Raw genomic sequence first — 144,179 nt, 5'->3', positions numbered from 1 at the left:
AGTTCTTTCCGACTTTCCTCTTGTGATTGAGTTCTAGTTTCAAAGCATTGTGGTCTGACAATATGCCGGGAATCATCCCAATCTTTTGGTACTGCTTGAGACCTGATTTGTGAGCTAGGATGTGATCAATTCTGGAGAATGTCCCATGGGCACTAGAGAAGAAGGTGTATTCTGTTGCTTTGGGATGGAATGTTCTGAATATGTCTGTAAAGTCCATTTGGTCCAGTGTTTCATTTAAAGTCTTTATTTCCTTGTTGATCTTTTGCTTAGATGATCTGTCCATTTCAGTTAGGGGGGTGTTAAAATCCCCCACTATTATTGTATTGTTGTCAATGTGTTTCTTTGCTTTTTTATTAATTGCCTTATATAATTGGCTGCTCCCTCGTTAGGGGCATAGATATTTACAATTGTTAGATCTTTTTGTTGCGTAGACCCTTTAAGTAGATATAGTGTCCTTCTTCATCTCCTATTACAGCCTTTGTTTTAAAATCTAATTTGTCTGATATAAGGATGGCCACCCCAGCTTTCTTTTCGTGTCCATTAGCATGGTAAATGGTTTTCCACCCCCTCACTTTCAATCTGGGGGTGTCTTTGGGTCTAAAATGAGTCTCTTGCAGACAGCATATTGATGGGTCTTGTTTTTTAATCCAATCTGATAGCCCGTGTCTTTTGATTGGGGCATTGAGCCCATTTACATTCAGGGTAACTATTGAAAGGTATGAATTTAGTGCCATTGTATTGCCTGTAAGGTGACTGTGACGGTATATTGTCTGTGTTGCTTTCTGATCTATGCTGCTTTTAGGCTCTCTTTTTGCTTAGGGGACCTCTTTCAATATTTCTTGTAGGGCTGGTTTTGTGTTTGCAAATTCCTTTAGTTTTTGTTTGTCCTGGAAGCTTTTTACCTCTCCTTCTATTTTCAATGATAACCTAGCTGGATATAGTATTCTTGGCTGCATATTTTTCTCGTTTAGTGCTCTGAAGATATCATGCCAGTCCTTTCTGGCCTGCCAGGTCTCTGTGGATAGGTCTGTTGCCAATCTAATGTTTCTACCATTGTAGGTTACATATCTCTTGTCCCGAGCTGCTTTCAGGATTTTCTCTTTGTCTCTGAGACTCGTAAGTTTTACTATTAGATGTCGGGGTGTTGACCTATTTTTATTGATTTTGTAAGGGGTTTTCTGTGCCTCCTGGATTTTGATGCCTGTTTCGCTCCCCACATTAGGGAAGTTCTCTGCTCTCATTTGCTCCAATATACATTCTGCCCCTCTCTCTCTTTCTTTTTCTTCTGGGATCCCAATTATTCTAATGTTGTTTCGTCTTATTGTATCGCTTATCTCTTGAATTCTGCCCTCGTGATCCTGTAGTTGTTTCTCTCTCTTTTTCTCAGCCTCTTTATTTTCCATCATTTGGTCTTCTATATCGCTGATTCTCTCTTCTGCCTCATTTATCCTACCATTTAGTGCCCCCATTTTTGATTGCACCTCATGAATAACCTTTTTGATTTCGACTTGGTTAGATTTTAGTTCTTTTATTGCTCCAGAAAGGGTTTCTCTAATAACTTCCACACTTTTTTCAAGCCCAGCTAGTATCTTTAAAGTCATGATTCTGATCTCTAGGTCCGACAGCGTACTAATGTCAGTATTGAGTAGGTCCCTGGCAGACGGTACTATCTCTTGTTCTTTTTGCTGAGGTGATTTTTTTCGTCTTGTCATTTTGTCCAGAGGAGAAGAGATGAATGAGAGAACAGAATGCTAACAGGTTAACAACGTCTCCAGCAAATATACTCTATACAAATCAGAAAAGACCTGAAACCAGGGGACAAGAAAGGGAAAGAAAGAAGAGAATAAAAAAAAGGAAAAAGAAAAAGATAAAAACAAACAAAAACAGAACAAAACAAAAAAAACCAGAATATGATCAAATATGATCAGGCTAGTGCATAGATCAGTGCCACTCACTAGTTTTGGGGCATATTTTGGTCTGTTAGAAGAAAGTGCCTGCTAAAATTTTAAAGGAAGAAAGACTTATATACGTACAAAATAAGGTTCGATACAATGAAGGGATGGCAGATGACTGTAAAGAAGAAAATTATAAAAGATTTTATAAAAGGAATTGATAAGAAGTTCTTTTTAAAAAGAAAGAGGAAGTTTTAAAAAGAAAAAGAAAAAGGAAAAAAAAGAAAAAAAAAGGAGAGAATGTGATCAGGCAGGAGAATAGAACAAAGCCATACACTAGTGATTTAGGGTATATTTTTATCTGCTAGAAGAAATTGTATCTCAAAATTTTAAAGAGAGAATAACTTATATATATATGCCAAAAATAAGGGTAACTACTATGAAGGGATAAAAATATGACTCTAAAAATGAAAAATAAAAAAATTTTTCTTAAAAAAGGGATTGATAAGATGTTGTTTGAAAAAGGGAAAAAGAAAAATTCAAAAAAAAATCAGGTAAAAAAATTAACTTTGAAAAACTAATGAATTATGGTAAAAAAGCCATGAATTCTATGTGCAGTATTCCCCTAGCGCTGGAGTTCTCCCATTCTCCTTGATCGGTAAACATGGTCTTGGCTTGCTGGCTGTTTGTGCTGATCTTCTGGGGGAGGGGCCTGTTGCCATGGTTCCCAAACGTCTTTGCCGGAGGCGGAAATGCCCCGCCCTTGTCGGTCTGTGCTAAGCAAACCTGCTCGGGTTTGCTCTCAGGAGCTTTTGTTCCCTGCAAGCTCTCGGTACAGCTTTGGAGGACCAGGGTGAAAATGGTGGCCTCCCAGTCTCCACCCGGAGGATCTGAGAACTCGGGGCCCCACTCCTCAGTGTGACCCCAGAGAAAAACAGTCACTCCCGTCTCCCCGGTCTCCAGCCGCATGTTAGGTCCCTGCTGGAGGAGCAGTGGCCTGACTGGGCCGCGGATCACAGTTTATGGCAACCCCGAGCTGAGAGCCCGCACCTCGGCTCCGTCTCTGCAGCCGGCTTCCCCACTCCGATACCTGGGCGCTCTGCCGCACTCAGGCAACCCCGGTCTTTCTGTGACCCCGAGAGTCCTGAGACCACAGTGTCCGCGTGGGTTCCACCCCCCGCTTAGCCACTGGAGTGACGTCCTTCAACAGAGCCGGCTTCTAAAGGTCTGATTTTGTGCTCCACAGCTCTATCACTTGCCAGAAGCGGCCGACGGAGGCCCCCTCCCCCGTCGTCCACCCTCCCGTATATCACCTCGGATTCACTTCTCCGCACGTCCTACCTTCCAGAAAGTGGTCGCTTTTCTGTTCAGAGTGATGTTACTATTCTTATCTTCGATCTCCTGTTGAGTTCGTAGGTGTTCAGAATGGTTTGATCCCTATTCAGCTGAATTCCTGAGACCAGACGAAATCCAGGTCTCCTACTCCTCCGCCATCTTGCTCCGCCCCCCAAGGAAATAAATTTTCAAGGCAAAGAATTCCTATGGCTCAAGAATTAAGTTATGTCATCTATATTTTAACATTCTTTCCAATAAATGAGAAAATTCGTTCACCATGTTTTCTAAAAGAGAAATACTTTTAAATAATAAATTGTTTAGGGATTTGTTTTCAAAGCTCTATCTACTATCATTAAATAGGAAAATTGCTCTTTCACAGTCATTGTGGAAATTCCAATGCACAGCTTACAAAGTGTTTAATAATTGCATACTGCATTGTCACTGCATTTGTCAAGCAGTCTTACAAAGTTGAATCCATTTAGAATTTAATGCAATTCAAATGGTGTTAGTGTTGTTTTGACTAGTTATAAACAAATCTTCAATCTACTTTTTAAAATGCATTTTTCTTAATGAATAGAAACTTATGCTCACCTAAGAACCACCTTGCATTTCATTTCTTAATATTACAATATCATCACTACTTTTGAGGTTTACTCCCAGATTTCCAGCTTTTGGTTTTCTATTGTGTAGTGAGTTACTTCATTCCAAAGACCTTGTGGCATATTAAATCCATTGCTTTTAACACATTGAGATGCATTTGTTTTTCTTCCCCATATTGCACTCAAGCAAATGCTATTCTGTTGACACTTAATACTTAACATGTCAAAGACCAAATTCATTATTTTCACCCAAGAAATTTCTCATTTCTCAAATACCCCAAAGTTCTCAGTGGTGCTTTTCCCTCTTTCTCCTTCAGATAATTTGTTTGATAATTGTCTTCTCTGAGTATCTTAAAAGTGAGTGAGATTTACATATATATATGTGTGTGTGTGTGTATATATGTGTGTGTGTGTGTATTAGGTATGAGGAAAGACCAACTGTTCTATGTTTTTGTTGCATTAACTAGTTGAAATGTATTAACTAAATGGTTACTAAATGGGCATAGATCCAGGGTCAGTAGAAATCTGGAAACCTAGGATTTCCTACAACTCTACTAAATGGTAACTGGAAGTCAGTACTTTAATCTCTTTGGTCCTCCATCCTCCATTTGTATAATTAGGTTATTGAAGTATCTTTCAGCAGCCCTTTTAACATTGAAACTGGTCATAATTAATTCAATGAGTGATAGAAATTCTGTGAGGTGCCTCCTCATGGCTGAGTAATTGTGGTTAAGCAATATTGGAACTCCCACTAACAATACTGCCCACAAATTTTGGGTTTGTCTCAGATAATCACCTGCCACCTCGCATATAAATTTTGTCTTGCTAAATTAAAAGAATAACAGCTTTTAATCATAGTACTCTGAGGCCTATTTATGACATTTATCATATAAATATGGGTGATTATAATTAGCATTTCTCCTCATGAGCATTAGAATTTACTGAATTCAATCTCCTTTTTACTAGTGTGGAAAGGAGAGATCCATTTCATCCTCTGAAAACGGAATGTGTTTAGAAATGGGGAAAGAAACTCTATTCCTTTGGCAAGATCCCCTGGGCTAAGATGCCACCTTCATTTTCCGTCATTGTTCAGTGTGAATTTGGTTCAGCTCTGTTTGCAGCCAGTGCAGGGACATTTGAAATTCAGGAAACAAGAAAAAAAATGCCATCCTAGTAAGTCAGTATATTTAGCCCTTGAAGAATTCTAGTCTTCTGAAGGTTTATTTATTTCTATTTATTATATATTCCCTGGGAAAAAAGAAAAAATTAGTTAGGGAATATTGAATGTATCTCTATAAAATCTTCCACATGACATTAAATACTATACCTATCAGACTAAGTCAGTTGGCTCAGAAATTCACAGCCATCATGTTTTACCTTCTTATGTAGAATTTTGAAAAATATGGAAAATCTACCAATATGCCTAAACAGAAGAAATGATTCTATTTTTATAATGCTCTATTGAAGTTAAAATTTATGAACACATAATTATTTTAGAATGGATTTTATAATAGATTTTATGGAGTGCATAGAAAAGGAGATACTGTTGGTAAAATTATGTTCTGCACAAAACTGTTTGGTGTATGAAAAGAAAAGTTATTATAGTGGTGTTTCCACTAATGATCTGTTTGGTTTACTGCCATACAAGAAAAAGAGTCTATTCTGGGCTCTTATTTCAGTTGCATTAAATTTCCATCAGAGTTAGATTTGCTTAAAAGAAGTTTCTGGAATAATAAGCCTTTTTGAGAAAACGGTATTATTTAAATACATTTGGAAAGAGGCAAGATCAGGAAAATAGGAAAACATGGCAGCTTGAACACTTTCTGCCTTGCTGTCATTATCCTAATTGCCACCAAACAACTTTCTCTCTCCCATGTACTACATGTTAAACTGAAGCATACAGGCTGATAGCAAGGCCTTAGGCTTAACTGGAATCCTAATGGACAGAGTCAGTACTGTTATTTCTCCCACTAGTCTTGGTATCACTTTGGGTAAGTAGAGGGAAATTTAGGGTTAGGGGGTGTAGATGGAGTCCAGAGAGAATGTGGCCTGAAGGTATCCATGAATCCCATTCCCCACAAGGGGAGAGACTGCGTTTTGCTTCATGGCAGACCAGCTGGTCACTCTGCATTGCAGGAGGTGTGGGATCCTACCCCTGGCACATTGAGTTTTCTGTGCCTGGGGAAAATTAGAGTGGCATGGAGCTGCCAACTTGACTGTTGCCTCTTCTAAGACCAGGTATACAATGTTTTGTTCTTCTCTCCAGATTGCTGCACCCTCACTTCAATATTTGAACTGAGTCTTAATGAGCAAGAGAAAATTGTGTTTTTAAGGGGCCCTGGAAGATAGAAAGAAGAGGGGGAAAAAAGTCAGTTTAATGAATTAACACTGCTCTTAGGAGGAAGGTATTTTAAGCAAAAGCAATGATTTTAATTTGACTTAAACACAATTTTAATTTACACAGGCATTTAAACTTTGCAGCTTGATGATTTTGATCTGATTTGAAAAGTCCATGGTCAATACTTTTTCACTTATTTTTCTGCTCTGTTATTTCTGTCCTCCTCTAATACAAATTCAGTTGCATGAATGATAGACCATTAGCTTTTTTGTTCTTTCTGTATTTTCCGGGATATTTTGTTCTATGTTGTCCTCTACTTCACTGGTCTTCTTTTCTGTTTGCTATTCTGCTTTTAAACTCATTCATTAAATGTTTAATTCCAGTTACTGTATTTAGAATTTTCCAAGAATTTCTATTTTTATAGATCCTATCTCAGTTTTCTGATACAGATTTCTATATCTTCCCCCTCTTCTCTTAAGCATATTAATCACAGTAATTTATTTTTTAAAGATTTTATTTTTAAGTAATTTCTACACCTAATATGGGGTTCAAATTTATAACCCCGAGATCAAGCGTTGCATGGTCTACCGACTGAGCCAGCCAGGCACCCCTTAATCACCATAATTTAAATACACTGCCTGAAACTCTAATATCTTTGTCATTTCTGGCTCCGTTTCTTTTGTCTGACATTTTTTCTCTTGAATTTCTGTTATTTCTATCGAATCTCCTGCCAATCCTGGAAATTATTTATTTAATGTCAGCATTGTATTTGAAAAAAATTATGAGGCTGGACAAGGTAATATCTTCCTCTATAGTCTATTTATTTTAATTCTAGAATGCAGCTAGAAATAGGAGCAAATTGGGGTGGGAGATTTCAGTCTTTATGAAAGTTAATTCTGTCTTGGCCTTTATTTAGGGCAATCCTAGTTTATGCCTCTGTTTTGACCATAAGTATCAAGAAGTTCCCTTTTACAATTAAAAGTGTTTGGATGAGAGCAAAGGTCAGCAAACATTTTCTGTGAGCAGCTAAATAGTAAATATTTCAGGATTATCAGCTCCTGTGGTCTCTGTCCTAACTACTAAGTTTGCCACTGAGACACAAAAGCATCCATACAGAAAACATAATCAAATGAGTATGTCTTTGTTCCAACAAAACATTATTTACAAAACAGATGTTGGGCTGAATAACTTGTGGGTCATAAATTGCCAATATCTAGTTTAGACTATAAATATATATTCCCTCAATTTCTTAGCCTTTGTCCCAGAACTTTAAGAAAAGAATAATACTTCAAGGAGAAAAGTGGTATGGAATGTTAGGCTCATTTTTCTGCAGTTCCCTTTTCTATAGGATCTTTCTCCTCCAGTATCAGATCACTTTATTGACTTGAATTGGAATTATTTGTCCCCCTGGTCCCATGAGACAACCATAAATTGTGATCTTGTTTATACTCATTAGTAAGTTTCCTACTCTTATTAAAATCAGCAAAGACCTGGAAAGAAAAGCAGCAAAAAATATCTGAATCTTGTCAATACTTTTGTCTTCTCTCTGAAAACTTTGCCCTGAAAAATTCCGACTTTTCTAAGTGTACTCTATTAAGCTCTTAAAAGAGCTGTTTTTGGCATTTCTTATAGGTTTTATACTTATTCTTGTAGGGACAAGTTGGTCTAATACAAGCTAGTCTATCATAGTGGGAAGCAGAAGTCTCTAAGGGGAAAATAAAAGAAAGCAATTTGTAGCTTTTGAATAAACCAGCAAAATACAGAAGTGGAAAACCATGATAACAATGAAATGACACAAAAGCAAACATTGAATAAAGAAGTAGAATGAAAGTCAAGCATATCAATTATTACACTATATACAGAAAACTACTCAATCTTACTCAGCAATATAGAGTAAATCTGAATAATCGAATGACATGCCATGCTTTTGATACAAAGATTAATACAATGAAATTATCAATTCTCTCTGAATTATATTACAAATTTAATGTAATTTCCAACTAAATCACAAAAGAGTTATTGTTTTAGTTGAGTAAAATGATCTCAGATTCTTTTTGAAAAATAAATGCCTAAAAGCAGCTAGATAATTATAACAAAGAAGAATCATCAGAACAAAAATGTTATTAGTATAAGAATAGAAAATCAAAGAATGTAACAAAGTGAAAAACAAGTAGATTTCAATGTATACATAATTAAAATTTTATGTTTGACACTGTTTGATACTTATATATAAGTATACATAGAAAAATATAACAAGTTCTGATTTTAAGAAAATCTTTGTAATAGACAAAATACATTTTAGGGGAAACAATAACTGTAAATAAATCCAATAATAACTCTGCCAGATTTTGATGGGGGGCACCATAATTAATTACTGTATAGTCAACGTAGCACTTAGCATTGAAGCTGTTAAGAGTCTCAGTGCTCTCCACTACAAAATGGAATTTTAATAAGTAGAGTCTGTTCCATTGGCCTGTCATCATAACCCAAAAATGTGTGCAAAAATAATTTGAGTATTGAAAAACTTTAAATATATAGGCAGTGACATTTTTTGTTGTTGTTTTATTTGTTTGTTTGTTTTTAAAAGAAAGCAAGCACAAGCAGGAAGAGCAGCCAAGGGAAAGGGAGAAGCAGGCTTCCCGCTGAGTGGAGAGCCCAATGTGGGGCTCGCTCCCAGGATCCTGGGATCATGACCTGAGCCAAAGGCAGACCCCCAACTGACTGAGCCACCCAGGCGCCCCCTAGGCAGTGGTGTTTTCTATATCTTTTACTTTTTTTTTTTAACCTTGGCTGTTTTTCAAAGTGGGATTTTCCAGAGGGTCATGGAGACATTTTAGTCAATCAAGGAGACGAAAGGCATACAATATTACAGACCTATGCATTGGCACATAGTTACAGATTCATAAACTAGGAGACTCTGTCTCCTACATTTTACGACTTATGTTAATGTAATACTGCTTTTTAAAAACATTTGTAATCTTAATTATTTATAAGTGTATGACTGCTAAATAAATTTCATGCTATTATAAGCTGGATTATTTCAACAGAAATAATATATCTGGAAGACAAAGTGACGTAATATGTGATTTTGTATGTGCATCAATAAAAAATAGAACAAATTGCATTTCAAAATGTAAAATCCTTTTAGTAGCAAATGAAACAATTTATAATTTTTAAAACTTAGCCAATAATAATGGTACTCTCATTGTAAAAACTTTTTCTTATATGAAGGTTCTTTTGTTCTTTGTTGTTCCTATATGAGTATTCTCATTTCATTGTAGTTGACACCAAACATTTTACATCTTAGGTGAGGTTTGAGCCAGACACAATTCACAGTAAGATTTGGTAGACAGCCATTAGGAATGTAAGTCTTCTCACTACCCTCTTCAACCACCAGATTCTACCCAGAAATCAAGAGAAATATTTAGGAGGTTGCTGAAGACTCAGGTATTTTATATCGTTAATGAAGACAAAGTTAATTTTGGACTTGAAAAACATATAAGGTCTTATAGGAAGGGTGTAAAATCCTTCAAAAAATGCAATGTATTCTATAAAACAAACAACTTCCAATAAAATACTTAAAAAACGTCTATTCTATTAAATGCAAGCACCATGAAAGCAGGTTTTCTTAGTTTTGTTTACTGCTACAACCTAATCCTGGATCATTGTCCAACACAGAGCAGATACTTGATAATAACTGTAAATGAAGGAATGAATGCTTTATAATCTGTAAATAATAAATTTTTCTTTATAATTTGTTGGGATATTTTTGAAACTTTAACAGGAATTTATGCTACAGCACTTAAATGTTTTTAAAATATTGTATTTTTCAAATATTTTTCAGCATTATAATTTTTCAGTTTATATTTCAGAAAGCACAGATCTACCTCTCCATAAAGTCCTTACTTTTCTTAAGCTGTGCATGATCGAAATCACATTAAAAATGGAGAGAGTTTAGTTTTTACAGAATGTGTACAAACAATTTTTAAGGGAAGAGTATTTTGTGAAGAAAATAATTCAATTTTCTTTCTGTATTTTTGACTAACATTAGATTTTAATATAGCCTTTTAAATGAGCCTTTGCATTTTTCTTTTTCTCTCTGAAGACTTATGTTTCTGCCATAGTTAGCTGGGCAGAAATTTAAGAACTTTATCAGAAAATAACTACAAAAATGAATGCTTTTCAGAGAAACTGGGCTGTGTTTCTTCTTTGGAGCCAAGCCAGGATTTGTTAACACTAAGGAAATGAGACAATATTTCTGTTGTTCACACATAACCACATTTGCCACAAGCAGTAAAGTAAAGCTTCACATTGGCAACAACGGAATTTGGCCTGGCATTTTCAGCCCTGATGCTTTCAGCTGCATGGTACAGCCCCAAAAGAAATGAGCAGCTATTGTTGTCTCTTGCCAAGACCAGAATTTTGAACTGTAACCAGGAAGAGGTATTTTCCCCATTTATATGCACACTGATAATTAGGCTCAAGGAAATGAAGTTCATAGAATGGAAATTGAGATTATGATTTTTAATGTGATTTTGTTTGATACCAGCTTCCACTCTTCTGACAGATGGATTCTTTTTAGCAGATGATTATGCAAACTGTTCGTTTCGTGCCTGTCTACATGAAGTGTATTCTATAAACACATTGAAGCATCGTGTTCCTCAGAGTCCTCAGTGCTTGGGAATGTATTAGCACCATGATGATTTGGATGACAGGACTCAAAAGTGTCTGAGAGTAGAAGCTGGAGGAATACTAGTGTGATTGCTTTGGTTCTATCAAGAGCCCTAGTAGATAATAATGTGGTTCCCTTGAAATTTTACATCAAGGATTTTCATGTCAAAAGAAAAGAAATGAACTCACAGGTCATAGAGGAGAAAGAGGAAAATCCAAACAAGCAAATTGTAAATAGTTTTTAGTAAGTGTTGTAACAGATAGCAGAAAACTAACACTTTGGAAAGCAGTGCTCAGACATATTTAAAATACATATCAAGTACTCATAAGAATTATCCTGCCTATCATGATCTAATTATCAGGGTCATATTTCCTCATGATTTAACAGTTTTGTAATGATTGCTCTAATATTTCAGTAACAAAGAGACCTTCTTCTTTGTATTTTTGCAATCAAGGATGTAAGACCCAAATCAGGAGTATTTTTACAACCCAAATTTTAGTGGGAGTTTTCTACAGTAGCTAACAACAGACAAACACACACACACACACACACACACACACACACATCCATATTTTAGGAGAAAAAAACAGATAGCCAGAAAATCAGTAGATAACATGGGCCGTATAGGGATGCTTTATCATATATTCAGCAGGTCAGTGGGATACTAACTCGAGGTCTGGTCTGCTGCTGTACTTAAAATCCTGAATGTTAGTCTACTTAAGGATATTATAAGAACTTTAATATTTCATTGTTATTAACTGAAGTTTTACTGGGTTTTGTAGAGGACAAAAGGGAAGGGTGTGAAGATGAAAGACTTCCTGATGTCCATTCAGTAAAGGTTTGGTAAAGACACATAGGACACTAAGGGAAAGTAAAGCGAGTAAAGGACTATGTCCTCTGGATTCCACCTGCATGATTTACTGTCTAAAAGTTAGATTTTTTCTTTGAAATAGAATATAACCTTTTATCTTCCACTAATGAAAACCATACATCACAAAAGGAGGACACATGGTTATAGATGTTTCTGAGCGAGTGTGATGGTGACAGCAACAGTGCTTTAAATTATGTGGAAAAGAGTAGAAGAAAGTGTGTGTGTGTGTGTGTAAAACTATTATCTAACTCAAAATGTGTGAGACCAACTTTCATGTAAAGCACACAGAGAGGCAGCCGATCCATGAGAGATGTTCAAAACACAACTGTGGCCACATATTGGACACTTTCTTGTGATTGAATTAGGGATTTTGATGTTTCTAATTAACCACTACATATTTAAGCAGGCCAATTCAAACTGCATTGGTTTCTAATGAGCTAAGCTGACATTACAGCCATCTGGACATTTGAATTTTAAGTAAAAATGTCACTGTGATTGACCATTTATTGAAATCTGATTCAGTTAGAATCTAGTTTCTTAATTTGGTGGCTCAGTATTTGAGAAACAATGAGAATAGCATTTGGGGATGTAGAGCATGCACCTACAAGCTTCTAGTATTCTCTGTCTCCATTACCACATAATCATATCCTCTTAGATAGTGATGAAGCTAGTGGAACAGAATTAATAATTAATTTATTCAAAAAATGTTGAATGTTAAGAACATGTATGTTGAGCTATTGCTTTAGGTAAAAGAGATATAGCAAAGAACAAGGCAAACATTTCCTTATTTTATGTAACTTGTATTCTAATTTAGGATGGAGTGGATATAAACAGATAATAAACACTTAAACAAACAATGAAAGAGCAATGTGTTGGGTTTGAGAGTGTAAAGATAAACTTAAGACTGGGTATGCATTTAAGTGAGTGAGTACTTAATGCTGAACAGAAACTAATCCTGCAAAGATTTGTATGAAGAGGATTCCACGTGGAGAGAACAGAAACATGTTACTGAGAATACTCTGCAGTTCCAGTCGTCTATTCCCATGTAACAAATAATGCCAAAACTTAGTGGCTTGAAATGTGAACTTCATTTTGCTCATGACTTTTTGGATGAAGAATGTACGATGGGTTCTGTAGTGTGTACATCTCTGCTTTATGTATTTTCAGCTATGGTGACTCTATAGGGCTGGGAGATCTACTCACATCTCTGATAAATGTGTGCTGGCTGATAGATAGGAGCTTAACTGGGATTATTGGCTTGGGGCCTCACTCTTCCTCATGTGGATCTCTCCAAGGATTTGCTTCAGCTTCCTTCCAGCATGGTGGCTGTCATCTAAGAGTTAGTGTTCCAAGAGACAGGAAGTGGAAATTTCTAGTCTTTTAATGTGTCTCTTCTGCCATACTTCAAAGTGGTCACAGAAAATCACAGATGCAAGGAAAGTGGGTACAGACTACAAATGTTAATAGGTAGAGTGTAAAGAACTTACGACCATCTTTAACCTGTCAGTTAGCCTTCTGTCCAAAAATTATTTATGTTTCTCCCACATGCAATGTATACTCACCTCCCTCAAACCCAAATTTTCATCCCAGTACAGCATCAGGTTCAAGATCGGGATACAAGATTTCATAATCTAAATCAGGTTTAGGTGTTGAGGAGTCTCCTCACATGGAATAGAAAGTTGGCGCTGTCTGCTTGTTGGGAGCTCAGCCAGGCCAGTCCCCTCCATGAGGCAGCTTTGGCTTTCTCAAAGCATGGTCGCTGACTTCCAAGAGCAAGCATTCCAAGAAAAATGAAGTGGAGGCTGCCAGTCTCTACAGGCCTGGAGCCAGAAACAGGCATAGCAAAACTTCTAGTATATTCTATTAGTCAAAACAGTCACAAAGCCCACCTACTTGATGAAAGGGGCATCAAGGAATTTGTGGCTTTCTTTAATTTGCACATCTGGTGTTTTCAAAGGGCAGAAAGATGATTACTTAGGCAATATCCCATACTGTTTTTTGTGTGCTTCTAATTTAAAATCAAATCCTTTCAAGAACTCAGAAAATATGGATAGTGCTCTAAATGGTATCTTTGAATACATACTAAATAGATACCTCTGGAAGCTATAAAATCACTTTACTACTACGATAAATCCATCTGAGTGTCAGCCAAACTAACGGGCACAGAGGTCTTACTTTTAGAGTAAAAAAAGGAGAGGCAAGTGCATAAACCCCAGTAGTCAGGAGCAGAAGGTGCAGCAGAGCAAACAGGAACTCAGTACTGAACTGAGAGTGAAATCAGAGGGAGTCAGCTTAAAAGTCCATTGGATGGACAGTGAAGAATAGGTCACAAATTGAGCAGGTTAGGTTCAACTGGGACATAACAGAAAGTGAGAACAAGGGGAGGAGAAAAGAGAACTATTATTCATTGTCATAAACAGGTACCAGCTTCCTTATATTGCTGCCTAGTTACACTATGAATGATTAATAAGACCTATTTTAAAATTTTAGTCAGGGCAGAATGAAACAAGGAATGATTTTCTAACTTTGGACATAAAAGTAGATAATTATATATTGCTTACAATAAAACATTCAAATATCACACAGAAAAGGTAGATTACCAAACTCCAGAATATGTACCTGTGCTCTCTGGTATCTAATGGGGACCCGATTTGTTATTTTGGCAGATACTCTAAACTGCTTGTAGGATCTCCTGATAATTGTTTTCTTGTGCACAGGAGTCTAAGGCTGGAAGGAAGAAACACAAACACCAACCACAGCGAATAGAACAATTTAGTTTTGTAAATGGGTGTGGCCACAATCATTATAATTTGTTTCCTTGGCAAGTGCAGGAAAGGATCTACTTGCCTCTAAAGCCTATTCATCCTTCGAGACAACTGCTTTTATCTTTTCTCTTAAAAACTTCCCTTGATGGTTCCCCATTTCTTCTAATATGAGTTTCTGTGTTCTTTAGTCACCCTATGTCTGATATTATACCTTTCATACTATACTTATTATACTTAATTGTTTTCTCCTAACATTGTGAAAATGGGAATACAGTATAACTATTTCTTACTGCCATAGATCTGCTTTGTCCAATATGATAGCCTTAAGACACAAGTGGCTATTACTTAGATTTAAATATAAAGTGTTTAAAAATATATTAAATTAAAATTCGATTACCCAGCCGTACCAGCCAAATCTCTGGTGCACAATGGCCAGGTGTAGCTAGTGGCTACCACATTGGAAGGCATAAAGAAATGCCAATTTTTTCTTAACAATTCTATCGGACAGTGTTGCTCAAAATTTTTAATAATTTTTATGGAACAAAGGAAAAATATCTAGGACTTGACATTATTATAGTCATTTGACTTCATTTAGGAAATTGTGAAAATAAACGTATTATACATCTATATTAAACTTCAGTTTTCTTGGCATGGTGTAGGTAGCTATTCATGAAATATGTATTGAAACTTGGTCATGCCAAATAGAAGCATTTTAATTCACAGAGATAGGTAATGATCAAATATAGCTATAAATTCTACTTATTCTGAAAAATATTTGGACAACCTGGCTTGGTTAGTCACTGAGATAAAATCTTGAACTCTTTAATGGCCCATATTGAGGATCTATACTGAGGACATTGAAGTAAGAAGGTGGATCTGTATAAATCATCATACCAAACCTGAATTTAAGTCACACTGAACGGTGCCTGGCTGTTTATTTAAATCTATTATAACCATTAACTTAAGATATAAAATGCTTTACAGAAAGAGACAGTGATACAATGAAAGCTGTGCTTAGAGTTAGAAAAGTTCTTTTCAGACAGAGAAATCTAAGTCATATTAAACAGATAAAAATCAGTAAGTGAGGTAAGAGAATTTTCTAATGGTCTCATTTTTAACTCTTTGGAAATTACAGAAATGATCTCATAAGTCACTGTTCTCTTCATTGACCCACATAAATAAGATAGTAATGATAAAACAGTTGAAAAAATGTGTTCATTAGTCCTCATTGGGACCTGTGCTCCTGCTTAGTGACTGTCCAGATTTATATATTTTGCTTATTCAACCGGAAAACAACATACCAAAACCTCAATTCTAAATGAAGACTGGAGAGAAAATCCCTATGTTTTGGAAAATATGAGAGAAAGAAAATTAAATATTGACTAAAGAGGAAAATTTCTAATTGAATGGGAAAAGTTAATTCACGTGGAATAAAAAATGAGACCATATCTCAAAACGGCCACAGATACGTGAGCATTTACTAGTTGTATTTTTCCACTGTGGATTTCCACGGATGGCGTGATAAAATTTCATTGCTGTTCCAATGTTGCATGCTTTCTTATCTCCACTATTTTTCTATAAAGAGACTAAAGAGCATATTCCTGGTTAAATACATACAAATTAACTGTCTGTAATTGTAATAATTATGCAAGAGAGTCTATTGCTTTTGCTTTCACTTGACTGAAATTCATATATCCAAATCTTTGTTTTACATTATATATGCTTAATCCTTATTGTCTTTTAATTTCACATTTTATTCCACCTGCTTCCTTACCCAGTTATCTTTCATATATATCACTATGGACTTTAGGCCCTCCCTACTGAGCTAAAGTAGTCTTTAGTCATATTGAAGTTTTTTACTTCTTACTAAACTGATTTTATTTGGGTGCCGGAATAAAAATCTGAAGGACTTCCAGTATATATATAAAATCCCTGCATGTAGCTTATCCTAACATAAAATCCAAGTCCTATCCTTTGGGAAAAACAATATGCAGAATGTGAATAAAGACAGGAGCTTTTTTCTGTTCTTTGTAGCAAGATTATAGTATATTAAAACTTTTTATGTTAAAAATTTTAATCTATCTCAGCTTATTAAGATATTTACTTTGTCATTACTTTTACTCAATTTGCATGATTGCTTGTATAATTTACTCCATTATTAGGTCCAGAATTCTGGAATTCAACCTGATTTGGTTCCTTCCTACTTAGTGCTATAAGCACAATCAGAGTATGCATTCATCCTAGATGTCATAAAAATTTTAATTGGTTTTAGCCACCAAATCTGATTTTGAAAGTAGATGGAATGGCTCTATCATAAACCCTTCTTGGCTATAACAGTAGATTTCCTCTACATGCTGGCCTCATCAAAAATTTTTCAAGGTCATTTTCTATTACAGCAAATTTGGAAGCACAGGTAATTGGACATTTGGATGGTGAACAGTTATTTTCAGAAATGCAGGACAGCTTTTTACTGGAGAAGGATCCTATGAAGTTGTCGACATTGAGGAGAGAAGAGTAGCTGTTTGAATCTGTTTTCAAACTACAGTTTCAGTGATCTTTCTGAAACACAAAACGTGAGCATACTCTAATTAAAAATGTCCTTGGACTCCTAGCATAAGTTTGAATTCTACAACATGGCTTACAAGTTTAAAAGGTGTTCTCAAATTATTTCTCCAGTCGTATCTCACACTATTCCCTGCCTTTCCTATGCAGCTCATTCTATAATATACAGCTGGTAATTCTCCAAGACACCATATTCTTTCATTTTTAGGCCTCTGCATGTGTGCCTTTTCCACTGCCTTAACAACTCACCCACTCACTCACTCTCCCATTGTGAGCTATGTACCTAGCTTTTGATTTTCTGTTTGGATTTTCAAATATCTGCTCAGTCATTTTTCCCCCTCAGTTAGGAACTCTGTGATCACCCTCTCCTATATACACAACTAAATAACTGCAGTGGCCCCATCTTGAACCTGGAATGGGTGGAGAGGGGAGAAAAAGGTAATTTTTCATCAAAATATAGAATAAAATCTATCATTATTGCATCTACATAATCTGTGATTCCTGCCAAATAATTTGATCATGGGAAATCTATGAGGTGTGTTTAAAAATCTCCTCAAATATTTCAGGTTTTCTGCTAGGGAAGCTGCTGTCACATTATATTTGTAGTAGATACAGAGTTGTACTGCCCACATCCTTGAATGAAGAGCTTGTTGTCAGGCCTCAGGGAGTGTGGTCAGCACGTGGCCTCCATTTATGAGCTTCTTCAAGATATGCCTTAGCGCAGAAAGTCATCTTGCCTGAGGTCACACCTTTTCCTGGGGCAGCCTATCTGGTGACTGGCTGAGGTATGCTATAAAGTCCCACCCATTTATTCAGATAACTGCACCAAGGAAAGGAAGATAACCAACTTAGGAGACTGAGGACAAGAAGATATGAAGTAGAGGCATGTGAATGGACCTATGAGAATGGACACAATGTGAGATCTTTGTATTACATGTTCATGACCACCAGGAAGCATCTTCCACAGAAGAGACTCTGAACATTCAAGTGGACAAAATAGACCAGTCAGATGACATCAGTTTGTGTCTATCAGTTGCTCACCCAGCACAATGAACGTGTGAACGATTGCTACAGTGGTGTGAAACAAACTGCACACACTCCATTAAGTTTGGTCTACCAAGTGTCAGCATCAGATACCAATGCTGAGTTCTTGATAGGGACCATTTCCTGAGGAGACAAATGGCATGAGGTGTCAACAACATTGTTCCCCTTACAACCTGGAAGGGCCAGTGGTTCACCAGAAAAAAAGACACATATTCTAAGTACAGGTTTGCCTTTCTTGCCCACAAGATCTCAGGCAGCAGTATTACACAAGAGACTTACAAAGTGTTTTAATGACTGGCACTGGAACCCATATAATGTTATGTCAGATCAGGTAACTCATTATACAAAGGAGAGCAGACACGGGTCTTTCATTTCCACATCACCCAAGCTTCCAGCATGATAGAGTATTAAAAAGATTTACTTAAAACACAGCTGGAGGGGCAGCCCAGGGGCAATGTACTTCAGTGACAAGATTTCATATATCAGGATGCAGTATATGCATTGAATTAAAGAATTTTATCTGGCTCTGCCCTGCAATAGGAAGAATACACAGCCTCAGGAACTGGGGATGAAAATAAGAATGGCCCCTTAACCTTCAAGCCCAGTAATTCACCGAATGGTTTTATGATGGAGTATGGTACATATGGAGATGTGTCGCCCACATCCCCCTTTAATTAAAGACTTGCGGTCCAGATATTGGGAGTACCTTCAGAGACAGTTTCTGTCAGACCCTCAAGGGCTGCCTGGCTACAGAAAGCACCCCCTGTTCAAGGTTATATGCTTTCTTATGCAGCCTGCATCTGGTGACTAACTGATGCTGAGGTACAAAGGCCTGGTTCTATCACTTCTAGGACACTTTGATGTCAATACTTGCTTCGAAGCTCTCTACTGAGTTGACCATGGCTTTGATAGTCCTTATTATATAGTTCAGCTTTCTCCACTGACAATTCTGTTATCCATCCACTCTTCATTTCACATATGTTGATCCCTAATAAACATCTTGCACCCCAAACTCTGTCTTAGCATCTATATCTGGAGAACCCAACTTATGACAATATCATAATAGCTTTTTACCATTTGTAGAAAGGGTACAGTTGTGAAGCAGGAGTTGTGTCTTTACTGTTTTATTTACAGAAACTGTCACATTGTTGGGTACATCACATGTCTAATTACCTGAAAAAATGAAACAAAATAAAATATGCATTGAAGTTAGGAAACATGCATTCTACAGAATAATGCTTAAATTAGAATTCTAAGAAAATTACATCATATTGGTTAAAATAGCAAATAACTTTTAAAATGACAAGATAACATATTACATAATTTATTTTGTATGTAGATGTGGCTTACTCCATAATTTTCTTGAATCCATAATAGAATTGGAAAAACAATAGATCTCTCTAAAATTTCATGATGCTTTAGGGATAACTGCTATTTTCTTTAAGATCATTTATATCTCTAAGTAATTAGGGGAAGGGAATGTTTAACGTGAATCTACAATTGGAAGAGTATATGAGATCATTTTAAGGTTCTGCTTTAAGTTCTTGTTAACTTTCCTTGTTTTGAAAAAATTTAACTTTTGGGTGCATTATATAGCAAAGAAAACAGCATCTTCTGTCACTGTCAACAAACATGAATTTTTGTATTGGATTTGAATTTGTTTTTAATGTGATTCTGGATAATATAGCTTAGTATAGCAAAATCTCTCCATGGTAAAGAGAGGCAGGTACTGTGACACTTTGATAATTTATGATAAATTTCCAGTAAGACTAGGGGTTCATACATATATTTCCCCAACACAATCTGTTGAAAAAAAATTTTTATGAACAGATGCAAGAAATATTCATTATTGAAATATCCTGCTATGTTTAAAAAATAAAAGAGGTGGGATGCCTGGGTGTCTCAGTCAGTTAAGCATCTGACTCTTGGTTTTGGCTCAGGTCATGATCTCAGGGTCCTGAGATCTGGTCCCAAGTCAGGCTCCCTGCTCAGAAGGGAGTCTGCTTCCCTTCTCTCTCTCCCTCTGCCCTTCCCCCCTGGTAGTGCACTCTCTCTCTCTCTCTCTCTAAAATAAAGAAATACATTTTAAAAAAATAGAAGAGGGCCCATTTGATTTCATGAGTGGACAGTTAAATTATTCATATATTATAATTTTGTAATAAAAGTTTTGTTTTGGGCGCCTGGGTGGCTCAGTTGGTTAAGCGACTGCTTTCAGCTCAGGTCATGATCCTGGAGTCTCTGGATCGAGTCCCGCATCAGGCTCCCTGCTCGGCAGGAGTCTATTTCTCCCTCTGACCCTCCCGCCATCTCATGTGCTTTCTCTCTCTTTCATTCTCTCTCTCTCTCAAATAAATAAATAAAATCTTAAAAAAAAGTTTTGTTTTGGAATAAAGAAACTTATTATTAATTAATATGATAAATAATAATACCCCAATGTATTATATAATGTATATATTAGATATACTATATAAATATAATTAGATTTGTATTTGATCACTTAATTAAATTTGCTTGTATAATACATAGATTTTTTTTAAACTATACTATCAATATCAAAATGCTAATATGAAAAAAATTACCAAAAATAGCAACATAACTAACAGATACCTCTGGTTAACATTATAGGAAAGGACAATTATCTTAATTCATTATAGCTTTTATTTAGAATAAAGTGTTTCTTTAAAGCATGTATTATTTGTTCACATTATAGGGATATTTTGGAAGTAGAAGACATTTTTACTATAATAACATTATAGTTTGGCATGGTAATTTCCTAATAGAGTAGAAAGAACACATTTTTGGAGTCAAAAATACTAGAGATCGAATCTTGGCTCAGACAAAACAAGATTTGGGGCAAGTTGCATTTTTCTGAGGCTCAGAGTTTTTACTTGAAAAAAATCAGGATAAAATTACTTTTCAGGATGGTTGCTGTATTTTTTTCTCAGCCTCTTTCATACGTTTTCCTGTGTTGACCTATAATCCAAACAAAAGAGTTTATTCCTTAGATGTCTATTTGTGGTCAGTCTTTTTCTTTATCTTTACATTTGTGCTGGATGATACCATCCACTTGATATTTAACCTGGCCCTTGGACTCTTTGAGTGGTAGAAATTGACAAGAGGCCAAACAGGAGTTTCAGGCAAGGCTTTATTGGGACTTAATACTAGAGCACAAGGGAAGCCTCACAAAGGAAACAATCTCAGGATGACTTCCCAAGGAGAGGTCAGGGAGAGTTTTTTAAAGGAAGTGAGGTGGGAAAAAGGTAGTATCTAAGCATGTAGAAGAGGGGACTTATTACCACCTGCACACTTAAAGGTCATGCTTCTTCATGTGTCACCTAATTAGAATGTTAAATCTACAGACCCGAGCATGCATTTTAGTATTATAATGAGGGCAAAAGTCATGAAAAGTTCAGCACTGAGGTTCACCTTGGTGCAGACTGGTTCAGTCTGGTCTCTGCCAGTGTTTGTAGTAAGCATCCTCTTTTCTGTAAGCATCCTCCTTCCACATTCCTGCAGGATATGCTGCTCAGGAAGCATAGAGTTTTAGTTTTTTTTTTTTTTTTTCTTTATTTTTAGGGAGGCAGCCAAAGAGCTCTGGGTTTTGCAGTCAGGGTAGGGAGGACTTGAATTCAGTCCCTGCTCTCTCTGATACTTACAAAGTGTTTACTTTTCTTCGTATTTACTGATAAATCCCAAGGTTAAGTTATTAGGCTGGAAGTCTCCTCCGAGTTGGAACCTTCTTTCCCACTGGACATGTTCACTTGGTTGATCCCACACCCACCTGACAGTGAATCTGCAGAGTTCAGTTTCTTGTCTCTGCTACAATTCACTTCCCCAATTTTTCTCCATATTATCAACACCTTCATCGTCCCTTTACCAGGAAAATCTCTCCAAATCAAATTTTATCTCTGACAGTTTCAATACCCCAAATTCCTCCTTTACTCTTCTCATCTAGCTTGCTTTCATGAAATGATCAAATACCATCCATCAGTATAGTCACCCGCGTGAGCTAGGACTCAGACCATCACATGCCAGGTGAAGACTTCCACAATGTCTTGCTTCCTGGAATATCCTTATTATCACTTACTTTGGCATGTAAGACCTATGAGCTTGTCCCTACGTATATCAACAGCTCTAGACATTTTTTTTTCCTTTCTCTTCTGTAATCTAGTAACATCAAATTTATAGAATTACTTGGTTTCTTATCACAAGCCGTACTGTTTTGGACTTGTGCCTGTGCTTTTTCTCTTACTTGGGATATCTTCTTGAGGATTCTTTGACTAATCCTTTGGGATTCAATTAAAGCATCCTCTCATTCAGAAGGCTTTCTCCCAATCACCATGTTGAACTTAGCTCTCCTCTTCTTACCACCTATTACATTTTTAATGAAATTATTCACTTACATACCTACTCTCACTAACACCCTCCATACATGGTTATGGTGTTTGAAAATCAATTATCTGTCTCTTTTATTTTATGTTCACTCAGCATCTAGCAAACGGCCCAACGGTAATTGGTAGCACTAGGGTGCTCAGTAATTGGTAGCACGGGGACTCTAGAAATAAGAGAATGAGAAGTGGCTGGGATGTGGGGATTTATTTAACCCTATCTCCATTAATTTCTCTCAGAAGTCACCCCAATGAATATATAAACCAGGTAAAAAACAGTTGTTTAGTATACAGTAATAGATTATAGATAAATGCCTAAGTCTTCAACTTCCAACCAGAATGTTACCCACTCCCTTTGGATATAGGAATTGTGGAGATATCATTGAATATTGATACAGTTAATTAAAATAATGCTTTAGTAACTTTTAAAAAAAAAGTTAGCCACCTTTACTGCAGTTAATATTGTAATGAGATTTACCATTATTTACAATCACAAGATATTTCTAGTCACAAATTTTTGAAGGCAAAGGAACAAACACTATAAAAATTGTAAGAATTTCTCCACTCACAACACTACTGTATTTCAGAACTTATTTCTGAAGATAGTTTCTCTTTGTTATTTAAATAATGCTCCACCACCAACAAAATGCTCTATCATTTATATATAAGTTAATAAGATCAAAATGGAAGAAAAATGAGTTTAACAGCCTTATAACTCTGAACTTATTTTCTGCTAATCTTGCTATTTATTTATTTATATTTTTGTGCAATTAAACTTTATTCTAGAAAAATATTAATAAACATCTGTTGCTATTATTTAAATAAAATGTTTAAATTAATAATGTTTGAATCAAAATCTATTTTCAATATAGTGGGGTATAAATAAGAATAAAAATAGCTTCTAGGTTTTTTTTTTTTTTTTTTTTTGGTTAGTTTTTCATGTCTCATTAAAGAAAACTTTTCAAAGCCTCAGTACTTTAGGGACGCCTGGGTGGCTTAGTCGGTTAAGCGGCTGCCTTGGGCTCAGGTCATGATCCCAGGGTCCTGGGATCGAGCCCCACATCAGGCTCCCTGCTCAGTGGATAGCATGCTTCTTCCTCTCCCTCTCCCTGCTGTTCTGCCTACTTGTGCTCTCTCCCTCTCTGTGAAATAAATAAATAAAATCTTTAAAAAAAAAAAAACCTCAGTATTTCTAATAGGTTATTTACTCTGCTAAGTAAGAGTGTCGTTATGCCTGCTGCAATTTTTAAAATAGCCCAAAATGGACTCACAACTTCCACTGAACCTATCTTCGTTATTGTTAGGGGAGATACCTATTTGCAAAAGGACAGGGCTCAACCAAGGATGTAATTTCATGCATCTCAAGACTCCAATTATAAGATGTCAAATACAATTGCCAAACCAATTACTTAGAAATAAGGAACAGAATAATTTTAACAGCAGGAAAGAACAAAGGGGGCAGTAATTATTATGGTCCTATAGTACTTATCTTGATTGTAAAGAACAATTTGTTAGCTGCTATGAGACAATGTGACTTGTTTATCTCACTCTTAATGGGAACATATTAATATATCTGAATTGTTGCCAAAAAATCCAGTCCTCATAAGGCCATCTATTGACATTAAAGATTCTATTGAAGGTATAATTATTTGATTTCAACAAACAAATCATTAGAGTTGATCAGAAAAATCATAAAGTGCTTACTCATGTAAGTAATTTTGATCATTTCTTATTGAAAATATTAGTTCCTAAAAACTTTTTGACATAACATTCAATAGTTATGCTTTTGAAATGTAGGATTATTCTTTAAGATTTATTTATTTATTTTAGAGAGAGAATGTGTATGATCAGAGGGAGAGGCAGAGGGAGGAAATCTTCAAACAGACTCCCTGCTGAGCATGGAGCCTGATGTGATGCAGTACTGGATTCCAAGACCCATGAGATAATGAGACCCATGAGATTGTGAACTGAGCAGAAACCAGGAGTTGGGTGCTTAACCGACTGAGCCACCCAGGCACTCCAAAAATGTAGGCTTATATTAAAAATGAGGATGAGACCATTTGTTAAAAAAAAAGACTTTATATTATGTATCACAGTAAGATTTCTAACCTTACTTCATTTCTGAAAGATGAAAACGTGTGATTTAACATGTCATTCTTTAGATGTATGAACAAGCTTTCCATAATCCATCCTCCAAAATAAATACATTATTTAGGAACTTTGTAAAGACAGACAAGCTAAAATCATGTTTCATAAATGAAAGGGTTTATACTAAAGTGTTAATCTGTCGTGAACTCAAAATGATTTTTAAAGACGCCTATGTGGGCTGTTGCTTCTTGTTTAGTGCTACCAAAGTGGCTTCATATTTTCCAAATTTCCTCCCAAAGCTTGCTTCGGTTTTAGGTAAAATCACATGGCCAGTTAAATAAATTGATGGGAATCTGTATAAACCATATTGAAGTAGGAGGAAAGTTACTGAGCAGTATATACAGGGTTAGCCTATGTGGAGGGATGTGGTAAACACTATACATACAAAACCTGAATTTAAGGAGACTCTCAGTTTTATGTTACACATGTCCACAGTGTTTGAATTTTTTTTTAGAGAATCAACCTACGTTACTTCTGAAATTAGGAGGAAAACATTTTTTAGAAAAAGAAAGGCTCTATGTAAATCCTAGAATTCACCATTTCTCTGTGAGCTTTTCTTGATACCATTTCTAAAATTCACTTTCTACATATCCCTACTTCCTTACTTCATATTCTTCTCCTTAGCACTGTACACTACCTGAAATGACTTTTTATCCTGTTTGTTTTCTAGCTTCTCATTAAGAATAACTACAGGAGGGGGCGGAGCAAGATGGCGGAGTAGGAGACCTGGATTTCGTCTGGTCTCAGGAATTCAGCTGAATAGGGATCAAACCATTCTGAATACCTACGAACTCAACAGAAGATCGACGATAAGAAGAGTAACACCACTCTGAACAGAAAAGCAACCACTTTCTGGAAGGTAGGACGTGCAGAGAAGTGAATCCGAGGCGATATTCGGGAGGATAGATGGCGGGGGAGGGGCCTCCGTCGGCCGCTTCTGGCAAGTGATAGAGCCGCGGAGCACAAAATCGGAAATTTTAGAAGTCGGCTCCGCTGAGGGACGTCGGTCCAGTGGCTAAGCGGGGGTGGAACCCTCGCGGGACAGTGTGTTCTCAGGACCCTCGGGGTCACAGAAAGACTGGGGGGTGCCTGAGTGCGGCAGAGCTCCCAGGTATCGGAGCGGGGAAGCTGGCTGCAGAGACGGAGCCGAGGCATGGGCTCTCAGCTCAGGGTGGCCATAAACTGTGATCCACGGCCCAGTCGGGCCACTGCTCCTCCAGCAGGGACCTAACATGCGGCAGAGCCGGGGAGACTCCCCTTCTTCCCCCAGGAGGAGCAGCACGGGAGCGCACTGCAGGGATCTGACTCCACACGGGGTCGGGTGGCAGACAAAGAAACGCTCGGTCACAGGCCGGGTGAGCACGGAGTGCGGCCGGAGACCAGGGAGACGGGAGTGACTGCTTTTCTCTGGGGGCGCACTGAGGAGCGGGGCCCCGAGTTCTCAGGTCCTCCGGGTGGAGACTGGGAGGCCACCATTTTCACCCTGGTCCTCCAAAGCTGTACCGAGAGCTTGCAGGGAAAAAAAGCTTCTGAGAGCAAACCGGAGCAGGTTGCTTAGCCCGGACTCACAAGGGCGGGGCAATTCCGCCTCCGGCAAAGACATTTGGGAACCACGGCAACAGGCCCCTCCCCCAGAAGATCAGCACGAACAGCCAGCAAGCCAAGACCAAGTTTACTGATCAAGGAGAACGGGAGAACTCCAGCGCTAGGGGAATACTGCACATAGAATTCATGGCTTTTTTACCATAATTCATTAGTTTTTCAAAGTTAATTTTTTTTAACTGTTTTTTTTTGAATTTTTCTTTTTCCCTTCTTCAAACATCTTATCAATCTCTTTTTTAAAAAAAAAATTTATTTTTCATTTTTAGAGTCATATTTTTATCCCTTCATAGTAGTTACCCTTATTTTTGGCATATATATATAAGTTGTTCTCGCTTTAAAATTTTGAGATACAGTTTCTTCTAACAGATCAAAATATACCCTAAATCACTAGTGTATGGCTTTATTCTATACTCCTGCCTGATCACATTCTCTCCCTTTTTTTTTCTTTTTTTTCTTTTTTCTTTTTCTTTTTAAAAATTCTTCTTTCTTTTTAAAAACAACTTCTTATCAATTCCTTTTATAAAATCTTTTATAATTTTCTGCTTTACAGTCATCTGCCATCCCTTCATTGTATCAAACCTTATTTTGTACGTATATGTCTTTCTTCCTTTAAAATTTTAGCAGGCACTTTCTTCTAACAGACCAAAATATGCCCCAAAACTAGTGAGTGGCACTGATCTATGCACTAGCCTGATCATATTTGATCATATTCTGGTTTTTTTTGTTTTGTTCTGTTTTTGTTTGTTTTTATCTTTTTTTTTTTCCTTTTTTTTATTCTCTTCTTTCTTTCCCTTTCTTGTCCCCTGGTTTCAGGTCTTTTCTGATTTGTATAGAGTATATTTGCTGGAGACGTTGTTAACCTGTTAGCATTCTGTTCTCTCATTCATCTGTTCTCCTCTGGACAAAATGACAAGATGGAAAAAATCACCTCAGCAAAAAGAACAAGAGATAGTACCGTCTGCCAGGGACCTACTCAATACTGACATTAGTACGCTGTCGGACCTAGAGATCAGAATCATGACTATAAAGATACTAGCTGGGCTTGAAAAAAGTGTGGAAGTTATTAAGAAACCCTTTCTGGAGAAATAAAAGAACTAAAATCTAACCAAGTCGAAATCAAAAAGGCTATTCATGAGGTGCAATAAAAAATGGGGGCACTAACTGGTAGGATAAATGAGGCAGAAGAGAGAATCAGCGATATAGAAGACCAAATGATGGAAAATAAAGAGGCTGAGAAAAAGAGAGAGAAACAACTACAGGATCATGAGGGCAGAATACGAGAGGTAAGCGATACAATAAGATGAAACAACATTAGAATACTTGGGATCCCAGAAGAAGAAGAAAGAGAGAGAGGGGCAGAATGTATATTGGAGCAAATAATAGCAGAGAACTTCCCTAATGTGGGGAATGAAACAGGCATCAAAATCCAGGAGGCACAGAGAACCCCTCACAAAATCAATAAAAATAGGTCAACACCCCGACATCTAATAGTAAAACTTATGAGTCTCAGAGACAAAGAGAAAATCTTGAAAGCAGCTCAGGAGAAGAGATATGTAACCTACAATGGTAGAAACATTAGATTGGCAACAGACCTATCCACAGAGACCTGGCAGGCCAGAAAGGACTGGCATGATATCTTCAGAGCAATAAACGGGAAAAATATGCAGCCAAGAATACTATATCCAGTGAGGCTCTCATTGAAAATAGAAGGAGAGATAAAATCTTCCAGGACAAACAAAAACTAAAGGAATTTGCAAACACAAAACCAGCCCTACAAGAAATATTGAAAGAGGTCCTCTAAGCAAAAAGAGAGCCTGAAAGAGGCATAGATCATAAAGGAACACAGACAATATACAGTCAGAGTCACCTTACAGGCAATACAATGGCACTAAATTCATACCTTTCAATAGTTACCCTGAATGTAAATGGGCTCATGCCCCAATCAAAAGACATGGGCTATCAGATTGGATTAAAAAACAAGACCCATCAATATGCTGTCTGCAAGAGACTCATTTTAGACCCAAAGACACCCCCAGATTGAAAGTGAGGGGGTGGAAAACGATTTACTATGCTAATGGATACCAAAAGAAAGCTGGGGTGGCCATCCTTATATCAGACAAATTAGATTTTAAAACAAAGACTTTAATAAGAGATGAAGAAGGACACTATATCCTACTTAAAGGGTCTACCCAACAAGAAGAACTAACAATTTAAATATCTATGCCCCTAACGTGGGAGCAGCCAATTATATAAGGCAATTAATAACAAATTGAAGAAACACATCGACAACAATACAATAATAGTGGGGGACTTTAACACCCCCCTGACTGAAATGGACAGATCATCTAAGGAAAAGACCAACAAGGAAATAAAGACTTTAATGAAACACTGGACCAAATGGACTTTACAGACATATTCAGAACATTCCATCCGAAAGCAACAGAATACACATTCTTCTCTAGTGCCCATGGAACATTCTCCAGAATTGATCACATCCTAGGTCACAAATCAGGTCTCAACCGGTACCAAAAGACTGGGATCATTCCCTGCATATTTTCAGAACACAAGGCTTTGAAACTAGAACTCAATCACAAGAGGAAAGTTGGAAAGAACTCAAATACATGGAGGCTAAAGAGCATCCTACTAAAGAATGAATGGGTCAACCAGGAAATTAAAGAATTAAAAAAATTCATGGAAACCAATGAAAATGAAAACACAACTGTTCAAAATCTTTGGGATACAGCAAAGGCAGTCCTGAGGGGAAAGTATATAGCAATACAAACCTTTCTCATGAAACAAGAAAGGTCTCAAATACACAACCTAACCCTACACCTAAAGGAGCTAGAGAAAGAACAGCAAATAAATAAAGCCTAAACCCAGCAGGAGAAGAGAAATAATAAAGATCAGAGCAGAAATCAATGAAATAGAAACCAAATAACAGTAGAACAGATCAACGAAACTAGGAGCTGGTTCTTTGAAAGAATTAACAAGATTGATAAACCCCTGGCCAGACTTATCAAAAAGAAAAGAGAAATGACCCAAATCAACAAAATCATGAATGAAAGAGGAGAGATCACAACCAACACCAAAGAAATACAAACAATTATAAGAACATATTATGAGCAACTCTATGCCAGCAAATTAGATAACCTGGAAGAAATGGGTGCATTCCTAAAGATGTATCCACTACCAAAATTGAACCAGGAGGAAATAGAAAACCTGAACAGACCTATAACCACTAAGGAAATTGAAGCAGTCATCACAAATCTCCCAACAAACTAAAGCCCAGGGCCAGATGGCTTCCCAGGGGAATTCTATCAGACATTTAAAGAAGAATTAATACCTATTCTCCTGAAACTCTCCCAAAAAAATAGAAAAGGAAGGAAAACTTCCAAACTCCTTTTATGAGGCCACCATTACCTTGATCCCAAAACCAGACAAAGTCCCCATCAAAAGGAGAATTACAGACCAATATTTTTGATGAAGATCGATGCCAAAATTCTCACCAAAATACTAGCCAATAGGATCCAACAGTACATTAAAAGGATTATTCACCATGACCAAGTGGGATTTATCCCTGGGCTGCAAGGCTGGTTCAACATCCGCAAATCAATCAACGTGATACAATACATTAACAAAAGAAAAACAAGAATCATATGATCCTTTCAATAGATGCAGAAAAAGCATTTGACAAACTACAGCATTCTTTCTTGATCAAAACTCTTCAGAGTATAGGGATAGAGGGTACATACCCCAATATCATAAAAGCCATCTATGAAAAACCTACAGCGAATACTATTCTCAGTGGGGAAAAGCTGAGAGCTTTTCCCCTAAGGTCAGGAACACAGCAGGGATGTCCACTCTCACCACTGCTATTCAACATAGTATTAGAAGTCCTAGCCACAGCAATCAGACACCAAAAAGAAATCAAGGCATCCAAATCGGCAAAGAGGAAGTCAAACTCTCACTCTTTGCAGATGATATGCTACTGTATGTGGAAAACCCAAAAGACTCCACCCCAAAACTGCTAGAACTCATACAGGAATTCATTAAAGTAGCAGGATATAAAATCAATGCACAGAAATCAGTGGCATTCCTTTACACCAACAAGACAGAAGAGAGACAAATCAAGGAGTTGATCCCATTTACAATGGCACGCCAAACCATAAGATACCTAGGAATAAATTTAACCAAAGAGGCAAAGGATCTGTACTCAGAAAACTATAAAATACTCATGAAAGAAATTGAGGAAGGCATAAAGAAATGGAAAAACTTTCCATGCTCATGGATTGGAAGAACAAACATTGTGAAGATGTCAGTGCTACCTAGAGCAAACTACACATTCAGTGCAATCCCCATCAAAATACCATCCACCTTTTTCAAAGAAATGGAACAAATAATCCTAAAATTTGTATGGAACCAGAAGAGACCCCGAATAGCCAGAGGAATGTTGATAAAGAAAAGCAAAGCTGGCGGCATCACAATTCTGGACTTCCAGCTCTATTACAAAGCTGTAATCATCAAGACAGTATGGTACTGGCACAAAAACAGACACATAGATCAATGGAACAGAATAGAGAGCCCAGAAATGGACCCTCAACTCTATGGTCAACTCATCTTTGACAAAGCAGGAAAGAATGTCCAATGGAAAAGTGACAGTCTCTTCAACAAATGGTGTTGGGAAAATTGGACAGCCACATGCGGAAGAATGAAACTGGACCATTTCCTTACACCACACACAAAAATAGACTCCAAGTGGTTGAATGACCTAAATGTGAGAAAGGAGTCCATCAAAATCCTAAAGGAGAACACAGGCAGCAACCTCTTCCACCTCAGCCACAGCAACTTCTTCCTAGAAACATCGCCAAAGGCTAGGGAACCCAGGGCAAAAATGAACTATTGGGATTACATCAAGATAAAAAGCTTTTGCACAGCTAAAGAAACAGTCCACAAAACCAAAAGACAACCGACAGAATGGGAGAAAATATTTGCAAATGACATATCAGATAAAGGGCTAGTATCCAAAATCTATAAAGAACTTATCAAACTCAACACTCAAAGAACAAATAATCCAATCAAGAAATGGGCAGAAGACATAAACAGACATTTTTCCAAAGAAGACATCCAAATGGCCAACAGACACATGAAAAAGTGCTCAACATCGCTCGGCATCAGGGAAATCCAAATCAAAACCTCAATGAGACACCACCTCACACCAGTCAGAATTGCTAAAATGAACAAGTCAGGAAACGACAGATGTTGGCGGGGATGTGGAGAAAGGGGAACCCTCCTACACTTTTGGTGGGAATGCAAGCTAGTGCAACCCCTCTGGAAAACAGTATGGAGGTTCCTCAAACAGTTGAAAATAGAGCTACCATACAATCCAGCAATTGCACTACTGGGTATTAACCCCAAAGATACAAATGTAGAGATCCGAAGGGGTACGTGCATCCCAATGTTTATAGCAGCAATGTCCGTAATAGCGAAACTGTGGAAAGAGCCAAGATGTCTATCGACAGATGAATAGATAAAGAAGAAGTGGTATATATACACAATAGAATATTATGCAGCCATCAAAAGGAATGAGATGTTGCCATTTGCAACGACGTGGATGGAACTGGAGGGTGTTATGCTGAGTGAAATAAGTCAATCAGAGAAAGACATGTACCATATGACCTCACTGATATGAGGAATTCTTAATCTCAGGAAACAAACTGAATTTTGCTGGAGTGGTGGGGGGTGAGAGGGATTGGGTGGCTGGCTGATAGACATTGCGGAGGGTATGTGCTATGGTGAGCACTGTGAATTGTACAAGACTGATGAATCATGGATCTGTACTTCTGAAACAAATAATGCAATATATGTTAAGAAAAAAAAAGAAGAAAAAGATAGCATGAGGGGAAGAATGAAGTGGAGTAAGTCGGAGGGGGAGACGAACCATTAGAGACGATGGACTCTGAAAAACAAACTGAGGGTTCTAGAGGGGTGGGGGGGTAGGTTGATGGGTTAGTCTGGTGATGGGTATTAAAGAGGGCACATTCTGCGTGGAGCACTGGGTGTTATGCACAAACAATGAATCATGGAACACTACATCAAAAACTAATGATGTAATGTATGGTGATTAACTTAACAATAAAAATTATTTAAAAAAATAAAATTAAATTAAAAAAAAAGAATAACTCCAGGAATGTAGAGATTTTTACCTACTTGTTTACTACTAAATCTCTATTGCCAAAATACTGACATATAATGGTGGGTGTTAATGAATTAGTACATATAGTTTTATTCATTAATTTATTCAAAATGCGTGTATATGCATATCAGTATATATATTAAATATAATCTCCATATAGTAACATATAACTTTATAGTAATATATAGTTTTATGTATATGTGTGTATATATGTGTATGTATATTACATAGAAAGAGTCATGGTCTCATACTTTTGTCCAAGCCCCTGCCTTTTAAAGAAAGAGAAAAAGATATAGAAAACCCAGAAACTTTCACACCTCATGAAGAATGCTTCTATTTATGTAAATATCTGCTATTTTTAGAACATAAGACAAAGTTGAAAGAATGCTCTATGAGAACATTTGAAAAGTAATCATTGAAACAACACAAGAACAAATGAGGCATTTGATATATTTATGATTGTAGGCATAATTGTTGCTGCCAAGTATGCATATATCTGAGTTTTCAAAATTCATTTTATTTCTATTACAGTCTTTGAAAATAAAGCAATTTTCCATGATGCACTGTTTGCATCCTGCTGAGAATGAGTGTGTATTGAGAATGAAAAATACGCTAAACATCAGGAAAGTTGCCCTTTGTCAGAATCTTGAGCCTTTTGAAATTAAACTATGAAATTAATTGATTTGCAAATACTTCTTATGTGCCAACCGAATTAAAAGGTTGTGATGAATTTCTTGAAGTCAGAATCACATATTGACTTATATATATATATATATATATATATATATATATATATATATGAAGAAGATGCTACCTGCTTATCCTTCTTTTCTAGAGCATATAATTTGAACAGTTTAATGAAAAGTAATTGAGAACCAACCATATACACCCCTGTTTACTGCATATTATTTACAGTAGCCAAGATATAGAAGCAACCTAAGTGTCCATCAGTAGACTAATGGATAAGAAAACTGTAGTGTAAACAAGCACGTACACACACACACACACGAAATTTATACAGCCATAAAAGGGGATGGGATTTTTCCATTTGCTACATTATGGGTGGACCTAAAGGGTATTATGGTAAGTAAAGTAATTAAGACTGAGAAAGACAAGTACCATATGATTTCACTCATATGTGGAATCTAGAAAACAAAACAGGTAAATAAGCAAATGAGCAAAAAGCAGAATCAGACCTATAAATACAGAGAATAAACTGAAAATTGCTGGAGGGGAAGAGGGTGGGGGATGGGCAAAATGGATGAAGTGGAGTGGGAAAGACAAGATTCCAGTAATGGAATAAAGGTCATGGCATAGGGATAAGGCCAATGATACTGTATAGCATTGTATGGTGACAGATGGTAGCTACACTTCTGGTGGTCATAACAAATGTGCATAGAAGTTGAATCATTATGTTGTACACCTGAAGCTAGCTTTTGTCATTAGTTGTATGTCAACTATACTCAAAAAAGTTTTTTTTTTTTAAATACCCCAGTGAAAGGGTCTATTAGGTGATTGTTAAATAATGCCAATTAAACAACTAAATAATACATAGGAGAAAAAAAAGAAGAACCAACTCTACATAGAGATAGCATGGTGAATCCTAGAGAGGAATACACAGATGTGCACCATATGATCTCTTCCCAAAATACCACCACCACTATCCAAACAGCTGCCATTTACTGAGCACCTCGCATATACCAGGCACTATATGAGGAATGTTATTTTTACCTATGATAACTGTTTTTTGAAATACTCTTTTTGAACAGTGTTCTATAATCATCATTTCACAGAAGAAATTGAGATTCAAAGGAGTTAAGTAATTTGTTTTAAAATTACGTGATATTAGTCACCACTAGGATGATGTGCCTATTTTATGAGAACTACGTTATCACCCATAACAGATATGAGTTATGCTTGACAAGTTATAGTCCTTTCTCAGGTACAGTTTGTTAGATCAGGAATCGACACTGGAATCCTTCTAGGCTACTCATACTGTTTTAGGAATTTGAAACTGGGATGGAGAGATTGCAGTTCATTTGCCCAGAATAAATTAAGCTCACCTGAAATAAAGTCGGGATCTGTTGGATGACACTGCATCTGCAAGCAGAAGCAGAAAGAGCTAATCTGTAAGAAGAATGAAGCAAGCATGTAAAACAAAGGAGATGTGCACTTCCTTTTGAGAGTATTTTAATTTCCTTGTTCAGGGTAAGGTACATTTGATTACTTGGTTACTTTCTTGTTTTGAGAACGATACAAGAAAACTATTGTGCAATTCAAAAAACATCTGCAACCATGTGTTGGTAATTTCCTAGAATACAAACCAAGCATCCAGTCTAGTGTGCTAGTGCTTTCATATCTAATTACTGATCATTTTAATAAGGAATTAATTCATTTAGCAGGCTCACTCATTTTTCTCTATGTGGATACATATTCATCATGATTGATAGTTTTTGTTTGTTTTTAAGTAGGCTCCACCCAGTGTGGAGCCCGGTGTGGGGCCTGAAGTCCTGACCCTGAGATCAAGACCTGAGCTGAGATCAAGAGTCAGATGCTCAGCCCCCAGGTGCCTCACTAGTTTTCCTTTTTTTAATTTACCACATAAAGGCATTCATTGGCACTGACCAGATCATTGTATTTCAAATTTGGATCCTTTTTATGGCATATAATTTTAATATTATGTCATCTTTAATTGAACAGTGTCATATGGGTAACTTACCTGTTTTCTTATGAAATAGATATATTTTTTATAATGCTGAACCTAAGCATCTATTAGAAATTAGTGGCTAAAAGATATATTAAGAATGGTAGACTTGGAAAGAAATAAGTAGCCGTGTATTTCTGTTGAATGGAAAATTTAACATGTAACAAAAATGCTTCTAAATTACACTTCTATTGCAGATATATTCTCACAATAGATATGGGGAAAGTGGTACAGTTGAAACACAACCACCAGGACCTAATGTTTACCATTACTATTAATACTACTACTGCTGCTGAAACTATTACCACCACCACCACTACTACTACTATTACTGCCACAACCATTACGACCACTACCAAAAATACTACTACAACTATGGCGAACACTTATTTACCAAAAAAATATTCACCATGTATCAGCACTGTTAAAAAAACTAACACAGAGCTCTGGATGCAAAACCAGATTGTTAGTTCATGTAGCTCATATTTATACCTGGTACTTTATTATCTTTGATTCGGACAAGTCATTGATATTTGAGGGAAATTTCCTTATCAGTATATTTGGAAGTTTTATAACAATAAAATGAAATAAAGCTCATGAAAGTGCTTTCTGATGTATACAACATTATGCACATTTAGTTATTTATACTAAGCTATAAAGAAACGCCTGCCATTGGGATTTTTTTTTTAAGATTTTATTTATTTATTTGACAGAAAAAGAGAGAGACAGCGAGAGAGGGAACACAAGCAGGGGGAGTGGGAGAGGGAGAAGCAGGCTTCCCGCAGAGCAGGGAGCCCGATGCGGGGCTCGATCCCAGGACCCTGGGATCATGACCTGAGCAGAAGGCAGACGCTTAATGACTGAGCCACCCAGGTGCCCTGCCATTGGGATTATTAACTATAATTAATAGTATAGATATTTACACTCATGATAACTATGAAATCAAACCCTAACCATATAAATTACCCTCCAGTAATCAATTATGAATATCTCTACTATTTCTATCTTCTGGTATATTTATTTTCCATTCACAAAAGACATCAGACAATTATGCTGGCCATATTTTGAATAATTATTGTTATTTTAATGTCTATTTTATATGTGTTAGTACATTTGAATCCCTGTCTCTACCAATATACTCAAAGTTGACATTTGGTGTAACAGATCCCCAAGTTTCTTCAATATGTTTCACATCTATCCACATGAATTGAGAAGCTCTGTTCCATAATTAATGATGCAATATACTCTTTTTAAATAAGGATTTTATCAGCCTATATAACTAATGATAGAGTTACCCCAATGACCAGTTGGCATCATTAAATTTACCAACTACTGTGCTATCATCAATTCCAATTAAATCCTAAGTATGTCTCTCACCAACATGTAAACACATTTTCTAATTGGGAAGTACCATCATGAGTAAATTTAATGGTGCCAAGTTGGCCATTTAAGTGATTTAATAGTTTAGTGGGAAATCATTTGGCTTTGAAGGTATTCCTTTTCCTATCCCTCCCATTTATTGCAGTTGGGAATATCCATGTGACAAACATTGCTAGAGAACTGATGCTAGCCTTGTATAAGCAAGTTTATTACAGTTAGCAGTGATCATAGGTATTTTCTGGGAGGGTTTATTAGCCCAGCAGCTGAACTGAAGTTATGAAACCCCAAAGGGAGATACTGGATAGCCAATAGGAGTATGTGGTACAAGTAAAATTATCAAGAGTTTGACTGGCAGCTGATGCTGAAGAAATTATTTTTCCCCATGAAGTATCAAAAAAAGTTTGGGCAGCCATCTGGTTTCTCTTATTTCCTTGTTTATCCTCAGCACTTAGGATACTGTCAAATGCATGAACTGCAGAAATAGCTCAGTGACAGTGTCGTTTTCTGTGTTTGAGCATCTAAAGTAAAGGGCTGTCAATAAAAATAATAGCTTCTAATATTTATTGAGCTAATTACATTCTGAGGACCGGAAGAAGAATGTTCCACACATTCTATACTTCGATGTTCACAAAAACCAAAAACAGAATCAGCCAGGATTTGGGGGCAGAAACCAGAACCATTCTAGATATTTGCAGTAAAAAAGAGGTAAATGTAAGGAAATATGTTTTCAAAACATTGTGGATGTTGAGATGTGGACTCCAGGGTGGCCTCCAGGAATGAGGCCAGGCCCATAGCAGAACAGGGCTACCAAAGCAGTTACTGCTCTGCCGTAGCCGCCTTCAACATCCCCGAAGCTCAGACTTAATGCAGACATCTCCACATCTTTACTTGCCAACAGAAAACAGCCAAAGCTGCTGGATGATAGCCTCTGCTACATTTATGCTTTCCAAAACTCAGAGAAGTGTACTTAATTTACAGTGAGTCATTTTTTTTTCCATTCAGAACTTCAACTGCAAGGAAGAAAAATTGTTTTTAACTTTTTAGCCTTTTCTGTATAGGAAGGAATGAGGGGTAGGTAGAAAAAGATTAATAGTGCCACCAAATACATTTATCACATACTTTCCTATTCTCATATCCAGATATGGAAATTATAAGTCAAGTAGTTTAAGTAACTTGCTCATGATCCCAGAACTAGCTATGCAGTGAAGCAAGGATTCAAATTCAGATGTATTCGTTAGCACGTGCTAAGCTGGAGAAAGAACAACATGAACATTTCACAGGTTCAAAGGCTTATATTAACAGTGTACATTGTCTTCCTTACTCTGGAATGACCACAGCTGTAGTATTTGGGTCATAGGGTCAGAAGAAAAGAAAATGTGATGAACACAATATTGTCTCTTAAGCTTCTGCCCAGAAGTGACACACATTATTTCCTCTTATATTTCATTGACCAAAGCAAATCCCAAGGCCATGTCTCAGTTCACTAGCATAGGGTTAAGGGTATATAACTTTCTGTCAGCGAGGGAAACCAAACATTTGTGAGTAAAATAATCTATCATGGCCGATCTGTTTTACTATAAACTCTATGCTCGTATCTGCTGGAAGTCTTTTCTTATTCCCTAAGACATTATGAAAAAAGATCCAGATAAGTGGAAGTCCTGGCTTCATAGAGGGAGATCCAGGTTGCTATTTGGAACTCCATTCTGGGCTTAAACTCTGCAGTGAGGTGCTGTGAGCAGCTAAATTCCTTCTTCCTGCGGCCAGCTCTTTTTTCATGAGACTCCCTTGGGACAATCAGGGCAAGAGATGTTTTTAGAAAAGACTGTGTTGGGTTCAGAGAAATGAAGGTTCTCATCTTCTGAGGACTTACATATCCTATCCATTTGGACCATTACCTTTGATCACCTGAGGGTTGACTAGCACAGCCATTCTAAAGCTCTTTCACATATTTAATTATCATAATTTATGAGGTAGGTACTACTGTCAATCTCAAGTTTAGAGATAAGAAAACTGAGGCACAGAAAAATTAGGCAACTTGCCTAAAGTCACCCAAAGCAGAGACAGAACTTGTATTTTTTTTTAAAGAATTTGGGTTTTATTTTTATTTTTTTTAAAGATTTTATTTATTTGAGAGAGAGAGAATGAGAGACAGCACAAGAGGGAAGAGGTTCAGAGGGAGAAGCAGACTCCCCACTGAGCAGGGAGTCCAATGCGGGACTCGATCCCTGGACTCCAGGATCATGACCTGAGCCGAAGGCAGTCGCTTAACCAACTGAGCCACCCAGGCACCCAGAGACAGAACTTGTATTTGAACCCTATAGATCTTACTCCTAAACTCACAATCTTAACAACTATGTTATTGCTCCCCCCCCTCTTTTTTTTGCCAGGCCTATTCTAGGTCTAGGTTCTGGGATACAATGATGGTCAAATAAACATAACCTATGCCCTCATAGAACTAGTCTAGAAAGGAAAATGTGTGTGTGTGTGCGTGTGTGCTGTGTATATATGTATGTATGTATGTGTATATGTTGCAGAATCGCAAAATCATATAATTACCAACTTGTGCTTTGAAGGAAAATATAGAGTATCTGAGAATATAAAACAGAATACATAGGACTTAAAACTTTGTGTGAGTCATTGAAGTCTTCTCTATGAAGATAAGTTTGAGCTGAGTGTTAAATGATAAGTTTACTAAGTAAACAATGTCTGGAGAATAATGTTTCACCAGTGGAAACAGCAATTGCAAAGGCTCAGAAACTGGGAAAGATGATAAATTTTAGATAGTGAATAAAGGCCAACATCAATGGGATGGACAGGAGATGAAGCTAGAAATAGGACATGGTTCATATTATCTTGCGGGTGCCTGTAGGGCAAAGCAATGATTTTGGTCTATTTTAGTAGTAACGGAAATCTGCTGAAGGACTTTGAACTGGGAATGTCATCATTTTAGATTGCATTTCAGATTCATTATGATTTTTTAAAATACTGATTTATTTACCTGCCTCGTTTCATGTGTGTCAGAACTGACAAATCATTTTTACCCAGAATATTGAGCTATATAAGTAGAAATCACTGCATGGCTGTGAGTGGTGGGGAAGAGTATGATGTATTCAAAATACAATATCACAACATGGAAGCCTGCTGAAAAATTATGCAGACACTTGCAGATCAAGAAGCAATGAACATGTGTGAGGTCCACCATGTCACAGAGACAATTACCCAGAAGAATTTCACATTAAACCTGGTGTAGCTCTCCTGGAATTGTAAATAGGGCAGCAAGGGAAATAGAAAAGTGAAATTGTGATTAGATTTAACCAATAGGAATTGACCAAAGCAAGCATTAATTTTTCTTGAGTAACACAAATAAGAAAGAAACTATTTGGTGGGGAGGAATCAAAGTCAAAACTTCTTAGCTAAAAATGGAGACGTATGTCTTCTTCACAGAAAGAAGTATTGAGTGATTGTTAGAAGGCCTCAAATGTTAAATTAGGATTAGAGATTACCTTATTTTGATATTTGTGAACCCACCAAGCCCATCTTTGCCTACAGTTCTTGGCAGAAACTCTGAATTTTGGTTGCCAATAAAATAAAATAACTTGTTTTATGTTTTTAGCTGAGGGAAAATGATGAAGTTTTTAGAAAAGAGAATTTAAGGAATAATTATGAAGCTAAGACACAAAAAAGTCATGAAAAGACTTAAGTCTTAGGAACACATGTAAGCTAGGAATCAAACACCACCAGGATTTAGCTGTTTCTTCTTTTTTTTTTTTTAGATTTTATTTATTTATTTGAGAGAGAGAATGAGAGAGAGAGAGCACAAGAGGGAAGAGGGTCAGAGGGAGAGGCAGACTCCCCGCTGAGCAGGGAGCCCGATGCGGGACTTGATCCCCGGACTCCAGGATCATGACCTGAGCCGAAGGCAGTTGCTTAACCAACTGAGCCACACAGGCGCCCATGTTTCTTCTTTTTTTTAACCACCTGTCTCTGTTCTACTGACTGGATTTCTTAACCTGGCAGGAAATATGGCCAACAGTCATGTTATGTTATGTATGTTATATTATATTATATCATATTAATTATATTATACTCTATTATATTTCCATACTGTTCCAACCACTGGAGAGATACTATCTTTCACTGCTTATTGATGGCAAATCTCAAAATTTGGGGGAAAAATTCATAAAAGTTTGGGTCACATGCTACCAAGTGTGACCACAGGATCGCACTCACAGAAATTATGATGTGGGTCATAAATGCCCATGTAAATGATACTTTTGGTGAGGGATACTTCGTTAAAGGACAAGGAGGTGTTCCTGGTCAGAAAAATACATGATTTTCCATTTGACCAAGATGACTATTTTTCATCCTTCATATATTTGCTAAGACATAATTTCTTGACCATCAAGATGAGAATTACACATCTCTTCTATTGTTCCTGTAGTTATCCCCAACATGGTGAACACAAAAATATATTTGATTTGCTTATTTCTTCATCTGTTCCCCCTTCAGAATGATAAGTTCTTCGAGGACAGAGACTTCACTTAGATAATATAATAACACAAAAACTGGCACATAATGTAATGATGATAGAAATTGATCTTTATTCTGACTTGGTACATTTTTGTAGGCCCTGTCCTGATAAATTTTATGTGGATCATCACATTTATTCCTGACAATAACCCTATTAATCAGTTAACATTATTATCTCCATTTTACATAATGGGAATTTAGACTTTGAAAGGGCATGAAGCTCAAGGTCATGACTAAAGTGTGTTAGAGCTGGCATTTAAATCCAAGCAGTATGACATGAGAGTGCTTATTTTTAATCATGAGGCTAAAACTGCATTCTTTCTGCTTTAAGAAACATGAAAATCGTATGACATAAACCAGAATCATTTCATTTTGTTTCATGAAGTTTTAATCATGAAAATTTATTATTTATTTAAAGAAAACTTGGTTAGCTCTAAAAATCGATGGATAATTACATCTGTGTAGACAGAGTGAAGAAAGAAAACGATTGTTTGCATAATATAGGAAAAGAAAACAAAGTAATATTGAAAGCAGTTTTTTTTTCAAAGTTTAACTATGTCAATCACTATGCTAGAAATTTAATCATAGTATTTCCCCTGATCTTTTCAATAAAACTGTTGACCAAATAATTGTTAAATTGATGCTGAGACAGACACTATATAAGTCTGAAAGAACAAAGCTTTTAAAAGATGGCATTGGGATTATATCCACATTTTGCCATATGATGATAATTTATAATTAGTTGAGTATACCATACTAACTATGGAAGTATAAGATACATTTACATGAAGAGCTCAAATGGACAGATAATTTCATTTGGTAACCAGAATGTTACATAACAAATGCATATCATAAGTCTTACTGTGTTTTGGCCAAAAGGTTTTATAGATAATATCTATATTTCCAGGTTCATGTATTTAAAAGCTGTATTAATTACAGAAGTTAGAGTAGATATATTTGCAGCACCAATGATCATTCATCTTAAGGAATAGGCATAGCAAAAGTCTTAACATTTTTAAATGACTTTTTTTTTTTAAGATTTTATTTATTTATTTGACAGAGAGAGACAAAGAAAGCACACAAGCTGGGGGAGAGGCAGAGGGAGAGGGAGAAGCAGGCTCCCTGCTGAGCAGAGAGCCAGATGCAGGGGCTCGATCCCAGGACCCTGGGATCATGACCTGAGCTGACGGCAGATGCTTAACCAACTGAGCCACCCAGGTGTCCCTTTAAATAACCTTAATTGTAAACATATAAGATAGTTATCTTAGTATAGTATTGATACAAGTAACCCTTATGTTATAATAATGCAATCTAAAAGGTATATACATTTTTGAAGCATAAAAGTAGTAAGTTCCCCAAAAGATAATAATCTCTATGGTTGGAGGACAAAATAATTTGGATTAATAACCTGTACATCATGAAATATACCAACACTGTTTGATTCATAAATAAATTTCTCTCTTGAATGTTCCATAGCATTGCCATAAATTTATAACTTCTTCTGAACTCATAGTTTATCAGGTAATTAAATCAAACTAACTGGATCTTTGGGTTATTCTGGTAGCATTTTACCAAAATGATGTCAAACATTTATAGAAGCTTTTTAAATTGAATTAATTGGAGATATTAAAATTAGAATTCTGGTTATGATAAGGTATATATGGAAATAGAAATACAGAAAGATTTGTGGGTTTTTTTTAAGATTTTATTTATTTATTTAATTGACAGAGAGAGACAGCAAGAGAGGGAACACAAGCAGGGGGAGTGGGAGAAGAGAAGCAAGCTTCCCGCTGAGCAGGAAGCCCGATGTGGGGCTTGATTCCAGAACCCTGGGATCATGACCTGAGCTGAAGGCAGTCACTTAACCAACTGAGCCACCCAGGCACCCCAAGATTTGTGTTGTTTTTAAAAAACATACGTCTAGCCCACAATTTTAGAATTAAAAAGGGAGATAAGTCATATTTCTACTAGAAATATTATGAAAAAATATATTGGTCATATTTAGATGCAGGGACATAAATTGATCATTCACATAAAATATGTCTATTCAGATGTTTTGTGGCTCATTTGAAAATTGTACAAGTATTCATTTTCTTAGTCTTTAAAAAAATTCAGAATGTTTTAAAACTATCAGTGGTAGAATCATCAGAAGCTTTCTATAACTTTTGAAAATAAAATGTCATGAATTTTATACTTTTATACATGCCCTATTTACATCTACAAACTGTCTGATTATTGGCATAACACAAAATATATTATTAGCTACTTCTTGGCAAATGCTAAGCCTGAGAAATATTTTTCTACCCATTGTTGATATCACGAGGCCATATACACTCAAAGTTTCATTCAGACCAAATATTGTCACTGTTCTAATTTATAAAAATAAAACATAGTGCCAAGTACTAACAACTATTTTTAGGGTTAAGTCTTTCTCATAACAATATAACACTGTGATGTTTCTTTTTAAAAATGACTGTCATGCAGTATGGTACTGGCACAAAAACAGACACACTGATCAATGGAACAGAATCGAGAGCCCAGAAATGGACCCTCAACTCTATGGTCAACTAATCTTCGACAAAGCAGGAAAGAATGTCCAGTGGAAAAAAGACAGTCTCTTCAACAAATGGTGTTGGGAAAATTGGACAACCACATGCAGAAGAATGAAACTGGACCATTTCCTTGCACCACACACAAAAATAGACTCCAAATGGTTGAAAGACTTAAATGTGAGATAGGAATCCATCAAAATCCTAAAGGAGAACACAGGCAGAAACCTCTTCAACCTCAGCCACAGCAACTTCTTCCTAGAAACATCACCAAAGGCAAGGGAAGTAAGGGCAAAAATGAACTATTGAGACTTCATCAAGATAAAAAGCTTTTGCACAGCAAAGGAAATAGTCAACAAAACCAAAAGACAACCGACAGAATGGGAGAAGATATTTGTAAATGACATATCAGATAAAGGGCTAGTATCCAAAATCTATAAAGAACTTATCAAACTCAACACTCAAAGAACAAATAATCCAATCAAGAAATGGGCAGAAGACATGAACAGACATTTCTGCAAAGAAGACATCCAAATGGCCGACAGACACATGAAAAAGTGCTCAATATCTCCCAGCATCAGGGAAATCCAAATCAAAACCTCAATGAGATACCACCTCATACCAGTCAGAATGGCTAAAATGAACAAGTCAGGAAATGACAGATGTTGGCGGGGATGCGGAGAAAGGGGAACCCTCCTACACTGTTGGTGGGAATGCAAGCTGGTGCAGCCACTCTGGAAAACAGTATGGAGGTTCCTCAAAAAGTTGAAAATAGAGCTACCATATTGGGTATTTATCCCAAAGATACAAATATAGTGATCTGAAGGGGTACTTGCACCCCAAAGTTTATAACAGCAATGTCCACAATAGCCAAACTATGGAAAGAGCCAAGATGCCCATCAACAGATGAATGGATAAAGATGTGGTGTGTGTGGGGGGGAATATTATGCAGCCATCAAAAAAACCCACAAAATCTTGCCATTTGCGATGATGTGGATAGAACTAGAGGGTATTATGCTAAGTGAAATAAGTCAATCAGAGAAAGACAAATATCATATGATCTCACTAATAGGAGGAATTCTTAATCTTAGGAAACAAACTGAGGGTTGTTGGAGTGGGGGTGGGGTGAGAGGGATGGGGTGGCTGGGTGATGGACATTGGGAAGGAAATGTGCTATGGTGAGCGCTGTGAATTGTGTAAGACTGTTGAATCACAGACCTGTGCCTCTGAAACAAATAATACATTATATGTTAAAAAAAAAAGTAGTAGAAAGGGAAAAATGAAGGGGGGGAATCGGAGGGGGAGATAAACCTTGAGAAACTATGGACTCTGAGAAACAAACTGAGGGTTTTAGAGGGGAGGGGGTGGGGGGATGGGTTAGCCCAGTGATGGGTATTAAGGAGGTCACGTATTGATGGAGCACTGGGTGTTATACGCAAACAATGAATCATGGAACATTACATCAAACCTAATGATGTAATATATGGTGACTAACAACATAATAAAATAAAATTAAAAAAAATGGCTGTCATGGATATAGAAAACTCTGTGCCTCCCTTTCTAAACAGACTCTGGGTGATTAATGGGCTAACCTGGTTTATATAGACTTTCACTTTCAAATGCTTCCATAATATTGGCAAGTAATGATAATGCACATATGTGAAATAGCCAGGTGTTAGAGAACCTGGGGAAAGGGAAGTACATGTGGGTGGGTGACCATAGCAATAAAGAGTTAATTGTTTATTGAAAGGAGGGTGCCAACTTATTCCAGTCAGTTTTGTTACTGAGATAATTTGGAAATCCCCATTATATGTGGACTTTTTTGACTTTTCTAATACTGAGTGGAACTCATAAACCTACCTTTGGGCCACTAGTTTGTAAACCTTGGCTTATATGTCATCTGTTATAAAAAGAATAAAAACAGTGAGATGCTCAGAGTTTTCCTCAAATTGAATCCACAGTTTGGAAACTAGGGACAAAGGAGAAGGTGGAAGGGGCAGAAGGAGACAATTTCTTGTTTCACCACCTAGCATTGTGTGGTATTTTATTGAACTCTCTGCAATAAATTAAAATCTCAAAGAATGTGCTTTAAAAAAATAATGTGTGGGCATCTTCCAATGATTAGTCATTTTAATTCTTTCAAAGGGATTTTGGTTCACATCATTGAATTCCATTGTCCATTTCCTCAAGCAGTGAGTCACCAGATTAGGGGCAATTAAGAAAATAGCCTCTGGGAGGACTCCTAACATAGAGTTGGGTTTAGGATGGTCCTTTTATAAATAGAAACCAAATAGAATATAACCTCCCTGCAGACTTTTGTCTAATTAAAATGCAGCCTCAGTTTACCATTTGCAGCCTTAGTGACAAACAAGAGTTATCCAGATATAGGGTGAATATATTTATTTATCCAGTGTGATAAAGGGATGTAACTTCTAGGTTGTATGGTTTCTCTGCACATAAAGTTGATTGTAACACATTTGACCAATTCTGCAAAACCATAAAAAACTATGAAGTATTAAATATCCTCAAATGTACTCATAGCAACATAGACAATAAAAGATTTAAAGTAATGCTCCAGAGACAACCATGCTTCTTCAACCATTTTAATGGCAATTTTCCTAATACTGACACTTAGATTGCAACATTTAGTTAGGCTTTTCAGATTTGCTTTTTCTTAATACATGGTATATTGAGTCAAAAAAACGACAAAAAGAAAGAAAGAGGGAACTAAAGAGAGGGAAAGAAAGAGATAAAGGAAAGAATACAAGAGAAAGAAGGAAAGGATTGGTAGGTAGAAGGAATGCGAACTGAATAATCCATCACATCATTTTATTGAGCTGATATTTATTAACAACCTATTCTTTATAAAGCACTTTGTTAGGCATGATTAAATGTTATCCTGTAGGATTCCCGGTTATGAAATGACTATAGCCTAAGTTACAGGATAAACTTTTAGCGATAATAAATATTTTAATTTGGGTTAAGCTCTTAGATTATGTGGGGACTCCTCTTCTGAAAGTAATGCATATATATGTAGAACCTGTCATAGGTATGTATTTCTATGGAAAAGAAAGCATATATAATCCTGTATTAATAGGGGTGGAAATTTATTATACTGCCACAAAGAAAAACTTACTAGTAGTGAAGACTACTAAATAAAAATATTAGACATAATTCCACGGACCCAAAATATTCTTTCCATAAATGCCTTATCATGGAAATTGATTCTATACTCATTTTTCCAGACCTATAAAAACAAGCACAAAAATCCCTAAAATATATATACACTGAATTTTTTTCTTCACACATTTAGATGTGATAAGTATACATGGTGTCAAAAATAATGTGCAGTATCAATGTTTAATACCAGAGTCTCCTTTGCTGATAATGCATTGAAGATATGTGAATGGTATATACCTTGTGATTGCTATAAGGTAATCTGGTTTTGGCCTAATACTTAGCTGCCATGGTGATGTGTTAAAACAGTTTGGGGATAAAGCAACAAACAGACTTGAAATCTTCAAAACACAGTTGAAATTTTATATTTATGAAAGCTTCATTTTATAAGTTTAGCAGTAATTGCATGCTGTTAGGACTAGAATGTTAATGCAGCATTTATTAGAATTAGATTTGAGTGCATTACCCTTTAATGTTATTAAAAGATGAAACATAATTCAGAAATTGCTGGTCAAATAATAAAATTCCTTTTTTTTTTCAGTTTCTTTCCAAATCTTGACACATGATCAAATGCTTTATGTAGCTATCTGAAAAACAATATAACATTATCAACTTCTAAACACATCTTACCTCTGGGATCATAAAACAAGCACACATACATATTTCAAGGTGCATTGGCTATGAAGTTGTACATATTTTTTTACTACTCCGATATAAACTGATATCAAGCATCCCTGCTAGAGCATATATGTTTATCAGGCTGTATACTGCTGTTTCAAAACATGAGCTATGGAGCTTGGGACAACAATTAGCATGTGTAGAACCTAAAACAGAGTGGTCTGAAAATTTTTTACTTATGTATTACTATTATTAAATTGTTTGAGCACACTCACACACACAAACATGCATATCACTTTCATATACTGACCACTATATCACTATATAAATTACATGTATCCACCACTATATAAAATGGGCATTGTAAACCATATATAAAGTTAGGAATAAAAATTAAGCCAAAAATGAAATAAAATTTTCTTGAATTAATTTAATTATGGTAAAAAAATTATTTCTACATCTGAATTTAGTGGCTGTCATAACTAGTAAGAACACGTCACAAAAATTAAAAATCCAAATGGAAGAAATGTATCCTAAATTGTGCATAATCAAACACAGTACTAATTTTTTAATTTCATACTTCAGTTTTGCAAAATTTTTTGTGAAAATTCAGTTAGTACTTTTTTGAAACTCAATTATAGGCCTTATAATTTAATTTCAAGGTAATGAATTTAACATTTAATAAGTTTAATACTTACCTTCATCCTTTTAAGGCATGAGTAATTTGACATATTTTGTTTCTATTTTTCTGTCTGAAGGTTGTAGAGCTTTTACAATTAATACAAAGTATTTTCAAGAATTAAATGATTGTGTAATGATCAAAATAAGTCCAAATAATTTTTTTTCCTGAAATTTCCCTTATATCTCTTACTAAGTACAATTTAAACCCATGGGCATTACATGTAAAATAAATTTAAGACTTGTTTGGTCTGGCTGGGTACCTCAATACTGAGAAACAAAACAGTAGAGCAGAGGTAGCAATGTAATTAGCAGACAAGAAAATAACGAGAGCCAGAGTGGGACATGATAATGAACCAAGAAGACGTAGCAATCTACATGTGTGAGTTCCAAACAACAGAGATGCAAAATATGTGAAGCAGAAATGATAGAATTGAAAAAAAAATAAACAAATCCACAAGTACAGTTGGAGGCTTCAACACCCCTTTCACAACAAGTCATAGAATAATTAGAAAACTGTCTAGGATATAAAACTCATTAACACCATCAAGCCAATAAGATCTAACGGATGTTTGTAGAACACTCCAACCAACAACACAAGAATAAGTTCTTTACTTTTTTGTTTGTTTCTGGTTTTTATTTAAATTCCAGTTAGCTAGCATATAGTATAATATTAGTTTCAGGAGTAGAATTTAGTGATTCATCACTTACATGTAACACCCAGTGCTCATCACAACAGGTGTCCTCCTTAATACACATCACCTCTTTAACCCATCGCCCCACCCACCTCCCTCCACCAACCCTCAGTTTGTTCTCTGTAGTTCAGATTCTGTTTATTGGTTTGCCTCTCTCTTTTCCCCCATGATCATCTGTTTCATTTCTTAAATTCCACATATGAGTGAAATCATATGGTATTTGTCTTTCTCTGATTTATTTTCACTTAGCATAATACACTCTAGCTCCATCCACATTGTTGCAAATGGCAAGATTTCATTCTTTTGGATGGCTGAGTAATATCCAATTGTATAGATAGATCGATAGATAGATATATATGATTAATTAAATATTATTAAAATAATAATAAAGTAGATATTATATACATATATAATATATACTTATCCATTCATCAGTTGATGAAAATTTAGGCTCTTCCCATAATTTGGCTATTTTTGATAATGCTGCTATAAACATCAGGGTGCATGTGCCCCCCTTCTTCAAAGCTGTATTTTTGTAACCTCTGGGTAACTACCTAGTAGTGCAATTGCTGGATCATAGGGTAGTTCTATTTTTAACTTTTGGAGGAACCTCCATACTGTTTTCCAGAGTAGCTAAACCAGTTTGCAGTCCCACCAACAGTGTAAGAGGGTTCCCTTTTCTCTGCCTCCTTGCCAACATCTGTTGTTTCCTGAGTTGTTAATTTTAGCCATTCTGAGAGGTGTGAGGTGGTATCTCATCGTGGTTTGATTTGTATTTCCCTGATGATGAGTGATGTTGAGCATCTTTTCATGTGTCTGTTGGTCTAGATGTCCTTTTTGGAAAAATGTCTGTTCATGTCTTCTGCCCATATCTTAACTGGATTATTTGATTTTTTGGGTGTTGAGTTTGAGAAGTTCTTTATAGATGTTGGATACTAACCCTTTATCAGGTATGTCATATGCAAATATCTTTCCCATTCCATAGGCTGCCTTTTAGTTTTGTTGATTTTTTCCTTCGCTGTGCAGAAGCTTTTTATCTTGATGAGGTCCCAATAGTTCATTTTTGCTGTTGTTTCCCTTGCCTCCAGTGATGTATCTAATAAGAATTCACTGCAGCCAAGGTCAAAGATGATGCTGCCTGTGGTTTCCTCTAGAATTTTGATATTTTTTCCTTTCTCACATTTAGGTCTTTCATCTATTTTGAGTTTATTTTTGTGTATGGTGTAAGAAAGTGGTCCAGTTTCATTCTTCTGCATGTGGCTGTCCAGTTTTCCCAACACCATTTATTGAAGAGACTTTTTTCCATTGGATATTCATTCCTACTTTATGGAAGATTAGTTGACCTTACAGTCATGAGTCCATTTCTGGGTTTTCTATTCTGTTTCATTGATCTATCTTATTGTTTCCATAAATTTTTATGTAACTAAAGATTATTCTCTTACCATTTTCAATTCATTTCTTTTCTGTCATTTCTCTGTATGTATATTTAAGTGTATTTTTTAAAGCAAAACTGCCTCAGAGGACCAATTATGTATTTTTTAAAGGAGAGCATTTAAAACCATCTTTTTTTTAATTTTTATTATTCGCATATTTATAAGATAATTATATGTTTACCCTGAATTATTTTTATCTTAAATCAAAATATTAAATTAAAGTATCAGTTAAATATTCATGTTGAAGAATTAGGTTGCACACATTATCCTTACTATCATTACAAATCTTTATTAATAAAGCCAATTAAGTTATCGCAATGAAACCCAGATAAAGAGCAATTTATTTTATCTCAGTTATGTAAAGTATTTAATGGTCTGTTTATTATGCTGAGCAATAAGCTAAATCATTTCTGGTATAAAGGAATCATTACAAAAAGTCAGTCATCATCATTTAAGCCAGTGTCTTTCATTTGAGCAAAAATGTTTATACTGTACATAAATTTTATGTTAATATACTCATTTGAGCTAAAGGATAGGTGAATTATGTGATTGTCATATCTATTGATATTGAACACAAAATGAAAGAATGGTGGGCTGGTAGTCCAGAAAGTTCATTTCAACCATGGCCCCAGAAGTAAATCAATGTTTGATTTTGGAAAAGGCTGACTGTTGACTCAGTTTTTTCATATATAAAGTAGGTATCTCCTTTACCTACCTTACAGATTGGTTGTTGTAAAATAACAATGAATAGTTTCAGTCAGGATCCTTGACTGCAACGTGAAATATTTAGTGCTTACAAGATCTTTCTTCAGCATTAGGGGCTAGGCAGTTCTCCTCTGAAACAATATGCACCGGGTTTTCTCAGAACTCGGGTACAAGTATTTACACTTTGCATTAAATACTTTCAGGTTAGATACTTGCTTAGCTTCTACTCTGCCTGCTAGCTCTCACTTAGCTCAAAACTTAACATTAACATAGTGGTAAATCCAATCACATGGGTGACAAAACAACTAATCAATCTAATTGTTGGACTTAACTTTATCCTCATATTTAAACATTAGCGTTCACTTTTTTTTAATCTTACAGAAGTAGGGGAAAATCATTGTAGAATCTAGAATATCTTTACCCACCAGCTCCAGTTTAGATACTAAGAGCATCTCCAAAAACTTAAAATGTAGTAGAATAAGTTATGAAAAATTAGTTTTATTTTACAGTTATGATAATGGCATTGAAAAAGACTTTAATGGTTAAGCAGAGTAATTATTATATAAAAAGTATCTTTTGGGTTTCTTAAATCCTTTCTGAAATATGTGTATTCCTTTTAGAATTATCTTGATATGCTGTTTGTGTATGTTTGGTTATTCTTATTTTGATATTTTATTTGCTTTCTATCATTCCCATTACAATATAAAATATGTAATGGTACACATTTATTCTAACAAATTGTTTTTCATATGATAAAACAAAATAGAATATATTAAGAAGACTTGAGCATTAATTTAAGGAAATCTTTTGATGATCCTGTTTATACTTTTTCATTTAAACTAGCCAATTTTGTGTGAAAATATTTCTACTTAAGAAATTATCTATTCTCAATTATCTATTCCCAACTATTAGAAGAAACCATTAAGATTTATATAATCTTGTAGTTTAGTATGTCATCATTTTGTGAACTACTCTTTATTGATGCTGTTAGATTTAGAATATTATTTTCCTCAACTTTTGTTGACAAGTTTCTTTATCCATTTTAAGCCCCTTTTGTATCAGTAATTTGTAAGTAAAGAGAAACTAGAAAATATCACAATATTTATTATGCTTTTATTCTTATACATATTAGTAGAATACTTAAGATACTTTGTGAGAAACCACCAGGTTTTCTTAAGCTTTTTTTTTTAAGATTTATTTATTTTAGAGAAAGAGAGAGAGAGCACGGTGTGAGAGGCAGGGGCAGAGGGAGAGAGAGTCTCAAGCAGACTCTGTGCTGAGCGCAGAACCCAATGTGGGGCGGGGGTGAAGTGGGGTAGGGGTGCTCAATCCCAGGACCTTGAGATCATGACCTGAGCAGAAACCCAGAGTCCGACTCTTAACTGACTGTGCCACCCAGATGCCCCACTGAAGCTGGTTTTTATGGAAAGAAATGACAGATTACTAAACTTGGATGAGAAAAATATTACAATATTATTTTCCCTAACCTTTAATTGAAATTTAGCATTTCCTTTCATTATAAACATAGACAAAAAACCACGGTAATGCTAGTATATCTGTTTTTCATATCACATATTTGTGACAGATACCTTGAAGTATTATTTATGATCACCATATATTCATTACTGTTTACCTAGTTGCAGTCTTCTACCTTCAGACTCATGAAAGGTCCAGTGCAGCCAGGAAGCTACTGAACAATTCTGCATCAAGATCATCTTCCAGTATTTCAGGTTCTCACATTAAAGATCCAGACATCTTTCCTGTATTCTATATCTTCCTCTATTGATATGTGGAAAGAGGCAGGTCCTTGTCTTTGCATTCAATTTTTTTCAAGCCTGGATAATGAGAATTACTCCTATTGTTTGTAGGAAATTTTGTAACATGGAAAGGTGTGGCTGCTACAAATATAACTTATAGACTGGGAAAATTCAAATATGTCCACCTGTTGAGAAAACTCTTTTTTTATTTTTTATTTTTTTTTCATTTATTTATTTGAGAGAGTGAGAATGAGAGACAGAGAGAAAGCACATGATGGGGGAGGGTCAGAGGGAGAAGCAGACTCCCTGCTGAGCAGGGAGCCCGATGTGGGACTCGATCCCGGGACTCCAGGATCATGACCTGAGCTGAAGGCAGTCGCTTAACCAACTGAGCCACCCAGGCGCCCCGAAAACTCTTTTTTTAAATCAATATTCAATTCATTTGTTTATTTTTGCTGCTTTATTGACACATTATTGACAAATAATCATTGTATTTATGTAAGATGTACAACATGATGTTTTGATATACATATACATTGTGAAGTGGTGCCCCCAATCAAGCTAATTTACCTATCTATCACCACACATATTTACCTTCTGCGTGCGTGTGTATGTGTGTGTGTGTGTCTCTGTTGGGAATTAGAGTTAGCAATGATGTATTGTATCTTGAAATTTTCTAAGAGTATATCTTGAGAAAACTATGAGTTTTATTTAAAGTAACTTTAAAAATTGCTAATACATTGTACCATTATATGAATTATTTGCCATGCTGGAAATTCTAAGGGTTCTTTCTGTTTTTTAGTTCTTGGCTCCCTGTTTTGTTCACCATCTGTGTTATGAAATAAAGGATTTCCTATTCAGCATAATATGCTAATAGTGCGTTTGTATTATAATTTTTTGAAAATATTGCACATTTAAAAATAACTTTGCAAAATAATCTACGAAGGATATCAGATATTAAAATTATTGTTTATAGAAAAGCTCAGACACATGTTTCCCTGCCCAGTCCTTCCATCCCAACAATTTAATTTCATCTATACTGAGCCATATGTGTCCTTTTGTTAGTGTTACATAGTTTTGGAAAGAATAATGTAACTGAATTAAGATTATTTGATCTAAATATCACCTACCTGTATGCTTAACAACTTAAATTTTAAGGAAACAAGAATAATGACAAATGCATTAGAATGATAAAAACTAACTTGATGTATAACATTATTAAAAGATGGATTGATGATTTGAATGAGTTAATCATTTTGAAGTCTTAATGTAATGTGGCTGATACAATAAAAACAAAAGAAAGAACATGATACAGTGAAAAATGATAATATGTTGGGAATTCTAAAAGACACAAGGAAGTAACAAGATTTTTCCAAAGTTTGAATTTTAGCAGTGTATAGGCTTTATTGGGTATGTTTAAAATATATTGAACTATTATTCTGATATAATGGTCTGCTATTTACTTTAAGACAGCTTTTTTTTTTTAAGACAGCTTTTTAAGAGTAAGAAGCATAAGGTTGATATCTAATAACCATTCATCAAATTCTAATGTGACTATCATTAAAACAGACTTACTTTTTGGTATATGTAGGCTAATGATTCAATTAGTTTCAATTACCAAAGCCTGTCAGGCAACTAATCAAACATGTGGAAAGGACAGTTTTATTTTATCCCTAACAATTTTGCCTAGGAGTCAGAGTTGAAAGGAAGATATTTATTTTTTTCAGATCCTAAGTAAACAAAATGCTACAACACATATTTAAATACTAAAGACAGTATAATTTCCTATCATTATTTGGTATATCTGATAATGCCCTAGTAGAGTACTTACCATAATGCAAAATTGATGCTTTCAAAATATTGAAAAGAGATGAAAGACCATTGATTTAATGGAAATGAGAGTTGGACTGGAAAACAGAAGAATGCAGTTTTAGTCCCAGCTCTGTTTAATCATGTAACAAGGACAAGCCCGTTTAGGACAAGTCCACTTACCTCTCTGGACTTTTGTTTAACTCAAAGAGAGAAATAGATTGAAAGAGAGAAAGAAAGAGAGAGAGGGAGGGAGGAAGACAGAGAATATGTGGACGTTATGTAATAAATGTGTTGGGTTTTGTTGTTGTTTGGATCAAGATCTTCTTGAAGGGTCTGATGAAAATCTATAGGCTATCTACCTGGTAAATGCACCTATGTGCATCTTTGCCTAGAATTTTAGTAGTTCAAGGACACCCAGAAGACAACTGTCATGGTTTCCAAATTAAAAAGAAAAAAATCCCTGAACCAATCACTTCCAATTGGAGATTCATAGTTCTTCTTTGTCAAGTTCTAATGAAAATTTATTAATGACAACTCACAGATAATTTCAGTCACATATGTCAGATCCAGGATTGACCTGAGTCTATTCTATATACAGCAGACTTTAATTACTGACTTGATCTATAATTATAATTCCACTACAGAGCTAATAATACTGAGATTCTTCTCTCAGGACCCAAGAATGACATTTGAAAAATTAAGTTATAGAAAGTATGTAGACTGGCTTCCATTAAAAAAAAAATCAACATTTTTAAAAGTACTTGGTGGAATCTATATCTATTGAGAATTACTAAAAGCTCAGTGTATTTCTTCAAGTGTTAGACTTCTTATTTTTTTATTTTTTATTTTTTAAAGATTTTATTTATTTGACAGAGATAGGCACAGCAAGAGAGGGAACACAAGCAGGGGGAGTGGGAGAGGGAGAAGCAGGCTTCCTGCTGAGCAGGGAGCCCGATGTGGGACTCGATCCCAGGACCCTGGGATCATGACCTGAGCCGAAGGCAGATGCTTAACGACTGAGCCACCCAGGCGCCTAAGTGTTAGACTTTTTAAACACATCAATTTATAATTATAATACTCAGTTTACACAAGGTCATCAGTTAGAATCCAATACAATAATCTTTAATCCCTGTGATGTATCAGCTATTTTGAACATGATAGTGATTAAGATGATGTAGAATGTTTCTTGAATTATAATAGTCAACACTTCTATTCCTTATATGTGTCTCTACTTATGTACAAGAAAATCAGCTTTATTTCCCCCATCATATCCCATAAATTATATTAGAATTGAGTGTTGCCATAATTTGTTGAATAATAAATTCCAAAGGAAGGTGTTTTCTTTTTAAGAAAAGGAGAATATGCATGCACAAAATCAAAACCTAACAATATTAGACAGTGATGAATTATTCTTCCACATTGTCTCATCTCTCACTTACAGTCTTAATAACCAACACTTCTCTTACTCATTTCTTTGATGGAGAACATTAATTTTCTGAATCTGATCTGCAGAGTTATAAAACACTTTCAAATCTTTCCTTTACCAGTGATTTGGTCTCTTCTCTAGAATTTCTGTAGCTCTATTTGTAAAATTATTAAAATTTTATCAAAGTTTTCTGCATTCAAATTTTATCAATAGCTTTCAAAATATAAACATTTAAATATACTATTATTCTGAAAATTTTATTGCAGACACGTTGGTGAAATTCTTCAAGTAGCAGCCAAATAGCAAAATGTTGTCTAGAGACAATGTGTCAGTGAATAGTGCTGGAGAAAGTATGCAAAGAACTTATGTTTCCGCATGTAAAAATAGCAGCTGTAGCATTCAAAATCCTCTTTATGCCTCTTACCCAATAATATATCAAGAAGACCAGTTAAGGGTGTTATATACAACTGATGAGTAACTGAACTCTGCATCTGAAACTAATGAGGTACTATATGTTGGCTAATTGAATTTAAATGAAAAAAAGAAATCGTAAACAATCATATAAAAAATAAAAAAGAAGAAAAGAAGACCAGTTAATATATACTTATAGTAATCTAGAAAGTTTCTAAAGGAGGGATTACTAAAGCAGGGAGCAGGTAGAAAAAATAGAAAGAAAATATAATTCAGCAAATCATTAATAATTGCCTTTTTTATATGTGTATACTCCCAAAATAAGTTGGACTAGGATGGAAAGCCCTGCATCATATTAAACACTGTTTTTAGATATACTTTCATCCATTAAACAGGAAAGGAAAAAGAAATGAGCTCCAGGTTAGGGAGTAAAAATTTTCATTAAGCAACCACTATGTTGTTGTTATTTTGTTTTTGTTGTTATTTTTGACAGTCATGAAATTCATGTAGAAAATTCCTCAGTTCATATTCATTTTCAGCACTGGCCCATGCACAATTTTTATTGCTTTATTTTATATCTCTCCTCTTTCTACCACACTCAATTTGATTTTTATATCCCATTCTTCTTGACTCCAAATAAACGATTAATTAGAAACTGATAGTATTATTTTCATGCCTATTTTACATTGATGGTATTGGCTGTAAGTTTCTTTCTTTGTTTTTTGTCCTAAATATGTTTTTGCAAATTATTCATATTGCTCTATGTAGGTAGATTCATTTCTTTTTACCACTGCAGAGTAACCCATCATCGCATATGTCACATTTCAGCTAAGCCTTCTTCTAACAGATACAATAGTTTCTTATCTCAAGCTTCCAAAAAGCAGAATTTGGGATAAAAATTTGTGTGTAAAACATTTCTTGAGGGACTGCTCCAAGGAGAAACTTGCAAGAGAGTGAGGAAAGCAGTAAAGAAGTGGTCTCAGGACTTATCTAGCCTCAGCCTGATCCAAGAGGCTCTTGATTGTGAATTACACTTCAGAGACTGCCCCACCCAGAGGCCAAGAGTCTGGGTGATTTATTTCTACATCAATCAGCCATCTGTAGGCTAATGGATGGCTTTTTTTTTTTTATTATGTTATATTAATCACCATACATTACACCATTAGTTTTTGATGTAGTGTTTCTTGATTCATTGTTTGCGTATAACACCCAGTGCTCCATTCAGTATGTGCCCTCTTTAATACCCATCACCGGGCTAACCCATTCCCCCACCCCCTCCCTTCTAGAACCCTCAGATAGTTTGTTTCTCAGAGTCCATAGTCTCTCATGGTTCATTTCCCCCTCCGATCTCCCCCCCTTCACTGTGAATTGTGTAAGACTGTTGAATCACAGACCTGTACCTCTGAAACAAATAATGCATTATATGTTAAAAAATGAAGAAGAAGAAGAAGATAGCAGGAAGGGGAAAAATGGATGGCTTTGGGACAGAACTAGGTAGAGGAAAATGAGTGGAAAGGTGGGTTTGGAAAAGTTGTGGGCATCTTCTGAGTTGGAAGCTTCTGTCAACCAAGGTTGGTCTCTGGAGAAAGGTGCAGGTGTGAAGATTTTAGTGACCAATACCCATGATAGTTGTGGGACAGGTACACAAAAAGCCTTATAAAGGGGAGATGGTCAGGGCATCAGCATCATCTGCTGCGATTAAGGTTGCTTATAGCTCTTTATTATCAAAACAATAATAGGATGGGTATTCTTGTTCATGTTCCATTTTGCACTGTTGCAAGTGTTCCTGGATCGCAAAACTACAAACTAGAAGTGGAATTGCAACACTCCATTTCACTGAAATCTGCTAAATAACACATTGTTGAATCATTTATACTACATTTTGACCATTTTTTTAATTTTCTTCCTCATTTGTAGGAATTCTTTGCACAAATTTCAGATATTGAAGACAAGATAGGAAGTATCTAATTATTGTGTCTTCACTCAAAGTGTGTCTTCACTCAAATATTCAAATATTTGAATATTTACATAGCCATCAGTCAGCATACAATATTTAAATAACAATATCAGCACCATTGTTGATTTCCTTTAACTTCCTTTTTGTGGTATTTGTATTGCTATTTTTCAAAGGAGAAACTGTATCTTAGTATCCCAAACTGACTGAACTTGGATTGTATCTTTTCATTTCAAAGGACTATATCCATTTTGTTGATAGAAATTTAAAAAAGATTAATGACCTATTTTTCTTTGATGACAACAGCAGCTTGCATTAATATAGAGATCTTCAATCAGTCTAAAAATGACAGTCTTTGGTCAAAAAATATTTGAGATCTCTGTAAGTGTATGGACCAAGCATTTAAAATATATTTGTTGACAATGTAGCAAAATTCAGTTCTTTTAAGAATTACCTGATGGATAACTTTTACATCAACTATTAGGTGGAGACATAGTATTCTTGGATTTTTTAAAAAACATAGCAAAAGTGGGCACCTTGGACTCGGTTGGGTGACTGCCTTCGGCTCAGGTCAGTATCCTGGAGTCCCAGGATTTGGTCCCACATTGGGCTCCTGCTCAGTGGGGAGTCTGCCTCTCCTTCTGACCCTCCTCCTTCTCATACTTTCTCTCTCAAAAAAATAAATAAAATCTTAAAAAAAAATAACAAAAGAGCAAAATGTTTTCTCTCCAAAACTCTCACTCATCTTTGATGTAAGGTACTATTTGAATATAAATTGAATATAAATGTATACTACAAAGTATTTTTATTCTATTTCACATAGAGAGAACTGAGGTTTAGAAAGGTAAAACCAGGTTTTTAAGATCAAACCTGGTATTCAAACCTAAATGTATCTGGTTCCAAAGACGGTCCTTAACCACTATGCTGCCTTGCTGTTCCTTTTCTTTCAGAGAACGGAAATGTGTGGATCTGGCCTGGGTGGAAGCATGGTTGAAGAATGTGATTCAAGGGAAAAAATATCCAGTTCATCACTGTATGCCCTTTGGGTTTCATACTACTGAATCTTTATTGCTTGAGCAAAGATTCTTTGCCCAGAGAACCTAAGAGGTGAGTTTTTATTTTATAACTTTTAAGGCACCACTTTTTCTTGTCATGAATTCTCTGCTAAAACAGAAAAAATATGAACACTTTTAGTTCTTTCCATGATGCTTGCATAACTCTGAACCAAAATCTGAAAAAGAAAACATGGGAAATAAAAATATTGATCTATCTTATTACTTCATATTAAAAAAATAATCACCCCCAATTCACAGAAATTTTGAGTCTAATACACTGTGGTGGAATAGAATGAAAGAATGGGCCAATATAAAGAAATCTGTTATAAATTTCATCTCATCTTTGTAAATGTTTCAAAAACTATTTCCAAAATCTAAAAATATCAGAATAGAAGCTCAACATAAGCTAAAAATAAAAAAAGTTACATGAAAAATAATATGTGTATAGAATAATAATAAAGATATTACTTATTTTTGAAAACTGAAGGCAAAACTAAAGGCATCTCCATTAAACTGCACAAAAAAGAGCCCCTCACTAACAGTATTCTAAATATTCTGAAATTTATAAACAATAAAATATGAGAAGATCTAGAAATACTGACATGAGTTTAACTAAAATATTAATAGTATACAAGATAAATTTCAGTTCATTTCATATTAATAGCCTTTAAAGAAAGGGTACATTGTTCTGTACACGGAGAAGCAGTGATTGTTTTTCCAAAGTGATAAAATTTGCCATTTGCAATGATGTGGATGGTGCTAGAGAGTATTATGCTAAGGGAAATAAGTCAGTCAGAGAAAAACAAATACCATGTGATTTTACTCAAATGTGGAGTATAAGAAACAAAACAAATGAGCAAATGGAAAAAAAGAGAGAGGCAAACCAAGAAACAGGCTCTTAACTGTAGAGAACGAACCGATGGTTATCATCAGGGAGGCGTTGGAGGGATGGGTAAAACAGGCAATGAGGTTTAAGGAGTACACTTGTGATGAGCACCAGGTGTTGTATGGAAGTGTTGAATCACTATATTGTACACCTGGAACTAATATTACACTGTGTGAACTAACTAGGATTTAAATAAAAACTTAAAAAAAAAAAACTCCAAGATCTCATAGCAAAATTTGAAGAATGATAAAATTCTAAATTTATACAAAATATATTTTAGATATATTTAATGTTAAAACAGAAAAGAATAAAATAATTGCAAAACAGTTTAATGATTCTTATCTTTGAATGGAACTATCATCTCTAAGCATAAATATTATAAACAAAATTACAATGCAAGTGATAGCCTTGCCTCTAAGTTACCCAAGAGCTCCCTTTGACTTGAGTACTCTGGCTAGCAAACCAGGCCTGAGAGGCATCCACAAAGCAACACAGGCAAGGTGAAGGGGCCTGATTTATTGTGAGATGATTGCTTTTGACACTGCTAATGCAGTTGCTCTCAAAATTTATGTTTACCATTCCCATAGTGAGTACGTTCCTTCTGTTACCCAACAGCCAAAATTCTTGGAAGGAGAAAAGTCAATGGCCAGATATCTATCCTGCTAATTGGAGAATCAGATCAATTAACAACAGCTACAATTCCCTAATCCAGCTTTCAAATTCCCATCGAAATGGCTGTGCCTAGAAATGCAATGTGGACAGTTAAATTTACTTCTTTACTAGATGTACTGAATTCTACTCTCTAATTTCAATAATAAAAATTGAATCCAAAACATGTTAAAAATTGCCAAATTGTCGAGCCTGAAAAACATCAGAAGGATCTGACTTGGCAGCGGGAACAAATGTTAAATCTCTACAAAGTCAAGTGAAAAACAAAGTGAGACAGACATCCAAAATTATGTAATCAAAATCTTTTTTTTTAAAGATTTTATTTATTTATTTGAAAGAAAGAGAGAGAAAGAGAGAGCACAAGCAGGGTCGGGGCAGAGGGAGAGGAAGAGAGAGAAGACTGACGTGGGGTTCCATCCCAGGACCCTGAGATCGGGACCTGAGTTAAAGGCAGATGCTTAACCAATGAGCCATCCAGGTGTCCCTCTAATCAAAACATTGATACATTAAATGTGGCTTAGGATATATGAAGACCTAAAGCTTTATCTTGGAAATAAAAATTATAAAACTTGTCTTTAGAATTAAAAATGGAAAGGCATATAGAATGAGAATTAAGTTTCCATTTCGGTTCATTAAAATTTAAAAGGTCATAACTGATTAGATGATGTGAAAAATTCTATATTTCTTTGCTATCTATATTTTGAAAGGAAGCTCCAGATTCTAATGTAAGTTTTGTAAGAATTGTTTCAGCATTGCTAATTTAATGCTGATATACTCTAGACAAGTTTTAGTATCTCAAGGGTTCTCTGTTCTTCTGGGACCTGAAATCTAGAGGTTTTGAATTTGACACTTCAGTTGACTTGCTGTATAATAATTGACCTGTGCTAGAACAGTGATTGATTGGAATCTTCTACAGATTCAAGTATGATTAATAAATCTGTCTTAAACACTATAATGTCAAAAGGGAAACAGTTTCCATCTAATGAAAACATGTCAGACTCATTGAGCTACCATGTTTTAATGTAACTCCAAGAATTAATCTAACTCAAATTAACTCCAAATGCTGCTTTTTAAAATTTCAGCATATGTAGCATAATTGTAGCAATTTAAAGATGGTGCATTTGAAAGTATATTTGAGTCTCTTAGAAGGAGACAATATCGGGGGAAGCTAAAATAAGGCAAAACTTTTACTAATTAGAATGTCTGCAATTTGAAGATTTACTCTATTAGTCAATATTTATTGGATATTTGAAACTAAAAATGTAGATTAAAATCAAGTGGATTCTGGAAAGTAAACCTTGCTTATGCTTCTATGCACAGGACACTTAAAAACTACATGCTCCATGAAGACATTGGTTCATGGAGTTTCAAATGGATGTTCACATGTTCCAATGGACAATGTATCCAGACTGATTTTAAATTCCCAAAGAGAGGAAATATTTTCCATCCATAAATCCAGTCCCGAAGTAAGTCAGTCATATGAATTTCAAGTTCTTGTTTATAAGGAACATTCCTTTATGCTTCATAATTTGTGTACTTTGTATGTTGTGGATTATACATTGTATTTGTCTACTGTAAGTATGATTCTTTGAAATTTTCACATTATATAGTTTACTTGCATTAATCACAAAATATTATTTATTTTTATTATGTTGTGTTAATCACCATACATTACATCATTAGTTTTTTTTTTTTGCCAGTTTGAATGCCTTTTATTTCTTTTTTTTAAATTTTATTGTTATGTTAATCACCATATATTACATCATTTGTTTTGGTGTAGTGTTCCATGATTCATTGTTTGTTCATAACACCCAGTGCTCCACGCAGAATGTGCCCTTTTTAATACCCATCACCAGGCTAACCATCCCCCCCCCAGAACCCTCAGTTTGTTTCTGAGTCCATAGGTTCTCATGGTTCGTCTCCCCCACCGATCTCCCCCCCTTCATTTTTCCCTTCCTGCTATCTTCTTCTTCTTCTTTTTTTTACATATAATGTATTATTTGTTTCAGAGGTACAGGTCTGTGATTCAACAGTCTTACACAATTCACAGCGCTCACCATAGCACATACCCTCCCCAGTGTCTATCACCCAGCCACCCCATCCCTCCCACCTCCCACCCACACCAGCAACCCTCAGTTTGTTTCCTGAGATTAAGAATTCCTCATATTAGTGAGGTCATATGATACATGTCTTTCTCTGACTGACTTATTTCACTCAGCATAATGCCCTCCAGTCCCATCCACATCGTTGCAAATGGCAAGATCTCATTCCTTTTGTTGGCTGCATAATATTCCATTGTGTATATATACCACTTCTTCTTTATCCATTCATCTGTCGATGGACATCTTGGCTCTTTCCACAGTTTGGCTATTGTGGACATTGCTGCTATAAACATCGGGGTGCACATACCCCTTCGGACCTCTACATTTGTATCTTTGTGGTAAATACCCAGTAGTACAAATGCTGGGTTGTAGGGTAGCTCTATTTTCAACTTTTTGAGGAAACTCCATACTGTTTTCCAGAATGGCTGCACCAGCTTGCATTCCCACCAACAGTGTAGGAGGGTTCCCCTTTCTCCGCATCCCCACCAACATCTGTCGTTTCCTGACTTGTTAATTTTAGCCATTCTGACTGGTGTGAGGTGGTATCTCATTGAGGTTTTGATTTGGATATCCCTGATGCCAAGCGATGATGAGCACTTTTTCATGTGTCTGTTGGCCATTTGGATGTCTTCTTTGGAAAAATGTCTGTTCACGTCTTCTGCCCATTTCTTGATTGGATCATTTGTACTTTGGGTGTTGAGTTTGATAAGCTCTTTATAGATTTTAGATACTAGCCCTTTATCGATAAGTCATTTGCAAATATTTTCTCCCATTCTGTTGGTTGTCTTTTGGTTTTGTGGACTGTTTCTTTAGCTGTGCAAAAGCTTTTTATCTTGATGAAGTCCCAATAGTTAATTTTTGCCCTTGCTTCCCTTGCCTTTGGCAATGTTTCTAGGATGAAGTTGCTGTGGCTGAGGTTGAAGAGGTTGCTGCCTGTGTTCTCTTTTACGATTTTGGACTCCAGTCTCACATCTAGGTCTTTCAACCATTTTGAGTCTGTTTTTGTGGGTGGTGTAAGGAAATGGTCCAGTTTCATTCTTCTGAATATGGCTGTCCAATTTTCCCAACACCATTTACTGAAGAGACTTTTTTCCATTGAACATTCTTTCCTGCTTTGTTGAAGCTTAGTTGACCATAGAGTTGAGGGTTCATTTCTGGACTCTCGATTCTGTTCCATTGATCTATGTGTCTGTTTTTGTGCCAGTACCGTACTCTCTTGGTGATTACAGCTTTGTAATAGAGCTTGAAGTCCAGAATTGTGATGCCACCAGCTCTGCTTTTCTTTTTCAACATTCCTCTGGCTATTCGGGGTCTCTTCTGGTTCCATACAAATTTTAGGATTATTTGCTCCATTTCTTTGAAAAAAGTGGATGGTATTTTGATAGGGATTGCACTGAATGTGTAGGTTGCTCTAGGTAGCATTGACATCTTCACAATATTTGTTCTTCCAATCCATGAGCATGGAACCTTGTTCCATTTCTTTGTGTCTTTTGCATGTGTCTTTATTTCTTTCATGAGTATTTTATAGTTTTCTGAGTACAGATCCTTTGCCTCTTTGGTTAGATTTATTCCTAGCTATCTTATGGTTTTGGGTGCAATTTGAAATGTGATTGACTCCTTAAATTCTCTGTCTTCTGTCTTGTTATTGCTGTAGAGGAATGCCACTGATTTCTGTGCATTGACTTTATATCCTGCCACTTTACTGAATTCCTGTATGAGTTCTAGCAGTTTTGGGGTAGAATCTTTTGGGTTTTCCACATAATGTATCACATCATCTGCAAACAGTGAGAGTTTGACTTCTTCTTTGCTGATTTGGATGCCTTTGATTTCTTTTTGTTGTCTGATTGCTGTGGTTAGGACTTCTAATACTATGTTGAATAACAGTGGTGATAGTGGACATCCCTGCCATTTCCTGACCTTAGGGTGAAAGCTCTCACTTTTTCCCCATTGAGAATGATATTCACTGTAGGATTTTCATAGATGGCTTTTATGATGTTGAGGTATGTACCCTCTATCCCTATACTCTGAAGAGTTTTGATCAAGAAAGGATGCTGTACTTTATCAAATGCTTTTTCTGCATCTATTGAGAGGATCATATGATTCTTGTTCTTTCTTTTATTAATGTATTGTATCACATTGTTTGATTTGCGTATGTTGAACCAGCCTTGCAGCCCAGGGATAAATCCCACTTGGTCATGGTGAATAATCCTTTTAATGTACTGTTGGATCCTATTGGCTAGTATTTTGGTGAGAATTTTGGCATCCATGTACATCAAGGATATTGGTTTGTAATTCTCCTTTTTGATGGGGTCTTTGTCTGGTTTTGGGATCAAGGTAATGGTGGCCTCATAAAATGAGTTTGGAAGTTTTCCTACCATTTCTATTTCTTGGAACAGTTTCAGGAGAATAGGTATTAATTCTTCTTTAAATGTTTGGTAGAATTCCCCTGGGAAGCCATCTGGCCCTGGGCTTTTGTTTGTTGGGAGATTTTTGATGACTGCTTCAGTTTCCTTAGTGGTTGTAGGTTTGCTCAGGTTTTCTATTTCTTCCTGGTTCAGTTTTGGTAGTTGATATATCTCTAGGAATGCGTCCATTTAATCCAGGTTACCTAATTTGCTGGCATAGAGTTGCTTATAATATGTTCTTATAATTGTTTATATTTCTTTGGTGTTGGTTGTGATCTCTCCTCTTTCATTCATGATTTTATTTATTTGGGTCCTTTCTCTTTTCTTTTTGATAAGTCTGGCCAGGGGTTTATCAATCTTGTTAATTCTTTCAAAGAACCAGCTCCTAGTTTTGTTGATCTGTTCTAGTGTTCCTTTGGTTTCTATTTCATTGATTTCTGTTCTGATCTTTATATTTCTCTTCTCCTGCTGGGTTTAGGCTTTATTTGCTGTTCTTTCTCCAACTCCTTTAGGTGTAGGGTTAGGTTGTGTATTTGAGACCTTTCTTGCTCCTTGGGAAAGGCTTGTATTGCTATATACTTTCCTTTTAGGACTGCCTTTGCTGCATCCCAAAGATTTTGAACAGTTGTGTTTTCATTTTCATTTGTTCCCATGAATTTTTTTAATTCTTCTTTAATTTCCTGGTTGGCCCCTTCATTCTTTAGTAGGATGCTCTTTAGCCTCCATGTAATTGAGTTCTTTCCAACTTTTCTCTTGTGATTGAGTTCTAGTTTCAAAGCACTGTAGTCTGAAAATATGTAGGGAATTATCCCAGTCTTTTGGTACCAGTTGAGACCTGATTTGTGACCTAGGATGTGATCTATTCTGGAGAATGTTCCATGGGCACTAGAGAAGAATATGTATTCTGTTGCTTTGGAATGGAATGTTCTGAATATATCTGTGAAGTCCATTTGGTCCAGTGTGTCATTTAAAGATTTATTTCTTTGTTGATCTTTTGCTTAGATGATCTGTCCATTTCAGTTAGGGGGGTGTTAAAGTCCCCCACTATTATTGTATTGTTTTGATGTGTTTCTTTTCCTTTGTTATTAATTGGCTTATATAATTGGCTGCTCCCATGTTAGGGGCATAGATTTTAATTGTTAGATATTCTTGTTGGATAGACCCTTTAAATATTATATAGTGTCCTTCCTCATCTCTTATTATAGTCTTTGGTTTAAAATCTAATTCATCTGATATAAGGATTGCCACCCCAGCTTTCTTTTTGTGTCCATTAGCATGGTAAATTGTCTTCCACCCTCTCACTTTCAATCTGGGGGTGTCTTGGGGTCCAAAATCAGTCTCTTGCAGACAGCATATCGATAGGGCTTGTTTTTTATCCAATCTGATACTCTGTGTCTTTTGATTGGGGCATTTAGCCCATTCACATTCATGGTAACTATTGAAAGGTATGAATTTAGTGCCATTGTATTGCCTGTAAGGTGACTGTTACTATATATTGTCTCTGTTCCTTTCTGGTCTATGTTAGTTTTAGGCTCTCTCTTTGCTTACTGGACCCCTTTGAATATTTCTTGCAGGGCTGGTTTCGTGTTTGCAAATTCCTTTAGTTTTTGTTTGTCCTGGAAGCTTTTTATCTCTCCTTCTATTTTCAATGACAGCCTAGCTGGGTATAGTATTCTTGGCTGCATATTTTTTTCATTTAATGTTCTGAATATATCATGCCAGTCCTTTCTGGTTGCCAGGTCCTGTGGATAGGTATGTTGCTAATCTAATGTTTCTACCATTGTAGGTTACAGATCTCTTGTCCCGAGCTGCTTTCAGGATTTTCTTTGTCTCTGAGACTTGTAAGTTTTATATTAGATGTTGGGGTGTTGACCTATTTTTATTGATTTTGAGGGGGTTTCTCTGTGCCTCCTGGATTTTGATGCCTGTTTCCTTCCCCACATTAGGGAAGTTCTCTGCTATTTTGCTCCAATATACTTTCTGCCTCTCTCTCTCTTTCTTCTTCTTCTGGGATCTCAATTATTCTAATATTGTTTCATCTTATGGTATCACTTATCTCTTGAATTCTGCCCTTGTGATCCAGTAGTTGTTTATCTCTCTTTTTCTCAGCTTCTTTATTTTCCATCATTTGGTCTTCTATATCACTAATTCTTCTGCCTCATTTATCTTAGCAGTTCGAGCCTCCATTTTAGATTGCACCTCATTAATAGCCTTTTTGATTTCAACTTGGTTAGATTTTAGTTCTTTTATTTCTCCAGAAAGGGTTTTTCTAATAATCCATGTTTTTCTCAAGCCCAGCTAATATCTTTAAAATTTTCATTCTTAACTCTAGTTCTGACATCTTACTAATGTCTGTATTGATTAGGTCCCTGGCAGTCAGTACTGCCTCTTGTTCTTTTTTATGAGGTGATTTTTTCCATCTTGTCATTTTGTCCAGAGAATAGATGAATGAGAGAACAAAACGCTAAAAGGGTAACAACGACCCCAGAAAAATATACATTGAACAAATCAGAAGAGACCTGAAACCAGGGGAAAAGAATGGGAAAGAAAGAAAAAAGAAAATTATAAACAAAAGAAAAAGATTAAAAAAAAAAAACACCTAACAAACAAACAAAAAAACAGAATATGATCAAATATGATCAGGCTGGTGCATAGATCAGTGCCACACACTAGATTGTGGGCGTATTTTGGTCTGTTAGAAGAAAGTGCCTCCCAAAATTTTAAAGAAAGAAAAACTTATATATGTACAAAAATAAGGGTAAATACAATGAAGGGATGGAATATGACTGTAAAGATGAAAATTATAAAAGATTTTATAAAAGGAATTGATAAGAAGTTGGTTTAAAAAAAAGAAGAGGTTTAAAAAAAAAAAAAGGGGAGAGAATGTGATCAGGCAGGAGACTAGAAAAAAGCCATACACTAGAGATTTAGGGTATATTTTAGTATGTTAGAAGAAACTATATCCCAAAATTTTAAAGAGAGAACAACTTATGTATATATATACCAAAAATAAGGTTAACTACTATGAAGGGATAGAATGACTCTAAAAATGACAAATAAAAAAGATTTTTTAGGAAAAGGATTGATAAGATATTTGTTGAGAAGGGAAAAAGAAAAATTCAAAAAAAGAAAAAGAAAATTAAAAAAATTAAAAAAAATTAACTTTGAAAGACTAAAGAATCATGGGAAGAAAGCCATGAATTCTATGTGCAGTATTCCCCTAGCGCTGGAGTTCTCCCTAACTATGACTCATAACTCAGAAGAAATAAAAAAATGATTGGAAGTTAGGTCCAGAGAAATGAAAAAAAAAAAAATAAGAAAAGAAACCTTTGGGTAGGCAAAGCAAATGACAAAATGAGAAAAATATTTGTAACTCTCCTCAGAGACAAAATGTTCCATCAAATAATGCAACATATGTTAAGAAAGAAGAAAGAGAAGAAGATAGCAGGAGGGGAAGAATGAAGGGGAGTAAATCAGAGGGGAGACGAACCATGAGAGAAGATGGACTCTGAAAAACAAACTGAGGTTTCTAGAGGGGAGGAGGGTGGGGGGATGGTTAGCCTGGTGATGGGTATTAAAGAGGGCACATTCTGCATGGAGCACTGGGTGTTATGCACAAACAATGAATCATGGAACACATCAAAAACTAATGATGTAATGTATGATGATTAACATAACAATAAAAAATTATAAAAAAAAAAGAGGCAGTGGGATCGTGTCTGATTTACAGTGAAGAAATGAAAGGCCAGAGGCTGTGTCTAGAGCCACAGGCTCTGATGGCAAAACAAGAGGTAGTTCTGCTTGCACTTAGAATATGTTGGAACACATAGTGAGACCTCAGCAAAAAGAGTCTGGATGGGGTTGTATCAAATGCCCAACAGAGGAGGGAAGAAATATAAATTATTTTCTACTGATGATGATTACCTGGGATCAAAAGAATTTCTGGAATGTTTCCCAGTGTTGAGGGTAAGTGGAGGAGACTTCAAAATTACTATGAAAGCCCAAAACTTGATAGAGCATCAGCTTAAAACTTTAACTCAATGTTAATATATATAATATTTATACATATATATACATATATATATGTATGTATATATAGTCATGTAGCCACCACTATAATTAAGATATGGAAACTTTCCATCTTCCCCAAATTTCCTTCACTTCCGTTTACAATCAATCCTTCCCGCACTCTGGCCTTGATCTGCTAAAGATCTGGCTTCTGTAACCATAGATTGTTTCTGCCTATTCTAAAGTTTCATGTACTAAAAGTCAGCTAGACACTTAGCCAAATAAAATAAAATGTATAGCAAATCATTGTCTCAAAGACTTGAGAGTTATATGGGAAAAACGAAAGAACAAAGATTCTATGAGTCTAGGCTTTGTCAGAGAATGAACTATAAATGTGTGCAAATCCTTTATACATAATAACTTGCCAGGAATATTGAGTCACAACAGCCCTAAATTACTGAGCAGAAGATATGTTTCAACATTGTAGTTAAACACATGTTTGTTGTTGTTGTTGTTGTTGTTGTTTTTACCTACTTGTAAGTCACAGAAGATTAAAAATATCCATTTTCTGGACTTCTTCCTGAAGTTCACCTCCCAGTGCACTCATATAAAAATAGTACTTTTGTATCAATCATGATCTAATTAGCTGATTAAATTCAACAAAGATTATAATACACTATAAAAAGATAAAAATACAAGGGGCTAAATTTATGCATATATTTTGAGATATGAGTCCTTGGTTAGATACAAGGTTCGCAAGTATTTTCACCAAGGCTACTTTACCTTTTCATCTCTTGTTTTTTCTTAAAGAAAAAAAGTTTTTAAGTTTGATGATGTCCAATTATTGATTTTTTTTTCTTTTATGGATCATTTCTTTGGTGTTCTGTTTAGGAACTCTTCATCGAGTACCAGATCCAGGAAATATTCTAGTACTTTTACAGTTCAATGTTACATATTTGAATCTATGATTATTTTGAGGTACATTTATTTATTTTGTCTGTGGTTCTCTCATTGCTCTATCATCATTTGTTGAAAGGACTTATTTTTTCCCATTAAATGGCTTGTGTATCTTTATAAAAAATTAACTGACTATACTTAATGTGGGACTATTTCTAGGTTCTTTATTCTGTTCTACTGATCCATGTGTCTATCCCTTCGCTGTGAGTATAATGGTCTTGATTATTGTGGTTCTATAGTAAGTCTTGAATTCAGGTAGAATTATCTTCCTAATTCATACTTTTTTTTTCAAAATTGTTTTGATATTCTAGTTCCCTTACCTTTCCATATGAATTTTAGAATCATCTTGTCTTTATCTATAAAAGAACTTGATGAAATTTTGAGAATTTCATTAAAATTGTATATAAATTGAGAATTGATTATTTTTACTATGGTGAGTCCTTCAATCCATTTATAGTGTTTCAATTTATTTAGATCTCATTTCATTACTATTTTATAATTTTCAAAATGCAAGTCCTGTGTCCATGTTTTATTGAATTTACACAAAAGTACTCATATTTTTTGTTACTGTACTCTCTTTGTTTCCTGGGGGGGAGCTGTGATATTAGCATGGTCAAGAGTACTCAGCTCCACTTTGGCCCACACAGCTCCTCCATGAAGGGTCTCCACCTGGCTGTCCAGGTGAGGCCTCTTCCAGACACCGGCCGGTGGGGTCTCGCGATCAGGTGCGGGATCTGCTGCTTACATGTGCTGGAAAACCTCATGGTCAGGCGCAGGCGCTTTCAGAGGGTCCACAAGGTGCCGCGATCACGCTTGGGGTGAAGTCTCCGGGAAGCAGCCTTCTGGAACATTTGGTGTGCGGACAATCGACTTTCTATGTTGATGATGCCTCAGTTTGCTCCTTTTCAACTCCCTTGCACTTAGCAACAGTGGTATTTTTTAATTTTAGTTTTCAAGTATTTGTTTCTAAGATATAGAAGTTCAATAGCTTCTTGTATGTTAGTCTTGTATCCTGTGACTTTGCTGAATTTATTTGTTCTGCAAGTTTGTTTAGATTTTATGTGGAATTTTCTACACGGATGATATATGCAAAAAGAGATGTTTATTTCAACTTCTCTAGTTTGTGTGTGTTTGATTTCCTTTTCTTCCCTTATTGTACTGATTAGAACATGAAGAACATCTTGAAGAGCAGTGGGCACCCTTGCCTTGTTCCTGACCTGTGGTGGAAAAATTACTTTCACAAGTAAGTGTGATTATTTGTTTTATGCTTTTTGTAGATGTTCCTTATCAACTCGTGAACCTCTCTCTATATCTCTATTTTTTCAGTGAGTTTTGTTTGTTTTATCATGAGTAGTTGTTGATTTTTTTAAATGTTTTGTCTGCCTCAATTGATATTGTTTTCTTTTTTAGCCTGTTGATATAATGGATTGCATTAATTATCTTTCCATTTTTGAGTTAGCTTTGTATTCCTGGAAATAACACCACTTGATCATAATTCATATTTTTTTATTTATTGCTGAATTATATTTACTAATAATTTAAGATTTTTTACATCCAGAGTCATGAGGGATATGGTCTGTACTTTTCTCTTTATGTATTGTCTCTCTCTGGTTTTGATAAATGATATGGACTTCATAAAATCAGTAGGAAAATGTTCCTTCTAATTTTTGGAAGAGATTGTGCAGAACTGATGTTAATTTTTCTTTAAGTATTTGGTGGAATTTGTGAGTGAAACCATCTGGGCCTGGAGATTGCCTTTTTTTAAATTAAAATTTCAATTTCCTGAATAGTCTTTTCAAATGATCTGTTTCATATTTGGTGCATTGTGGCAGTTTGTCCTTTTCCAGGACTTGGTCCATAACATCTAAGTTGTCAAATGTGAGTAGTTGCTTGTAGTTATTACCTTATCATGCTTTGGTTGTGTTTGTGTAGAGTCTGTAGTGGTATCCTTGGTTTTATTGATTTTTCTTTATTGCCTTTTTCTTTTCAGTTCTATTGCTCTTTGCCCTTATTGTTATTATTTCCTTCCTTCTGATTGCTTTGTATTTTTAATTTGTTATTCTTTTTCTAGTTCATTAAGTGGTTTGAATTTTTTGAGACTTTCCTCTTTTCTACTATAAACATTTAATGCTCTACGTTTCCCTCTGGGATTACTTTAGCTGCCTCCAACAGTTACTGATATGTTTGTTTTCTTTTTTATTAAGTTCAATGTATTTTTGAAAAAAATTCTTTAGACTTCATCTTTGATCCCTGGTTTATTTAGGGGTATGTTGTTTAGTTTCCAAGCAATTGGAGATTTTCCTGTTATCTTTGTGTTATTGATTTCTAGTTCGATTCCATTGTGATCAGAGAACACACTCTATATGATTTTAATTCTTAACATTTGTTGAAGTTTGTTTTCTGGCCCAGCATATCTTGGTATTTGTTTATTGCAAAAAATAGACTGTTCATATGAGTGTTCTATAAATGTGATTAGATCCTGTTTGTAGCTGGTCTTGTTGGTTTATTCTATATCCTTGCTGATTATCTGTCTAAATGTTCTATCAATTGTGGAGATAAAGGTTTTTAAATCTCTAAATATAACTGTGGAATTGTTTATTTCTCCTTTCATTTCTGTCATATTTTGCTTCATATATTTTTCAGTACTGTCACTTGGTGCATACACATTTAGGTTTGCTAGATATGGACTAGTTCTTTTACCTTTATGTAATGTCCCTCTCTGTCCCAGTAAATTTCTGTGTCTGGAAATCTACTTTATTTGATAAAAATATGCTCATTCCTGCTTTATTTGATTAATGTTTTTTTTCTACCCTGTGTTCAGCCAACCCCTATCATTATATCTGAAGAGAACTTCTTGTAGACATCATATTGTCAGATCCTTTTTTAAAAATCAGTGTTGTCATTCTCTTTTACATGGTTTATTTAAATGTCATTTTTGATGGGTTAGGGCTTAAATCTGCCACTTTTTTTCTCTTAGTTCTTTCTCTTTTAGGGTAGGGCATTTTTTTTGTTTGTTTGTTTATATTTTACTACATACATGCTGGTTAGTGGAACATTTGTAAGGATTTCATTTTATTTTTTTCATTTTAATCTATAGGGATTTATGTGTGTCTCTCTCTTCCTTTCTGTACATAAGTTTCCTTCCCCCCACCCCATGTTTCTCTTGGTATTATACTTTATGTTCAAAATATATCACATTTTAATGGAGTCAACATTTTGAATGTTCAGTTAAGTATAGAACCTTACCTTCCTTTTGTCCTTTTGTCTTCCTCCACCTATAATTTAATTGTCTTAAAATTTTCTTTGAAATATATGTTAGAGACCATTGTAATCTTTACAGAAAACTCAAAAGAAAGAGAAATATCTTTTGTATTTTCCCATATTTTGCTCTTTTCCTTATCTTTCTTGTTTTTTTATTGCTCCACACCTCCTATTTTTTTCCTGTCTGTTCACTAAATTTCTTTCAGGCATTCTTTTATTTTTATTTTTTTTTTGAAGATTTTATTTATTTATTTGAGAGAGAGAGAATGAGAGACAGACAGCACAAGAGGGAAGAGGGTCAGAGGGAGAAGCAGACTCCCCGCTGAGCGGGGAGCCCGATGCGGGACTCGATCCTGGGAATCCAGGATCATGACCCGAGCCGAAGGCAGTCGCTCAACCGACTGAGCCACCCAGGCGCCCTCAGGCATTCTTTTAGGATAGATCTACTGGAGGACATTTCTCTTAGGTTTCCTACACCTGAGAATGTTTTAATTTACCCTTTTTTGTTTGTTTGTCTGTGTGAAGCCTTTGACCAACCTCTCCCTATTTCCTCCAGTCCCCAGCCCCTGATAATCACCATTCTAGTCTCTGTTTCCATGAGTTTGGCTTTGTAGATTCCATATATAAATGATATACAGTATTTGTCTTTGTCTGACTTATTTCACTTAATCAGCATAGTGCCCTCAAGGTCCATCCATGTTGTGAATGATAGGATTTCCTCCTTTCTCACGGCTGAATAATGTTCCATTATATATATATATATATGTGTACACACACACACACACACACACCACATACACACACATGCACGCACCACATTTTCTTCATCTGTTGATGGGTTCTTAGGTTGTTTCCATATCTTGGCTATTGTGAATAATGCTGCAATGAACATGGAAGTTCTAGTATCTCTTTCGGATCCTGTTTTCATTTCCTTTGACTGTATACCCAGAGTGGCACTACTGCATCATATCATAGCCCTATTTTTAAATTTTTTGAGAATCCTCCATTCTGTTTCCCCCTTTACTTCTGAAGTATATTTTCACTTGATAGAGAATTCCTGTTTGACAGTTTCTTTTCTCAGCACTTTTTTTTCCCCTCAGCACTTTATTTCTGAAGTATATTGTCACTTGATACAGAATTCTTGTTTGACAGCCTTTTTTTCTTTTCCTTTTTTTTCCTCAGCACTTGAAAAATATGCCACTTCTTTCTGGCTTCAGTGGATTCTCATGAGAAGCCCTCTGTTATTCAAATCCTTTATTCAAATTCTTTTTCCCCTCTAGGTAGTAAGGTGTTTTTTTTTTTTTTTCTTTTTCTTTTCCTCATTTTATTTTTCTGACCACTTTCAAGAATTTTTCCTGATCTTTAGTTTTTAGAAGTATGACTGATATGAAATGGCTTGCATTTATTTTGTATTATCCTGTTCAGGGTTCTTGCAACTGTTGAATCTGAGCTTTATGTCATTTGCCAAATATGGGAAATATTTAGCCATTATTTCTTCAAATGCCTTTTCAGGCCCAGTATCTTTCTTCTACCCTCTGAGACTCTAATAACACAAATGTTAGATCTTTTGTTATATTCCCACATGTTTCAGAGTATCTATTCATCTTTTTTTTTTTTCCTTCAGTCTGGTTTCTCTCTTATTCAGATTGGGTATTTTTTTTTTTTTTGTATCATCTCAAGGTCACTGTTTCTTTTGTCTTCTCCATTCTGCTGCTGAGCCTTATTCCTTGAGTTTTTAAAACTGACATCCAGGGTTGAATAGGGAAGAATGCTCCTCACAGCTGGGCAGGTGGCTGGTAGGCTGCTGAAACAGCTTTACTAGTTCATGCTCCCTACTAGACCTCTGTTGCTAGTGTCCTATGTGAGAGGAGGAAGTCATCATATCACTGCTAGCAGTGGTGGAAATCCTGATTTTCCCGAGGCCTCCTCTGAAACTATCCCTTTGGAGAGAGGAGGGACATATCACTGACACATGGGGAAAAAAGTATAGGCCTCCCATGTGATCTCTACTGACCTCACACTAGGGGCTCACTGGCACTCATTTTGCATGAAAGTCTTAGTTGCATACTCTGACAACACCCTTATGGAAATTTGGTGAGCCATCGCATTCTGATGAATATGGACATCTAGGCTTTGCCCTTGGACTTAGGGAGAGGACTGGTGGTGGAACCCTTTCCCCACCCCTGTTTTTTTCTTTGGCACTTGCCTGAAGAAGAGTGGTAATCATTGAAAGTTTTCTGTCTTGCTAGCCTGCACTTTTACTGGTCATTTTATTAGAGAGAAAAGCTTTTCTTTTCTATTCTTTTCTTTACTTTTCTTTTTTTTTTTTTTGGACCCATTGACATTTCTAGGTGGGTGCCTTCACCAGCACTCATCCATTCAGTCTGATATATATGAGGCCAAAAAACAAGTCTAGAGAAATCACCCCTGTTTGGGTCCTTGGGACCCGATCCATGCTTTTCTCTCTTAAGGACCAAACAAACAAAACACACACACACACACACACAAAAATAAAAAACACCAAAAAACCCAAGTCAATTCAATTAGCTAATGGGCAAAGAACATAAAGAGACATGTTAATGAAGATGATACACAGATGGGAAGTAAGCACATGGAAGGGTGTTCAACCTCACTAGCCATTAGGGAATTGCATCTATTACATCAATAAGATGAAACATACATAAAATGGTATAGTCACTTTGAAAAATAATCTATCAGTTTCTTTTAAAAAATAGGTAAACAGACACTTACTGTATGACCCAACAATCAGACTCCTGGACACTAAACTTTTGAGAAATTAAAGCACATTAAAATCTGTCTATGAATGTTCATAGCAGCTCTATTTATAGTAGCCAAAACCTGGGAGCATTCAAAATGTTCCCGGAGAGAGGAATGATTAAACAGTCTCTGCTACAGCTACCCTGTGGAATACTACTCCGTGATAAAAGGGATGAACTATTGATACATGCCGTAACTTGGGTGGATCTCAAGGATGTTATTCTGAGTGAAGAAGCCATTTCAAAAGGTCACATACTGTTTGATTCCATTTATATAACATTCTCTAAATGATAAAATTATAAAGATGGAGAACATATTATGTGTAGTCAGGATTTAAGAATGGTCTATTTAGTTTCCTAGGACTCCTATAACAAAGTGTAGGTTTCCCAGCTATCCAAAAGTAGAGTGTTCCTATGAAACCTTTCATAAGCCCAAATGGTGGAAAGTGAAGAAACAGTTACCATTAATATACATGGGGAAACTTTTTGAGCATTTCCAGACCCCTCTCCAAAAACCTCTCTTAGGCTTTTCTGATACCTTAGGACACATCTTACTAATTGATGTATAAAATCAATCGAGATAAAGCACAGATGCTCACAGACACAGTTCACAGCTGTGGTAGCTTGATGCTGAGTGTAGTGACAAGGAAGGAGGTTAGTAACACTCTTGCTGCTCAAGGGTGTGCTGCCTCTATAAGGACTCACTCCAAAACAAATGCTGAATACTATTTTCCTTTTTTTTTTTTTTTAAGAGAAAACTCTGGATTTCTTTCAGTTAGCAAAAATAGGTACTAATGTATATCGTTTAGGAAAGTGTAGTGGCGTACAGAGAGGAGGTGGGTGGGTGGATGGGTGAAATGGGTGAAGTGGATTAAGAGTACACTTATCATGATGAGAACAGTATCATATAGAATTGCTGAATCATTATATTGTACACATGAAACTAATGAACACTCTTAGGTTAACTATACTGGAATTGAAAAAAATGAATGAATGAATAAATAAGTAAATAAATAAATAAAATAAAGACAAAGTGGCATAAATTGAACTTTCAGAAAGCAGGGAGGGCGCCTGGGTTGCTCAGTTGGTTAAGCGACTGCCTTCGGCTCAGGTCATGATCCTGGAGTCCCGGGATCGAGTCCCGCATTGGGCTCCCCGCTCAGCAGGGAGTCTGCTTCTCCCTCTGACCTTCCTCCCTCTCATGCTCTCTCTCTACCATTCTTTCTTTCTCTCAATAAATAAATAAAAATCTTAAAAAAAAAAAAAGCAGGGATATCTGTACCACAAACTAGGCAGCTTAAAACAACAGAAATTTATCCACACGGTTCTGGAGGGTAGCAGCCTGAAATCCAGGTGTCATCACCATTCCCTCTGGAGTCACTGAGAAAGAAATTTTTCCATGCCTTTCCTAGCTTCTGGTGGCTGCTGACAATTCTTGGCATTCCTTGGCTTGTTGTATTAACTCCAGTGTCAGTCTGTCTTCGTGTGACTTTTTCCCTGTGTTTTTGTGTATTCTTTTCCTCTTCGCATAAGGGCACAAGTCATTGGACTTAGGTTCCACCCTAAATATAGCATTTTTTCATCTAAAAATCCTTAACTAATTCTTTCTGCAAAAACCTATATCAAATAAGGACACATTCTTTAGGTTCTGGGAGGAAATGAATTTTTGAGGTATGTTAGTCAACCCATTACAGATGGTGAGGGAGGAACAGAGTCAATGAGCTATAAAAGGGTAGAATGTGGAAGATCTTTGTGGTGATAAAGTAGAGCTGTATCTTGATTATATTAAGGGTTACATGAGTCTACACATAAGATAAATGACATAAAACTTTTAAACATTTATTGGACGAATACCAATTTTCTGGTTTTGATATTCTCTTATAATTGTGGAAGACCTAACCTTGGGGAAAAAAAATGGTATAGGATGCATGGGACCTCTATGTATTCTCTTTGTAACTTTTTGTTATTTCAAAAATGAAAGTTACAAAAGAGGGCCTGGTAGTTTTCTTATGGATGACAACTTTTCCCATGATTATATGTAAATATTCATTGCTTTTTTTTCTGTTTAATATAAGAAAGAGATGATCTCTGCCTCTTGAGGTAGGAAAAAAAACACATTAATAATTGCTAAAGTGTATCATGAGTCATATGTTTAATCCTATAATAGATTGCTTATGTTATCATAGAGTTTATACATTTGCTCAGAGTACTTAGGGATGAGATCCAATAATTACCTTACTGGCTGCTCCTGAATTGAATATCAGGTCTAGAGTGTCATTGTCTATATAATGAAGCTAAATTAAAACCCAAATTAACTGTAGAATGTCATAATGCATCTTATGTAGTCAAAACTCTTTTCTACCCTCATACTGATTTATTTAAATTTAATGGGTTTAGTTGAAAAGAGGATGATAGAACAATTACAGAGTTTTAAAAGCACAGAAGCTTCTCCCTAAAGGTAAAAGGGGAACATATGCAATCTCTGTATTTGCATAAGCCTTTTACAAAATAGATGAAATAGAATGTTGTCTAGGGAAAATTATTAGCACTGGAAATTTACAAAAAAAAGAAAGAAAGAAGGAAGGAAAAACCTTTAATGGTAAGTGTGTCATTTAAAGTGATTTAAATGTTATTACTGAAATAATTATTTGAAAGCCATTTTTCTTACTAATTTTTTTTGAATTTCTAAAATACACAGGACTTTCTATGGCTTAAAACCATGTGATAGCTATATTTAGGTAACTGACTGCCAGGTGTCTGTTCTGTTAAAATGAGATTCCTCTTCCTCTGTCCACCTCAGATTTAACACAAAATATGTTACCAAAGGGAATTTAGACCTGATTAAGATTGACACTTCTTTTCACAGAAAACTTCTGTAGGTAGAATCAAAATGTCATATGGGAAATAGAGTTGTAAGAGAACAGAACGGGGGAGGGGAAAAATGAGTCACAACTCAGGTTATGGATCATTTGTGAGAATGATGATGCCATTTTCTAATTAGATTTAACTTTCAAATTTTGTATTGACAGACAGAAATGATCCATGAATTACTATTTTGAACTATCATTCTTTTTCTCAATGATAGCAGGCTTACATTGAATTTTTTAAGTGATACTTTTTCCCACTTAGTATGATAGCATAAATATTAATATCAAGAATAGTATCCTACAGTTATCTCGTGTTCTCAATGTCAAAACATCAAAAGATATTTTACAGATTAACCGCTTTTTAAAAGCAGTTACAGTACATTGCAAACTGAGATGAATTATATATTTTTCAAAATTAAATTGAGTTAAAATGGCCAAGATAAAATAATTAAATAAGGAAAAGTTTTAAATATATCTTATGGATGAATATTGAACCATATATTATAACCATTGCATTAGATAAGCCGTTTCAAATTTTTAGAACGTTATTTAGGATCCAAATGTTTCAGCACCTTTATTATGCCAGTTTATTGACTGTGTTATTCAACTCAGGTTGCTATAACAAAATACCATAGACTGCTCTGTGGCTTAAACAACAGACATTTGTTTCTCACAGTTCTGTAAGAACAAAGTGCTGACAAATTCAGTTCTTGGTAAAGACCCTTTTCCTAGCATGTAGAGAGCTACCTTCTTGCTGTGTGCTCATACAGCCTTTCCTCAGTGTTTGGTTGTGGAGAGAGAAATATCTATGCTTTCCTTTTCTTATATGGGCACTAATCCTTTCATGACGTTCCCATTCTCATGAGCTAATCTAAACCTAATCCCATCTCCAAATACCATCCCATGGGTGTTAGGTCTTCAACATATATATTTAGGAGAGACACAAACATTTAGTCTATAATATTGCTTACTACACAGTACAATGCAGCAACAGTGTTTGGTGGTGAATTAGAAATGAGATCTTGCAGTGTCCAAGATTTTGTATGCAGTGTTTTCCTTTGTGAATTACATTGTGATACAATAAACTAGCAGGGCAAATTCATTTTTTAAAAAAAGTGTTCTTAAAATTCCGGTGCATGTTCACTTAAAATTCAGGCTGCTCTGAGCCCTAGAGCTAATGACCGAATCCAGACTATATTAAAACCAAGTTCTTTGCATTGTGTCATCTTGGTCCCCTTGTTTCTTATTAGTTACTTCTACTTTATTCCTAACCCTCAGCCCAAAGTGTTCCCTGTCTCAAATCTTCTCTGACTTTCCATGTCAAGATAAATCTCTTAATTCATAATACTCTGTTTAACACTTATTTTATAGTAAAATTATTTAGGTATTGGTCTCCATCACTAGTCAGCTCCTTAAAACTAAAGACTGAATTATTCATATCCATTCTCTCAACTGTCTAGCGCAATGTCTGGTACATCTGACAGCCTTTTGTTCCAGACTGCCTCCTCACAGATATTTTTATAGCAAACAACTTTGGAAAATAAAGATTGTGTCTTCTTCCAGAGCAAGGGCATATTTTTTGTACTGTCCAGGCTAATAAAGATAATGTCTGCCTCCCAGGCAAAGGACAGATTTGCTTGCAGTCCACTATAAAAGATTTAACTCCCCTAAATGCAGGGTTCCTCAGCTATGATTCAAACTCATTGCATGCTCGGTGTCTATCTGGACCACTTCATGTCTCCCCATGGGATTTGGGTTGAAATAAGGTATGTAAGTTTGTAATTCATGGATTTCTCTGTGCCCATGTGTAATTAAGATTTTTGGCTCCATCCTCGGAATCCCAAGTCATTCAGCATCCATAAAACTATGGCAGGCTAACTTACCAACATTCAAGTAAAGTAAAATCTTAGACCCTACACATTTATTGATGTTAGTTACTCAACAGATGTATATTAAATGTGTTTTATTGAATTATGGATGGTAAAAAGAAAAATAATAAAAGCCTACTCAATCATGAAGTCCACACTTCCTTTCATACACTTAACACATGAGGAATCTGATGTTCAGAAAAGTTAAGTGACTCATTATCTGAGTGATGACTAAAGCATATTTTTGTGATTACTTAATTCATGGGTAATTCTTAAATTTTGTCATTTTTGTTTTATTCAAAATATTCAATGAATTTTATGATCACATAGAAAATAACTATAAATGCATTTTGACACACGATGTCAGTTCTGATGTTTGTTATTTGCATTTACAATCACACTGGCACCACGATGTGCATCTTTGATTGTTCAGGATAATACAAAATGAAAAAAGAAGATTCAATATACACATAATGAATTCATGGTAAGACAAGACCAAGTTTTTTAGTAGTTTAATGAGAAAAAAAGGTGAAATAATGAATTTTTCAAATGGTCCATGATAGGATAGGATAAGCATATACTTTGGGTGAATCTGTATTAACCAATACACTAATGTTATTGATTTAAATTTTATTGATTTTTAAATTATGACTATATTCAATTGGTAATTTTTTAAAGTTTGTATGAGGTATGGACTTGAGATATCTATACTTATTTTTTTAAATGTAGGTAATATTACATTCTAAGAATCTAAATTAACCGGGAACATTCACAAGAAAATAATTGTCTCAAGAAGTCTCTATATATGTACATTAACTTAAATTTCACAAATTCTGCTCTAAGCCATAAAGCTAAACACATAACAAAGATTTTTTAAATCAAGGTTTTTCCAAGATCTTTCTGTTGTGTCATTTGGATCCTTTTATTGTTTACTATTTCTAGAATAATAGAAAAATAATAGAAGAATGATAGAAAAATATCCTCATTGTCTATTAAATATTGATGTAGTGAAACTTAATTTCAGAATCTAAAGCTATTTTGGTTCTGAAAACTAGTAAATGGTCTGGTAACTGTGATTCACATGTTTAAAGTTCCACTGACAAAAGGATATGGCAATAATATAAGTCACTGCCTTATTATCATTGATTCTACATTGCAGTGTTCTTGAATGCAGATCTGTGAAAATCAACATATAGATACATTTTATACAATCCCTGTATTTTCTCATAAGATCATAAATTAATCACATAATTAATATTCTCCCCTCAAACATTCAAAATATTTAAATTTAAAAGTGGTGGTTTTGGATATAATCCCACCTTTTAGTAAAGTTAGTACATTTTTTCTTTGATTTATTCACTGAAATTATTGTTTATCCATGCGCCTTCTTAGTGTTAAAGTTTTTATCCCCGGACTTCTTCCCACCTATCTCTTTGTGTTCTTCTTACTTTTTGTTGTTACTATAATTATGAAATGGCAAAAGAAATTAAAACATCCTTAGGGCTGAGTGTAAATTTATATAAAAATGGATACAAGTATATTTTCAAGTTCTGGTATTTTAAATTGATTTTACATTTTGAGATTTAATCCACGACTTCAGTTAATATGACTTACCCCACAACAGTGATGACTCTTTCCGGTGGCAGAGCCAGAAAGAATTGATCTTTTTAGGTCAAATGTTAAACTTTAAGATTTATTTTCTTTAAAAAGGACATTTCATCACTAGTAATTGAAATGCTGTTGCCTTTTAAATAGTATACATCTTAACAACAGAACCCTGTCAAGGAAGCCTGCATTGGCTTAAAAATGTGTGGAGAATTTCTAATACTTCTTATATTGGACTAAAGCTTGCTTTTTAAGCCAAATTCTTATGTATTGAAAAGAATCAGAAGTCATTTAAGAGGAAACAAAAACCTAACTACACCTTTGTTTGAACAACAACAACAACAATAATAATAATATAATAAATTAGCAGCAATGGATTCTGATTTTTGGCATTCAGAATCAATTGATTGCTTATTGATTGTAGAAATCCCTGCAACTTAATGTTAACAAAAGTGATGGAAATAATATTTAACTATCCTTAAGTCCTGGAAGGTGGCCGAGGAATGGTCTGAATGGCCTTGGTGCTTCATTTACTTACTCATTTTGAGAGTTTAGAAGAGAACCTGCTTAGCAGATCTGTTTAGTTCAAGAGAATAGGCTGGTGCTAGCAGCTGTGTTCTAGAGGCTGATGCATTCTAAGGTGGCTGACTTCCTTGACAGGAAGACTTCCATTGTCACGATTCACATAGATTTCCTCCTCTGCCTTGTTCCTATAGATATGTAAAGCAGTGTGGAGACAGTATTCTTCTCCATTGGGGCATTGGCCATGATGTAAGTGGATTATTTTTGCTTAGCTTAAGGAGATAATTGGGTTCCCTAAATATATACAATACACTTCTCTACTGTTTATTTTAATCTCATAAAACTCTTTCACACATGTACCATACACACATACTACCACCAACAACAAAAACAATGACAAATGCTAATTGATGTCAGAATAGGAAAAAGCTATAAATGTAATCTTAATACACATGAATAAAATTATGTATCGGTTTTATCTAACTATTTAAGAAAAGCATAGCAATTGATATATAACTCATGATGTTCAGGGAGAAATCATGAGGTTAAATCCTGTAAACATACTAATCAGACCTTCAGATAGTATTAATTAGTGGAAATATTACTTTGTCCTTGGAATTCTTTTTGTGGAGTATGTGTAGGTTGCTCAGGGTAAATAAATTTTGAGTTAATTTATGAAGCGTGGCCTACTGGAAAATGTCAGTGTCTATTCCATAATTTTTTAGGTAAAAAGTATTAATCTTCAATAATTAAAATAGTTCTCTTAGTATAATTGATGCCCTGCTATGCATTACTTAGAGTCCCCAAATATTGTGTCTTGGCCAGAGCTTATCCTTATCCTGCAAGGAAGAATCTGACAGTTCTAGGTTTCTGCATGCTTTTCTGTACCTCATGATATTCTATATTCTTAATTTTAGTCAAGTTTGATACCAGAAAGGATATGATTCTTATGAGTATGGTTTGACAATCAGACCCTTTGCATTATTTTAGTTACATTTTGAAAGAGGCTGTCTCAAAGAAGAATTGTTCTTTGTTCAGAGAAATGATTAATGTTGGTATTCTAGCTACCTATGGCAGCCTAAGGGGAAGACTTCCTAAGGGGAAATGTGTTTAATGTAGAGGGATCACAGTTTCTTACTGGTGTGATCCTAGGTGTCTTAAAAATCTTCCAACTTGCTGAAAGAATGTATGTACAGTTTATTGGATACATGGTATAGGCCACATCTTTTGCAAATGTAATGCCATTCGTTCATAATAACAAACACAAGAGTTTAATATCCCCTTTTGAGATTTAAGAAAACAGATGCTCAGAGAGGCAAACAAAATTTTATTTGGGAATATTGGTTATTGTCAATGAATGGGAGATCCTCCTATTCAGTGTTATTTAATATTATATATGGTGATTTACATAACATAATAAAATAAAAAAATTATGTGTCAACTTGACTGAGTCGTGGTATGCTCAGATATTTGGTTAGATGTTATTTTGGGATGTGTCTATGATGGTGTTTCTGGATGAGAATAGCATTTGAATCAGCAGACTGAGTAGAGCAGGTTGCCCTCCCTAATGTGAGTGGGCATCATCCAATCTATTGAGGGCCTGAATACAACAAAGATGTGGAGGAAGAGAGAATTTGCGTGGTTTAAACCATTTTAGCACTAGCTAAATTACAACACAAGTTAAACTCACAGTCTCACCGTGTGTCTACTGGTAAGGTGACGGCATTGATTAGGAAAGAATGGGACCTGGTAAGCAGTGATAGGGTTGTGTAGGAGGACCTTGATGAAGTTATAGATGTTGAGCCTCTAAATTCTAATGAGTTTTCTTTACCATTGGAAGAGGTCTCCCAATCACCAGTGACACCAGCCTCTTCATGCCTGTCATCTGAGCCTGAGAGAATTAACATTACTTTCTGAGGAAACTATAATGGCCTCCCCTGAGTTGCCAAGCAAGACTCCCACCACCCTTCTTTACTTCTAGACCTATTACTAGACTCAAGTCCTAGCAAGCGCTTAAGTGTGAAGTACAAAGTATGACCCATGAGAAGGTTCATTGCACTCCAAAATAACTACTTGTGTTTTCGAATTTATACAGACAGAAAGTAAGGAAACATGTATGGGAATGGATACTAAAGGTGTGGGATAATGGTAGAAGAATATAAAGTTGAATCAGTCCAAATTTATTGATATGGGCTCAGTAAGCAGTGATTCTGCATTTTATATTGCAACTTGGGGAATTAGGAACGGCTTTGAAGTTTGTTTGGTTAGTTGGCTGAAAGGTGGCCCATGTCAGTAATTGGAAGTATGGGATCTGTTTTTTCGCTTAATGTAAAGGAAAGGATTCAAAAGTTTAGGATTATTGAATATTAGAGTAGATTTGTCATTTAAGACCTGTTCACCCATACTGAATGTCCAGAAGACATAGCTTTTACTAATGCTGGAGAAATAAATTTATGAGGGGATTCCTGGCATCCTTGAATAGCTCTGTGATTGTTTTTCTCTGTATGCCAGACCTCACAGTGAGAACTGTAGTCATGAGTTAGGAAACCTAAATGTAATGGAAATAATTGGATCCCAGGATGGTGGGGGCCAAATGGGGGCACCCAGTTACCCAAGGCAAGGTAAGTGTTGTTACGATAATAGACAGAAGAGTCAAAGCAGCAATCAGCATAGACTGGCTCACGCAGACCTGTTGTGTTGGCTAGTTGATTATGGTGTTCCTAGAAGTGAAATAGAGAGGAGATCTGCTAAATTCTTACTTGATCTTTATAAGCAGAAAAATTCTAGGATAAGTGAACAAAAGTCTAACCTGAACCATAAAGACAGAGAGTCATAGCCCCTTAATCAATTCCCAGACTTGATGCAGGTTGCAGACCCAGAATCCCTTGAATGAAGGGGAGGTTGGGGTCTCCTTGAGGATGGACTTTTGTAAACTACCAAGCACTTATACTGTTAATTTTTCTCCTAGTTCCCTTTGGGGACTACTAGACACTAGCTCTAAACTGACACTAATTCTAGAAGACCTAAAACGTTAACTGTGCCCCATAGTCAGGGTAGGAGCTTATGCAAGTCAAGCAACCAATGGAGTTTTAGCTCACGTTCTTCTCACATTGGCATACTACTCATCTTATAGTTATTTCTCCAGTCCCAGAATGCATAATTGTTAACAGATACATCTCCACAATTGGCTCCCTGATCTGTGCAGCAAAGAACTATTATGGTGGGAGAGGCCAAGAGGAAGCCACTATAAATGCCTCTAATTTGAAAAATAGACAAAAAGCAGTACTCCGTTTGTGGGGGGATTACAGAGATTCGTGGCACTATCAAGTACTTGAAGGATGCATGGGTGGTGATTCCCATCACATCCCATTCAATTCAGCCTGTACAGAAGACAGAGAGATCTTGAAGAATAACAGTAGATTATCATAAGTTTTATCAGGTGGTGATTCCAATTGCAGCTGCTGTACCAAATGTGATTTCATTATTGAAGAAATATGCTCATACCCTGGTACCTGGTATGCAACTATTGATTTTCTCTCCGTCTCCTTTACCTTTACAAAGAGCACTTCATTTCTGACACTCTAGTCACCAAATGCATGGAGATTTTTACCTCACAGAAAGCAATCTCTGTGACACCAGATGGGTGTCGTAGAATTTATCTCCGTTCTGACACTATGTACCTGGAAATAGCATCAGTTCCCCACTTCAGATGCCAGTTGCAACTAGTAGGCTTCCAGGTAACCCATAACTTCTGTCTGATTTGGCTACACATCTGAGGCTTCCAGAAACCCCTCCTCAAGATCAGTTAATTTGCTAGAGCTGCTTATAGAATCAGGGAAACACTTACCTTTCCCAATTTAGTAAAGAATATGATAAAAGATATAGATAAGCTTCCAATGAAGACATACAGTGTAGTGAGGTCTGGGAGGGTCCCAAGCACAGGACCTCTGTCCCCATGGAGTTTGGGTGTGTCACTCTCCTGGTGTGGATGTGTTTATCAACATGGAAGCTCTCCGAACCCAGTACTTTGGGGATTTTATGGAGGCTTCATCATGTAGGCATGATAGATCATTGACTCTATTTCTAGACCTTCCACTTTTGAAGAGAGTGGGAAGCAGGGCTGAAAATTCCAAGCTTCTAATTATGGCTTGGTCTTTCCAGTAACCTACCCTCATCCAGGAGCCATTCAGGAGCCCAATCAGGCTTGCTTTATTAGCACAAAAGACACTCTTGTCACCAGTAAATTGAGGGGTTTCAGGAGCCCTGTCTCAGAACAAGGGTCAAAAACCAAGTATTAGGGGGCGCCTGGGTGGCTCAGTCGTTAAGCGTCTGCCTTCGGCTCAGGTCGTGATCCCAGGGTCCTGGGATCGAGCCCCGCATCGGGCTCCCTGCTCGACGGGAGGCCTGCTTCTCCCTCTCCCACTCCCCCTGCTTGTGTTCCTGCTCTTGCTATCTCTCTCTCTCTGTCAAATAAACAAATAAAATCTTTTAAAAAAAAAAACAAGTATTAGAACAAAAGATCCTGCTACTGCTCTTATCACTTAGGGAATTTCAAGAGTTTTAGGAGCTCTGTGCCTGAATCTGGGGGCAGAGACCTATATATATATTTTTTTCTATTATTTCACACTTCTTGATATATCTACAAGGATAAAACTGGTCCCACTAGCCTTGGAGTATGCCCAATATTTATTCCTACTGACTTGGGGGTCTGCCTTCTTTTCTAGTCATTGAGGCCCCACCCTTGGCAGCTGCTTGGCCAGATCATTGGCACATGAGTTTCTTGGACTTTCAACTCTTTTTTCCTCCCTGAAAAACATTTCCCTTTCATATATCTTCTTTATTTCTTGGGGCAGTATTCCTTGGTCAACTTTAAATAGTGGGGTGGGGGGAGAAAGCAAGTTCATTGATTAAAAGCAAGGCAAACACACACACACATTCACTGGGAGGTATTTAGAAATATTATTACCTTTACATATAAAAGATAGTTTCATAAAATGTGAACTTGATTTATAACATAAATTTAAGCCCAAGAAGTTGTTACTATAATTTCCCATTAGTACCTCTCTTCTCCACAATTATTTCTAGCTTGGATTAAGGTAGCAGCTTATAGTTATTGTTCGTACAATTCCAATCAATACCAAAATCCTACAATGAAAGGGAGAAAACAGTACATTTTTTTTAAAGGATAAGATGCAGTCATGACACTTTTAACATTACTAGGAAACCAATAAAGAATTCCCACCATAAATTATACTGAAACTTTTTATTTATAACTACTACAAGCAGGATGGTCATAAATTTTCACAGAACTAGAAAACTATGAATGATTCGTCTGGGCAAGAAGAATGTCAAATGCTTTAACAATTCTTTCTAAAATTAAAAAAAAAACACAGAGTTTCAAATTGTTTCTTTTTAAGTTCCGCTAAAAATGAAATATTTGCATTTTAGCTATTGTTTTTTCCTTTGTCTAATAAAGAAGTTTAAATTCAGTCATTAATTTCCACCTCTCACTTCTAAGGGTAGAGCAAACACTGTTGAATTAGGGAAGAATTACTAATACTCTGAAGAAACCATGAGAAATACATGTTTTCTTCTCCCTGAAAATGCAAAATCTCAGTAGCTTTTGTAGCTGTTACTTTAAAACAAACTATATGTGTTCAGGGAAAACAGGGAACTGCATTATTAGACATGCATGAATAGTAGTCTGCTTGTTATATTGTATGCAAGGTAAACCTTAAAAACAACTGAAAAAATGGGTGTACCATCAAGCAATACTTATGAAACTCAAACATATTTTGAAATCACCTGAGGGGGGGAAATAAAAGCCCCTGGGAGTTCATTTAATTGGTCTTGGGTGTGATCTAAGCATAGGATATATAAAAGCCTTCCAAGTTATTCTACTTTACATCCAAGGTTATGAGAACGAATGAAGCTATGTGTAATTTTGATGATTTCAATTTCAATTGAAACATTTTAGAGGAAAGATAAGTAGTTATAATTGTAAGTAGAACATATCTCATTTTCACATGTGATTCAGCTTCAACTTGGATCTAAAAAATGATTAAAAATGAAGCCCAAAATGAACATACAGTGGCGTGCCTGTTTAAATAGAATGCATTACGCAAACAATGAATCATGGAACAGTACATCAAAAACTAATGATGTAATGTATGGTGATTAACATAACATAATAAAATAAAAAAAAGAAAGTCAACTGGAATAAATAAATAAACAAATAAATAAAATGCATTTAATATAACTTCACAGATCCTCAAATTTTTCAAATATAAATTTCTACATGAAAATACATATCCTGTTTGAGATTGTTTCCTAAGTATTGAAAAATGAGAGTTATTAATTCATAATTCTTTAGGTTGAAAGATATTTGTGGAGCACAGTAGAAAAAAGAGAATGTAAAACAAAAGAAAAAAATGTTAAATTGGTATTGGTAAGCATGTTCACAGGAGAAATTCTTTGTAGTTTTGTTTAAGCAGTGAAACTTAAACCTTCTGGCAGAGGTTGATAAATTGCAATGCATTTTAATTTTGACTTTATTAAAATAAATTGGTATATTTTCTTATTTTTTTCTCTCTATGCATAGACTATTTTACATGATTTCAATTATACTCCATATACAATTTGCAGCCTGATAAAATAATATATATTATACAGTGCAATTAACAATAATTCTTCAGAGAAATACAGCAACTTTTTGAATTAATTGAAAAGGTTGTATATGTAATCAATTTAGCTATAATTTACTTTTGGTTAGACTTGTAGATAATTTTAAATATAAAATAATTTTAAGGATTTTTTTAAAAGTTCTTTTTCTATTGCTTTTCATGTATTTGCTATTATTTTCTGTATCTTTGGAGCAGAAGTAAGAGGTCAACAGAAAGGAAATAAAGAGAAGTTAAGGAAATAATAAATATATTTAGTCATTAATGATCCATGAGCCATGCCAAGTGACTTGGGTGTCTATATTAGGAATATGTTTTCCATGAAGATTTGCTTTCCACCACCTTTCCTCTGGTAGAAATGCAAAAGATAAATGTGTGAGTAAATGAGTATATATTTTGATTTTTGTATCTTGTCTTAAAAAATATGAGTAACATAATATAGAGATGATACATTGATGGAAGTTACACTTACAATTTTTTAAATAGGGTGTGAAGGAAAAGGAAACTTTATGTACTATTGGTGGGGATGCAAACTGGTACAGCCACTGTGGAAGACAGTATGGAGGTTCCTCAAAAATTTAAAAATAGAACTATTCTACAATCCAGTAATCACACTACTAGGTATTTACCCCAAGAATACAAAAACACCATTTTGAAGGGATACATGCACCCCTGTGTTTATTGCAGCATTATTTACTGTAGACAAACTATGGAAGCAGCCTATGTCCATTGATAGGTGAATGGATAAAGAAAAAGTGCCATACACACACACACACACATATACACACAATGGAATATTATTCAGTTATAAAAAAGAATGGAATCTTGCCATTTGCAACAACATGGATGGAGCTAGAGAGTATATTGCTAAGCAAAATAAGCCAGTCAGAGAGAGACACATACCATATGATTTCACTCATATGTGGAATTTAAGAAACAAAACAAATGAACAAAGGAAAAAAGACAAACCAAAAAACAGACTCAACTATAGAGGGCAAACAGATGGTTACCAGTGGGGAGGTAGGTTGGGGCATGGAAAAAAAATAAATAGGTAACTGGCATTTAAATAAGCATGGTTTATAGGATGTAACAATAAAGTATCTGGTACAATTACTGATCATCCTTTGGAAATATAAAGTGTTGCATTTATTGCAAAACATGATGATTAAGAAATTAAATTATTAACTCTATATAATAAAACTTTAAATATAATTAAAAGATTTGTTACCCTCACCTCCTGCAGTTCAAAGGTGTTTGAATTAAGAAACCTTCATTTGGGAAAGAAATGACATCAGTTTTTTTTATTTCATATTTTTCTTGTCTTGGGGATCCTAGCATTATTTTGCATTTGGCATGTAGAATGTTTTAAAATAAACTTAGTAGACTTCTGTTGTACACAGATAAAGGATACCAACTGAGTCTCAGGTATCCATCTCTCAACCTATCTGTTCATCTATTTGTCATTTTATCTATTTATATGCCTATATGTATTTATGTAATAGAGAGGGAAGGGGGGCACAGAGCGGGGGAGAGAGAGAATCTTAAGCAGGCTCCAACTCCAGTGTGGAGCCCAAGGCTGGGCTCGATTTCATAGTCCCGAGATCCTGACCTGAGCCAAGATCAAGAGTTAGACGCTTAACCAACTAAGCCACCCAGGTGCCCCAAGACTTTGAAATTTTATTTTTAAATGTTTTTTTCCTGCTTAACCTTTTCATTAGTGTTCTATTATTTTTCTTTATTTTGCTATTGCTGATATAGATTTCAGCATAATTCTTCCATTTTCTTGTTATTCTTTGTGTTTCCAGGGGTATCTTCATTCTCCTTTAGTGCTCTTTTGAGCCTTAAAGGTTTATTAAGAAATTACTGGATGTATTTTCAGTGCAATACTGGCCTTGACATTTCTCTCTCTTGGGTTATTTTGCATCTCTTCAGCCTATGACTAACTTGTAGAATTTGTCTGGTAGAGATGCAAATACTTTCTTTCCAGGGGAAGAAGCAACCCTATGATTACACTGTGTGGCCTTGTTGGATATTAACTTGTTTTTTTAATCTAACACAACAATCTTATCCAGCATTACCTATAGATACCTAGCTTTGGAGCTATCATAATATCTTACTGGTTCTTTATTAATAAATTAATGGAATAAAGTATTTGACACTTTATTTATTTATTTATTTTAAAGATTTTATTTGTTTATTTGAGAGAGAGAGAATGAGAGAGAGAGAGCACGAGAGGGAAGAGGGTCAGAGGGAGAAGCAGACTCCCTGCCGAGCAGGGAGCCCGATGCGGGACTCAATCCTGGGACTCCAGGATCATGACCTGAGCTGAAGGCAGTTGCCCAACCAACTGAACCACCCAGGCGCCCAGTATTTGACACTTTAATGTTATGTTTGCATGAGAGTCATGATTTTTCACAATGAATATTGTGTTTTAAAACTGAAAACTTTTTTAAAAAGATTTTATTTATTTATTAGAATGAGAGAGAGAGAGAGAGAGAGAGAGAGAGAGAGAGAGAGCACAAGAGGGGGGAGGGGCTGAGGGAGAAGCAGAGTCCCTGCCAATCAAGGAGCCCGATGTGGGACTCAATCCCGGGACTCCAGGATCATGACCTGAGCCGAAGGCAGTTGCTTAACCAACAGCCATGCAGGCGCCCCAAAACTGAAAACTTTTTTTAAAAATATTAATGTCCATTTATGAGGCCTTAGAGGATAAAATTCTCTCAAGCATTTGTTTGCTTCTCCTAATCAAATAATCTGTTTCCATTTCATGGCCACTGAATTAAATATTCCACTGATATCTCTGCTTTATTAAATCAAAAACCCAGCAAAATATTTAGCAGCTTATCCTTAGACATGTGAAAATTGTTAGTGCATTTACTTAGTGGTACTAAAATTTCTTCTGTATTCATGTATTTATTCATTCATTCATAGTCGGATGATCTCTTTGCTGAACTACTACCTTAATTTTATGTTGCCAATTGGTTATTTATCCTAATTAACAGGAATTCTGGTAGTAGATTTCAGCTCAGGTCATGATCTCAGGGTTGTGAGATCAAGCCCCACATTGGGTTTCATGCTGGATGTGGATCCTGCTTAAGATTCTCTCTCTCCCTCTCCCTTTGCCCCTCCCCTTCCCTCTCTCTCTCTCTCCCTCTCTTCCTCATTCCCTCTTTCTAAAAGAAAAAAAAAATCAAAGTCTCTTTCTGTTAGTTGAAAATTGCTTTATATGTAAACTTCCCTGTATTTATTGTAGTTCACTGAAATAAACTATGCCCGTGAATCTTATAGAGGAATTTATTTAATTATAAGCACTTGAGTGATGCCTGGGGGGCTGAGTCACTAAGTGTCTGCCTTAGGCTCAGGTCATGACCCCAGGGTCCTGGGATAGAGACGCACATCCGGCTCCCTGCTCAGCGGGAAACCTGCTTCTCCCTCTCCCACTCCCCCTGCTTGTGGTCCCTCTCTCACTGTCTCTCTTTCTCTCTCTCTGTCAAATAAATAAATAAATCTTTAAAAAAATTATAAGTACGTGAAATAAAATTTTTCTCATGCATAAAATAATTTTCCTTAAGAAATGAGGAATGCATATTTATTTATTTATTTATTTATTTATAGATTTTATTTATTTATTCATGAGAGACAGAGAGAAGCAGAGCGAGAAGCAGGCTCCCCACCAAGCTGGGAGCCCGATGCGGGACTCGATCCCAGGACCCTGGGATCATGACCTGAGCCGAAGGCAGATGCTTTATCTGAGCCACCCAGGTGCCCAGGAAATGCATATTTAAAAATTCAGTTTTTTTAGTTAACAATTTAAAATACCTAAGTGATTTTGAAAGCTCTAATCCCTAATTATGTTTAGCTTTTTATTCTCAGAATTCTGTATCTGTAGTTGATATTCAGGTAAATGTACTTACATGTGTATCACAGGAAACTAATAAACTCATCAACAATTGTAAATGAAGTTCATAAAGAAAGAGATGAAGTGGGAATTATCAAAATACTATTTGTGTCAAAGCCCAAGATCATGTTTCATGGTGTCAATTATAACATACATGACAAAATTCTAGCATTGGAAAGATCCTTGGAAATTATCTGGTTGGACATTATAAATAGTAGTGAAACATTAGAAAAAGTTACCTTTAAATGTCTTCTTAAATACATCCAGTCTTTGGAACTTTGCTACCATATGAGATATCATTGAAACAATTTTCTCAAATTTAGATGAAATCTTTTATTTCTACCATTTCCATTTACAGGTTTTACTTATTCTCTAAGCCAAAATAAGTAATTTGTCTTCAATATGACAGGCATTCAAATTTTGAGTTTGGTTATCATCAAACTTAATCTTTTGCTTTTTTGCTTTTTGTGCAAAACGCAACATTTTCAATTGTTCTTCACATGAATTAGTTCTCAGTGTATACTCCTGTTTATTTCCCATAGCTTTGGTCTGGGTTACATATATATCTAAAATGTTGGCAAGAGTCTTTCCATTGCTGGTAGAATGGAGTAATTGATTGTAAGTCAACATTTCAACTCAGGAGAACTAGAAAAGCTAGGTGAATTTTTTAAATTGTCAGAAAACCGAGAAGGCAACAGGATTATAGTGACTGAAGTCTGAAACATGAGGTGTTCTTCAGATGCATTTACCCTGGGGGGGGGGGATTGATTAATTCAGGGAATGGACCAATCTCTGAAAATTTGGGCTTCATAAGGAAAAGGACTGGACAAAGAATCCATTTGAATTTTTAAGTGTTGTAAGAGGCTGACATGACAAAATTAGAAACCTGAAAGGCCTTAAATACACAGCCAGTTTCCTCCTTAATGCCTCCAGGTACTAAATGTATGTTACACTTTATGGATACGTATTGGTATTGATTGATTGCTCTATCAATAAGAGGCATATGATTATTTATATACACATTGGTATGTATTTTGTGTAGCTTAGCACCAGGAAAATAGACATAGATGCTGTATTAAGGGACCACAAGGAGGTTTAAAGAAACAAGTCTGGAGAGAACCATGAGAGACGATGGACACTGAGAAACAAACTGAGGGTTCTAGAGGGGAGGGGGTGGGGGGATGGGTTAGCCTGGTGATGGGTATTAAAGAGGGCACATTCTGCGTGGAGCACTGGGTGTTATGCACAAACAAGGAATCATGGAACACTACATCAAAAACAAATGATGTAATGTATGGTGATTAACATAACAATAAAAAAGAAACAAGTCTGGAGAAATAGAATATTTTAAAGAAATAGAGTAGAAGAAAAGAACACATGAAAGAATGACATTGGTTCACTGACAAGCTGCAGGTCATCTGCAGCTGCAAGCCATATCCTATTCTGAGGGATTTGCTTGTGTATAAATAAATCTTTCAGAGGTCATAATATTTTGTCACCAACTTTGGGTCTTAAAACAGCACCAGCCGCTTAGATACCCATGACCAAGATCAGGCACTTCCCAGATCTTTCTGCCATTGTCCAAACATTTATCTTGTCTACAGACACACTATAATATTTGCATAATGCTTGTGAAATATAATTGTTATGGTAAAATATTTCATATCATTTTTCTGGTGTGAAGGATAGTACATAAGAGGGTATGATAAATTTATTAATTTATTTTAAACTTGGCTAAACTACATGTGAAAATGTGAGTTGATGATGATGAAAAAAATAGCAACAGAAAGCACAAAGTATAATCCTGTAAAATATAAGGCAGAACAAGCTTTATCTGTGTTTTGTACAGCTTGTCATTTAATTTTATTCAAATCTTCCAGCTGAATAGTATAACAAAACATTTCCATAATTAGTAGATCCTGTATGCTATTCAAATATATTTAATAATAGGTACAATATGTGCAAAGCAGTTATTCATATTACTCATACTGTTCTCAGACACTAAGGAAGCAAAGGTATAATTTTTTATGGAATAATTTTCATTCTTTTACTTAAGCTTGATTTCTGTCATAATATTCTGTATTTCAGACACATTTTAAATAAAATACATTTATGCACACAAAAGATTCAAACATAATTTAACTACAAAGTATATTTTATGCCTACTATGTGCCAAGCCCTGTGGCCTTTATATGGATTTTTAATTTTCTTTGAAAGAGCATTATAGCAGCTTCCCTTAACATCTATTTAAAAATCACTAAAATATAGGGGCATTAAGTAATTAAAAAAATAATAGAAATCATCTGATGTTTGTTAACTATGAGAAGAAAATGATTGTATATGTGTTTTTATCTGGATATAAATGCTTTTTCCCCTAAGAGTTCATCATTAGTATGAGATGCTGCTTTATCCACATAATAGTGGGAGTCTTTATAAATGCCTCTGTATTTATAAAGATATATTGGATTATACTCCAGAACTCTACATCACAGCCCACACAAAATGTGTGAAAAAGGTTCCATGCTGTTGGAAGGGTATAACTTGAACCTTATAAACATTATGGGAATTAAAAACAAGTAGGAGGCATAATTTTTTTTAATCTTAAAAAAATAGGAAAATGCTTTTGGATTAAATAAAATTCAAGTAAGGAAATCATTAGAGAATTTTCCACTCAGCTTTTATTTTTTTCACTTGTATCTTTTTAAGTAGACACCTTTTTATTTTTATTTATCATTTTGCCAAAATCAAAAAGTGTTAACAAGTATAAAGTGTAACAGGCATTCTTGTGTACTGCTAACGGATATGTGTGTGTGTCCTATACACACACACATGTATATTTATATAGTAAATTTGACATCTTAATTAAAAATAAATATGTACAGATTATTTTATCCAGCAATTTAATCTCTATTTATCCTATAGATGCTGTTGGCCATTACATGTAAGATTTTTTTGAAAGTCCATAAAAGACTAATCAAATTAATTAAGGTACATCCATGCAATTTTTATGCCATTCAAAAGATTGAGTTTTTTGTGTTTTTTTTAAGATTTATTTATCCATTTTAGAGACGGAGAGTGCAAGCAGGGGGAGGGGCTGAGGAAGAGGGAGAGAGAATTCTTCAAGCAGATTTCCTCACAGAGCAGGAAGCCTGACTCAGGGCTTGATCCAAGGACCCTGGGATCATGACCTGAGCTGAAGCTAAGAGCCAGCTGCTCAACCGAGCCACCCAAGGGTCCTGTGATTGTCTCTTTTTATTGAAGTATAGTTGATACACAATATTACATTACTTTCAATGCATAGCATAGTGATTGAAGAAGTCTCATAAGATGTGGATTCTAAACCTGAAATTTCAGCTACTGACCACTAATGGGCATCACTATGAGCAAAGCACTATGAGCAAAATAACTCTTCTAGTTATTTTAGTTATGTTCCAATTATTTCATGTCTGTTACCAATATACTAATCGTTTTTTTTTTTCTTTTAAGATTTTATTTATTTATTTGACAGAGAGAGACAGCGAGAGAGGAAACACAAGCTGGGGGAGTGGGAGAGGGAGAAGCAGGCTTCCAGCAGAGCAAGGAGCCCGATGCGGGGCTCAATCCCAGGACCCTGAGATCATGACTTGAGCCGAAGGCAGACGGTTAATGTCTGAGCCACCCAAGTGCCCCAATATACCAATCATTTAAACTATAATTTTATAGTGAAATATAAGAGTAACTTCCAGTACACTATATATATGTATATATATATTTATGTTCCTTTAATTATTAAAGTACATTTAATTAATAACTGGCAATATTTAAATGTGACAACCTGTAGTTAATGAATATTTTAGAGTTTCACATGTGTGTATTTGTGGTACAAATTCTTTATCCTTTATCATTTGAATAGTCATAATTATCATTTGAATAATCATAACATAAAATTCTCGTGCCCTGATTCATCCTAATTTTTAATAAAACTGCTTTTGAGAGGGGCGTGTGGGTGGCTCAGTCAGTTGGGCGTCTGCCTTCGGCTCGGGTGGTGGTCCCGGGGTCCTGGGATCGAGCCCTGTGTCGGGCTCCCTGCTCGGCGAGGAGCCTGCTTCTCCCTCTCCCACTCCTCCTGCTTGTGTTCCCTCTCTCTCTCTGTCCAATAAATAAATAAATAAAATCTTTAAAAAAACCCCTGCTTTTGAGAGAATTACTTCGTCTTATTTCCACAAATTGGTAAATATATCAAGACTGATGACTTACTTTAGATCTAAACTGGTGACCTTGAGCTAAAAGGTTTAACATCACATTATAAACTACCCTGAGTCCTTTTTCTTCCCATTTGTGTTTTGTTGTTTACCTATTATGTACATGCCTGAGTACTGTTGTTTCAAGATACATTAGTGCTCTTAAGCACATATCACTAAGTAACTCTAGTTGCTTTCTTGTTTTCAGGAGACTGTATATTAAATATTTATGATCATAATAAACAAAAACTACTGATGTTATAATTGTGATTCTTCTAAAATAAATTTTATCATATAAATGTACTAAACCGTTTGTCAGCACTCAGAAGTATGTCTTTATCTCCAGATTAAAAACACAAGTGTTACCATTGCAGCATTATTGAATATTATTTCATTCAGGGAATAAGATTTTGTCATTCTTTAGTAAGCTGGCAAGGAAAATTCTGCATATGTTTGTTTTCCAAGGAGTAAAATCAGTGCATGTAAAATTTTCTTCTTAAAAGATCCATCCATTTGTTTATCCATTATCCACTTTTCCATCATCTGTCCATCTAACCATCTATGCAAGAAGTATTTGCTGAAATCTCCCATGTCCCAGATACAATTCTAGGTGCAGGAATAAAACAAAACCTCTGCTTATGTAAGAACATTACATCCTATAAATTTAATTTTTGTTAGATTAGACAGTATAGGTTTCTAGTCTGTCCAATATATAGAATGCTGTTTGACACACAGGGATATTGGACACCCTAGATTTGACTTATCTTTTTATCTCTGCCTTCTCTCCTTTTCTTCCTAAATAACACCTTTTTTATCTCCTCTTGCTTCTGTTTGTATTATGTAACCTACCTCCTATTACACTAATTTATTTTACTAGTCACATCCTCCACCATTTTTTTTTTACCTTGAGCAATTATGTTTCTCTTGCCAGACAAAATTTTTCTTATCTCAAATATTTTTATTGTAATTTGATTCCATTTTGTTGAAAGTGTAAATACTCTCAGTGAAGTGCATTTATTTTAATACTCATATAAAAGTATAATTAATACTTTTACAAAAACTTTCTTCTTGTATGTTTATTTGTTTTGCCTTCACTGCAGTGCATTTGCTCTATTTCCCTAGGTGTCTGTTTTTCAGTTGCTGATTCTTTTTATTTGTTGATTTTAATTTGTTCAAATTACCTGCTTTTATTTATATGTCATTAAAAAATACTTCCTGGAATTGGTAGCTAATACAGGCTCTCCAGAGCAAATATTTTTTGTCCAAATTTGATTTTCCCTGATAAGTCATGCTCACCCTCATTCCCTAAGCAGAGGCCAGAGGCATATTGTTGGGCATCTTCTTGAAGTCAGTAGAAGTTTGCTCTTCTTATGTGGGTGGAAGAAGAATGGCTTTAAAGAGAGCCTACTCTTCAGCTCAGCTGGAGGCTTCAGGGTTTAATAAGCAGGTAAAACTTTCACTAGTCTTCCTCTAATAACAGGAAGGTAGTTAATAATTTTGACATTTCTGGTGGGTATCGTTCCAAGCACATTAATTGAAGTAAAAGGCAATAAGCCTTCTTAGAATCAGGAAGTGGATACAGAAATTTCAGGCAATAGAGCGTCTTCCTTCATAACTCTCTCATAAGCACCTCTTAAATTTCTAGGTGGGGCTGATATTTCCCTTTTCCATTGGCTACACTTAGGAAAACTGGGGTAAAGAGAAAAAACTACATGCTTAGATCACCTCCTCTATTGTTTCTTACTGTCTTTGCTAATTTTCACAGTTCCTTCACACTTAAAAACAGAAAGCTGCAATGAAAATACTACTATATGTTAGCTAATTGAACTTAAATAAAACTATATTTTTAGTTTCTAAACATAAGGGGACAAAAACAGAGTGGTAAAAAGTGTCTAGAGGAGTACATTTCTTAACAATATTCTATTGCTAAGCATGGAGAGAAATCTTTCTGATTTATGTACTGATGTCAGATAGCTATGTGTTTCAGAACACTGAACTCTTGCATGTTTGCAGTTAGTCTTGAAATCAGGTCTGTTGACATAAAATTCTTTGATTGTTTTCAGTGCTATATTTTCCTGCTAAGAATGTTCCAGCCAGTGATGGCTTGATACCATGTAGTATTTGATTGTTGTGGGAGAGCAAACACAAAGATTTCTCTACTTCTTCAAAGGAAACATTTAAAACAATTTCTTTTGGACCCTCTATGGCCATTAGGTCTATAAGCTTTAATATTCCTCCTAAGTGCATATGCGCATTATTAAAAAAACATTAATAATGATTCCAAAAGTTGAGCACTAGCTATATTCAAGCATAAAGTATGAAGGCCTGATTTAATTTATTATTCAAAAAATACAAGCTATATTTTGCTTTTTGTATGTGTGAAATTTGTGAGAGGAGACCTTAAAGGATAATACTTTGTAAGACTTTATAAATCATATAATTCTAATTTCAAAAAAATAATGCATATTTTTTAACATTATTTTATTCCAATAGAAAACATCAATATTTTTCACTGTCATTCAGCGGTCCTCTGTTGACTATCTTCTTTGGGATGCTTATTTAACCCTCCTTAATTTAGGTGTTTGGAGGTATCAGTAACCTTTAATAATTAGGCTGAAGCACAGTTACTTCCTATTTAAAACCATTAACCAATTATTGTTAGAGGAGATTTTGGTTGTCATTGAGTGTGTGTGTGTGTGTGTGTGTGTGTGTGTGTGTGTGAATGCATTGTCTCACATAACACATTTTACCTATCTTAACACAACATTCTATGATGCTTAATGTCATTTGATAATTTACATTGCAGATATATAGGGTCTCTACTTATATGTGTGTCTATATTTTAGTTTAATATCAGGAAACTAAAGAAGATGTTAGTAAAAGTTTCAAATGACAGGTGGGAGAGAACTACATTCAAAACAACAGATAAAAACACTATTCAAGAGAAAAATAAAAGAGAACAGAATAAATTTGTCCAAACGTTCCCATCTGTATTTATGTGAGATATTTAATATCTTGGCAAAATAGTAATGCTACAATTTGTTCAACCTCAAGCCCTAAGCTTGGTGGTTTAGCCTAGTTTGCATGGATTAGGAAATGATCAACTCTGGATCTGACATCTGTACTAAATTAAGCAGATAAGCATCATAGCAAAATCTGTTTCTACTTCTTTTGGACACACGGCTAGCCAACATTTCTTAACTTTTTTTGTATTTAGGTATGAGAATTTGACTGAATTTTTTGTGAATGCGATGTTAATTCAATTGATTTATCTAAAGTATCAAGTAGGATAGATTATACTATTTAGCAAAAAAAAAAAATCACTTGTATTAAGGTAGGGTTACTGCCATAACAAGTTGAACTCCCAAAACTATTAAAATATAATGTCACTTCAAAATCTCCCATATGAATTTGTTTTCCCTCTTTTCCAACTTGGTGCAGATAGCAGTAAGATCCCAGGAGATGGTGGAGCTCCAGTTGAAAAGAACTTGAGTCTGTAAATTACTGATGGAAAAGAACTATTCACTGTTTATAACACTTCTTTTGGACTCTTATGTAAACAAATGATAATCTTCTATTTTGTTTGAGACATTGTATATTTTTTAGGCATTTTTTATGATAATGAAGCCTACCCAGATGAACACAGCATCTTTTTGCTTGGGAGAGGTCTCTTACAAGTTCAACTTCCTTTTTGTTTTATTCTGTTCCTCTAGTCTTAGTTCTTTACTACCTTCTGGCTTTCTAAAAGGACTTCATCTTGTGAAACATTTCTATTTTCTGATTACTTTCCAGGTTCTTATATAACTGACTTAACTTTATATCTTGCATACTCCTGATTATTTTCTGGTAACCAGTTAATGGTCTTTAATAGCTGTGCACCTCTTGATGATAGCTGTGCATCTTTAGCTAGACTCTTATTCTGAACTCCATTGTCTAGCCAGCTCCTATATCTGTTTTGTATATTTGTGCATCACTTAGCCTCACAGTATGAATTTCCATGTTTCACTTGGATTTAGAGTTAATGTATCATTGTACAAAGTCCTGTTAGAAGACATTGTCAGCAGCTAAGGTGTGCTGAGTATCTATTAGAGTCTATCTATGGCCGTATGAAAATACAAAGAGGTACTCGATATAGCACTCTGCTAAAGAAGGTAAGCTTTCAAGTCAAGTCACATGGATTACATTCTTGGATTCATCATTTGCTAGATATAAATTGTCAAGTGATCCAGGGAAAGCTTCCAGACTTACTACATAATTTTGATAAATATCTGAGTTTTATCATCTATAAAATATTGTATTTTCCATTTTAATGGGATCTCTACCTTATCTTCTATCTAGAAACGTGCCTATTAAGCTGCTTTAGACACTCAAGAAGAATTTGTTGCGAGTTCAATGGGTGTGCAAAATCTCCTCCAGCTCATCTTTCTTAAATATATTTAATTTGAGTCATTCAAAAGATTTTTAATGTTATCTCCCTTCTTAAGAGTAGTGTTTACCAGCTCCTTTAATATCTTAATCATTAAATGTGTGAATAAAATAATAACATAGTAATGAGAAAGTAATACAAGAGGTACTGAAAATGCACATTTCTATTTGTAATTCTGAGAATATTGTTGTGTCTCCTTTGGAGTGTTCTTAAATGTTTAAATGAAGTAGTGCATCTAAAACTCCTTAGGATGTTGATTAGCATGTTATCGGTACCTATTAAAAGCAGGCTAACTTGCAGAGCAAAAAATAAAAATAAAACAAAAGCCAAACAAACACATGAATAAATTATTTGGAAGTAATAGAAATTTATTCCTAATTCATGTAAAAATGCCAGGTAGGTAACAGGTTGGCAGAATGGCCCTCCTTCAGGTAATCATAGGGTTGCCCTCAGACTTATCTCCATTCCAGTTACAGAGAAAGGCAAAAGATCATGGAAGAGCTTCCAAAGGAGGATTTTTATGGCCTGGAACAGGCACAGTTACTTTTGCTCACACTCCACTAGCTAGCAGTCACATGGCCACAAGTAAGTTCAATAGAGCCTTGCAAATAGACTCTAACTTTTTCCGGGAAGAAGAGAAGATCCTAGATTTGGGAGAGTAGCTAATAATTCTTGTCATAAAAATCTTGTCATTTCTAGTTCACTTTTTAGTGATTCCTGCTCCACAGAAAATGTGTCCAATTAATTTGCATGTTACTAACCTTAGATTTGTCACAGAGTTAACAACATGTGAATATAATAATCAAAGGTAGAATTATTCAAACAAATAAATGTGATAAACAATAATGCTCTATATCTCATTAAGAACATACTGACACATAATATTTTAATTATGGTGACCATAAATTATTAATGGGATATTATAAGAAATTCTCCCATATTTATTGTATAACTGTTTTCAATAATTGTCAATAATTTATGATTGTATAACACTTTTAAAAACTGTTTTTAATCTCTTTATAATTTTGATGAGAGATTCTTCTACCTTTTTAGCAGTGTTACTAAAAAAATGCATGTCTATCTGGTATTTAATTTAGTGGAGAAATGAATTTAGTAAAAGTTGCTGGAACAAGTGCTTAGTCTTCTGGCAGAAAATATAGTTTGACCATTAAGTCAGACATATTAAAAAATAGTTTGATGGATTAAAGACTTAAGTTAAAAAACAAAAGAAACTCTTGGAGGGAAGTTTTATCTATGTTAAAAATTTTAAATCTGAATCTATGAAAAATATTTTTATAGAAATTATACTATTAAAGTAAAACATGGGTTCATGGAAAAAATATTGCTACCCTAGGTCACATAAATAGTTTATAATGTATAATCTTTGAAATTAATGAAATAAAAACTCAAAAGATATTTGATGAATTTTGTAGGTATTTTGGGTAGATTGAACTTGTAACCGGCAGAATAAGTAAGCATCAAAGTAAGTAAGAATAAAAAATTAAATTCTTGTCAAAATCTGTTGTATTAACATTTTCTTGCTTCACAACAAATCACTGTGAACTTAATGTCCTAAAATACCACCATTTTATTATCTCACAGATTCTGTGATTCATAGTTTGAGTAAGAGTTAGGTCCTCTGTTGCAATCAAGGTTTTGCTTGCTGCTTTGCTGCCTTCTGGTGCTTGAGGTCCTTTTAGAAGGCTCTGGCATGGTTATTAACAGAATTTGGTTCCTTATGGCTGTAGGACTAAGATCCCTTCCTTTTTCTGGCTGTAAGCTGGGGGCTGTCTCAGGTCCTAGCTGTTGCCCATATTTCCTTGCCACATGTCCTGACAGACAGCTCCTAATATGGTGGCAGTTTGATTTTTCTATGGGGCCGGCAGGATAGTGTTTCTCTGGTGCTTCACTTTCCTTCAGAAAGTTCATTTTATTGGGTTAGCCCCACCCAAATTATCTCTCTTTTGCTTCACCTAAAGTCAGCAGATTTGTATTGTAATCACAGAAGGGATATCCCACCATATTTAATGGTCCTGCTCACACTCAAGGGGAGGAGGGGATTATAGAAGATGTGAATACCAGAGGGCAAGAATCATGAAGGCCATCTTATTCTGCCTACCACAACTGTCCACAAGAAAAAACAAATTTAAATTATACGAACCAACTTTGATAGTAGTGCATTTATATGCATATATAATTAAATTAAAAATACATGAAAGAGTAGGGCCATAAAATGTCATTGATAATGGATGTGAAGCAGTGAGACATTTCTTGTTTTTCACATAATTGTCACATTTTACCCTAAGCTTTTCTATATAATGTAAACTTTATTTTGCTTTATAATGAGCATATATTATTTATATAATCAGAAATAAGGTATTTTTATTTTAAAGATAGACAATCGTCCTATATAGTAAGCTTACATTTAGGTTATAAACAAATGTTTTAGGAAAGTATATAATGAGTATAATTGGGATTATTTTGAGTAACGTCCTTTGGTAAGTTGTATAATCATATAGTTACAAAGCACTTTATAATTAATTCAGAAGAAATTAAAATCTTAAAAAATCAATTCTATTTAATCATAGTGGTTCTCTTCTATGTCTAAATAAAGCATATCAACTTGGAAAGACATGTTTACTTCTGAATTCTAGGGATTGGTTACATTTGTCATACTCTTAAGTGTGCTCCCAGTCCTAAATTAGGTTGTATTTTATTTCCCAAAAGCTGATACGTGTTAATTTTAGTCATTTGTTCTCTTATGATTTAGGGGGATTGCCACGTAATAGTATGCTTCCTCTACACACAAGCACTGCAGGTATAACCATGTGAAGTCTTATTTGATTATATTAGTGTTTGCTTTTGTTTTTGTTTTTTACTTTGTTTCAGGATACTTACCAATCTTCAGCAGCATGGCGATCTTAAAAAAATTTCCTAAGAATGCTTTCAAATAACTTGTGTTGTCTTTTACATCTCATATGATTCCTCAGATGTAGCACTTAGTGAAAATCACGGCACTTCATTTTATTTTAGAATACTGAGAAGAATAAGTGTGGTTTTGGAAAAAAGTTACACTTCAAATCCAAATGAAGGTATTTTCAATTTTCTCAGGCGGCATGTCAGTGGACACAATTATTTCAAGCAATCATTTACACAATTCACTTCAAGTAATTTTACAATCAAGTCACAATGGGACTAATATTATTTAAGAATTAAACCATGAAGACAAGCTCTTTGAAAATTAATTCTTCATTGACACTCTACTAAATCATTATTTTAGCCAAACTCAACTTAGAGAGGAATATGCACATTTCTGCTTATCCTCCAGCAAGATGTATCTACTAACAAGAGGGTGTTAACTTTGTATGTGATAAAATAATATTAGGACAAGAAAGTTCTGTAATACAAATTGCAGAATAATGAAATACTATATCTTTTTCTTTCATTATATGTATAATGTTTATATAGATATTTTATATCTATATAAAAAGGTATATATATATATATATATATGTGTGTATATATATATAAACAACTTCTCAAAAGTCATGCACCAGGCAGTTAAAGAAAGGATTTGAAGTCGAGAATGCTGAGATCCAAACCAAGTTTAGACAGTTATTGATATGCTTAATCTTGATTTAAGGTCCTATTCCAATATGTAGAACATTCCTGAATGCATCATTCTGAGAAAAATCTCTGAAGAATTTGTCAAATATAAACAATAAATAAGAACATTTGGGTGGAGAAAGGAAAATAAATGCATATATCAATGCACTTTAAAAAATATGTTTGATTTGGGAGGCATAATAACGCTTTTTTAAAAATTTTTATTGTTATGTTAATCACCATACATTACATCATTTGTTTTTGATGTAGTGTTCCATGATTCATTGTTTGTGCATAACACCCAGTGCTCCATGCAGAACGTGCCCTCTTTAATACCCATCACCAGGCTAATCCATCCCCCCACCCTCCTCCCCTCTAGAACCCTCAGTTTGTTTTTCAGAGTCCATCTTCTCTCATGGTTCGTCTCCCCTCCAATTTACTCCCCTTCATTCTTCCCCTCCTATCTTCTTCTTTTTCATTTTTCTAAACATATGTTGCATTATTTGATTCAGAAGTACAGATCTGTGATTCAAAAGTCTTGCACAATTCAGGGAGCTCACCATAGCACATACCCTACCCAATGTCTATCACCCAGCCACCCCGTCCCTCCCACCCCCCACCACTCCAGCAACACTCAGTTTGTTTCCTGAGATTAAGAATTCCTCATATCAGTGAGGTCATATGATACATGTCTTTCTCTGATTGACTTATTTCACTCAGCATAACACCCTCCAGTTCCATCCACGTCGTTGCAAATGGCAAGATCTCATTCCTTTTGATGGCTGCATAATATTCCATTGGGTATATATACCACTTCTTCTTTATCCATTCATCTGTCGATGGACATCTTGGCTCTTTCCACAGTTTGGCTATTGTGGACATTGATACTATAAACATTGGGGTGCACATACCCCTTCGGATCTCTACATTTGTATCTTTGGGGTTAATACCCAGTAGTGCAATTGCTGGATCGTATGGTAGCTCTATTTTAAACTGTTTGAGGAACCTCCATAATGTTTTCCAGAGGAGTTGCACCAGCTTGCATTCCCACCAACAGTGTAGGAGGGTTCCCCTTTCTCCACATCCCCGCCAACATCTGTCGTTTCCTGACTTGTTGATTTTAGCCATTCTGACTGGTGTGAGGTGGTATCTCATTGAGGTTTTGATTTGGATTTCCCTGATGCCGAATGATGTTGAGCACTTTTTCATGTGTCTGTTGGCCATTTGCATGTCTTCTTTAGAAAAATGCCTGTTCATGTCTTCTGCCCATTTCTTGATTGGATTATTTGTTCTTTGGGTGTTGAGTTTGATAAGTTCTTTATAGATTTTGGATACTAGCCCTTTATCTGATATGTCATTTGCAAATATTTTCTCCCATTCTGTCAGTTGTCTTTTGATTTTGTGGACTGTTTCTTTTGCTGTGCAAAAGCTTTTTATCTTGATGAAATCCCAATAGTTCATTTTTGCCCTGGCTTCCCTTGCCTTTGGCGATGTTTCTAGGCATAATTTGCTGCAGCTGAGGGTGAAGAGTTTGCTACCTGTGTTCTCCTTTAGGATTTTGATGGACTCCTGTCTCACATTTAGGTCTTTCAACCGTTTGAAGTCTATTTTTGTGTGTGGTGTAAGGAAATGGTCCAGTTTCATTCTTCTGCATGTGACTGTCCAATTTTCCCAACACCATTATTTGAAGAGACTGTCACTTTTCCATTGGACATTCTTTCCTGCTTTGTCAAAGATGAGTTGACCATAGAGTTGAGGGTCCATTTCTGGGCTCTCTATTCTGTTCCATTGATCTATGTGTCTGTTTTTGTGCCAGTACCATACTGTCTTGATGATGACAACTTTGTAATAGAGCGGGAAGTCCGGAATTGTGATGGCGCCAGCTTTGCTTTTCTTTTTCAATATTCCTCTGGCTATTCGGGGTCTCTTCTGGTTCCATACAAATTTTAGGATTATTTGTTCCATTTCTTTGAAAAAAGTGGATGGTATTTTGATGGGGATTGCAGTGAATGTGTAGATTGCTCTAGGTAGCATTGACATCTTCACAATGTTTGTTCTTCCAATCTATGAGCATGGAATGTTTTTCCATTTCTTTGTGTCTTCCTGAATTTCTTTCATGAGTATTTTATAGTTTTCTGAGTACAGATCCTTTGCCTTTTGGTTAGATTTATTCCTAGGTATCTTATGGTTTTGGGTGCAATTGTAAATGGGATCAACTCCTTGATTTGTCTCTCTTCTGTCTTGTTGGTGTATAGGAACGCCACTGATTTCTGTGCATTGATTTTATATCCTGCCACTTGACTGAATTCCTGTATGAGTTCTAGCAGTTTTGGGGTGGAGTCTTTTGGGTTTTCCACATACAGTATTATATCATCTGCAAAGAGTGAGAGTTTGACTTCCTCTTTGCCGATTTGGATGCCTTTGATTTCTTTTTGTTGTCTGATTGCTGTGGCTAGGACTTCTAATACTATGTTGAATAGCAGTGGTGAGAGTGGACATCCCTGCTGCGTTCCTGACCTTAGGGGAAAAGCTCTCAGGTTTTCCAAATGAGAATGATATTCGCTGTAGGTTTTTTGTAGATGGCTTTTATGATATTAAAGTATGTACCATCTATCCCTATACTCTGAAGAGTTTTGATCAAGAAAGGATGCTGTACTTTGTCAAATGCTTTTTCTGCATCTATTGAGAGGATCATATGATTCTTGTTCTTTCTTTTGTTAATGTATTGTATCACGTTGATCGATTTGCGTATGTTGAACAGGCCTTGCAGCCCAGGGATAAATCCCACTTGGTCATGGTGAATAATCCTTTTAATGTACTGTTGGATCCTATTGCCTAGTGTTTTGGTGAAAATTTTTGCATCCATGTTCATCAAGGATATTGGTCTGTAATTCTCCTTTTTGATGGGGTCTTTGTCTGGTTTTGGGATCAAGGTAATGGTGGCCTCATAAAAGGAGTTTGGAAGTTTTCCTTCCTTTTCTATTTTTTGGAACAGTTTCAAGAGAATAGGTATTAATTCTTCTTTAAATGTCTGATAGAATTCCCCTGGGAAGCCACCTGGCCCTGGGCTTTTGTTTGTTGGGAGATTTGTGATGACTGCTTCAATTTCCTTAGTGGTTATAAGTCTATTCAGGTTTCCTATTTCTTCCTGGTTCAATTTTGGTAGTTGATACATCTCTACATCTTAAATGGGTGCATTCAATCCAGGTTATCTAATTTGCTGGCATAGAGTTGCTCATAATATGTTCTTATAATTGTTTGTATTTCTTTGTTGTAGGTTGTGATCTCTCCTCTTTCATTCATGATTTTGTTGATTTGGGTCATTTCTCTTTTCTTTTTGATAAGTCTGGCCAGGGGTTTATCAATCTTGTTAATTCTTTCAAAGAACCAGCTCCTAGTTTCGTTGATCTGTTCTACTGTTCTTTTGGTTTCTATTTCATTGATTTCTGCTCTGATCTTTATTTTTTCTCTTCTCCTGCTGGGTTTAGGCTTTATTTGCTGTTCTTTCTCCAGCTCCTTTGGGTGTAGGGTTAGGTTGTGTATTTGAGACCTTTCTTGTTTCTTGAGAAAGGCTTGAATTGCTATATACTTTCCTCTCAGGCCTGCCTTTGCTGTATCCCAATGATTTTGAACAGTTGTGTTTTCATTTTCATTGGTTTTCTTGAATTTTTTAAATTCTTCTTTAATTTCCTGGTTGACTCCTTCATTCTTATTAGGATGCTCTTTAGCCTCCATGTGTTTGAGTTCTTTCCGACTTTCCTCTGTTTTTTTTTTTAAAGATTTTATTTATTTATTTATGAGAGACAGAGAGCAAGAGAGAGAGAGAGAGGCAGAGGGAGAAGCAGGCTCCCAAGGAGCAGGGAGCCCGATGCGGGACTCGATCCCAGGACCCTGGGATCATGATCTGAGCCGAAGGCAGACGCTTAACCATCTGAGCCACGCAGGCACCCCCAACTTTCCTCTTGTGATTGAGTTCTAGTTTCAAAGCACTGTGGTCTGAAAATATGCCGGGAATGATCCCAACCTTTTGGTACCAATTGAGACCTGATTTGTGACCTAGGATGTGATCAATTCTGGAGAATGTTCCCTGGGGCATAGAGAAGAATGTGTATTCCGTTGCTTTGGGATGGAATGTTCTGAATATGTCTCTGAAGTCCTTTAGGTCCAGTGTGTCATTTAAAGTCTTTATTTCCTTGTTGATCTTTTCTTAGATGATATGTCGATTTCAGTTAGGGGGGTGTTAAAGTCGCCCACGATTATTGTATTGTTTTGATGTGTTTCTTTGCTTTTGTTATTAATAGCCTTATATAATTGGCTGCTCCCATGTTAGGGGCATAGATATTTACAATTGTTAGATCTTCTTGTTGGATAGACCTTTTAAGTAGGATATAGTGTCCTTCTTCATCTCTTATTACAGTCTTTGTTTTAAAATCTAATTTGTCTGATAGAAGGATTGCCACCCAGCTTTCTTTTGGTGTCCATTAGCATGGTAAATGGTTTTCTACCCCCTCACTTTCAATCTGGGGGTTTCTTTGGTCTAAAATGAGTCTCTTGCAGACAGCATATCGATGGGTCTTGTTATTTAATCCAATCTGACAGCCTGTGTCTTTTGATTGGTGCATTTATCCCATTTACATTCAGGGTAACTATTGAAAGATATGAATTTAGTGCCATTGTATTGCCTGTAAGGTGACTGTTACTGTATATTGTTGTGTTCCTTTCTGATCTATGCTGCTTTTAGGCTCTCTCTTTGCTTAGAGGACCCCTTTCAATATTTCTTGTAGGGTTGGTTCGTGTTTGCAGATTCCTTGAATTTTTGTTTGTTTTGGAAGCTTTTTATCTCTCCTTCTATTTTCAATGACAGTCTAGCTGGATATATTATTCTTGGCTGCATATTTTTCCCATTTATTGCTCTGAAGATATCATGCCAGTCCTTTCTGGCCTGCCAGGTCGCTGTGGCTAGGTCTGTTGCCAATCTAATGTTTCTACCATTGTAGGTTACATATCTCTTCTCCTGAGCTGCTTTCAGATTTTCTCTTTGTCTCTGAGACTCGTAAGTTTTACTATTAGATGTCGGGGTGTTGACCTATTTTTATTGATTTTGAGAGGGGTTCTCTGTGCCTCCTGGATTTTGATGCCTGTTTCGTTCCCCACATTAGGGAAGTGCTCTGCTATTATTTGCTCCAATATACCTTCTGCCCCTCTCTTTCTTTCTTCTTCTTCTGCGATCCCAGTTATTCTAATGTTGTTTCATCTTATCGTATTGCTTATCTCTCGAATTCTGCCCTCGTGATCCTGTAGTTGTTTCTCTCTTTTTCTCAGCCTCTTTATTTTCCATCATTTGGTCTTCTATATCGCTGATTCTCTCTTCTGCCTCATTTATCCTAGCAGTTAGTGCCCCAATTTTTGATTGCACCTCATTAATAGCCTTTTTGATTTCGACTTGGTTAAATTTTAGTTATTTTATTTCTCCAGAAACGGTTTCTCTAATAACTTCCATGCTTTTTTCAAACCCACCTAGTATATTTAAAGTCATGTTTCTGGACTCTATGTCCGACATTGTACTAATGTCCTTATTGAGGAAGTCCCTGGCAGACGGTACTACCTCTTGTTCTTTTTGCTGAGGTGATTTTTTTCATGTTGTCATTTTGTCCAGAGGAGAATAAATGATTGAGAGAAGACAATGCTAAAAGGTTACCAACGTCCCCAGCAAATATACTCTATACAAATCAGAAAAGACCTGAAACCTGGGGAAAAGAAAGGGAAAGAAAGAAAAAAGAAAGAGAAAAGGAAAAAAAAGAAAAAGAAAAAGATAAAAACAAAAACAGAACAATACAAAAAAAACAGAATATGATCAGATATGATCAGACTAGTGCATAGATCAGTGCCACACACTAGATTTTGTGTATATTTTCGCCTGTTAGAAAAATGTGCCTCCTAAAATTTTAAAGGAAGAAAGACTTATATATATATATACAAAATAGGGGTTGATACAATGAAGGGATGAAAGATTGGTGTAAAGATAAAAATTATAAAATATATAAGGAATTGATAAGAAGTTGTTTGAAAAAAGAAAGAAGATTTAAAAAAAAAAGGGGAAAGAATGTGATCAGGCAGGAGACTAGAACAAAGCCATACACTAGTGATTTAGGGTATATTTTGATCTGTTAGGAGAAACTGTATCTGAAAATTTTAAAGAGAGAACAACTTAGATATATATGCCAAAAATAAGGGTAACTACTATGAAGAGATAAAATATGACTCTAAAATGAAAAATAAAAATTTTTTTTAAAAAAAGGATTGATAAGATGTTGGTTGAAAAAGGGAAAAAGAAAAATTAAAAAAAAAGTTAAGAAAAAATAACTTTGAAAAACTAATGAATCGTGGTTAAAAAAAAAGCCATGAATTCTATGTGCAATATTCCCCTTGGAGCGCTGGAGTTCTCCTGTTCCCCTTGATCGGTAAACTTGGTCTTGGCTTCCTGGCTGTTCATGCTTATATTCTAGGGGAGGGGCCTGTTGCTGTGGTTCCCAAATGTCTTTGCCGAGGTGGAATTGCCCCACCTTTGTCGGTCTGGGCTAAGAAAGCTGCTCGGGTTTGCTCTCAGGAGCTTTTGTTCCCTGCAAGCTCTGGTACAGCTTTGGAGGACCAGGGTGAAAATGGTGGCCTCCCAATCTCCACCCGGAGCAGCTGAGAACTCGGGGCCCTGCTCCTCAGTGTGCCCCCAGAGAAAAGCAGTCAATCACTCCCGTCTCCCTGGTCCCCGGCCACACTCTGTGCTCACCTGGCCTGTGACCAAGCATTTCTATCTCTGGCACCCGTCCCCGTGTGGAGTCTCCAAACCCAGCAGATCCCTGCGGTGCGCTCCCACGCTGCTCCTCCCCAGGGAGGAAGGGGAGTCTCCCCAGCTCTGCCGCTTCTTGGGTCCCTGCTGGAGGAGCAGTGGCCCAACTGGGCCGTTGATTCCAGTTTATGGGAACCCTGAGCTGAGAGTCCACGCCTCGGCTCCGTCTCTGCAGCCGGCTTCCCCGCTCCGATACCTGGGAGCTCTGCTGCACTCAGGCAACCCCGGTTTTTCTGTGACCCCGAGGGTCCTGAGACCACACTGTCCCACGAGGGTTCCACCCCCTGCTTAGCCACTGGAGTGCCATCCCTCAGCGGATCCGACTTCTAAAAGTTCCGATTTTGTGCTTTTCAGATACTATCCCTTGCCAGAAGCGGCTGACGGAGTCCCCCTCCCATGCCGTCTATCCTCCCGAATATCGCCTTGGATTTACTTCTCCGCACGTCCTACCTTCCAGTAAGTGGTCGCTTCTCTGTTCAGAGAGTTGTTGCTACTCTCTTCTTCCATCTCCTGTTGAGTTCGTAGGTGTTCAGAATGGTTTGATCCCCTATTCAGCTGAATTCCTGAGACCAGATGAAATCCAGGTCTCCTACTCCTCCACCATCTTGCTCTGCCCCCCCATAATAACTCTATCTTATACTCTCCATTTTATCCATCATCTACTTATATCTTACCTCAGAGGATAATTAGGAAGCAAGAATTTAAGGGAAAATCAGAGGAACAATAGCAAAAATAGTTTAATATATTTAAAAAATAAATTTACATCCTTAGTCTTCAGTGTAAAAGGAGAAAGTAGGAATAGCCTGTATACGTAAATCAACAGCTAACATGACCACATTTTTTTAAACAAGAATGTATCATATTAAGAAAAGTTACTCACATAATCATTTTCCATAAACCTCACCTGGAAGCTCCTAGAATGTCAATATTTTTAGAAAACCAGGGCCTAAAACAAGAGATAAAGAATAAATACTAAGTAAACACAGGTGGTAGAAGTGTGCAGACATCGAGGACTCATTGTAATCATGTGTCCTTATACTGAGTAACCAACTATTTTCTTGTGGGCTTAATATTTAGAAATATGTAGTCAATTATATGAAATTCCAAGATAATAAATAGTAACAGTGTGACATATTAACTCTATCTACCTTCTAGTTATTCATAATATGAATAGTCCAGTCTAGTAATTAGTGTGTAAACTCAATATTTATGTCTCATTTAGGGAATACAGCCTTCCATTTTCTATATGCTATTCAGAAATGGGATGAAGTTTCAGGTGTGTTTAAAGCACTTTCGGTGGATAAAGAAGATGTGATACACACACACACACACACACACACACACACACACACACAAGCACAATAAAATACTAGTCAGCCATCAAAAAGAATGAAATCTTGCCCTTTGCAACCACGTGGATGGAGCTGGAGGGTATTATTTTAAGCGAAATAAGTCAGACAAAGACAAATATGAATTCACTCATATTTAAGAAACAACACAGATGAACATAGGGGAAAGGAAGGAAAAATAAGATGAAAACAAAGAAGGAAACAAACCATAAGAGATTTACCTCTAGAAAACAAACTGAGGGTTGCTGGAGGGGAACGTGGTGGGGGGATGTGGTAACTGGATGATGGACATTAAGGAGGGCACTTGAAGGAATGAGCACTGGGTGTTATATACAACTGAAGAATCACTAAATTCTACCTCTATTGAATTTAAATTAAAAATAAAGCACTTTCAAATTCATACTTTACTATTTCTCCATCCAAACTTAAAGCCAAGCCAGAAATATTTAGGTAGATTTTTAAAATTATGAGACTATTGAGCATGAGTTCCAGTTTTCAAGCTATATCTTATTTATGTCAGTAAAAACTTTTAGTGACAAAATTCAGAATGATCTTTTTGAAGGGATGCTGCTCTTAACAAGCCAGAAGTGGCCACTGTTAGAAAGGTGAGAAGATTTTATGTAGCTTCATGGCTCTTTAATGATACAACAGAGGATCATTTTTGCCAACCAGAGCTTGTAGCAGGTGGTGATTAGACCTGCCATCAGAGAAGTCTTTCAGTCCTAAAACTGACATGGACAATTCTCTTTTAATGCCCTGTGATGCTTTCTGAAGAGCACAGGTTATTACACTCAGCATACGTTGGAAGCCACCATTACAAGGTATGTAAATACTGCTTGGAACCAGGAACGAAAAACTAGTTCTCATTATGAGAATAATGATAGAAAACCTGACAAAGGAGTTACTCATACTTCCTGGATCATCTCTCACTGTGGCTGTAAAAGGTCCTTCCTTACAATATTTTAGTCTCCATCACTGTGCAATGTGTTACAAAGAGCTAGGTTGATGAGCTAGATGATTCTCATATTAAGCTGCGAAAATATGTGTTAAAAGTAATTAAAATACACAAAGCTTTGAGAAACCTTTAATCTTTCCTACAATTTAGAGTGAATTCTTGAAAACTTTGGCTGTCTGTCTCCAAGTACTTACATAGTAGTAAGTACAAAGTAGTATGCATTTCTTGTGGCTTCAGGAGCAAGTATCTAGAATAATCTATGCTTGATAATTATTTGTGAATTTGCATTAATTTTCACATAGTTAATACTAAGTGGTAACAAGCTTTTAGCATACTATTATAGTAACACCTGAAATGTGTAATAGCTATTATTTTTATGTAATTTTTGCTCTTAAAGATTAACTGTTCCTTGTAATCCTCATAAAGGTACAGTTAGCAATCTTTAAAGAGTTAGATAGAATGTGGCAGTGATTCACTATTTATATGCCTTTCCAGTAGTTTTTATTTGTGGGTATGTTTCATGGAGAATGCCAGAAAGAGTAATTCTCATTACTATCTTTGTAATTGTGTTTCTAATCTTGCTTCCTGTATCAGAGAGATCTTAGGAAGATTCGGGAAGCAAGATTAAAATGTGATTTATGAAGTTGAAAACAAAAAGAAAAAATAAAAGGAAGTAAGCTGTGATAACCACATTGCTATTTCCCTTTGAGAGGTGGTTTTGGAATCTGTGTCTCTGATAATAGGTTTTAATATTTGTTTGTGATGCTTTGTAATCATTGTAATTGTCAAGAGACAAGAAATGATCTCCAGCAGAGTCTTCTCTTTTTATGAGCACTGCCTCAATGCCAATGACTCTTTCCCCACTTGCTTTATTTTATATTAGTGAAGATTCTCCTGGCTGCTGTCACCATATGAAATGGAAGCAGGATCTGTTCGCTTTGCCACATAAGCCATCCTTGAAATTTGGTCAGAGTTCATTATGCTACTTGTACCTCATTTAGGCTGAGGCGTGGAGGAACATAAAACTAAAAACTTAGCTTGAGGCAGAGATGGAATAGATTTCGGTTTGGTAGGGAACTAGAAATGGCTTTAGGATAGATGGATTTTATAGATAGGAAATAAATGTCCTCAAAGAAAAACTAGCCAATAAAGGGAAGGAGTGTGGAGTACAAGGAGAATGCTCGGACAAGCGACAAGCACACAAGAGAATGAAAATGACTGAAGAGGTGTATATGAAAATCTATTAAGAAGGAATAATCTGGAATAATCTGAAAGTGTGCATACCAAGACAAAAAGCAAAGACAGCTCTAGCTGACTGAAGAAAAATAATGCTCATATATCTGGCCAGAACTGCAGGAAGAGGATAAATTTGAGAAAACAGTGGTAATTGAACATGTACACAAACAATAAAAAGCCATAAAATATATAAGACTTAGAATCACATGTGCTTTGTTACAAGTGTGGAATTGTGACAGTAACAGAAACTTGACAGAAAAATAACTAACTGTAGTATCATCTGTATAACAAAATGTAAGGGGCTTTGAAAATTCTCAGAGGGGTAGTGAGAAAATAGAACTCAAAGAAACATACACTCTTCCTGTAGCTACTCCTTTCATGTATGAAAGTATTTTATACATAAGTTTTATACTCTACCAATTGCCTACTGAATAAAAACTGAAGTTAAATCAGTTGGTATTCTTAGTCAAGTTTAGATGGTAAAAGGAATCAACACCCAAAGCATGCTTTTAATAGTGCCGCATTTTTAGTGCTTCCTAAATGCATACTGTGATTTTTTTTTTCCCTCTGACTTATAGGTCTTTTCCTCCCTCCCTCCTTCCCTCCCTCCGTCCCTCCCTCCTTCCCTCCCTCCCTCCCTCCTTTCTTCCTTCCTTCCTTCTTTCCTTCCTTCCTCCCTCTCTCCCTCCCTTCTCCCTCCCTCCCTTTCTCCCTTCCTTCCTTTCCCATTTTCCTGAGATCGATTTTGCCACACTGTGTGATGTCATAATCACTGCCAATTTTTAGTAGCAATCAGTTATTTTTCTAACTGTCTGCGTATCTGCTTATCAACCTATTGTTTTTCTAGTTCAAATTCTACTCATCATTTTTTCTAATTCTGTACACACACAAAATGTGTATACAGGCATAGATACTTATTTGTTTATTATTTTAAAAGTCTGTTTATTCCAGGGCAAGCGGAGAGGCTTTTAAGCTCTTTCTGTGAGGAGTTTAAGGACACTATTTGGGAAGATTCTGGGTTCCCTGAAGTTAGTTTGTGAACTAGATCTTCCTCTAATTACCACTTTCTTTGTAGTGTTTGTCCAAAAAATGGATAAACTTTTGCTTAAAAGACTGGCAAGTAGGTAGACTGGTATTCTAGTCCTGCTGCACTTTCTAATTTTTGGATAGTGGATCTTTAAAAATCACCCAAAGAAACCTGTATGGAATGTTTTCTTTGAGTAAGAAAGTGAAAAACTATGTATATTTAGTCTCACATAGTAAAATCTTATTTTACAGCTTCTAATTTACCATTTGTAGTATTCCTTTTTAAGGGTTTTTTTTTCTTTCTTCTTTTTCTTTCTTTTTTTTTTTTTTTAGAGAGAGAGACAGAGAGGGAAGGAGGGGTAAAGTGGGAGGGAGAGATAGAAACTTAAGCAGGCTCCACACCCAGCACAGAGCCCAATCTAGGGCTCCATCTCATGACCCTGCGATCATGACCTGAGCCAAAATCAAGAGTTGGATGCTTAAGTGCCAGAGCCACCCAGGTGCCCCACCATTTTTAGTTTGCTGAATGAGGCAAGTAACTATTTATCTGAGCCTCTGGTCTTCTCATATGTAAAATAGAACATATAGTAAAAACTGCCTTGAAGTGTTCTTTTTTTTAAAGATTTTATTTATTCATTTGAGAGAGAGCACGAGGTGGGGGAGAGGCAGAGGGAGAGGAAGAAGCAGATTCCTTGCTTAGCCAGAACCCTGATGTGGTTAGCCAGAACCTGGAGATCATGATGTGAGCCGAACGCAGACACTTAACCATCTGAGCCACCTAGGCGCCCATGAAGGGTTCTTTTTAATAAAATAATAAATGTAAGTGTTTAGCACAGTGCCTGATATTTAAAAAGTACTCAATAAAAGGTAGTTATTATTATTGTTATTATTATAAGCTGATGATATACATATGTATAATTGTATACATGTATAATGTATAAGAGTAATGGTAAATTATAAAGTGGTCATACTAAAATTTCAGAACATGTCATTTAGCACAGGAGTGAGGGAAATATCAAGATGGTTAGCAGACATTGGAGGAAGGCTGGCTAGACAGAAGGGTAGTTGGAGCCAGTATAGTAGGAGCAGAATGAGGAAAGCACTGTTAGCTGAAGTACAAGGTAGGTAGTGCCGCAGAGATTGAATTTAGAATTAGTATTTGGAGTGCTTTGGTTTTGTAGCTTACTTGATTGCTTTAGATAAGTTTTGTATACAGCGATGGAATTTTGACAATCTTGAATTTTTATTTGGGCCCAGTCGGAATGCTTTATAGTATGTTTGGTAATGTGGTTTTCCCTGAAAGACAGATGGAACAATCCTCCGAGTGTTGCTGCAGTAAGATTTTTCCTTTCTTTAATAATTTTCAGTCTGGTGATATCTCCAAAAACCAGATTAATTATCTTTGTGCTATTGCCTGTCTCCAAAATTTTAGAAAAGGTCTCATTTAAGCTTTTTGCTTATCATTACTTTTTCCCCTTTCATTGACATGTCCTGGGGTTTTATTGAAATTCACTATATTGTGAAAGGTGATCTTTGTCAGAAGTGAGAATCAAGACTGTAATGCTGAGTATTGGCAAATACTTGAATATTTATAATCGCATTAGAGATGATGTTGAGGAAAGATGTAAGTAACATTTCTGCAACCGTGGTGGAATTTCCTGCTTCTTTTGTAATCTGAAAAAAAGCTTTTTTGTGTCTTCGGAATGATGTCTATAGCATGTACTCCTTCTCTAAACACTCCAAATTTTAAAATTTCAGAAGTTTGTTTCTTTGTGGTTTGCACTCTTGTGTTGCATTAGTTGCAAAAGCCTTAAAGTTGAAAACAAATTGAGAAATATTGACTCAGCCTAGGTTTAGAGACAGTAGGTTAGAAAAATAAAATCACCTGACTGTATCATACATCTTTGTTATAAAGCAGTAATTACTTTCTTTGAGCCAACGCACTTCTTAAAAACAGGTTTGAAGGTTTACATAGATGTCATAAACTGTTTTTCTCAAAATGTACATAACTGTAATATACTGAATAGATGACTAGTGTTTAAATAGAGTCTTTAAAATATTTGTTAGCCATTTGTATTTTTTTTTTTCTATAAAAGTGCTCTGTAGAATGTGTGGTGATCAGGGGCCACAGTTTGCCTAAAACTGAGAGATTTCCTGGATCAGGCTTTTAGTGCTCAAACCCCAGTCCTCAGACAACCTGGATGATTGGCTACCCTAAAGGTATCACACAGCAAAAGAAGAAGTGTATGCAAAATAGATGAACAACTACTATCCTGCCTGCATCTGCCATATAATTACGTTTTAAATTCAACCAATAGTAATTAGTTCGGGTTCTTAGATAGGATTCAGTATATTCTGTTTTTCTTTGTGAATATATTTCTTTATAGAGCAACTACTTTTGGAGTATCTGTGGTCATTTTCAAATGAAATATGTATGCACCAAGAAAAATCACCATTTAGCATTAATGATAATGTTCATAAAGTTCTTGCTATTTTAATTAAGGTGAGATCATAATTGAATTTTGAGTCAGATTAAAAGGGAAAACAGATAAATGTAATATGAAGCTGAGCAGATGGTGGTCACAGATACTAAAGGAAGAGAGAAGTAATAAGGAAAAACATACAGTTAAAATCTACCTGTTTCTTTTATTTCTAAACTATTTCATTTCCAGAGTCCATTAAAATTTAAGGTAGCAGTTTAGAAAAACCAAGACAATCAGATGCTAATCTAGGATAATTTGTTTCAGCTGGAGTATTGATTGATCCATACAATATTTGTAGTCAAATACTTTTACATTATTTATGAGCATTTGCTAATAAGCATTTTATGCATTGCTTCAACTATATTAACAAAGAAAAACAACACTGACTACAGTAAACAGATGCTTGGGAAATTCTCTGAAAGTCATTTGGGAGACTTTTTTTATATGCAAAAACTTTAAATCTCCCCTTGACAGCAATTAAATATCCAGACATCATTCCATTTCTTTGCTTTCCATAACAGCAAAACTTTGTATATGTATGGTTCATGTTTTCAGACTCTCCCTTCACACATATCATATTCCTATGCATACACTTATTTATATTTCTAACAGAGATTTTTCCAGTGTGCTCAAATACGTAACAAAATGTCCATTAACATCTTAACTTCTTTACTTTGTTGTCAAGTAGGTAACTCAAGCATCATAATAAGGCAATATATAATCTTTGATCTCAATCTGTGCCTTTCTTCCTCATCTCAGTAGCATGAATCATCAACCACCTACCAACTGAACTCAGAATCCAAGGGGTCATAATTGAGCCCTCTTGTCCTCTTCCTAGAATATTATATGGTACTTAGTTTGAGTTCAACAAATATTTGTTAAATCTGTTAATAAATATTTAATTATACTTAGAAAACCATAAAATTGAAGCTGGAAACTAATCTGTATCAAGCACCTTCTCTGGGTAAGAAACTTTATACATTCGACTCACATGTTTCCTTAATGACAAGAAACATTTAATTATCACTTTACAACTTATGGAGCACATTTACAAAATTTATTTGTGCACTTGCTCATAACCATCTCGGGAGGATACTGAAGATTGTAAGCCCCTTGAAAGCAAAAACCATACCGTCTTCATTCCTTTATCCACAGCTTAGGACATAGTAGATTATTTTTTAAAGCTTTTATTTATTTATTTATTTGAGAGAGAGAGAGAGAGAGTGTGTGTGTGTGTGTGTGTGTGTATGTGTGCAATGCAACAATACACTTTCAGAATCTGAGACCAATCATAATGTGGCTTTCAGTTCTGATTATATTCTTATGTCCCATCATTCAACTTTTATTTTTCCAAGTTGAGAATTTTTTTATATCACAGTGGCTTTTGTCTGAAATACTTTATACTCCAAATTATGCAAAGTCCTTAATTGGCCAATCAACATAATGACATTATTTATAATGTACTCCCTCATTAAAGTAATCACATCTGATGGAATCTATCTCAACATAAATAATAAGAAAAATATAAATTATGCCAAGGTTCGAATGTACCCCCGCAAAATTCACATGTTGAAACCTAACCCCCAAGATAGTTGGGCCCTTGGGAGAGGATTAGGTGGCTCTGCCCTTGTGAATGCGATTATTGCCCTTATAAAAGATGCCGAAGAAATCTCCATTTCCCTCTCTACCATTTGAGGACACAAGAAGTGTGAAAACTGAAAGAGGACCCTCACTGGACCATGGTGGTGCTCTGACCTCAAACTTTCAGCCTCCAAAACTTTGAGAAATAAGCCAACACTTACATGGTCAATTAATCTGTGACAAAGGAGGCAAGGAAATACGATGGGGCAAAGACAGTGTCTTCAATAAATAACGGGAAAACTGGACAGCAACATGCAAAAGAATGAAACTGGACCACTTTCTTTCACTGTACACAAAAATAAACTCAAAATGGATTAAGGATCTAAATGTGAGACCTGAAACCATAAAAATCCTAAAAGAGAATACAGGCAGTAATTTCTCTGACATTGGACATAGCAACATTTTTCTAGATCTGTCTCCTAAGGCAAGGGAAACAAAAGCAAAAATACACTATTGGGACTTCATCAAAATAAAAACCTTTTGGAGAGTGAAGAAAACTGTTAACAAAACAAAAAGGCAACCTACTGAATGGGAGAAGTTTGCTAATGATAGATGCATTAAGGGATTAATATCCAAAATGTATAAAATACCCAACTCAACACCAAAAAAAGCAATCAATCCTATATAAAAAATGGGCGGAGAACCTGAATAAACATTTTTCCTAGGAAAACATACAGATTCCCAACAAACGCATGACAAGGGATTATTTTCTAATATCAGGCCATTGCAAGTGTATTTTCAGAATGAATGACTTTTTTTTTTTTTAATGTGAGATAGGAAGGATGCGGAATGGAAGGGATGGAGGGAGAAAGAACAATAAAAAGCATGTACATGACAACCAAAGACTATTCTTGAAAATTTTATGTCCAGTTCTGCAGTATTCTATTGTGGCTCTTTTAAGGTAACATGGCCCTGAGCTGTGCCTCTTTCCCCTTGTGTGTGTGTGTGTGTGTGTGTGTGTGTCCATCTGCTGTCTCTAGCTCTTGTTTCTTTAATCTTCTGTTTTTTCAAGTTAAGTTCTTAAAGATGGAGGAGCAGAATGTGTAAGTAATCACACATTCAAAAGCTTTTGCTTCACATATTTATTTAAATTAAAAATAAACTATTAGGAGTCATTAATTTTGAAAGCATAATCGAAATATTTTGTAACTGAGTACTAATTCATCCTGTCAGTGGTTTGACTAAGTATTAGTCTTACTCCATATTAATCTTATTAAATTTTATTAAAAAATCACAACTGATAGCAATTATTTATTTGCATATTTAAATTATTCCAAAAATGTTATGCTTTTTTCATCTAGTGAAGATTCCATTTTTCTCTTCTTTTGACTACAATGCACTTCCATGTAGAATTTCACTGTAGTAAATTACAAAGGGCATGACAAACACCCTTTTCAATCACCACCAACCAACAGGAAACCTTAAACTTAGATCCTTTTACTCATTTGATTAAATTGTTCAGTTTTCTTTTTTTTTTTAAGATTTTATTTATTTGAGGGAGAGAGAGAGAGCACATGAGAAGGGGAAGGGTCAGAGGGGGAAGCAGACTCCCCGCTGACAGGGAGCCCGATGTGGGACTCAATCCCGGGACTCCAGGATCATGACCTGAGCTGAAGGCAGTCGCTTAACCAACTGAGCCACCCAGGTGCCCCTAAATTGTTCAGTTTTCTTTTAGTTATAAAATATCACTCCTTCCTTAATACTTGAGTCTCTCTGACTACTGCTTTCCCTTCCCACAAATGCTAAGTTTCTTTAAAAGGCAGACAATCAGTGTCTCCACTATCTCACCTTATAATTTCCTCAGTAGTCATCATTCAACTTTTAGATCCCCAGTAGTACAGGTTTTTCACCATTTCAACTTAAATATTTTGTAATATATCATAAAGTCCAGTGGAACTTTTTGTCTTTCATTTGTTCATTATTTCTGACCATTACTGTGGAACTTGTTTGGAAATCATTCTTTCCCTCTATCCGTGTCATTTCCTGGAGCCCTTTACTCCTTAAATCTTAAACATCAGTGTCTGCTTCTCAGACCTCTTTTCTAGGCTTTCTTTTATTTTCTTTTTATTTTATGCCACCTCTTTGAAAAACCATACACAACCTTCTTTTCAACTAAATATTGAACTAATGGACAAAACTAGACTCATTACCATTTACCCCCAGACTAATTAACCTTGTAAGCTACACTGATTGTTCTTAGAGCACCCAGGTTGTTATCCAAGGATTACTTCAGATTTCTTCTCCCACCCAATCTGCAAACAAGGTTTCTTTTATTTTTTTCGTAAGAGCTGCTAGAATATATTACCTACAAATACTCATTCTATTTCACTTGGAAGCTGTAATCTCCTAATTGTTCCCTCTGCCTACAAACTTTAATTCCTCTTTTTAATTCTCTAAAAAGCAATTCTTATTTTACTACCTTTGTTAAAAATCCTATGATGCTTCCTCTAATTTTAAACATAAAAATAATAAATTTCTCAGTATAAGGGAGAGGCATACAATACATTTTACCTCAGCAGCCTCAGAAGGAGCCAACCCTGAAGATACCTTGATCTTGGGCTTCTAGTCCAGAACTCTGAGACAATTATTTTGTTTAAACCATTCAGTTTTTGTTCCTTTTTTTTTAACATTTATTTGAAAAGTGTAGGAAAACATAAAAAAATAAAACGTCTTATAATTCCAATTCTGAGATGGTACCTATGATTACATAAAGTTAGACAGAAGAGTTCTCCTGCCCTTCTCTGGGCCACCCAGTGTGAACACAGCTTGGGCAGGTCCTTCTTGTCTTTCTCCAGGTAATGCAGATGTATCTGTGTCTCTGCCTGTGCAGGCGTGTCTTTACAAGTGGAATCAGTTGGTATGTTTGGTTTGCAACTGTTTTTGTTTTGTTTGTAGTACATATAGGCAAGATCATTGGATATTGATCTTCTTTTTTCTTTTCGTTTATTATGGTCAGTTAGCCAATATATAGTGCATCATTAGTTTTTGATGTGTGTTCAACGATTCATTAGTTGCATATAACACCCAGTGCTCATCACCACACATGCCCTCCTTAATACCCATCACCCAGTTACGCCACCCCCCCCCACCCCCTTCTGCAACCCTCGGTTTGTTTCTTGGAGTCTAGAGTCTCTCATGGTTTGTCTCCCTCTCTGCTTTCTTCCCATTCAGTTTTCCCTCCCTTACTCTGTGGTCCTCTGTGCTATTGCTTATATTCTACATATGACTGAAACCATATGATAATTGTCTTTCTCTGCTTGACTTATTTCACTTAGCATAATCCCCTCCAGTTCCATCCATGTCGATGTAAATGGGGGGTATTCATCCTTTCTGATGGCTGAGTCATATTCTATTGTATATATGGACCACATCTTCTTTATCCATTTATCTGTTGAAGGGCATCTTGGCTCCTTCCACAGTTTGGTTATTGTGGACATTGCTGCTATGAACACTGGGGTGCAGGTGCTTCTTCATTTCACTACATCTGTATCTTTGGGGTAAACACCTAGGAGTGCAATGGCTGGGTCATAGGGTAGCTCTATTTTTAATATCTAGAGGAACCTCCATACTGTTTTCCAGAGTGGCTGTACCAGCTTGCATTCCCACCAACAGTGTAAAAGGGTTCTCCTTTCTCTGCATCCTCACCTACATTTGTTTCCTGTTTTGTTAATTTTTGCCATTCTAACTGGTGTAAAGTGTTATCTCATTTTGGTTTTGATTTGTATTTCCCTGATGGCTAGTGATGTTGAACATTTTTTCATGTGTCTGTTAGCCATTTGTATGTTTTATTTGGAGATGTGTCTGTTCATGTCTTCTGCCCATTTTTGGACTGGGTTATTTGTTTTTTGAGTGTTGAGTTTGAGAAGTTCTTTATAGATCTTGGATATCAGCTCTTTTTCTGTTTGTGTACTACAAAGCAGCTCTAGCAAACTAATGTAATAATCAATAGCTTTCATATACAAAACTAATAAGAAGCTACATTATACGGAAGCGATCTCCATTAACAATAGCAATGAAGATGATTAAACATGTAGGAATAAACTTAAGAGGAAATGTTCAAACATTTATGAAGGAATTTATAAAATACTCCCAAAAGACATAAAAATAGACTGAGAAAATGGAAAGACATTCCTGTTTCATAGGTAGGATAAGTCAACATTGTAAAGGTATCAGTTCTCTCCATATTAACTTATAAATTAAACTTAATCCTCAGAAATATACCTCATTTTTTATGGGGTTGAACAAGTTGACACTAAATTTCATATAAGAAAACAAGCATGAAAGAATAGATAGGAAAGCACTCAGAAAAACTACGTAGAGGAACTAGACCTACGAGATATTAAAACATGCTTACAAAGTCTCTACAATTGAAAATTAAGTAGTGATATAAAGGAAATTTATTAGATTTAAGTAAAAAGCCCAGAAATAGACCAAAATACATGGAGATTTTGGATATCATATAGGTGAAATCTCATATTGTTGGAGCAAAAAATCTATTCTTCAGTGAATTATATGTGATCCATATCTCATACCACACAAAGGAGAAACTGCAAATGGATTAGGGATCTAAGGTAAAAACATTAAATCATGCAGGTACCACTTAGCATGAGTGGTGAGTTTCTCTTTAACATTGGTGTAGGTAAAGGATTTTGAGCTCTTACTCAATATTCAAGGACAATAAAAGATTGATTGATATAATTTACTTCTTTAAGTAAATTGCATTGCAGATAATACCAAAAACAAAATCAAAAGCTGAAAAATGGAAGAAAATAATTAGAATATTAACTGGAAGTCTTCAAACCTCTAATATATAAGAAAATCTTAAAAACTGATAGGCATAGGAACAAAATCCAAAAAAAGGAAAATGGAAAAAAAAAAGACAAGAAACAGGAAATTCACACACACACACAAAAAGATATAGAAATGGTACTTAAAAGGAAAAATCTCAAACTCTCTCACCTATCAGATTGGTAAAAATTTGAAACTGTGGCATTTATGAGGTGGTAAGGAAACAAACAAGCATACTCATACATTTCTGGTAGGAATGCAATTTGATACACCTCTTCTGGAGGGAAATTTGGTAATATTAAACAAACTATGTATACCATTACCTAAAGAATCTATAATGCAACTTACATATATCCCACTTGCATAGCAGTTATTTATTGTTAGAACCATACTCATGTTTTCCATATCCTCCTACCCTACATGTGTAAATAATTAGAACCAAGAAGGATGAGGAAATGGATCTATTCAGGATTGAACACACACAGTAACAAAGGAACTTAATTGTATTATAAGTGAATGACAAAACATAGTGAAGAGGGTTGGGAAGAACTAACCTATATAATTTTGGAAAACAGTCCTTTATATATTTTAAGGTTTAAGATTAAACAAATATACACAGATATTTTACTCTAGTTAATACATTTGTTTCTTATGGGGGGATTTATTTGTGATTCTGAAACACCTTCATGTGTGTACATGTTTGTTTATGTGTATTACTAAAGTAAGTAAATATATTGTGCATAATAATAACCAGGTTTTACAATATCAGAGGAGAATTACAAATAAGGAAAGGAAGAAGGATAAAATGATCACTGGGGTGATTGATAGATTGGAATTAGAGCTATTGGTCTACACACACACACACACACACACACACACACAGAAATGGATAGAAAATACATAGATGTATGTATGTTAGTATACAGGACTTAGTATCTATCGCTAGTGAGCACACATACTGTCTAAACCTTGGTTTCTAAGTATTATTTGCCAGTTAAAAAAATATCAGGGCTCCTTGGAAAAATCTTTCATTTCAGGGTGAGGTTAGGGAAAGTACAAGATGAGCCTAGAACAGCTGATGATGCTAATTAATGAAGTGGTCAAAAATATATAGTTATTGAAAAAAAGAGAGAAGCACCAACATGAAGCAGCGGCCAAACTTGAGACAATGTGAACAAAAAATAAATAACAATGTTAATTTATGGATAGTTTATGATAAATTATGGATATGCAAATTATGAATAAGCTGGGGGCTAATCTAAATATTCACAACCTTTCTTTTAAAAATGAGTAATTAAACATTAAATAAACGGAGGAGGAGTAGCATGTGGTAGGGACAGGAGAAAAAGAAAATTACCATTAGGCAAGCGTCTAAAGAGAAATCAATATTGCAGCCAAGATTTATCAATGATGCTAAAATTAGTGTGTGAAAGAAAGTATGATAAGAAACAGATTTTTAAATCTTATTATTTTCAGGGCATTGAAAAATTTGTTGAGGGAAGAATCAACAAGGCTTACATTTAAGGTGATGTTGTTAACATGATTATGGGGGAAAATTTTTGATCAATGATAAGATACTAGTGTCATTAGGGATGTATATTTGGAATTCTTGAAGTAGAAAAATGGAAACCCTCTGCTAAAAATATTACCTAAAGATATATACCTTTTATGTGCATGGCGCTGGACAAAAAAGATCAGTCACACTCAGATGTCAGAGAGTGAAAAAAAGTATTAACTATTGGATGTCTGACTGTAGGTTTTCTTAAGTTAACATGGTCTTGGTGTATTTGTGAAGTGATAAATATAAGAAAATTGTGAAATCAATTTTTTTAACCTCTGTTTTACTATCCTTTGTTGGACAGTTTTTGGGTATTTGGTTTTAGTTTTCTGTGTAATATATTTTTGTATGACACTAGCTTTCTCTTTAATTTTTTAAACATTTTAATGAAAAAATCAATGCATATAGGCAGCTGTGCTCCCTTCCATCAAAACTATCTGAAAGATAAATGCATTGGAATAAAATTAAGTATATCTGAGAGTTAAAACACATAGTAAACCTTTCTAAAATATAGACAAATAACTTTATATTCAAGAAAGAAAAAAAGTTGAAAATGGAGGTGATATTAATGAATTTATCTCATTATCTCCAGGCAAGTAAAATGAAAATGATTATGGGGAATTTGTTAAAATGGATATGTTTTATTTGTCTTTATAAAAAGATACTAATCAATGAGTTAAGCCCAAAATAAACTCTGTTTTAATCTAGGACTGGTGAAGTATACTGTAAGAGTAGTATGTCAGAAGACTTGAAGGAGTAAGACCCTGGGTATTAAAATATTTAACCCAATTTCCAGAAGGGAAGTCCAATGCCTGGAAATCCTACTGAGTGTATAAAGAGGTAAAAAAACTATTGTGGAATGAAAATAAACTACAAGTCCTACTAGAAGAGAGTAAAAATGAGAAGAAATGTAAACACATAAATATAATGTTAAAAATTTAAGTCTCAAATAGATTTTAGAAAAATAGAAAATAGAAAATAGACTTGGGTATTAAAGAGGGCACATTCTGTGTGGAGCACTGGGTATTACGCACAAACAATGAATCATGGAACACTACCTCAAAAACTGATGATGTAATTTATGGTGATTAACATAACAATAAAAAATTAAAGATAAAAATAATTTAAGTCTAAAATAAAATGCCAAATGGATACATGAATCAAGTTACAAAATAAGGCTGAATACGGCATTTTTCCTTAATATAGAATATTCATATCTCATATGAACTATTACATTCAGTATCTGCATTCAGTATCTTTTGTCAACCTTCTACAATAAAAATACGCGAAACCACAGATTTGATGTTATTACTTCCCTAGTGAGAAATTTGTAAAGCTTCATCTTATCCTGAACAGGCATGGAAAAAAGGTTTCAGTTGTTGGGTTCTATCCATTGTTTGTTTAGAGACCATCCTGGCTCCTTGTGAAAGTATGTTCTGATCAGTGATAAAGTGGTTAAGGCTCTTTGGTTTATTTGAGAAGGTTGTGATAGTATGTGTACAAACGTGTATGCCATCTTATTCTTTCCAGCATGGATTTTAGTGCCTGACCAAGGGACCCATAGCCTATCATGTTTCAGTGTGGTCCTGTGCAGCTTCCCAGCTTCATGTCCAGGAATGCCCTGTTCTGAACGCTCTTAGTTGTAGCACTCCTCGCCAGTCCTGCTTCACACCTTGGCTTGTGATCTGCACTCAGTCTAACATAGCCTCGTCACTAACATCCTACCGTACCCTCTTTCCTTCACTTAAACCTTGCCCTTCCCAGCAAACATTTCTGCTCAGTCTCACTTATCTTTTGATCACAACTTAGAACACATATGATTTGCTATTTATTTAACAGAGTTCCTACTGTGTGCTAAATACTATGCTGGACTTTAGTGGTAAAGCTGTTAAAACAGAGTTTTTTTCTGTCCTCGTGGATCTTCCAATCTAGAAATAGTAAGCTTATATAAGTAATTACATATTTATACTTGAGATAGGTCTTATTGATGAGACAAGGTCATATAAACATCATCCTGAAACCTTCTAGGTATGCTAAGAGTCCCTCTTCAGTGCTGACATGTTTCTCTGTTTTCTCACTAGACTATAATCTTTTCGGGGGCAGGTGTAATGTACTGAGTCAGATACTTCATCCCTTGTGGTGTTTAATGAATGCCTGTTTAAGTTAAATATATGCAATTATTGTCCATAAAACACCAGTAAATGATTTCCTTACAATCTTGTTAATATATATATATATATATATATATATATATATATATATATATATACCTCAGGAAAAAAACCTTTGTAGTTGATACCTTCATTTTCATGTAAGTGAAGTTTTACTTTTCACTGAGACCTGGGTAGAAAAAAAGTGCCACTTCTATCCTGTGCTATTTTCCCTCTAAAATGGAATTTTCTATCAAAGATTGGCTTACACAATTCTCAGGATATGAACACCTGGAACATTTTAGAAGCAAAAAAGCATGTCAAGACAGAGCAATATCTGGAATGGCTTTTAAAAAAAATTTTATTTAAATGTGATTGGGTTTTTTGCCTGAGGCATTAGAGACAGATAACTGAAAGAACGTGGATGAACTCTGAGCATTTGTTGAGTTTTTCTCACTAATTCATTAGTTAGAAGATATCACAAAATGGGCTCCACCTTAATTATGAAATCTCTTCAGGGTTGCCGCTGGCTATCATCCGTTTACTTACACAGAAAATAAAGATCATTATATACATTTCTCAAAAAAAATCAGCCCTAACCTCTACTATGCCCAAGTTTACAAAAGCATGCAGGCAGCTCAACAAGAGAATGGGATGAAATCAATTTAAGTTATTAACATGGTTCAGAATATGATCAAATATTTGCCTGATATTTGATTCTTGCTTCCATCTCCAAATTTGAAAGAGGTCCTAGACAAGGGGTAAATGTTGTCGCTTAGATTATAGTATTAGGCAGAAACTACACATACAGTCATTGGCACATTTTCCACAATTATAGGACTGATTTTCTGTGGTGTTTCCATTTCAATGTAAAGCTGAATTCTTAGGGCATACCAAAATTTGGTACTGCAAACAATACAGACCCTAATATTGCTGTAAAATGTAAGCTATCCAATTTAGCTATAATTTCAGAAATTTTAAGTGTATTGGGTATTAGGTGAAAATATTGTATGATAAGTATATTCTGGTTATAGGTGGCAAGTCATGGATTTAGTTACTATATGGAAATTTATGCAATAATTTGATTAAAAAAGGCAAACAAACAGGATATGTCTGAACAATATACTGGGAGAAAATCTGTTAATATGAAACTAATTTTTTTTTAAAGATTTTATTTATTTGAGAGAGAGAATGAGAGATAGCACCAGAGGGAAGAGGGTCAGAGGGAGAAGGAGACTCCCCGCTGAGCAGGGAGCCCGACGCGGGACTCGATCCCGGGACTCCAGGATCATGACCTGAGCCGAAGGCAGTGGCTTAACCAACTGAGCCACCCAGGCGCCCAATATGAAACTAATTTTTATAGAGTTGGCTAAGACATGTTTTTACTCTGACATATGCTGGAATCTTCTAAAATGATTAATATAACTTTCATAAGAGTTTGAGACAAATCTTGAGTTTCTAATGCATTAGCAAAGGCTAATTTTAGGTTAATTTTTAATAATGGTTCCAAAAAGATCTCTTAAAATAATATACATGCATATGTGGAAAATATTTATATATCTTTTTTGGCCCTACCTCAAGTCTCCTTGTTGTAGATTTCACTTAACCTCAATATATCCCATGCAATAAACCTGAGCCTTACATTTTTGTTCTTGCATTTCATGAATTTTTTTTAATCTTCTGTAAGCAACAATATTTGATCAATTTTCTGACCCATGTTCTACTCAGCAGGCCCATTAAAATTTAACTTCACTTTCAATGGTTCAATAAATAAAAAGTTAATTCATAAAAATTAAAAAACTAATTAATCAAATATCAGTTGAGTGTTTGATAGGTACTAGTCACTTATGTAATTTTAGAGGACCAGCTGGGGAACTTCTGGAGACATAAATTGACATCCTATCTATCCAGGACATAATTTTTGCATACATATTACGTTCTGTATTGTACATATGCAGCTCACATCATAGTCTTTTTCTCATCACTTAACAAGGAGTGTGTATCAAAATTGCCTCTAGAGTTTTTTAAAAGCATAAATTCTTGAGGATCTAGCTCAGAGTTACATAATCACAGTCTCTGAGGATGAAATCTCATTATATTTTAGTTAAAGAGTACTGATTTTTTTGCGGATCCATTCTCATATATATTATCTATCTATTTAGTTAAGTTTTAATTGTGGAATGTAATACATTTATATTTTGTAACTACAGTAGGTGGTGTTCCATTGCTGTGGAATTGTTTCATCTGTTAGAGTCCATTACTCAACCAGACTGCTGGTGGCACAGGAGAAAAAATGGTTAATGCCACTGAAATACCTAATTAAAGTTTTAGTTCTATTTTTTCTTAATAATGCTTCTTGATTTATTAATGCACTCTTCTTAGTAATGAAGGATATTCACACTCCCACTCCCCTATCCAGTTTCTCTCCCACTTGACACTCTTATATGTAGAGATTAGAGCTCTAGAGAGCAAAAGTGTACTACTGAGGTAATTAGTGTGATTCTAGACAAGCAGTCGGGGGGAAGAGAGCTATTGATCATCACTCTTAGAATATCTGCATTGTAGATATACAGAGTATTTGGAGGTCTTGCACTGAGAAGACAAAACTATCATTCTGTCACTGTGGTTTAAGTATAATTAATAAAAGGCTGTTTTTGATACCAGTTGAGTACAGAAGAAATATATCCAAGCTCCAAAGTGTTTTTAAGATTTTGAGGAGTTCTCTTTCCATGAATGATCAGGAAGGCAAGTCTGCCCCCGGGAGGTTTGCAGATCCTCAGGCCTCTGTGGCTGCTATTACAAAATCACTTTCAATAATAAACAAAAACATAAATATTAAGTTCAAATATTTAATAGTATATCACAGGCCAGGGCTTGTGCTAAGGGCTCCATATGCACTCTCACATTTTCTTCTGATGATAAGAGGTAGGTACTGTTACAGGTTTTGTGTTATGAGTATCTACTTACATGTAACAGTGACATGAATTGAGAGTAATTGTTCATAAAATATAGAATCTCTGAACTCATTCAACAAACATTTATTGAGCCCTTTCATAAGTAATATATGGAAATAATGATTATAAGGACAAGGAAACCTAAAATAACTTTATCTCAGCAATCAGCTACTGTAATAGCCACAAAACTATGCTCATGCATGAAAAGCAGAATGTTGATATATGTTGGTAGATGTGGCTCATTTCCTTTGCTTCAGTCATTTGAGAAGTCTCATTGAAAACAATGAGGGGAACTCAGAATTGACATGATAGCAGCATAAAATGAATCAATATAAAAATTACAGATTAAATGATAGGATGTACAAATATTTATTAAAAATCTGGGTGGGGTGATTGGAGAAATTGTGTAGACATTTAGGTAAAACAGTATTAGCCATGACTTATTAATTACTGAAGCTTGATGCTTGGTATATTTATATATTTTTTTATAATAATACATTATAAATTAGATAAAAGATCAATATGAAATTTAAAACTCTGATGAGTTCACAAGCAACCAAATAGTTGTTTCATTTTAATATTATAGTTCAGTTCAGCGAGTGCATGAATTTCTCTTCCTCAACCAAAATGCAATTAACATCCATGAAATTATACAATTTTCTATTTGCCTTTGCCCACCTATAATAATTGTGGCTAATGGCCATCTAAATTATTCATTTTATATGGTGAACAAGTGATTATTTTTAAAACAGATCCTGTGCTCTTTTAAATTGCTTTTCTTCATTCTCCAGTTGGCCCAGACCATTACTGAGTTAAATGTTTCTTAATGAAGAATACTGCCTCACTGAACTTTGCTTTGTCTGCAAATCACAGGAATAATTTGAAATTCCTAATGTCCAGAACTGCATCTCAAAATGAGATGGCAAATGCTAAAATTCTGCATCTCTACACTATGACCTTTATCTGAATGCTTTTTTTTTTTCTTTAGAAACACCAGACTCTCAGAGGATATATTTTAAATCTATAAACCCGGATACAAATAGTGTGTGTGCTGATTATTCTAGGAAGTTGATTTTATCAATGAAGACATAAACAGAACTTATAAAATGAATAGGAACATGCTGTATGAGGGGAGAGGGGCAAAAGAGGGGCGTTGCATAGTGTTTCTGCTTCTTTCCCCCCTCTCCCTACTAGCGCTTCCTGCAGAGAAGAGAAGCTGCTGATCAAATTGCCTCAGTCCAAGACATTGATAGGGTTACACTTTTTAAAAGGTGAGATCAAACTGTACTCCAGCCATTGGGCTTTTTTCATTCCTCTTTATTCTCCACTTCCTTTGTGTACCATCCACTTCCATGTGATGTAGTTATACTGAAGTTGACTATACATATCTCATGATGTCACTTGCCCTTTTACTTTGATTTTGGTTAGGAGGCAGAGAAAATAAAGCCAACATTTAAGAAACAGGAAGTAAGTGTTTTCATTACACTGTGAACTATATCACAGCCTTTACCAGACCTTATGTCATAGTGCGGGTTTAGCCTATATGCTAATAACCTGGAATTTTCATTTGGATACCATTTCTTTCATATGTTCCTTTCTTCATGGTGTGTGTGTGCATGCGTGTGTGTCCTTGCATGCGCATGTGCGTGCGTTCAAATAAGGGCCATCAGAGTTGATCCGTGAAATATTCCTGGTAGGTAGCCTGGGTCAAAATGACATAAAGCTACCACCAGAAAACCATAGTTCTACACACTACATGTACACTTAGCAGCAGCATTATTTTAACGCTATATAATTTTTTTTTGTTTAATGTGGTTTATTTGTTGAAATTATTTTGGTGAGCAAACAATTAATCTTCAGTTTGTGGGCCTGACTCAGTGGCTTTGTAAACAAGTGGTGCAAACATAGCAAATTGGAACTTGAAAGTTACAAAATCTAGAAACATTTACTTTTATTTTCCCCGTGTTTGCTTGAGCTTCTGGTTGACACAGCACATCCCTAAGATACGGAAATCCCTTATCCTTCTTTCTTCTTTCAGGTGCCAGGAATTGATTTTGCAGTCAGCAGGAGCATCATGCCCAGCTGTGTCCTTTTTCTTTTCTGCCTTTCCCTTGATTTACCTTCTAGTTAGTCAGAAAGCAATCACAAAACCCCGACAGTGTCAAAATTGTAGTATTCTAAATGTCTCAGCTAGGCATCTCCAAACTTCCCAAAACCTCCTGACTTTTCTTGTGATCAAGGACCCATGTAAGCCTAATCAAGTGCCTTCATACGGAGACAATCATTTAGCTAAATTATGTGCTGTAATAAAAAAGTAATCATTTTAATGCAAAACTTTTCACTATAGTGATAAAATAAATATTCATTCAATATTTAAATATGAAAGAGCAAAATTAAACACGTAGACACATTTTATTATAACTGATGAGTGTAATAAGTTAGCATTCGGTAAGTATGTGATTTTTAAATTAGAGTTTTTTCCCTCCACTTTGGTTACACAGGGAACAAATGTAAACTTTCTTTCAAGTAATAAATATGAAAGCATAATCAAATGTAAAGTTTGGCTTCTATACTTATATCTCTTTTATCCACATTTGTTCCCACTTATTGTTAACCAGAGCAATTGCCCAGGAAAATAGACCTGAAATAGTCTATTAACTTGTATGGATAATAGTACTGAAAATCCTATGGTGGCCAAACATATTGGGCTGTTTAAGGTATCTCGCAGATTTATATGGGGTGGTATATATTTAAGGAAGGGGGATATAGGAAGTTCCATAAATCAGATTTCTTATCTCTCAGATATAACGAGGCCATGGTTAAGTAAAATGTTCCAGTGGAAAGTATAAAAAAGGGCAAAGGGAGCCACAGTGGTAATGCCATTGCCTCAAAATATGAAATCAAGTAAGGCTTCTTCTCTAAACCTACTGCAGTTGCCGAGTAGGAATTCATGCTGTTTACATATGTTTTGATTTAAAAAATTAAAAAGCCAGACGTCTGAGCTTGATAATTGTGATATATCCAACTTCGCAAATGTTGGCAAAATTTTTTTTGTAAAACCTTTATATTATAGGCCAACCCTGCACAGGCAAAATGAACTTGTCTTTCTGAGGAATTCCATCTGGAAATGACATGTAGACACCAGAGGGTTTTTGTAAATTATTTATTAATTTTCCACTTAAAATTCTTTAAAGTTTTTCTACAGTCCATCAATTAACTACTGATTTCTCAGCAGGCCATTTCTTCTCCTCCACAATATAGACTCAACCTCACTTAAATTCTTATACCCTTCTTTTCCCATACTGGTTATTACCTTTCTTCATACTATTTCCATACATTCCACTCTTCCATTTTTGTTTCACTGCTGATCTTGAGCGCTCTATTCCTCAGAAAGTTTTCTTCCCTCTCTGGCCCCATAATTGAATTTGTACTTTACTTTTCCTGGAGCACCAGGGGATATTTATCTTCTCAAATGGTGCTTAGGCAGTCCCTTCAATGGTTATACAGTTGCCTGGGTATTTCACAGACAAAATATCTAAACCTAGGGGCGCCTTCTAGCCTCAGAACATGCCTAGCTTTGTCTTGGAATATCAGGGAGTTTTCAGTGTTGTAGATATAATGGAGAGTAAGAGAATTAACATGTACTGAGTAGGTATACAAGGCTGAGCACGTGGTTTTATTACTGGGAAATATTCAAGTTGTTTTTGATTCTGCCAGTGCTCCATCAGTTTAATTAAAATCACTGGTGTATTTGAGCTTTAAGAACTGATATATTTGCCAGGAACTTTTCAGTGAGAGTAAGGATACTTGATGTATGCACCCCATATCTATTCATTTACATACTACAATGCCCATGGGTTAGCTGGGAAACCTGTTACAATGGTGTTAACAAAATGAAAGCTGTTGGCTGTAATTGAAAAAAAATGGGTTCTTCTTGGTTATTTTTCTAATAGTACTGAAAATATTTTATGGCTATTGTTTATGAAAGGGGTATTATCTCAGAGAATTATCAATTATTCCATGCTGTAACTGGTACTAGCTCCAACTGTTTCCATCAGATCAAACCATTTGCGTCTGGTCTAGCATACTTCCATTTACTCCATGCACAGATTCCAGATTCATTTTTGTAAAATACATATTAATCATGATACTTCTCTGCTCAAAGACCCCTCTCATTGCTTGTTATGAATTTTAGAGTGAATTCCAATTTGTTACTGAGGCATTAAAGAATACCTATAATCTGAGTCTAATCTCTCAATCATTTTCTACTGAAATCCTACTGTATTGGACAAATTTATTGCCTTATCAAAAATATTTTGAAGCTGTATCAATTAAGGTTTAATCCAAGAAAAAGAAAACTCTGTAGGTATATTAACAAGAAAGAAATTCAATACAGGGAATTAAGTGACTACAAAACTGATGGAAATGCTGAAGACCAAAACCAGATTCTTACTCAGGCTACAAGAAAAATTCCCACAGCAATGACGAACTGATTCACTAGGGTAGCCACTTCCTCTGAAGCCAACACAGGAGCTAATGTCAGAATCAAAAAGCCTCTACCAGAGCTGGCTCCTTGCTATCAGAATACTGGATAATAGGCTTGGAACAGAGCTGTAGAAAAACAACCACCAAAATTGGACTGAAATTGGTCTCTGCTTCATTTCCTCCTTTCAGTTATCCTTTTAATCAATGCTTTTTGGGGAAAATCAACTTCCTCCTTTGGGAAAAGAACACAACCTCTCTGGTGGTTGTCCTAGACACCCTTATATTTTATTTAGTAAGTTTCTTTTTCTGACATATCAGCATTTGATTTGAGTGAGGTCCTCAAATGTTTATCATACTATCTCATTTAGAAGAAGAAAAAGTGTTCTTTGGTAGAGTAAATAATTTAGAAGCCAGAGAAAGATAATTTAAGAGAGTGGAAGACAGAGAAATAATTCAAATATCTGGAAATCTGAATTTATTTTAATAGATTCTATTTCTGTTTCATAATTATGGAGCACTATAAGAAAGATTATTATGTAACCTGGTCACTTTATACATGTTTTCTATTAATCTATCACCCACTTTCCATCTACCATCTTTGTCGGTATCCTTATCCTAATTTAATAGAAGAAGAAAATTAATCTCGGGAATAGATTTTCCCATGTTTAAAAGGAAAAGGTTAACATTTAAAGGTAATTATAATTGCTACCAACCTTCTTTCTTATGTAAAATAACCCTCACTTGATTATGTTTAAAATTTATGCCAGTAGAAAACATTAAAAACTTATTCTTTTGTTATTGGCTTTGCATTGTTTAAAACTGTGGAAAGAAGGTAAATGGAAATAAACATGTGTCAGTTAAACTCAATAAAAAGGTAAATTATTGTTAAAGAATAATTTACATTACTTAAATGATGTGGAGAGGATTATTTGGCAACAATTCAAGTTACTCACAGGGGAAAAGCAATAGTATTTCACAGTGTGGACAATTATTGGTACAATGTGTACTTTTTTCTCTTTAATAATTGCATGTTCCCTTTTGTCACAACTGCACAAGACAGAATAATTAAAGTATATTAGCTACATTGTGGAAGGGACATTTGGTTTTAATTAACATTGGAGCATAAGAAAGGCAATTTGCTTTATATTGCCATTCATTCTTTGATGCACACATACACACATATACACAGAGTCTGTGCACAGAAAGGCAAATATGTGAAATGCTACAAAGCTTCCCAATCTGGAGTTATACTAAGCCTAACTAAAATGTACAAAATATTTTATGCAATAGAAATCCTTTCTTCTCTTTGGTATTTTAGACAGTTGTGTGGCATCCTAGTGTAAAAATGACTTAAAACCAGAAGTCAGTTTTTTGATTATTCTAAAAGTGGACTGGACAATCAACAGAGCTACCTGCCATTCATATGGCAGGAACAGAAAGCCAGAACTCACTGAAGAGTGAAATTACAATGCATATTCATTTTCAGTTACTACTTAAAGAAGTAAGACAGACACCTCTGACTCGTTTAATACAATTTGGTGAAAAAGAAGTTTATGTTACAGTTGGATAGAGTGTCAATGAAACCTATAGGCTCAGAATGCATATAGATTCCCTGCATGATAAACTAATGTAACCATATTCCTCCATCAGGGGGACATTGACCATGTATCAGTTAGGTTTTGCTGCATAACAAGCCACTTCAAGTATTAAAGGTTTAAAATAATGGCATTTATTTAACTCATGATTCTGTGATTTGGCAGTTGGTTTGGCCTTTTTTGGGCAATTCTTGTTTCACTGGCTCAGTTATATGTCTGAGCTCAACAGTAAAGTCAGCTTGGAAGTGGCAGTGTGAAATGACTGCAGCTGGAAGAATGTTTCTTCTCTCCATGGTCTCTCATATTTCAGCAGGCCAGCTGAAACTTGTTTACATGACAACTGGGCAAGGTTCCAAGAGAGAATAGAAGTGACTCTGGATTCCTGAGCCCCTGAGCTTAGACTTGACATGCTATCACTTATACTACATTATATTGGCCAACCAAGTCATACAGCCAGCCCATATTCAAGAAATGGAAAAAGAAATTCCACTCTTTAATAGAAAGAGATTCCAAGCTGCATTGAAAGGATGTAAACATAAGGAGGACTGAAAGATTTTGGCCAGTTATTCAATCTACTGCACCACATTGGGAATTATATTCTGTTGGTGACATAGTTCTCTTGATAATGAAGTGCATGATAATGAAGCCTACAAACAAAAATAGGCTTCAGAGGAGGGATGTATATATATTGCTCTTTCAGTCTTCCCCTACTTTTTCCAATGCCACCTCTGGTTCAGCATAAATAATCTATGACTCCTAAGTGAGATTCATTCCAAGCACCTTAGACTACTGTTCAGCAGTTCTACACTTACTTCAATTTAACTTGTTTTAACATCCAAATCTTCAACATACACATTTCTAAGTATGTCCTTTCTGACCCCCAAAGTCCTGTAACTTTCCTAAGTACCAGTGTGTGTACGTTATTCTTAAGCTTGCTTTGTTCATTAAAAATGGGAATTAAAAATAAATACTCCATGGTATTATACATATACATTAATTAATATGCATGCATGCACTTACAATGATTTCTAGTAAATGGACATTCAATAAAGGTTAACTTTTTTCTAAAAAATCTTGAGACCAAATTGTAGTGGTAGAGTTTATTAGCAGGATACTTATTGAGGACAAAGCCAGGTGACTATAAAAAGTCTATGACATACATTCTAACAATCCATTGTGCCACAAGTACCATGAGAGTCACAACATAGTATGGTTGGCCAGAGCCACACATATGGATAATAACAATAGTAGTAGTATGTGTTCTAGCATTTTAAAAACAAAATCAAAGTCTACAAAGCTTAACATGCCTAAAGGCATCCAAGTAGGTATTCCAATTTGTCTAATAGGTCTTCTGATTCCAAAACTCATGCTTTTTTCCCCACTACATTACTCTTTCATTCATTCATTCACACACACACACACACACACACACACACACACACACACACACACACAGTGAGTAAAACTTTTTTTGGAACAGACATATACACAGAAAACTTTTGATTTAAATTAACCTCTTCTGACTATGGATCTCTACCTCATATTACTGATTTTTTTTCACCTATCAGCATATGACAAAATAAATAATTGGAATGGTTTTAACATAAACATATTTCAAGGAGGTCTTGGGCATTTATCCTATTTTATTTTTTTTAAAGATTTATTTATTTATTTATTTGAGAGAGAGAATGAGATAGAGAGAGAGAACATGGGAGGGGGGAGGGTCAGAGGGAGAAGCAGACTCCCTGCTGAGCAGGGAGCCCGATGCGGGACTCGATCCCGAGACTCCAGGATCATGACCTGAGCTGAAGGCAGTCGCTTAACCAACTGAGCCACCCAGGCACCCTCAAGGAGGTCTTGGGCATTTATAAATTAAAACATCTATCACAATATTTACAAACTCAAGTAAAATGGAAACTACTATCACCTCCAAATTATAGCCCATTTGCAAAGCAAAGAATCTATGGGATTTAATGCATAGTTCTACATACTCAAGTTATTATTTTAAATTACATTTTAATAGTAAGTCCTATTAAGCACTTGAGTAGAAGTCTTATCTGAAAGACCATGCTTGTTTTTTTTTAAATATTTTTTGCTTCCATTTTGTTTAATTAATATTAAAATTTGCAGGAAAGATAATGCATGTAAGAACATGTTTTGTTGAAACTTCTGGCTCTTTTAGCCAAACCAGTCTTCCATTATCCAACCTAACCCATGCACAGAGAAAAGATGTTCTACCTCTTCAACAGTGAATTCTCACATCACCATGTCCCCTTCTGCTTTCCCTGCTTCTCTCCAGCACCTTTCTGGTTCCAACCAGAGCCAAAGATTTATAGCCACCCATAACCGGTCTTCAGCCAGCTTCCTGGGCTCCATATTGCCACCACAGTCTGATTACTGCAACAGTAAATCTCCTCCACTGTGGACTCCAACTATCGTCAACCCTAAGGTGGTCAACTATAAATGCTAAGCCATCTCAAACTGCAAATTCTAGGCCCAATTCAGGAACTCCCAACGATGAGACACAAGGATCAAAAGAGAAGCTTTGAGTCAAGATTTGGAGGGAAAACTGAAATGTAAGGACAGCCTTCATCACAATGGAAATCAATGGCTAACACATGAGGAGAAAGTGGGTTGCAGATTGCTAGGATCACAGAGTGTAGCTTCTGTGTTTCAAGCTCAAAATTGTAGAGAGGCGCAAGATCTGCCACAGCACAGTTCTGAACATGCACAACTGTAAGTTCCAATTTCAAAGAGAAATGTGAATGGTCAGGATGCAATTCAGAAGAAATCTTACCCACGGTATTTCATTCACGTGCCAGAGAACATGTTGACTGAACTGGAAGATTCTGCAGCATGAGTGGACCACCAGCTCCTGATATGTCTTGCTTTATAAGTGGAAGACCAGTTTAATTAGGTGACTTTCACAAAATGATGGTGTCTGACAAGAATTTTCATTCATTCATCTTTGAAGTGGGAACAGCTTCAGATGCAGGGGTTTGCATGTGTTCCCTGAGCAGAACAGGAGAAGCCACCTGTACTGTGCTGCTGAGCATCCTTGCAAAAGAACACAGAAGAGCACCGATGCTTGTCCTCAGACAACAAAGCAAACAAATTTTTGAGGGAGACTCGGTGAAGCTAGAATACCAGATCTCAGTAGGACCTCCACCAAAGCTTTTCTGGTAACAGAAATAAGGAAATGGTGCAATTCAACAGTGACTGAATAAGCTTATAGTATGACAACTACAACTAGTTCCTTTACTGATTAAGTTGTCAATAAGAAAGACTCTGGTGTTTGTAGTTAATAAAGCCGAGTTAATGAGTCACCATGTGTAACAGATTTAGAAGTTAGAGCCTGTCCAAACCAAACTCTTCCAACTCCTAAGCTGTTATGTGTTCAACCAACTTTCAGCAGATATTTAGCATTCAACAGGAAAAGTTTGGATGTGAAACAAACCTTTAACCCAGAAAGAGAGTTGCAGCATCTGGCAGCTCAGTCTGCAGTCTGTGAAAATGAAAAACATGAATAACATTATCAATATTGGAAAATGCAGCAGCTATACTATTAATGATATATTTGATTAAATTTTTGGAATAAATGCATTTCTGTATTAACAGAATATGGCTTTAGAGGATAATATAACTGATACATATGTATTTTGTATATATATGTTATACACACACATATAATAATATATGTGTATAATATATACGTTTATTATTTATCCCCTAACTCTTAAATATTCTAGCTGTTTATCTGGTTTGTGTAGACTACAGAAAGTCTGGGTTTATAATTAAGAAGACTATTTAAAATGTGGAATTTTGGGGTGCCTGGGTGGCTCAGTTGGTTAAGCGACTGCCTTTGGCCCAGGTCATGATCCTGGAGTCCCAGGATCGAGTGCCATATTGGGCTCCCTGCTCAGCGGGGAGTCAGCTTCTCCCTCTGGCCTTCCCCCTCATCATGTGCTCTCTCTCTCTCTCTCTCTCTCATTCTTGCTCTCTCAAATAAATAAATAAATAAAATATTTTTTTAACTTTTTATTGTTATGTTAATCACCATACATTACATCATTAGTTTTCGATGTAGTGTTCCATGATTCATTGTTTGTGCATAACACCCAGTACTCCACGCAGAATGTGCCCTCTTTAATACCCCTCACCAGGCTAACCCATCCCCCCACGCTCCTCCCCTCGAGAACCCTCAGTTTGTTTTTCAGAGTCCATCGTCTCTCATGGTTCGTCTCCCCCTCCGACTTACTCCCCTTCATTCTTCCCCTCCTGCTATCGTCTTCTTTTTCTTTTTTCTAAACATATGTTGCATTATTTGTTTCAAAAGTACAGATCTGTGATTCAACAGTCTTGCACAATTCACAGCGCTCACCATAGCACATACCCTACCCAATGCCTATCACCCAGCCACCCCGACCCTCCCACCCCCAACCCTCCAGCAAAACTCAGTTTGTTTCCTAAAATTAAGAATTCCTCATATCAGTGAGGTCATATGATACATGTCTTTCTCTGATTGACATATTGCACTCAGCATAACACCCTCCAATTCCATCCATGTGGTTGCAAATGGCAAGATCTCATTCCTTTTGATGGCTGCATAATATTCCATTGTGTATATTTACCACCTCTTCTTTATCCATTCATCTGTCGATGGACATCTTGGCTCTTTCCACAGTTTGGCTATTGTGGACATTGCTGCTATAAACATTGGGGTGCACGTGCCCCTTCGGATCCCTACATTTGTATCTTTGGGGTAAATACCCAGAAGTGGAATTTCTGGATCGTATGGTAGCTCTATTTTCAACTGTTTAAGGAACCTCCCTACTGTTTTCCAGAGGGGTTGCACAAGCTTGCATTCCCACCAAGAGTATAGGAGGATTCCCCATTCTCCGCATCCCCGCCAACATCTGTCATTTCTGAGTTGTTAATTTTAGCCATTCTGACTGGTGTGAGGTGGTATCACATTGAGGTTTTGAGTTGGATTTCCCTGATGCCGAGCGATGTTGAGCACTTTTTCATGTGTCTTTTGGCCATTTGGATGTCTTCTTTGGAAAAA

General features: G+C 35.6%; 1 pseudogene; it reads left to right on the top strand.

The window, feature by feature from the left end:
* The first annotated feature begins 69,225 nt into the window (after window positions 1–69,225).
* Window positions 69,226–142,644, top strand: LOC114200740 (myotilin pseudogene; annotated as a pseudogene).
* The last annotated feature ends 1,535 nt before the right edge of the window (window positions 142,645–144,179 follow it).

Source organism: Eumetopias jubatus, unplaced genomic scaffold (genome assembly GCF_037043125.1).
Source record: "Eumetopias jubatus isolate StellerSeaLion01/CBP00866 unplaced genomic scaffold, mEumJub1_p1.0 scaffold_5, whole genome shotgun sequence".
Lineage (NCBI taxonomy): Eukaryota > Metazoa > Chordata > Mammalia > Carnivora > Otariidae > Eumetopias > Eumetopias jubatus.
The sequence above is the reverse complement of the archived record's forward strand: the minus strand, read 5'-3'. Positions and strand labels throughout refer to the sequence as shown.